Here is a 144,179-nt window from a genome sequence, read left to right as displayed (position 1 = left end):
GAAAACCTCCCATCTACTTTCTCAACAATCCTCTCCAAGAAGTTCTGTCGCTCAAGCTTTTGGGTCTCACTATCTGCCATGATCTTTCTTGGGAAAACCACATTTCCAAGCTGGCCTCCAAAGCCAGTCGCCGACTGGGCATCCTCCGTCATGCGAAATCCTTCCCCGACTCCTCTCCGGCCTTGCTCCCCCAGCTCTCTCTGTGCTCTGTCCCCCCAATATTCCTTCAGGTCGCACATTTGATCTGCAACACTCTTATGGTTAAACTGCCAAAATCTAGGCTCTCTGCTCACCTTCACTCTTTCATTCCCCTTTTCTCCCGCCTCTGGGACAAACTCCCCCACTCCCTTCAATCCCACTCCTCCCTCCAGGTCTTTAAAACAGCTGTTCACCACCATCTCTTATCTTCCCCCATCCAAAACCTTGATCTTTTCTACCCCTGCTAATTCACCCCAGACACACTTTTTTTTTTTCTTTTTTTTTCTTTCTTTTTTTTAAATTCCAACTTCTTTCCTGGAAGTCCTTGCAGTGTTCATATGTTTTATACCTCTCCCACCTCCCCCCACACTTCTCCCAATGTCCCTGCTCTCAAATGTTGTGTTTGTGTCCTTCCCCCTCTCTCCCCATCTTGTCTACCGCTCCCCTTATTTTTTTGTGTTTTATGTGTCGGTTTGAATTTTTGTGTGATTAATGTTAGCTCTTTCACGAGCCTCGATCTTGTATCCAAAAAAAATATTTAAAAGGTCAGCGTCACATAAAATGGTCAATTTTCATCTGATTGACCTGAAATTTTAAGCATTTGCATATTGGGTGGGTCACTGAATTAGTTCAACAATCAAAAGCTAGAAGCTGCTTTTTTTTTTTTAGATGAAAAGGTCAAAGGTCACGGTTGCGTAAAATCACCTATTTTCACCTGACCTGAAATTTAAATAGTTTGCATATGGGGTCATGGAATTGGTTCACTAATCAAAAGATAGGAGTCGATTGTGGGGGGGTTTTTTAGATCAAAAGGTCAAAGACAAAGGTTGCAAAAAAACTGTCAATTTTTGTCCAATTGACCTGAAATATAAAGAATTTGGTTGTTGGGCTAGGAGCTGATTTTTTTTTTTTTATCTAAAGCTGAAAGGTCAAGGCTGCATAAAATCAACAATTTCTGTTTTGCATTTTTTTTTTTCCTGCTTTCGTTATTTTGAGCATACAGAAGAAAAAGAAAAAGAAGAAGAAGACGTCTGATACAAATGATTGCGGACGGGCTTTGCATTTTCAGATGCTTTCTAGTTTTAGTTTTATTCCTTTAAAAATTGGTGAAGCTATTTGACATATGATCATGTGGACAGACAAGTGCAAGAGAAACACCACTGCCATCAACGGACTGTACCAGCGTACCATCATATGCGTTCTTTGTCGGAGTGAGACAGATGAAAACCTGGTGGATGACACAAAGTCCACAAGACAGGGAACACTGGTAGCGCTGTTGCTAACAAAACTGTTGCACATAATCTGAAGACGTTGGAAAAGTTTCAACAGTTGTCCATGAACATTCGCCTTGCGAGACTCGATGATGGTTTTGGAGTTTGGCAAAACACTTGCTTTGATAGAATAGACAATCAAAAAAAAAAAGAATCAAACGAATGCTATGGAAACGGAAGGCTTATAACGTCAGTGATGTTGTTAGCCCAAAGAAAAGAAGACTCTGTTGTGATGCAACGCACCATGGACACCTGCTTTTTTCTGTGAACAGAGGGAGGCCTACTGGTAAACCAGCTCAGACATGCTGCTACCAAGAAACTGCACGCCAAAGCCCTGCAAGACACAAAGATTTCAGACAAATATGGCTGATAAGGAGTTAACACCAGATTCTGCCTTCATTTTAACATGCCTCAAGAAACACTACAGGAAAGCAGCTGCAGTTCGTCAGATTCAACAAAATGTTGTTTTTTCTGTCTCGAGAAGATGTTTTCGACAGGAACTTTCAGTTCAATGGAACATTCCCGGAAGAATGTGAGAAAGAGGCAGCACCTGCTTGTCTCTCATGCAGTTAGTAAACAAACACTGATGCAATGAATATCAAACAACAAATTTCACAAAATGGTGGAAGACAAAAATTTGCTTTATCTCTCGGACAGCTCTTGATATATAATTCTGTGAAAGGAAATCAAGCGCCACAACGCGAGCTCCGCGCAGCAAAGCCGGAGAAGCTCCATTTCCAATTTTCTTGTGTCTCTTTGTCCACAACAAAATGAGAAGTTGGGATCTGATAAAGAAATTGCACGACCATGGCCTAAGCATCAGCCATCATAGAAATATCAACAGCTTGTGGCCAAGGAGTAGTTGATGGATACAATGAGGAGCGAGTTCTTCGCCCTTCAAAGGCTAAAATGGGTGTAACTGGAAGTGCTATTGACAACATTGACACTTATTTCAAATTGAGGCTGGCGTAGGGAGCATTCCATGGAACAGTCACCAACCTCTGATCCCAAGTTAAAAACAAGCCTGTGCCGCAGTAGCGACGCGTGGCGAGGTGAGTGTAGCGAGCCGATCTGCACTAGTCATTCTAAAATACACAATTTGGTGTCTGTCTGTCTGTCTATTTTTGACCGAAATACATTCGGTCGTTACTTATCCAATCTCGACCACACAGGAGGACTAAGGGACGCACGATGGGGGTTGCAGCGACTTCACCTGCCCTTGTCCACAAAGGGCTTTTCTGACTCGGGCGAAATCAACGTTAAGTTGTATATCCGTGTTAAGATAGCTTATCGTGGCGTTTCTCCAAGGCCTCCTGCAATCACTAAAGTAATATCAACATTATGATAACAGCATAATGTTAATGTTATTACATAACAATATTAATCCAAATACGTAATATCCCCTCTCCCCACGTGTATAAATTGCTTTTTGTGGGGCAAGCATGCGAGGAGTAAAAAGTTTTATAAACCACAAAGGCGAATGATAACCTTCTTAAACATTCGCTACTTCTGTTTAACACTAAACTGAAAGAAATTTGGAAGAATCTCAACATCCATGAGGCAATCTTTGCTTATTGCATCCACCGCAGATGAACATACCTGAGCATAGATATACTGTAATCTATATACCCCAGAGAAGATAATAGCATGACCCTTCGTGCCTCCCCTATAGGGTATCATTCATGTCTCTCTGTCTAAAAGTTACTCCAAAAAAGTTGCTCATTTGAGGTGAGACAACTACAACCCGTCGGAGAGGTTTACCCTGCTTGTCTATGAATTACGTACTGTTTTAACGTCAGTTGATCCATGGCAACGTCCATTAATTACGTGCCATTGCAACATACCTTTTCAACATTCAGACCATTAGACTGCTTAGACCCCTTTAGACGCCTTTAAAATTTTACACCCTTGAGACCCTTTAACCCGAGATAGGCGTACCCATCCCTGGGTATACCCATTTTGTACGGAAGGTTACACCCAAGGGTAGACATATCTAGGGTTAAACCCGTTTGACCAATTGGACCCCTTAAACCCCACAGACCCGTAAAACTCTTTGGCCCCCTTTTAACTCTATAACTGCCATTGAAACATACTTTTTAGATGATTAGAATCCTCAAGTCCCTTATATACCCTTTGCACCCCTTTAAACTCTTAGACCTTTAAGACCTTTACACCCTTTAATTACCTTTAAACACACACAACACAAACATCAAGAGACTTATTGCAATATACAGACTATACTCTTTTCAGCAACTAACGTGCAAACTCTACTCTGCCCACCCAGAGTGTGGGTACTCTGCGAGTAATATCAAAACGTGCATTTCATTTTTTTTATTGTTACTTTTACTTTTCGCCCTAATTCTTCAAGATCCACAAACATGGAAACCCCCAACTCCCCCTCTCCCTCCAACCAAAAATGCACAGTGGTGGGGTCCATAAATAATCTTGGCAGGGTCTCCTCCTTTTGACTCCCCATTTTTTTATTTTTCTTTCCCTCCTCCTCCTACTCTGTCGCCGCTGCTAACACAATTAATTAATTTGGGGAAATATTGGCACAAGAGGATCGAGTAAAACTGGAAACGACGTCCCGGACAGCATTGGCCCGAGTACCACGATAGCATCGCTTCCACGGAGACCGCCATGTTGTTAAGCGGTGCCGAGCACGCAACAAAAAAGTTTAAGTTTGGCGCAAAAATTGTTGCTCTAGCATGCGTGAATCGTGAGATATCCGAGTTTTAAAATGCCAATAGCAGACGATTTCTCTCGCATCTGGTGATGACTATCATCATCATCGTGACGTCATCGGAGGAAGCTGATGTGACCGCAATAGTAAACAATGGCAAACACCGACTCCGATAGTTGCGTAAGTCTGGATATCAGCGATATTTCTGACCAATCTGATGCGGAAAATGAAGAGAAAGTTAATAATCTTGGGGAATCACACTCGATTCTCCCATACAGATTCGAACCATACCGTCCTGAGTGAAGAAGAGAAATCGTCGGACACAGACACAATGGCGATCGATTTTGATCTCGGGCGCCTCCAAAATACTGAATGGTATTCATTTTTATGTCTCTTTTTTAATTGAAAAAGTTTCTTTTTCTGGTCAGTGGAATACATAACTAATATTTAATTAATGTTCGGTGCCGTGAGGCAAGAAATGGATAGAAACACAGAAACGAAATACGACTTTATTGACTTAGTGCAGCACTGCAGGTGTATCAGTTGTAATTGTATCATTATAGCACTCTCTATAATGCAAGCAATCTCTGTGTGCCTGTCTGAGTGTATGTCTGTCTGTGACCGCTGTTTCTCGACAACCACTGGTCCGATCTAAGTGAAACTTGCCAGGTATATTGCTGGGGACCTGAGGATGTGCCTTTTCAAGGTTTGCTATTAATCAGACAAGTGGTTACCAAGTTATGGCCATTTATTTAGCAAACACATACGTTTTGTACGTGAACGAAGGAACAGCGAAGAACGAGAGCGAAGGAACGGCGAAGGACGAGAACGAAGACCGAAAGAACGATTCAAATTTTAATTTTTCTTTGCACGTACGGTCAAGCGACAGCGAAGGAACCGCGTGTGTTTGTTGTTTCTGCCTCGCGGTTTGAAAATTGAATACTTGGCCATTAAAACTAATTTGCGATTAATCGTAACTGCGATATGCGAACTTCCGGACAGTGAGGCCTTATTTTTGGTACGTACGTATGTCCACGTACCTACCTCCCCGCACGTACGGGCATGCACTAGCAGCAGCCACACAACGACTGGGAACGATTCCAACTGATCGTAGCGAAAACAAAGCGATGTTCTGATCGTCACGAAGCCAACAAAGCTTTAAGAACGAAAAACTGGGTTACTTCGCAAACGTCATTTCCGGTTTGCAGTTTTGACAAAACTGATTTTGCTTGTTCGGCGATATTTTGACAAATTCTAATAAAACCGCGAAGATATTTGTGAAATGAACTCAATAGAAGTGTTTAAGATATGTTTACGTTTCGAAATCTGCAAAGTTGTTTTGGTTGTGTCCGTTCTCCTTTAACCCCACTCTAATAATTTTTTGAAGCTTCACCCTTCTTATAACGCACATTACACAAGACAATCTTACACTAACGTGACCCCACTTAACACACAAAATCCTAGTCTAAATCCGAACACTGTCCATACTACGCTATGCTGTCGATCTAATACATACACAATTTCTACCCCTTTTGTGCCCATGGCCTGACGGTTGACCCTGGGTACAATCAACACATACGCAAAATTTAGGTGGAGATCGGCCCAGCCCAGTTTTTTCTATGATTTTCAAACGTGTATACATACGCATACATACACACATACACACACAAACACACACATAGGTCTACATACACATGACACGCATACATGCATACACACACATATATATACACGCACACACGCACATATATACACACGCACATATATACACACGCACATATATACACACGCACATATATACACACACACACACATATACACAAACACACACATACATATATACATACACACACACATACACACACGCACGCATACATACACTCGTGGGGTGAATTGTTTAATGATTGTACACTCGTGGGGTGGATTGTTTAATGATTGTACACTCGTGGGGTTGGGCTTGCAATGACGAGAAGCTGTGATCGTTTGGGGTGTATCTTATGTGAAATTCCGGACCGGCTGTGAAACCAGATTTGGTCTTTTCTTTCTTCCTTCCGTTTCGACTTTATTTTTATTCTTTTGTTAAAAAACAAACAAATATCTTCCTTATCGACCTTCTCCCTCCCACCGGAGCTCGACATAATTGAAAAGAGAGAGAACCTCTGGGAAGAAAAGAAAAAAAAGAATGAAGGGAGGAAGAGGAGGAAGAGGCAGCGTCAGGTCGGTGGAGAAAGGCGAAAACGAACGTAGCATGTATGGTGTGGTGTGGTAAGCCGAAGAGTGAATTGAATAAGCTTGATTCGTTCGGTCATACAACGGAGGCTTTATTCAGCGAAAACAGTACAGCCTGTAACAACACAGAAGCATAACTAAGTCTGTCGCTTAATACAACAAGCATAATAATACTAATAACAATCCTACATTAATAACCGAGAACACAACGATTATTAGTCCTACCGTAATTATCATCGATCCACACGGGCCCACACAGCATCCATCTTGAATATCGCAATGCACTACGGGTAATCGCTAGACCCGGATATATATATAACCTATGACGCTGATGTTGTTGTTGTTGTTTAACTATGGGGGAGGGGTAGGATCCAGGCTCTCAGGCTTACAGTATGGAGGAGGATTTGGAATGACAATCTATATTCTATAACATTCTCTCCCCTCTCAAAATAACAAGCATTCTGAGTATTGCGCTGCAATACATGTCCCCTACCGGCAGTCTGTCGTCCGGAAAACTGTTGGGGAAATTACCACGGGTTATTTACCCACAGGTTCTGAATCGTTCCCAATCGCTAATTACCTCAGGACAGGCTCACCTGTGATTCGCACTTGGGACTTCGATGTATACACCTTGCAGACAGGTCAGCAGAAGCACGAGAAAATAAATTGTTGATAAAGAACCTTTCGAGTCACTAAATATCAGTAATTTATTATATTTTCCGGTTCACGATCAATGATCGATGTGTATATATATATTATTATGTTGCTCGGCTTGGCTCCGCCCTCCCGAAAGCGCGCGCTGTGTCGCGCTGTTGACGTTCACGAGACGAGGCTGAGGGCGCGCGGTGCGGCTTGAGGAGAACTCTAGAATAAACAATAGATATCCTTCTTTTTTTCTTTTTTTCGTTTAATTAACGATATCTGCCAAACCACGTGCCCTATCGAAAATTCCAAAAGGACATTTTAGTAGATTGACGTGCTGAACAGATCTGTGAAGTTCCCCTTGATTGGATCAAAAATGAGGGAGGAGCTCGGTTTTAAAGGTTCATGTTAAAAAACGTCATAACTCTGAAACCATATGACACATGATGTCATGCTGGCTGACTTTTTTGTTCGTCATGGGTATGCGATTCTGCCTGCAAAGTTTGGCCTCGATCTGTTCAGCCGTTGCAGAGAAAAAGGGGTTTTCGTGTTTTCACGAAAAACAATATGGCGGCAGAACCACGTGGCCTGTGACGTCATAATTACCATTAAAATATTCTACAGACCGAGTCCCTCATATGGTGAAAATTTGATCTCAATCGGTCCAATTATTGCAGAGAAAATCTTTCTTAAAGGAAATTAAAACTTAAAATGGCACTGAGTTAAGGATCATCAGAATTATCAGAATTCCCAAAGTTCAAAGTGCCATAACTTTGTCAAAAATGATCGAAACGTCCTGAAGTTCGAACTTGATCTGTAACGTATCATGAGGAAACCATGTGCCAAGTTTGAAATCATTAGCATGAAGCGTTTAGAAAAAATGTCCGGAAAACTGTTCTTTGCGTGACGGACTGACTGACGGACTGACAGACTGACGGACTGAGGGACGGCGTGTACACCCGTAGGGGACTAACAAGAGATATCCATTTTTTAAATATTTTCGTTTAATTAACGATATCTGCCAAACCACGTGCCCTATCACAAATTCCAAAAGGATATTTTAGTAGATTGACATGCTGAACAGAACTGTGAAGTTTCCCCTCGATTGGATCAAAAATGAGGGAGGAGCTCGGTTTTAAAGGTTCATGCTTAAAAACGTCATAATTCTGAAACCATGTGACGCATGACGTCATGCTTGCTGACTTTTTTGTTCGTCATGGGTATGCGATTCCGCCTGCAAAGTTTGGCCTCGATCTGTTCAGCCGTTGCAGAGAAAAAGGGGTTTTCGTGTTTTCACGAAAAACAATATGGCGACCGAACCACGTGACCTGTGACGTCATAATTACCATTAAAATATTCTACAGACCGAGTCCCTCCTATGGTGAAAATTTGATCTCAATCGGTCCAATTATAAAAAATAAAAAAAACCACCTTTAGAGGCCATTTTTCCCTGCAAAGCAGTTGGCCTTTTTCGGGAATCGTGGTTGTTGTTGTTTTTCGGTCCCCTTTTTGAAGCAATGTTTTACGGCCGGATGCCCTTCCTGACGCCAACCCTTTTTGCCGCCTTTAACGACAAACAGGGAATTACCAGTGAACTGGTACTCAATTAGCCGACCTCGGAAGGATGAACAGGCTGAGTCAACCCCCCTGGCGTTAATTCAGCAATCGACCGGGATTCGAACCCAGGATCCTTGGATCCTAAGCCGGCACCCTAGCCGCTAGCCCAACACCAGGTCCAGGTTCAATTATTGCAGAGAAAATCTTTCTTAAAGGAAATTAAAACTTAAAATGGCACTGAGTTAAGGATCATCAGAATTATCAGAATTCCCAAAGTTCAAAGTGCCATAACTTTGTCAAAAATGATCGAAACGTCCTGAAGTTCGAACTTGATCTGTAACGTATCATGAGGAAACCATGTGCCAAGTTTGAAATCATTAGCATTAAGGGTTTAGAAAATAAAGTCCGGAAAACTGTTCTTTGCGTGATGGACTGACGTACGGAGGGACGGCGTGCAAACCTATAGTCCCCTCCGGTGTACACTGGTAGGGGACTAATAAGTGAGTAAACCCCTACAGATTTAGGTGAACAGGTGGTTTTCTGTCTCGCCCTGATCTGCGCAGTGGAGGAGCATTAGGAACCTCCTTCGGAGAGCTTCCAACATCTAAGAAGCTGGTAGTATCTTCATTACCACTCATGAGCTGATCGTGTGACAGATCCCCCGGGGTTGCGTCTGTGTCCAGTCCAGGTGGTTTTTGAACAGGGGGATCTAAGCCACCAGAGTTTTGGACCTTACCACATGGTGCCAGGTCATGCAGAGCCACAGTTGTCTCTTTACTGCCAGGGGAGCGCACATGGGCATACTGAGGGTTAGCCTCAAGCAGTTCTACCTCCTCAATGACGGGGTCATACTTCGATTGTCTCATGTGACGTTTCAAGAGAACAGGTCCAGGTGAGGATAGCCATTTCGGAATTGAGCAGCCACTTGTAGACCATCGTTGGTAATTGAATAAACGCTCGTGTGGAGTAGCATTTGTAGCAGTCGAGAGTAGAGAACGTATAGAATGCAAGGCGTCTGCCAGAACGTTCTCCCTTTGAGGAGTTGGTAGCCCTCGTGATTTGAGAGCCAGAGTAATATTCTTCCTAATCACACCATTGTAACGTTCACAATGGCCGTTCCCTCCAGGATTATACGGGGTGGTGCGACTGGTCGAGACACCGCGGTCGTATAGGAAGTACTTCAATTCTGACGACATAAAGGAACTCCCCCTGTCAGAATGTACATAAGCAGGCATACCAATTATAGCAAAGAGTTGACTAAGACATTTAATCACAGTGCAAGTTGTCATGTCGGGACAAGGAAAAGCAAATGGGAAGCGAGAGAACTCATCTATCACAGTAAGCATGTAGCAGTTAGCGGTAGATGATGGTAAGGGCCCCTTGAAATCCATACTGAGCTTTTCAAAGGGTTGTGTAGCTTTTATCAAATGTGACTGTTGCGGTTGGTAGAATCTTGGTTTGCACTCGGCACACACTGGACAGGAGGCCGTTATCTTCTTCACTTCCTCGACAGAGAAGGGAAGATTCTGAGTTCTTACGAAATGTACCATCCTTGTAGTGCCGGGGTGGCAGAGAGAATTGTGCAGTTCGATTAAGGTATCTGTACTGATTGCCGAGGAGTATGCTCTGGATAAAGTGTCTGCCACTATGTTCTCGCTCCCAGGTCGGAACTGCATATCAAAGTTGTAGCAGGAAAGTTCAATCCTCCATCTTTGTATTTTATCATTCTTGATCTTTCCCGATTGCTTTGAGTCAAACATGAAGGCTACAGACTTCTGATCAGTGATCAGGGTGAAATGGCGTCCAGTCAGATAGTGTCGCCACTTACGCACTGATTCAACAGTGGCATACGCCTCTTTCTCCACTGAAGAATGTTTGCGTTCACTCGCATTCAGTGTCCTAGAAAAAAATGACACGGGTCTCCCGACTTGGTTAAGAGTGGCAGCTATCGCAATGTCAGGAGCATCTGTCTCAACAACAAACGGAACAGACTCATCAATAGAATTAACCACCGATTTCTCCACCTCTGCTTTCAGATCAATGAAAGCTTGTTGGGCTGCATTAGACATAGGAAAAGAACCGACCTGAACAAGGGGGCCTACCTTCTTCGAGTAGTTAACAATCCACTGTGAGTAGTACGAAAACATAGCCAGTGCACAACGCAGAGACCCCTTATCCACTGGCAGGGGAAGATCACAGAGTGACCGAAGTCTCTCTGGGTCGGGCCTAATTAACCCATTCGAGATTGTATATCCCAGGAGATCAACTGAGGCTACAGAGAACGAGCATTTATCAAGGTTGAAGGTTATGTTGAACTTCTTGGCAGCCTCGAGAAATTTGTGAAGATTATTGTCATGCTGTTCCTTACTTTTGCCACAGACAGTAATGTTATCCAGGTAAGCATAGGTATCAGACAGTCCGTTATCTGCAATAAACTGATCTATCACCCGTTGGAAACAGACGACTCCTTTTGTCACCCCGAATGGAATCCTGTGAATTGATACAACTGCCCACACGCCTCAAAGGCAGTATACGGTTTGTCTCCATCTTTGATAGGGACCTGGTGGTAAGCGGACTTCAGGTCGATAGTACTGTATAGTTGATACTGCGCTACCTTGTTGACCAAATTGTCTATCTTTGGTAGTGGGTAGGCATCTAGTTGCGTGAAGCGGTTGACTGTCTGCGAATAATCAATCACCATCCACCTTTTGTGTCGCTCATTCGTTGTAACTACAACTTGAGCTCGCCAGGGCGAGGTGCTGGGCTCAATAATGCCCTCTTCGAGCAACCACCTCGTTTCTGACTAAATGAAACAGCTGTCTGGTGCACTGTACTTTCTTGATCTAACAGCAATGGGCTTACAATTGTGAGTGAGATTGGCGAAAAGTGGTGGAGGTGGTATGGTGAGGGTAGCTGGCGCACAGACAGAGAGTGGTGGTTTATCTCCCCCAAACTGCATAGTAACACTCTCATGATGTTTCATGAAATCCTGGCCTAAAATTACATCACTACATAGGTCAGGTAAGATGGAGAGTCGAACATCACGGTATGTACAGCCCTTCAGCTCGAGGTTCACTAAACAATGTCCAGCTATTCGTGTCGACAATGAGGTAGATGCCATTGATACTCTACCTGTCCCTGGGTGTACACACAGATTGTACGCCTTAACCAGCCTCTGGCACACAAAACTTTCCGAGCTCCCAGTATCCAAAAGTGCTCTCCACTTGTTACCATTCACAAGCACATTAACTGTTGCCTTAGAAAGGTTTCCTATAAATGCAGTGTACATCGTAGCTAGGGTTGGGGTGTGGAGCATAGCTGCAGCCCTCAGCCCAGATGATCTACATACTTTAGCAAAATGCCCTGTTTTCCCGCACTTATTACACACAGAATCCCGAGCCGGACAAACTTGTCAAGTATGTCGAGAGTTCCCACAGAAAAAACACTTCGGTTGCTTTCCAGAGGCGGCGACTACTTGAGAGACATCTGGAGGAGTAGGTCGTAAGTCCTTGTTTCGGCTTCCAGATTAAGAGGTTTGTCTACCAAAGAGGTTATGACTGCGTTCAGGGGTGTTACAGGTGCCGTATATGCATCAGAACACCTCTGCGCTTGATCAAGGGCCCTAGCCTGGTCAAAAGCTGTCGTGAGATCCAACGTTTTATTCTCGAGGAGCCGTTGGCGGATGACATGAGACTGCAATCCACTTATGAAAGCATCCCGGATGGACTCCTCTTTGTATTTCTCAGGAGTCACCGCCTTGTAATTGCAGTCTCCACTCAAACACTTCAATGCCTGCAGGAATACATCAAGGGTTTCACCCGGTTGTTGTCGGTGACTCGCCAATAGGTGCGGTGCATATACTTCATTCTTTGCTCTAACATACATGTTTCATAAGGTCTCTATGGCAGTGTCGTATTCTTCACAAACAGCGATGTACTCGTACACACTTGGAGCTACATAGTTTACGAGCATAGTTAGCTTCTCCGGTTCGTGATGCTCAATTGCTCTCAAGAAGTTGTCGAACGTCTTGTACCAATGGTTCCATTCCTTTGCAGCATTGCTGGAGTTTGGGTTTGCTTCAAACCGCTCAGGATGTAAGAACTTCTCCATTATGAAAATTCTCGCTGAATAAATTGTGGTAAGCCAAAGAGTGAATGGAATAGGCTTGATTCGTTAGGTCACACAACGTAGGCTTTATTCAGCGAGAACAGTACAGCTTGTAACAACACAGAAGCAAAACGAAGTCTGTCGCTTAATACAACAAGCATAATAATACTAATAATAATACTACATACGTAAGCATAACAATCCTACATTAATAATTAACCGAGAACACAACGATTATTAGTCCTACCGTAATTATCATCCATCCACACGGGCCCACGCAGCATCCATCTTGAATATCGCAATGCACTACGGGTAATCGCAAGACCCGGATATATATATAACCTATGATGCTGATGTTGTTGTTGTTGTTTAACTATGGGGGAGGGGAAAAGATCCAGGCTCTCGGGCTTACAGTATGGAGGAAAATTTGGAATGACAATCTATAACATATGGTCCAAGTTTTGATGAGCAACCCGGCCTGTGTGAGCTTTTTGAGGATTTGATTAATCTTTCTGAGGGCTGCCTGTTGGAGGGACAGTCGGTGCAGGGAGAGATTTGGGTGGAGGAGGGTTTTCTCGGTGCACGTGGGATCGATCATGAGGAAGTGGGAGAGGGAGCCAGAAACTTTTGCTCCTCATCAAGTTTCGTCTGAGCCGGCCGGAGGCAACGCGCGGCTTCATGGTCTTGCAGGAACTGCTCTGGGCAAGTCATTCGTGGAGTCTGAGGCCACCCACTGAGAAAGAGAAGACTGGAGGGGAGGCGCCACCCTCGGGACACGTGGCTGGGGCGAGGCAGCTAGGACGCCATCTGAAACAGGCCTGAATAGTGAATTCCCCTCCCCTCCCAGTTGTATTTTACCTTTTATTTCCTTTATATCCTGGCGAATATTTCTTTGTTATTTTGCTACCCTCTCCCTCCCCTTTGGGATTAGCTAGGGATACCGGGTGGGTCGTTTAATTGTCTTGTCTGTTTTGTCTTGGCGCCTGTCTGTCCTTTAATTACTTGATATTTGCCGCTGCATATCAGCGGGATTTCTTTTCCTTATGATTTATCTTGCTCTTGGTGTTGTACCCTGTGTTTTTTTCTTGATTTTGAGTAAAGTATTTGCATTTATTCCCCTGTTTTGAATTTGCATTGCATTTCTGGATTGGCATACTGTGTGTTGAAGATTGGGGGGTGTTTTCTGATCCCCTGGGAAGGGACCCCACATGCTGGGGGTGCGGAATACGGGGCCACTTGCAGTTGGGGTGTAGGTGGCATGGACATCAACAGGAGTTCGAAGGAGGAAGGGGACCGAGACTGGATGTAAATGAAACATCCACGGCAGTCGCCCCGATAGGGGGGGCGTTAAGCCATATCACAGAAGGGAGATCAGAGGCCCCAAGACGAGATGGAGCTAGTCATTCGGGAAACCAGACGTAGCCGGTTGTGTGGGGCAACAGCCAGCTGTGAATGGGGAAGCCTCAGTCATGGTGCTTGATTTGAGTGGAGTTGGGGAACAACTGCAGAATGTCGGTTTCTTGTACAGTAGAGGGGAAACAGATTCGAGCAATTGTGGATACGGGGGCGAATGCAACCGTTGTACATCCAGACATGCTGCGACACACAACAAAGGGATGGAAACCACTCGCCCCTGGAGCAGGGTATCATCTGAAATTGGCCAATGGGGAGACAGTGCCAATATTCGGGAGTGGAGTCATCAACTTGCGGTTGGCTGGGATGCAGTATAACACAAAGGTGTGGGTGGCGAAACTATGTGACCCATGCTTGATTGGATTGGATTTTTTGGTCAATAATGGCTGCCAGTTGGATTTTGATCGGATGTGCTTGAAGATTGGAAAGGACATGGTTTTATTTGAGGAGCAGAGAGAAAAAGATCCAAAGGATGCAAGTGCAATTGCGCCTGTGTCTGTGACTGTACCACCAAATTCAGAAATGCTGATCATCGCTCAGCGAGCTGTCCGGTGTGAATCATCTCCGCTGGGACTAGTGGAACCGATGGAAGAGCCAATGACTTACAGAATCGCAGTAGCACGAATGTTAGCAGGGTCCGAAGGAACAAGGGTACAAGTACAGGTGCTAAATGCCACCGATCAGCCAAGGGTTGTGAGAGCGGGCACCCAGCTAGCTACCTGGATGTCGGGGATAGAGGTGGTAGATTGTAATGGGAGGTCCGGAGTAGAGGACCCCACAGGGCGCGACGATGGTGAGTGGCCTGAAGAACTCGCAGATCTGGAACAATGCAGTATTGCAGGACTCAGTGAGGATCAAGCCAAACAAGTCCACTGGTTAATTGCCCGTAACCGAGACTTGTTCATGCCAGCGGGTAAGAAGCTGGGCCCCACAAAAATGGTAAACCATCGGATTGAGATGGGGGTGGCAAGACCAATTAAGCAATCGCCAAGACGGCTACCATTTGGAAAAAGGAAAACTGCTGAGGAGGAAATTGCTATAATGTATGCCGAGAATGTAATTGAACCCTCTGATGGAGCATGGGCATCACCAGTGGTCCTGGTGCGGAAGAAGGATGGGACAGTTCGATTTTGTGTGGATTACAGGAAATTGAACGATGTGACCAGAAAGGATTCATATCCTCTTCCTCGAATCGATGAGACATTTGATGCGTTAGCTGGATCGAAGTGGTATAGCACTTTGGACCTAAAGAGTGGCTACTGGCAGGTTGATGTCGACCTGGCCAGTCATGAATACCGCATTTTCAGTGGGAACAGGTCTATGGCAATTCAAGGTTATGCCATTTGGTCTGTGCAATGCTCCCGCCACATTTGAAAGGCTTATGGACAGAGTTTTGGAAGGGTGGCATTGAAAATCCTGTCTCGTCTAATGGATGACGTTCTAGTCCATTCATCAACATTTGACCTTGCTATTTCCCAGGAGAGGGGGATTGTGGAACGTTGGTGAACCTTGGTTCCTGCCAAGCCCGCTCTGACGAACGTTGAGTAAGCTGCTCTTCCAACAGGCCTGAACCCCATTCCAACCCCATCCTCAAATCACATTTTATTTAAATTCCCTGCGATTATTATTTTATTACTTTGCTTACCTTCCATTCCCTGCCCTTCCCTGGGTTAGAGAGTTGTGTGTGGATGTTGTGTCGGCCTTTCATATCAGTTGTATGTGGCCTGTGTTAATTGTTTCAATCTGTCATTATTAATTAATTAAGTCTGTCATACTTGTAGTTATATGATTTTATTATTGTATCGTTTTGCATTATTTTAAGTAAATTTATTGTGTTTCATTTTGTTTGTTTGACATTTTTCGGATCGGTTTGCAAGCTCCCCTGAGCTGCCAGTATGGCAGTTTAAACTCCTTCCCATAAACCAAAACTTCAAGCTTCCAAAAACCGCTCGGCCAGCTTGCTGGCCTCGGCCCGGCGGTTTGGGGATAGGACTTAAGGTCGCTGACATTAGTCACCCTATAACACACTTAGTCAGGAGTGACGTTTGGGACTCAGGTCCTCATCCTCGACACCCGTAACAATACATACACATATAGTCACGTGAAAAAGTAAGTACACCCCATGTAAAGTTTTGACTTTTTGAACATATTTCAACATACAGCTACTTGATCTTCATTTCAACAATATTGATAGATAAAGGTGATATAATATAACAAATATCATGAAACATTCACATTTTGTAGTCCTTTGTATAATTTAAATAAACATAAATGCAAATTTCTCATGTGGAAAAAGTAATTGCACCCCTATATTTATCACTACTTCAAATACCTAAAATTAGAATCAGGTGCACCAGCCCAGGTGCAAATGATTAGAACATCGTTAGAGAGGATCTTGGAGGAACCTGTCTTATTTAAACCTCAGACATTTAGTTTGGTTTGCTCTTTGTTGTTGAAGTGTGCGGCGTCACCATGCCCAGATCAAAAGAGCTCTCTGAGGCCTTCAGAAAGAAGGTTATAGATGCCTACGAGTCTGGGAAGGGATTTAAAAAGATCTCCAAACAATTTGAAATCAATGATTCGACTGTCCTGAAGATCATCTACAAGTGGAGAAGATTCCAAACAACTGCCAACTTGTTCAGGCCAGGCCGCCCCAGCAAGTTCAGCCTGAGAGCACGACTGCAAGATGCTGAAAGAAGTCTTGAAGAACCCCAGAATGTCATCACGGGACCTTCAGGTAGCTCTTGCCACTGTTGATGTCAAAGTGCACGAGTCTACCATTAGAAAAAGGCTGTACAAATTTGATCTGCATGGGAGGTGTGCCAGGAGGAAACATTTGCTGTCCAGAAAGAACATCAGGGCAAGACTAAAGTTTGCCAATGAATGAATGAATGAATGAATGGGCAAAGCCCAGCACTTCTGGAACAATGTGCTCTGGACAGATGAGTCAAAGGTAGAGCTATTTGGCCACAGTACCAGAAGACATGTTTGGCCAAAACCAAAGACAGCATTTGACCACAAGAACCTGATACCAACTGCAAAGCATGGTGATGGAAATATTATGGTTTGGGGCAGCTTTGCTGCATCAGGGCCTGTGCAGCTCACCATCATATAATCCACTATGAATTCTTCATTGTACCAGAGGGTGCTTGAGGATAATGTGAGGCCATCTGTCAGAAAGTTGAAGCTCAACCGAAGGTGGACCTTGCAACATGACAATGACCCTAAACATACCAGTAAATCCACCAAGGAATGGCTGAAAAGAAAGAAATGGAGGGTTCTGGAATGGCCAAGTCAAAGCCCGGATCTAAATCCCATCGAGATGTTGTGGGGGGATTTGAAACGAGCTGTGCATGCAAGAAACCCCTCAAACATCGCACAGCTGAAAGAATTCTGCATGGAAGAGTGGGCAAAAATTTCTCCCAGTCGATGTCAGAGACTGGTAGACAGTTATAAGAAACGACTACTTGAGGTTGTTTCTGCCAAAGGGGGCAATACCAGCTATTAGAGCCAAGGGTGTACTTACTTTTTCCACATGCAAAATTTGCATTTATGTTTATTTAAATTATACAATGGACTACAAAATGTAAATGTTTCATGATATTTGTTATATTATATCACCTTCATCTATCAATATTGTTGAAATGAAGAACAAATAGCTACATGTTGAAATATGTTGAAAAAGTCAAAACTTTACATGGTGTACTTTTTCACATGACTGTACATACAAACACACATGCAGAGAAGTGCCTTATTTTATATACTGTATACTCCAAGGCAGAAGCATCATACGCTCCCTAAGAGACTAGGGGGATAAGGAGGGGGAATGAGTAATGGTGGTGGGTGGGGAGAGGACAGGTGGGGGGATTGAAGGATGGGGGAGTTGTCATGCGTTTAACGTCCCTCTCGCTACCTTAATTACACATTGTATGTATCACACTTTGATGTGTGAAAATGATGTTTTGGAGTCGGCTGGGAGGATGGGATCGGGGGAGGGGGCGGGGGAAGGAGAAGGAGGATGGAGGGGGGTGGAATGGGATGAGGGTGGTGGGAGGGGGAAGGTGTAATTATCCTTACGATTCTTATTGTCGTGACTCGGCACGCCTCACCACACGTCGTTTAAGAGGGATAGGCATCTTTGACCATTTTGGTGTCTTTTGGGTCTTTTGGGTCTTCAGTGTCTTCAGGGGCATTTGGGTATTAATGGTATTTTTGTTCCCCTGGGTCGTTCATGGTCTTTGGGGTCGTCAGGGTGTTTTGAGTGTTCAGGGTCTTTTGGGTCTTTGGGATTTTTTCAATCATCTGGGCCTTTAAGGGCATTTTGAGTCTTTGGGGTGTTTGGGTCTTCGGGGTCTTTTAAGTCTTCGGTGTCTTCAGGGGCTTTTGGGTCTTTTTTTCTTTTTTTTTGTATAAAAGATCGAGACTCATGAAAGGTCTTCGTGGGTCTTAACGGTCTTTTGATTCCTCTGGGTCTTTTTGGGTCTCTGGGGTGTTTTGGGTCTCCGGGGTGTTTTGGATCTCCGGGGTGTTTTGGGTCTCCGGGGTGTTTTGGGTCTCCGGGGTGTTTTGGGTCTCCGGGGTGTTTTGGGTCTCCGGGGTGTTTTGGGTCTCCGGGGTGTTTTGGGTCTCCGGGGTGTTTTGGGTCTCCGGGGTGTTTTGGGTCTCCGGGGTGTTTTGGGTCTCCGGGGCGTTTTGGGTCTCCGGGGCGTTTTGGGTCTCCGGGGCGTTTTGGGTCTCCGGGGCGTTTTGGGTCTCCGGGGCGTTTTGGGTCTCCGGGGCGTTTTGGGTCTCCGGGGTGTTTTGGGTCTCCGGGGTGTTTTGGGTCTCCGTGGTGTTTTGTGTCTCCGGGGTGTTTTGGGTCTCCGGGGTGTTTTGGGTCTCCGGGGTGTTTTGGGTCTCCGGGGTGTTTTGGGTCTCCGGGGTGTTTTGGGTCTCCGGGGTGTTTTGGGTCTCCGTGGTGTTTTGGGTCTCCGTGGTGTTTTGTGTCTCCGGGGTGTTTTGGGTCTCCGGGGTGTTTTGGGTCTCCGGGGTGTTTTGGGTCTCCGGGGTGTTTTGGGTCTCCGGGGTGTTTTGGGTCTCCGGGATGTTTTGGGTCTCCGGGGTGTTTTGGGTCTCCGGGGTGTGTTGGGTCTTCGGGGTGTTTTGGGGCTATTTGGGTCTTCAGGGTATTTTAGAGCCTCAGGGCCTTCAATGGTATTTTGGACCTTTGGTGTGTTTTGGGTCTTCGGGCTCTTTAGGAGTATTTTGGGTCTTCAAGGGTCTTGTTGGTCTTAAGGGTCTTGGGGTACTTAAAGGGTGGTCAAAGGTCTGAGGGGTCTCGGCAGTCTAAATGTAATCAAGACGGTGTTAATTTTATTTTAAGTAGAACAAGGGCCTGTGTCCCAAGGCAGTGTTCTGGGCCCTTTGCTTTTTCTGGTCTTCATCAATGATCTCTCTGACTCTCTGGAAAATCCTATCTCTTTGCTGAAGACTCCACTCTCTGCCGCTCCATTCCTCATCCCTCAGATCAGCAGTCTGCAGCCTCCTCACTCTCTGCAGACCTGGACAAAATCACAGACTGGTCAAACAAGGGGAAAATGTCTTTCAATCCTGACAAATCTCACACTCTTACTATGTCTCTCCGAAAAGACCGACTGGACAACCCTCCCATCTACTTTCTCAACAATCCTCTCCAAGACGTTCTGTCGCTCAAGCTTTCGGGTCTCACTATCTGCCATGATCTTTCTTGGGAAAACCACATTTCCCAGCTGGCCTCCAAAGCCAGTCGCCGACTGGGCATCCTCCGTCGTGCGAAGTCCTTCCTTGGCACACCTGAGCTCCTCACCACATACAAGGCTTTCATCTTCGTGGTCTTCAGTGTGTTTTCATTATGTGTTTTAGGGTAGCTCAATGGAATACTGTTCCCCCCTCTGGACCTGTGCTCCTGCCTCACACCTAGCTCGGCTTCACGCCGTTGAAACCAAAGCTTTCAGAATCATTGGAATCTCCTGCGATGAAGCTAACTCCGAGGGCCTTTCACTCACTCGCCGCAGGCAGGTTGGTGGTCTGTATTCTCCCGACTACTCTCCGGCCTTGCTCCCCCAGCTCTCTCTGTGCTCTGTCCCCCTAATATTCCTACAGGTCGCACAAGATCTGCCATCAAACCTCTCATGGTTAAACTGCCAAAATCTACGCTCTCTGCTCACCTTCACACTTTCATTCCCCTTTTCTCCCACCTCTGGAACAAACTCCCCCACTCCCTTCAATCCCACTCTTCCCTCCAGGTCTTTAAAACAGCTGTTCACCACCATCTCTTATCTTCCCCCATCCAAAACCTTGGTCTTTTCCAACCCCGCTAATTTACCCCAGATCCACCTTTTTGAAATTCCAACTTCTTTCCTGGAAGTCCTTGCAGTGTTCATATGTTTTATACCTCTCCCACCTCCCCCCAAGCCCTCCCCCTCCCACAGTTCTCCCGATGTCCCTGCTCTCAAATGTTGTGAAAGTGTCCTTCACCATCTCTCCCCATCTTGTCTACCGCTCCCCTTATTTTGTGTTTGCTGTGTCGGTTTGACTTTTTGTGTGATTAATGTTAGCTCTTTCACGAGCCTCGATCTTGTATCCCAAAAAAAACAAAAACGTTTTGGTCGCATATAAACATACATACAAACAAACAAATTAAAAATCACTCATAGAGCAACACTTGGCAAAACAGAACAATGTATAATGGCACTCAGTAGAACATCCCTTCGACCTCAAAAATAATTAGTGGTTGAATTAATTTACCTGATGTGCAAATACTTTTCAAAGTTTAAGTTAATGGGATGAAAATTGACAATTTTAGAAATTTGGCCTATTGTCACCTTTTGGCCTATGTTGACCTCAAAAATACTTGGTGGTTGGTTTAATTAAGCTGATATGAAAAGCCTTTTCAAAGTTCAAGTCAATCGGATGAAAAATTGAGGATTTTAGAAATTCGAAAAAATTGGTTTACCTTTGGCCAATGTTGACCTCATGACCGACGTTGATCTCAAAAATAGATGGTGGTTTAATTCAGCTCGCTGATATGAAAATCCCATTCAAATTTCAAGTCAATCGGATGAAAATTGAGCATTTTAGAAATTTGAAAACAGTGGTTGACCCCAAAACCCCAAACAGTTTGACCCCAAAAATATATAGGATTTTGTCGGACCACAAACTCTACCATTTGGTGAAGTTTTGTGAAGATCGGTTTAAAATTGTGACTTGTAGGCAAGTAAGTATAAGTGAGCGGGCGGACGGACAGACGGACGGACGGACGGACGGACGGACGGACACACACACACACACACACACACACACACACACACACACACACACACACACACAGAGTGATCAACATACTTGCAAAAAAAAATTAAAAAATTACCAAGTAATAAAAAAATCACTCATGGAGCGACACTTGGCAAAACAGAACTAAGCAGAATGGCACTCAGTAGAGCATCCTTTCGACCTCAAAAATAATTCGTGGTTGAATTCAGTGACCTGATATGCAAATCGTCTTCAAAGTTTAAGATAATCGGATGAAAATTGACAATTTAAGGGTGATCTCCAAAATAGTTGGTGGTTGAATTCAGTGACCTGATATGCAAATCCCATTCAAATTCCAAGTCAATCTGATGAGAATTGAGGATTTTAGAAATTTCAAAAAGTAGTTGACCTTTGGCCTATGTTGACCTTACAAATAGTTGTTGATTGAACTCAGTTAGCTGATATGTAAATCCCATTCAAATTTCAAGTGAATCGGATGAAAATAAAGGATTTTAGAAATTTGAAATGGTTGTTGACCTTTGGCCTATGTTGACCTTTTGGCCTATGCTGATCTCAAAAATAGTTGGTGGTTGAATTCAGTAAGCTGAAATGTAAATCCCATTCAAATTTCAAGTGAATCGGATGAAAAAGACCTTTGGCCTATGTTGACCTTTTGATCTATGCTGATTAACAGCATTTATGTTGACCTAAATTTAACAGCATTTGCATGGTGCCTCATTTAATTGGTCAAAAGGTCAACTCTAGGTCAAACTTCTAAAATCAATTTTAATCAAAAAATCATCAATTTTCATCCGATTGACCCACGCATTGATCAAGATCGTCAATTTTGATGTTGATAAAATGGACAATCTGCTGGATCAATTGCAAACTTTTTTTTGAGGGGGGGGGGGGGGGGGAGGTGTGGATTTTGCAAGTATCGTGCTCTGCATGACGTCTTCTTGTTTATTTGTCTGTCTGGTTGTTTGGTCAAAAGAATAAATATGATTTTCTCTGCAACCCTTGGTATGATTGACAGGAAATTTTCACCATGGGTGCACCTCCTCCTGTAGAATTTTTATGATAATTATGTCGTCATAGTTCACGTGGTACTGGTGCCATCTTGGAAAAACTGAAAAACTTTGCACCTCCATATCTCCGAAAGCACTGCATAGAAAAAATTTATAGATGGCTCATTGTAAAGAACTCTCCATGGGGAATAAAATATGTTGATGACGTCACACGTTCTTCCTGTGATTCGACATATTACGTCATAATTCGACAAGTACAAAATTTCATCCGATCAAGATGAAATTTCTTGAGCATTATCTTGGGATAAATTGGTGGAGAAAAAAAATGATGACGTCATCGGTCACGTAGTTCGGCCGCCATATTTGCTGTAACACAAAAGCCTTAAAATCCACTAAAAACACGTAATGGTGAGGGTCTGCAATCTCTGATTGCTCTTTCCTGTTTTATTTGAAATCATGCATTCATCACGTCACATCAGGTACAGGATTGTAGGTCGTATCCTGTAATTATCCCGGTCTGCTCATCAGGATTGAGTACAACTTAACTTTTAAAACGAGTCCTGCTGCGACGTCAAGACTGTTGGTCAATAACTTTTGGCTCCACCAATGTCGATGCGACCAACTTTTTAACACATTGACATTGTTAGCCTCAACCTTTTCCTATATAAGACTTCCAATTATTTATCAACCATCTGGCTGAAAATGGTTTTTCTTTTTGTCCAGTCTGGAACAGTTTCCAAACATGTCCTGTCAATATCAGATTATTCGCAGGTACAAATACAACAACATGCATTTCAAAGGCCATTTTCCCTACGAGAGCGGGGGTTAGCCTTGCGGTCCCCATGACAATCTTCTCCATTTTGCCCTATTTTCTGCACCTCTCCTTGTTAACCCACTTGCCCGCATTTCTTCTTCCACCATCTTTAGCCAAGTCTTTCTCGGTCTTCCCCGTCCTCTACTTCCTTCTACATTCATTTCAATCACTCTTCTCAACCAGTCACTTTCATCCTTCCTCAACACATGACCAAACCATCTCAACCTGTTCCTCTTCACAGCATCAACTGCAGGCTCTATTCCCATCATCTTTCGCAATTCATCATTTGTCTTCCTCTCTCTCAACGATACTCCGCACATCCGTCGAACCATTCGCATTTCCACCCTTTCCAACCTTCGTTGCTGCTCTACGTTCATTACCCATGTCTCACTCCCATAAATCATAACACTTCTCACACATGCAGCATACACCTTTCCCTTCAGCTTCAACGACACTCCCCTCCTCATCAGCACGCCACTCAGTTCCCGAAACTTCTTCCATGCACATCTCACTCCAGCAACCGTTGCCGAATCTGATCCACCTTCTCAGTTCAGCATGTCTCTGAGGTAGCAAAATGTTTTCACACCTTCCAGCTTCACGCCGTCTCCAAGATCCAACTCAACATTTCCTCCATCTGCAGCTCCCTCTGTGCACACCTTACATTTGAATGTAGCTACCACACTGGTTATTGGTTAATGACCCTCTCAGACCACTACATTTTTGATGAACCCACTCAGCGCACATTGTACATTGAATGGAGTTCACTCCGACACCCTTCCTACAAACAGCACAGGGCCACTTCCCAGTTCTTTCCACCTCACCACATGCTTTACCACTTGCCATCACCTTCGTCTTTCCGATATTCACCTTCAGACCTTTTGTCTCCATACATTCCTTCCACTTGTTCATCTTTTCCTTCAGTCCATCCATACTTTCCGCAATCAACACCAGATCATCTGCATACAACAACTCCCACGGTAAACCATCCTTTACGTTCTGAGCCAGCACCTCCATCAAAGCTACAAATAGTAGTGGACTTAGTACCAACCCCTGATGCACTCCCACCTTCACCTCAAACTCACCACTGTTCCCATCCTTCGTCCTTACAGCTGTGTGCGCTCTTTTGTACATTGCCATCACTACTCTGATCAACCATTCCTCCACTCCTAACTTCCTCAATGCCCATGTCAATACTTTGCGTGGAACCCTATCGAATGCTTTCTCCAGATCAACAAACCCAAGAAACAACTTCTTCCTCTTCTCCATGTACTTCTCCTGCAACTGCCTCACAATGAAAAGCGCATCTGTCGTTCCTCTTCCTGGCATAAATCCAAACTGCATTTCGTCGATCTTCACTTTCTTCCTTATCCTCCTCTCCAACACCCTTTCCAATACCTTCATTCCATGCTCCAATAACTTTATCGCTCGGTACGAGCCACACTCCAGAGGGTCACCTTTCCCCTTGTATAGAGGGACGAGGGTACTCAGTTCCCAATCCACTGGAATGCGGCCTTCTTTCACCACCAGATTACAGATCTCTGTCATTCTCTTCACACCCCAACTTCCTGCTGCCTTCAACATATCTCCAACAACTCCCGTCGGCGCTCCCGCTTTTCTACCCTTCATTGCTTTTATCGCTTCCTCAACTTCCTTCTCAGTTATCTTCTCTGCCGGTCCTAAAACTGGGTTACTCTCCATGTTGCCATCCCATTCATTCTCTGTATTCAACAGCATTTCCATATATCTTTTCCATCTTCCTTTAATTCCATCTGGGTCGACAACGATTTGTCCCACTTCATCCTTCAAGCAACTCACCCACATCACATCACACCTCTCTTTCGCTATCTGCTTTGCAATCCTGCATACTGCTTTCTGACCCTTTTCCGAATCCAAGCGTTCTCCGAACATTTTCCTACATGCCTCCTGCGCCTTTGCTACCTCTTTCTTTGCAGCCTTCCTGGCTGCCTTATAACTTTCATGCTCTGCTGTTTCTGCTCCCATACCCTTCGCCTTCTGCCACTCCTTGAACTTCTTCCTCTTCTCGTCAATCCTCTTTCCAACTTCATCATCCCACCACCATGTTTCCGAGTGCCTCAGTGGTCCTTTTGTCCATCCACATGCCTCACCAACAGCTCCCAACAGACTAGCTTTCATTGACATCCAACCACTTTCAAGCTCAACCACATCATCCTCGACCCTACTCAGCCTCTCTTTTAATGCAACCCTTACTGTCACCTCTTTCAACCTCCACACCTTCATTCTCGGTTGGTACTTCACCCGCCGAGCTCTCCTCGCACCTTTCACCCTTATGTCGCAGACAACCAAGTGGTGGTGTGAAACAGCCTCCTCCCCCAGGATCACCTTTGTGTCCCGGAGGTGCCCCCTATCTCGCCTACGCACCATCAGGTAGTCAACGGTTGTCGTCGACCCACCTGACGTGTATGTAACAAGCTTATTATCCTCTTTCTGGAACTGAGTATTACAAATCAACAAATCAGCTCCATCAGCAAACTCCAAAATCCTTTCACCTTCTCCATTTCTCACACCATATCCGTAACCCCCATGAACTCCATCAAAACCATCCATACTCCTTCCCACATGTCCATTTAGGTCTCCTCCTACCACAACAACTTCCTCATCTTTCACGTTTTCCATCAGCTTCTCTATCGCACACCAGAACTTGTCCTTCTCTTCATCGCTTCGACCAACCTGCGGAGCATATCCCGAGATGACGTTCACCAAGAGCTTTCCAATCATCATTTTCACCATCATCAACCTATCACTCACTCTAGTCACACTCACCACACTGTACACTCGCAGGTACAAATAATGGTGCTTTTCCACCGTGGTACCGTACCATAACCAAAAGCCGCTTTTTCGTTTTTCCATTGCCAAGCGAACCGTACCGCACCTAAGTACCCGTGCTAAAATTGGTTCCTGCTATGGATAGGTACCAAGCGAGCCGAAGCCGGACCTATGGGTGGAGCTAGCAATACTGCAGACCGTTGATTGGTCAATCACAATCGTCAATTCAAGAAGAAAGTGAAAGGTAGTCGTAATGTTACTCGCTATATATGAAGGCTAACATAACATACTGTACCTGTATTCTAGTTTGCGCCGACGAACAAGGCCCAAATCTCGTAGACCAAAAGTAGACCAGAAAATCACAATACAGAATCACATTTAATCAAAATCATCCGTCCACAACTTTGAGATATTCTGCTATATACCTATTTCAGCCCGTGTTGGGCTGAAGCCTGGTGTTGGGCTAGCGGCTAGGGTGCCAGCTTAGGATCCTGGGTTCGAATCCCGGTCGATCGCTGAATTAACACCAGGGGGGTTGACTCAGCCTGTCATCCTTCCGAGGTTGGCAAATTGAGTACCAGTTCACTGGTAATTCCCTGTTTGTCGTAAAAAGGCGACAAAAAGGGTTGGCGGCAGGAAGGGCATCCGGCCGTAAAACATTGATTCAAAAAGGGGACCAAAAAAACAACAACAACCACAGTCCCCGAAAAAGGCCAACCCCCGCTTGCGGGGAAAAATGGCCTCTAAAGGTGGTTGTTTTTTCTTTGTACCTATTTCAGCCCGATTACACAATGCTGAAGAATCACTTAAAACATTCTACGAGCCGGATCCGGATGAGGTTCTTCACCAAAATCGAATCGATTCTTCCTCGTCACATGCACAACCTCCCCACCAAGTTTCGTCCAAATCCGTGCACAACTTTTTGAGATATCCTGCTATGTATCGGTTTTGGCCCAATCTCCCAATGGCGAAGAATCATGTAAAAAATTGTAGTAACCGGATCCGAATCCAGATCTTCACCAAAATCTAATCATTGCGTGCTCGTCACAAACGCTACATCTCTGCCAAATTTCGTCCGAATCCGTCCCAATACAGAATCATTTGAACAGCTGTGGACATATAGGAATGTACCGCTTCATCACTGGACAGCGCTGTCTTAGAGAGTTCAAAGGCCAGCTGAAAGGGAAGAACCTATTATTGAAGCTAGTTGAGCAAGCTTATCAGCTCACTCGTGATGTTCATATTCCATGCTGCATTGATATGAAGGATAAACTGCTCCGAAAATTCTACCATGAGGGTACACATAATTGCATGGAGAAGCAACAATACATTCAAAAGCGGAGAATACAATTTAACCTCCACATTCAAACTTCATCACATTCCGATAAGGAAGGTGGATAAATATTGGAGCCAATCCCTAAAGATATGAATTGGATAATCACAAGAATTGGATCTTCTCTGATCTTGTTCTAACTTGGAGCGTCTGCCATCATATGTCAAGAATCACACACATGCACTCACACACACATGCACTCACACACACACATGGATTGATGTTGTATACCCGGGTCATGTACTTTTGGATCCCAACTTGGAGATGTGGTTTCCTCAAGGCAAAACATGGTTTCTTGTGTTGTTAAGAGCCCATGAACTGATCCCCTGTGCCAGGGGCTGAAAACAGGTAATAACGTGCAGGGTTTTCCAGGTGGTTTGTCGAAAACAAAAGTGAAATTAACTTTGTTTTTATATTTGATTTGAACGTGGGAGTGAAGGGGATGTTACATCAACCAGATTTGAATTCTCAACTTGACATACCAGTCGAGTGGTTTCACGACTTAAGTAGAAACTACTAGAAAGTGGTCCACTGCTGCAACTTAAGTAGAAACGGAAAGGGAGGTTTCAGATGGCAAAGTAGAAATAGGGTCCACAACATAAAACTACTCTTTACAAGGATATAACTTTCTGGTATTAAAATTTTTATGTGGAAAAAATAAAACTATAACTGTTGGACTCAGCGCATGATTCAGGTAGGTTAAAATATTATTTCCTGTGTTAATTTGTTAAGAGTTTCTGAGCTGTCGAGTCAAGTGTGTGCTCCGTTCCAAGCCGCTCAGCAAGCGATAAAGGGAGATGTTTGGCGAGCTGTTTGCAAACGGAACAACTCTGCACATTAGCAAAGATGGCCGTCGTCAAATTAAAGATGATTGGTGGCTCTATCCTCAATTCTGCTATCACTGAGGACGATATTGAAACATGCGTTTCATGTTTTTATTCTTATTTACTTTTCATCCTGAATTTTAAATATCTACAAACATGTAAATCCCCTCCACGCACCTCCCCAAAGCTGGGTGCACATAAGCTTGGAAAGGGGCTCCTCCTTCTGACTTTTTCTTTTGACTTGTTTTTCTTTTCTTTCCCTCATAATCCCTTGCTGCTGCTGACACAATAAATTTGTTTGGAGAAGTTATTGTCACAAGAGGATACGAGTAAAACTGAAAATGACGGCCTGGACAGCATTTGTTTAAGTACAATGAAGGCATTGTTTCCATGGAGACCGCCATGTTGTCAAGTGGTGCCGAAGACTCTGTTCCGTTTGAGTACTTGCTTTAGCGCTTTCAATCAAGTGAGCTGCTTGGCGAGTGGTAAGCAAGCCGCTTGCTTATGGATCACGACTAGTGGGTTCAAATATTTGCCCAGCTGTAAACTGGCATCCTGGGGTTTTACTTGCAGGGCAAAGCATCAATGTGTGTGCCATCCAGTCCATTGTGATGACCTTAAGTCGGAGGATCCTTCTGCCAACACGTCACTCGTGGACATTAAGGATCACATGATGTGTTTTGCTAAAAGTAGGAGAGTTACCTCCAGCACCCTGAACTTCGGATGCAAATTCCTGCCCAAATCACCTTCAGTCAAACACACAAGAAGGTGTGAATAAATGTAAACTTAAAGTAGTAGTCGTTGTAGTCGGGGCAGTAACATCAATTTCACTGTGGATGCAAATGTACGTGAAACATGTAAATGCTTTGCAAAGTTTCATTCAAGTCACAGGAAGAAGTACAAAATGATGTTAAAAAGAAATTTTGATTTTAATACTAAACAAGTCAATTCAAACAAATTAAGAATTGGATTCAAAAAGTTATTTTCTACAACATTGAATACAAAAGTTTACATTTTTACCCCCCTTCAAAGGTCAAAGTATTGAAGCATTTGGGGCAAACTCACCGAAACGATAAATTGTGTGAGAGAGAGGAATAAAAATTCGGGAAACATTGATTCATTAAAAGAAAAGGTCTTCAAATGTTTTACTGTTTGGAGCTAAAGTTATAGGTTGAGACAGAAAAACAAAGGTTCGGACAGAAACATGGTGAAAACATTTAACAAGCTACAGGAAGAAAGTAAGACTTGTGTATATTAAAAACAAATAATCAAAAAGTTAACATTTCGAATTTAAGATCCAAAGATTCCTTTATGGAGTATTAACTCATTAATCTCTGGTTGGATAGTCTGATTGAGGGTGTTGAAGACTCACCTTTGAGCTGCCTCACCTGGGTTCGAATCTCAGCCCAGCAGGCAGGGCCAGGTATCAACGTGTGCCCCCGTCCATTGGAAGGACGTTAAGGTGGAGGACCCTGCGAGCACAGAGGTCGTCGGTGGACGTCAACGTCTTTCGCAAAGAGTCGATGAGTCGAACAAAGTATAAATTCCTGCCCAAAATCACCTTCACATCGAATGTTAGGCCTGACCAGCCAGCTCGTGAAACACTTGGGCCAAAAACGTTCCGTTAAAAAGGTGGGAATAATTGGAGCCGTTAAAGTAGGAATTTTTGGATCCATCCGCTCGTTATTGATGAGGTTAAGAAAGCGAAAGAGTTGGAAAAAAACCCCAATTCTTGTAAGGAAACATAACATCAGGATGAGTTTTTTGGTTCCCCATTTCCATTTAAAAAAAAGTAAATAAAATCCATAAATAACTCTCCGCTTGCTGTGAAAATCATGAATAATGAAACGCAAATTGTAAAAGGAAAAACAAACTACCATATACATTATTCGCATTATCAATTGCCAGTATTTTATACAGTTTGCACGCGTCCATTGGCATTTAAAAATGTCAGGTACAGCAAAGCTGTATAAAATAATCCTTCACTCAAAAAAAAAAAAAAATCCTTCACTAAAAAAAATTCTTCAATAAAAAAAATCCTTCACTAAAAAAAAAAAAATCCTTCAAAAAAAATCCTTCACTAAATCGATACTTCATTAAAAGAATTCTTCATGGCAACGAGTACGGAGTAACAGAAACAATCAATTTCCCCACCTCAGAACTTGTCATAAAGTAAAAACAACTACAACTATGCCTAAGACTTCGCTAGATTGCTACAAAACCGAGAGAATTTCCAATAAATCCCTCGAGCTACATTGTCCATCAGGTAGTAAAAGTGGTTTGCCGAGGACGGATCATAGAAAACGGTTCTAATGGACAAAGATTTGTATTCACACCTTGAAGGCCAATCATCATGGAACAAAATGTTGCAATTTTTATTCATGGCTTTTTCTCCCTCCTTCCCCCCTGATTGATGATCTCCTAAAATCGGACAGCAAAATTCAAACCCAATAAACTTTAACATCAATTGATCTCGATATGGGTTCGTTCTGACACACCATCTCACAGACAAGTGTCACTGACACCTTGAAGATGTCCTGACATTCCTCGGTTTCCATCACCAGGAGGAGCCATGACGTTCCGCATGCTCCGCTTGCATCATGCGAGTTAGGGGAATTATGGGATTGTGGGATTTGCAAATCAGCTGATATGAGCTATCGGTTATTAAGAGACTGTTGACATGGCTGTCGCATCAGAATGAGAATGACTGAACGGATCACAACTTCGTTCAGAATGGAAGTAAAATGTGCGTCCGACTGACAATGTAAGGTTAACCCAACTTATACTCGTATAGTATCCTATAACTCATGGCCTAAGATAATTCACAAAAAAATTATCAAGAAATGGGGAAAAGCAGGAAAAGGGGGTCAAAGCAAGGTCAAAACAAGAGCAAGATGAGGCTTTAAGGTCATCAAAGAGCCAGTAGGGTTTAAAGGGTACAAGGATAGGGTGAGGCTCAGGTACACCATAAAATCTATGATCGCTTCCTGAGCGCCAGGTACACCATACTGTTGATGAAGGTCAGAGCAAATGCCACCCAGGTGATGATGAATGAATGGCCGTAATTTCCCGGCATGATGCCAGACCGGTGGGACCCGTAGCTGGTGTAAATGGCAGCGGCAGTCATTGCTAGCAAACCTGGGGTTTAGAAGGAGGATGCGGGGTCAAGGAAGGGAAGAGAGAAGGGATCAGGATGGTTACTTTCAAATCAGATTGAAAGAAATGGTCAGAATGTGGTCCGAGTGCCTTTTTGATCTTCCAGAGTATTCTAACAGGAGAAATCACCAAATTTCGGATTTTGTGTACTGTACCCTTTACAGAATGTCGGTGCTGCCGAATAGGTTTCTTAGCAAGGGTCATGCTAGGTGGTTTGCCATTGCCTTGATTTAGCATTAGGTGGAGCAGGAATTTGTAATTTGTTCATGGTGCTGACGATATCTCGCCGACTCTTCATGAAGGACATCGTGGGATCTTTAAGGTCTACCAACTAATACCGGAAGACGAGATGCTCAGTTCAACGTCCATTTGAGGGATGGTGCACACGTTGATGAATCACCATGCCTGTGGAACACCAGGATGACCGTTTATAGTTAGGTCGGGATTCAAACACAGGCAAACAGCGAAGAGGTGAGTGTGCGTAACTCTATGCCATCCTGCCAGCTTATCGACGCATTGAAGACACAAAATGGTGTAATTTTTAACAAAACCTGTCCCAAACCCCTCCCCTCCATAATATAGCATGTTTCATCCCTCCTGCTTCTCTTCCACCCACATTACTCCATCTCCATCTCCTCCAAACTTCCTTTGTCTTTTCTCTTCCAGACCTCCTCGCAATCTCCCTGCCCCCCCCCCCCACCCCCCACAAAAAAATTGTCCCTTCCCAAAAATCTATTTTTTATTATGTTTTTGGGTTGTCCGTCCATCCGTCCCGACCCAGACCTCGTTTTTCTCAGCAACCACATGTCTGATTAAGACGAAACTTTCAGGGTAGGAGTGACTCCCACGCAAAATGTTTTTATCACAATTGTGACGTCATGGGTCACGTAGTATGGAGGCCATTTTGAAATAAACGAAAATAATTTTAAAAACTTTTTCTGGGAAATTGCTGAATGGAAAAATTTGAAACTTGAGTACTCCCAATGGGGAACAAAAGCATGATAATGATGACATCATAGGTGAAATGGTATACCAGCCAAAAATGTCATAATGGAATTCCTTATCCTAAAAATCTGAAATTGCATGCACATGATCTACGACCCATTTGTATTGAAATATTAAATTTATAACATCATAGGTCACATGGTTTGGCAGCCATATTCGATTTAACCTATAAGCTTATAAAAACATCTTCTCCCAAACCACCAAATCGATTGACTCCAAACTTTACGTGTGTCATTGACTAGGCATGGCGATTAAAAGATGATCATAAAAACATCATTGGTCACATGGTGTGGCAGTTATATTGGATTTTTTTTTTTTTGTATACAAGATCGAGGCTGGTGAAAGAGCTAACATTAATCACACAAAAAGTCAAACCGACACATAAAACACAAAATAAGGGGAGCGGTAGACAAGATGGGGAGAGAGGCGGAAGGCCACAAACACAACATTTGAGAGCAGGGACATCGAGAGAACTGTGGGAGGGAGAGGGCTTGGGGGGAGGTGGAAGAGGTATAAAACATATAGACACTGCAAGGACTTCCAGGAAAGAAGTTGGAATTTCAAAAAATAGGATCTGGGGTAAATTAGCGGGGTTGGAAAAGACCAAGGTTTTGGATGGGGGAAGATAAGAGATGGTGGTGAACAGCTGTTTTAAAGACCCAGAGGGAGGAGTGGGATTGAAGGGAGTGGGGGAGTTTGTTCCAGAGGCAGGAGAAAAGGGGAATGAAAGAGTGAAGGTGAGCAGAGAATTGAACCAGCACTAGATTGAAGGAAAATATTAAATAATTATATCTCTGAAACCACTTTCTTTATCAATGCAAAATTTTAAAATATCATCTAGCACCACTATTGCATATAGTTTGAAAATAATGACATCATAGGTCATGTGGTTTGGCAGCCATCTTGGATAGAAAAACGAACTTTATCCGATCAACACAAAATTTCACAAACGTGATCCTCTACCCATATATATGCAGTGTGTACATTTTTCATGTCATATGACGTGGCAGCCATGTTAGCTTGAAAGCCGATATTTCAAAAAATCCCTTCTCTGAAAGCACTTCACCAATCGATGTGAAACCTGTCAAGGCTGGTGAAAATGTGATACTTTAAAACAGCTGAAGGGATTTAAATCAAACTTGTTTATTTTTAGGACAGTGAAAGAGGGCTTCTACCTGTTGTGGGATTATGCTGAGGCATATTGGCGACACAGTCGCATTGCTCTAGTTTTTCTTTTTTCAATTTAATTTTTCTCAAATCACAACGTTGTGCAATTAATATGCAGATTGCCTCTCTGATCTGGAGTAAAAATCATCAAAACTGCAAAAGGCAGAGCAACAATGGTCACAAGATAGATTGGCCTTAAATACGATGTCGTGAAATGCCATGTGCAGAAGCTGGCACCTGCCTGCTCAGGACAGGCTAAGTCTTTGTGTAAGATGACTGCATCTCCCAAATTACAGATTCAAGGAAACACGAATGGCTCCTGAGTTTTGGAAGCGAGACTGTGCACAAGGAATAGTATAGGCCAAAAAAAAACACACTATTTATCCAGCGCATTCAACTACCAATTTGATGTGCTCGTTCAACTACCAATTCAGTTTGCTGGTTCAACTACCCATTTAGTTTTCTGGTTCAACTACCAATTCAATTTGCCGGTTCAACTACCAACTTAATGGTTCAACTATCTTTTCCAAAAGGCACCAGAGGACGTTCAATGGCGATCTTACTGTGGCATGCAAGGAGATGGTACAGCTGTCTATAAACATCTCCAAATGCACGGTGAGAGAACGTCTTACTTGGGGAGCACCATGGAGGCTGTTTGTATTGAAATATTGTCCCTGTCGGAAATTAACGCACAATGGACAATACAATGGTGAGTAAGCTAACGTCATTTACTTATTAGGTAGGCAAAATGGTTAGGATTTTGTCACCCTGCCCATTCGCTTTAAAAATCCCCTCTCCAACGGCACATCTATTGATGAATCACCCTGCCTATGAAACACCAGGATGGCAGTTTACAGCTGGGTCGGGATTCGAGCCCAGGCCAGCATGACTCAGAGGAGCTGCTGCCAGCCCCTTGTGCAGATATTAAACTTTCATCTCTCACACAGTCAATATCGCTTCCATCATTCACCATCCCCTGGTGTGTCAACAGGCAGATCAAAGCGTAAAATATTAAGCGTGACCTTTTCTCTGAAAATAGCACCGTTGGAAATGAAAAAGGTGATGAAACGCACACTGGGAGGTGATAGCAAGAGCATAACAATTCCACTTCTGGGAGTAAATTTATAATTGTTAAAAGCATTAACCTGAGTATAATTCATTGAGCAGTAGTGAGGTCAGTGCACTTGATCTGCCTTGTCTGGATTCGAATGGAGACCCAGCTACTGCCATCCCGGTGTTTCACGCGCATCGTGATGCATCAATGTGGGCGCCATCGGTCGGAAGGATGTTGAGCCAGAGGATTAGTCTACCGACACTGGTTGTTGGTGGAGGTTAAAGACCCATTGTCGTCGGCACCCTGAACAATTTACTGCAACCTTCTGTAACGAAGGGTTATAACGCCTGAAACGTTCTCTTTTGCTTCGGGTGGGGGTTAGCAAACCTGAATCAACATCTTGTTGATTTCATCTATTGCTCTACCTGTCCGCCGACGCACATCGTTACTCATCTTCACCAGCAAGACTATTTCTTCATTCCACTGCCACCTTCAAAAAAGTATCCTGCGATGGAGTGGACATCCATCTGGAATTTTTGTACTCGGTTATCGCCTCGACATGTTCCTAGACTTTTCGTAAACGTCACAAAGCTCTATAAAAAGTGTGGGTCTACATCAAATCATTATTTAAATTTGCTGATATGTTGAAAAAATACAAACAAAAAAACCTTCGTATTTCTTGACCTCATACAGTATAATCGAGGTCAGATACATTTTAAACTAGAGCGAGGTCGATGGTGCGCCATCGCAAATCCCTGTGCTTCCCACCTAAAACAAAGTCGAAAGATGGAAAAAAAAGTTCCACCAGGAATGACCAAATGTCAAATTTTGGGTATAAAAAAACAACAACTTCTGTCGTTCATCCTCTGACCCCTGGGGATGAACTGGGGGTCAAATCCAAAAAATCGTTACGTATTTAATGTGACCCACAATGTTGATTGCTTATATAAAGTTTCATCAAAAATGCTTGAAATGTGCCAATAAAATTGAAGTATTTTTTTATTTTTTTTACATTTGACCTTTTGACCCTGACTCAAGCCCCAAAGCGCAGGGTCAAAAATGATACTGCTCTCACACCTTCTTGCCATGTGGTGATCATAACTACCAAGTTTTGTGAATTTCTGCACAACCGCTTAGGAGGAGATAGCGTGACAGACGGACAGACAGACAGAGAGACTACAACATCTCCCCCTCCCCTCCCCGTGTTTAGCTCACTTGGACCAACGTTCAGGTGAGGTATAAGCATCGCATGGTGTCCGTCAGTCAGTGAGCCAGTTAGTCAGTATGTAAGCACTCAGATCTTATTCTACCAGGTGAGCACACAGGGGTATTTGCCCCCTTTTTTTTTATGCAGTGAACAAACTTTGGTACATCACAGGTGATGACGGTTGTGGTCAAGTTTCATTAAAATAGTGTGTGTCGTTTCAGAGGGAAAAGCAAAATCCTATTTTTTGGGGCAATCCCCCAGCGTTAACCACCCCTCCAACCCCTCCAACCCCGGTTAACCACCTTGGACCCGGATTTTTTAAATATCGTGACCAAACGTTGGTACATCACATGTGATGAAAGGTATGTTGTTAAGTTTCATCGGAATTGTATGTGTAGATCCTGAGAACAAAGAAAATACCTATTTTGGGGGTCAAATCTGGACCCACATTGACACCCCTCCCCCCCTCTCCCATAGATCCCCTCAGACCTGGATTTTCTTTTAATGCCGTGAACAAACTTTGGTACATCACAGGTGATGAAGGTTGTGGTCAAGTTTCATTGAAATAGTATGTGTAGTTTCAGAGGGAAAAGCAAATTCCTATTTTGGGGCGGTCAAACCTGGATTCACATTGACCCCCGGTCGACCCCCTTAGGCCCCGATGTTTTCATCAACAAACTTTAGTTGCAACATACTAAGTATCATTTGTGCCAAGTTTGGTCACAATCCCATTAGCAGTTTCGGAGAAGAAGTTGCAAGTGTTTACAGACTGACGAAGCGCCATCGCACAAGCTCTCCGGGACGATGTTTCAGGTGAGCTAAAAATTAGAGTCTAGGGCAATCAAAGTGGGTCCAAGATTGACCCCCCCAAAATAGGTATTTACTTTCTCCTCTGTTGCCTATTTTGTGGGTCATCCATGCCTACTAGTGGTTCCCTGGTTATATCAGGTGAGTGCAGGGGCATTGCCCGTATTTTTGTTTTCCTTAAAGTACGGGGAGAAGCAGCCCTTGTACATTCAAATTACCAGGACGAGCAACGGTACCCGCCCTGCGGGCAGGGCTTCAATTGGGAGGCCCAAATGAAAAGGTAAAATATCAGAAATTGAAGGCTTTTTTATTTTAAACGATTCATATAAACATCTGTTGAATCATATCACACGCAAATCATCAAAATCTAAACAGTATCTTTAGAATTTCAATAAAAGCCACATCACTGTTCATATCGGTAAATATTATTCCATCGTGTTTCAAATCGTGATCGCGATCTGTTGGTGTATACACCGCCCAAATAGCTATGTGGAATTCTCTCATGGAGAGATTAAACGTCGTTTGAACTTTGGCCGAGGTCATTATTTACTTTTAATGATGTTTATATTTTAATGATGTTTATATTGGTTTTGGGTCGTCCTTTCCGCATATCTTGTGGGATTGTGAGTTGGAGAGACGGCCGTGATGGCGGGGAGGGGGATGGAATTCTCTCAAGCAGGGATTCAATCCGTGTCCTTATAAAAGGTCTTTGTCCGAGGTCACCGAGTCCGATCGGTGCAGCCGTGCAGCGATCGGTACAGCCGTTTATGCGGCACCCGGGAAAACAACATCGTCACAATGAAAGCATCGTCACAATGAACGTTATGCGAACGCGAATGTTATGCGGGAGTCCAAACCTGAGAATGCTGGAGACCATAGCTGAAATTGGGAAAACTAAATAGCCTATTTTACTCCTGGAGATCCCAGGATTACCCACCCAAAATATCGTTGCGATCGGTTCAGCAGTTTTTACGGTACCTTCAAATGGACAGACAGACAGACAGACAGACAGACGGACATTTGGTGAATTATAGTAAGATGAAAATATAATGTTATGCAAATAAATATCCTCGCAATTAAAATGCACGAAAATAATTCTCTCAAAACCCATGTTTTTACTTTTTCGACCAAATGGTTATGCCTGAAGCATGGGGTCCAACTTCACATCAAAAAATATTTGCCCAAAAGCGTTCAAACTGCTCGTATTTCACCTGCATTGACTCATGCACGTAATGATCAAACTGACAATCTTTCTCTCTCTATATATATATATATATAGACTAGCCGAAACCCGTGGAACATCCACGGAAGGGAGGATGTGGTGTATGGATAGAGTGTACCATTATGGATGGCATAGGGGATTTGCTTGTCCGAGTAAGAGTTAGGAAGAAAGATGAGAATGAAGAGTGAGTATATGAACAACGATCGCCGACACCGGCACAAATGCATGCTCTGGATTGTCCACTCAGTGGACGGCTTGCTTTCGCCTTCGCCTGTCCAATCAGCGGACGGCTTGCTTCGCCTTCGCCCAGCAGACGCCAATACGATGGCGTCGTAAGATGGCGTCGTATCGGCAGTTAATCGGAGGCTTTTGGGCCCCAACGTCGGCTAATTCAGATTTTTCGAGTATGCCTGTACGTGATAAACAAAGAGCGCGGTTCGTAGATCGTAAATCCATTAGTGCCGTGGGCATCGGGTGACTGGGTGCGGCGTAAAAGGGATAACAAAGTCGAGTCCTTACGCTATTATATATATATATATATATATATATATATATATATATATATATATATATATATATATATATAATCAACGACATAACAGCGTGATGAGCGCTGTCCCGATCTCCTGTGGACCGAAGTCCGAGACCAAAGCGTCACCTCTGTCCCGGAGGCCTCACACTGTCAACAGACAGAGATTTCTTCTTTGGTCCCCATTGGCTAAACATCAAGCAGAGCCGCCAATTCAGATTTCGGGCTTATTTACCCTCATCAGGTCGGCATACTGCAAAAAATCTAACCAATGAGGACCAAACTATATAGTATACATACACACACATATATATATATATATATATATATATATATATATATATATATATATATATATATATATATATATATATATATATATATATATATATACATACATGCATTAATTATGCATTGTCCCCACCATTGGAGGAAGACTCTCGTGTTCAGGCCATTGGTGCTCATATGGCTGGCAGCGAGTGCCCCGGAAGCATTGACGGAAAGAGAGTGGCAATAAGCGTTACGCCTAGGTCCCCCGTTGGGGAAGTGATGAGAGTTGACAAAGTGGAAGACGCAGAAAACATGCCATGATATGATATTTCGCTCACAAGGTTCAGACATACATGGAGGTGGCCATCTTGGATTTTGACGTGGCGACCCAATTTTCAATAGCGTTCTTCCTTATGCCTAGATACACCCACACACCAGATTATAAGTTGGTACTTCGCTTATTTTTCAAGATATTCCGCTCACAAGGTTCAGACATACATGGCATCAGACATACATGGCGGCGGCCATCTTGGATTTTGACGTGGGTTGCACCCACACACCAAATTCGAATGCGGTCCTTCGCTTACGCACACGTACACACAGACCACAGTCCCCCTTTCGCTCCATGGTGCGACGGGGGACAATAATATATGTGGGGCAATTGCATGCTCAGTCAGGGTCACCCAGATAGGTCAGATGGCTGAGCAATGGTATGGTTTTCCAGAAGACCTGGGTTCGATTCCTGGTCTGGGCATGTAATTTTCCCACATATATCAATTTGACAAGAAAATAATTTTATTTAATAATTAATTATTTTAATTATTTAATCAGAGTATGTTACTATCATTTATTGCTTAATTATGTATTTATTTTGTGTTAAATAGGCTTTCTCGGCTTGGTTGAGAACTGAGCCACAATTGATAACAACACAACAACAGAGTCTATGGGAAATCGAGTGCTGACTTACGAACATCCAATTTAATAACGATTGCTTGGAGTGCTGCCCGTTCCTAAGTCGAGGACTTCATGTATACAGATGGGCAGGCTCTGATGGATGTCTGATGACGTCACAGTAATTAAATCGATGTCCAATGAACGTGTCCACATGTGCAACAAACACACACCTGACTTTGCCAAACGCTTTGTGCAGCTTGACCGTTTTCCTATTGGTGCATTTTGTTTGCTCCGCCCATCATCGTGCACATAAATGTTATCGAGATGATGTCAGCGATGGGCCGGTAGGCGTAGTACATACTTGCAAGAAGCGTAAAGACTCCGGTGATGATGAAGCGACCGCCCTTCTCAAGTTGGTACAGCTGGTACACGAAGAGTCCAAGTCCGAGGCAGGCAAATATGACCGCGAGCACCATGAGGGCTCGGACGGCCTGGAGCCAATCATCTTTGAACAAGGAGACATCACCATAAAGGGTCAGAGTTCCATCACAAGGCATCGTCCGGTGGAGAAACAAAAACTGGATCAGTTTGACTGATCGGATATATGCTAAACAGAACATTCACCTTAATTACATTATTCCTCTGAGAATAAATATAAATAATGAGCTGATGAAGGGTGTCGTATGATGAACCCATCTAAAACACCGGAAATCGAGAGATCTCACAGAACTGCTCATTTTAACCTTCGAGTACACCCGCTCACAACAGCAGCGGCAGGTGAAGTCATGTTATTATCCTTATCAATGGCAATTATTATTACTATTACTTACGTTATATCAGGTCATTGAAAAGATCAAACCATGCCTCATCATGCTAAATTCCCTATAATAAAATTACCTCTATGTGGGGCAATATCGCACGTCGCAAAAACCCCGTGGGGAGTGCGATATTGCTTTGTAATAGCATTAATATTACTAGCAACGGTACCCGCCCTTTGGGCGGGGCTTCAATTGGGAGGCCCAAATGAAAAGGCAAAATATCAGAAATTGAGGGCTTTTTTTATTTTAAACGATTTGTATAAACATCCGTCAAATCATATCACCCGCAAATCATCAAAATCTAAACAGTACATGGCGCCCATTTTGAAAAAAGATTGAATTCTGCAAAACAGAAGCGGCCGCTACACGTCTTTCTCAGTCGCACGTTTGTGTGTGAAGAGTGCGCGCTGAATCTGTAACACGGAAGCGGCCGCTACACCTGTTTCTCAGTCGCTTTGCACACGCTGCGTGTTACTTCGGAGCCGCACGTTTATAACGGAAGAGTTCGTCAGGAGTCGATCTCCTCTCTCCTGGTACATAGAATTTCAACAAAAGCCACATCACTGTTCATATCGGTAAATATTATTCCATCGTGTTTGGGAAAATTGGAAAACTTGGAAAAACAATATAGCCTATTTTACCCCAGGGGTCCTAGGATTATCCACCCAAAATATCTTTGCGATCGGTTCGGCCGTTTTTGCGGTACCTTCGAACGGACAGACAGACAGACGGACAGACATTTGGTGAATTATAGTAAGATGCTATTATCATAAAAGGATGTTATCACTTTTGTTATTAGAAATAGCCTTGGAAAAACGACATGATAAGTGGCCTTACCATGGCGTTCATCCGGGGAGGAGGAATAGCGGCCTTGTAAAGACGGCACTACGGCCAACGGATAGTGGCCATAAGTTAGTTATACACCTTAACATAACATTATAATATGTCGTGTGACCTGTGACTGAACACAACCCGGGTTTCCTCCCTTTCAGTTTAGTGTTAAACAGCATTAGCGACTGTTTAAAAAGGTAATCATACATGTTTGTGGTTTGTAATATTTTTACTTCTCGTAAGGAGTGCTCCCATGAAAATGGCACAACAAGCTATTTATATACGTTAAAATGGTGTTTGTAAAAATAGGAAAACCTATTTCGGGAGGGGAAGATATTATTAGCATTAGATAAGAGTATATATTAGTAATAACATTAATATTATGTTATTATATTTAGTGTTGTTGTTGGAAGTGTCCTTGGGAAAAAAGCTACAACAACGCTATCTTAACACTGATATACACCTCAACACGCAACTTCATTGGTGGGGGAAAAAAACCCTTGGTGGCAAAAAACCCCTTGGGAAGTGGTGCAAATGAATTCGCGAGAACCTTCATTGTGTGACCCTTAGTCCTCCTATTAAGTTTGGTTGAGATTGGATAAGTAATGACCGAATGTATCACAGTCAAAATCATCAGACAGACTGACACCAAATTGCGTATTTAATATGACTAGTACACCTGCTCACTACGGGAGTGGAAAAAAGGGTCATTCCTCTTTGGGGTATATAGATTACAGTCGATCTATGGTTGGATCTCAAGAACATTGGGTGTGTGTTCATTTACCAAGTTTATTGTGGAGAGATCGCCACGTGGTTTAAGCATTTGAGCAAGCACTCCATTCAAAACCGTTAAGGAACGGCTGGCTTGGCAAGCGCTAGCTGGCTGCGTGGTAAATGAGCACATCCCGGTCTTCCTCCCTTTGTTTCGTATTCAACAGCGGGAGCGTGTTTCAAAAGTTCGCTACGAAAAATGCCACAGTAGTGGTAGAAAGGGCCATGTTATTAGCCCAACATTTGTTGGTTATATAGAGTACAGTAGATCTTCACTCAGTTCTGCAAGTAAACCTTACTTCATGGATGTCGGGATTCCTCCAAATTTCTTCATTTAGTGTTATAAAGAGCATTAGTGACTGTTAAAAAAGCAAATAATACGTATTTGTGGTTTATAATATTTGTTCTTCCTGTAGAAGCTGCTGCTCCTGCAGAAACGCCATTATAACGATAAGCTATTTAAACACGTTATCACTGCAGGAAAAACGCCTTGGGGAAGTGGGACATTATTAGTATTAATATTGTTTTGTCATAACATTAATAATATGCGATTATCATTAATTTTGTTATTCAAAGCGTCTTTCGAAAAACGCCACAATAAATCTTCTTCTTTGGAAAAACGCCACGATAAAGCTAACTTAATATGGCTATACACCTCAACACGCAACCAATTGACGGCAATGGCGGGGAAAACCCACTCAGGGGGAGAAAACCACCTTGGGGAGGTGGGGGGGGGGGGGGGGCAATGAATGCGCTACAACATTCATTATGTAACCCTTGGTCATCCTGTCAAGTTTGGTTGAGATTGGATAAGTAAGGACGGAATGTATTTGCATCAAAAATTTATCAGACAGACAGACAGACACAAATGGCGTATTTTAGTATGATGATGATATAAGTGTATACCCAGCTCAACGAGAGGAGGAACCAGGGTGGAAAAGGTGGAATCACCGATTTTATAATTGCTTTTCTGTGCTGAAAGCTGTAGATCTTGCATTATTTCACCAAACCAAACTTGCTTCATTACAATCGGTTGCGAGAAAGTAAAACGGTTACGAAACTAAATGCCGACAGTATTGGAAAACATTATGGAGAAGGAGGAACAACTGAGTGTAAAATATAAATAGCATGTCATAGAATCACATGTCATGCATAAAAATTAAATACTCAATTGATCATAGTACAGTCACGTGTTGATATAGTACACTGTGATTGGTCGTCAGAATATGCATTGTGTGGGAAGGTGTGGGACACAAGGGGAGTGGAATCTTACCGCCATCTCCAACCGGCTTAAAGACCGAGCCATTGTTGTACCACCACCAAAGGTCAGTCGAGGAAGACTCGCCGACCCACCATGACTGCAAAACACCCCCCAAAAAAATAAAGAGTTAGTGGTGCTATCAAATGGAATATTTGTTTGTTTATCATCACCAGCATTAAACTGTTCGTGTTTATTTTTAAACTGTTTAAACTTTTTACTTTTTAAACTTTTAAACTTTTTGAGATATCCTGCTATGTATAGTTTTTGGTCCAACCTCCCAAAGGTGAAGAATCACTTAACAAATTCTAGTAGCCGGATCAGAATCCGGATCTTCACCAAAATCTATTCACTTCGTCCTTGTGACATATGCTACATCTCTGCCAGATATCATCCGAATCCGTCCACAATTTTTTGAGATATTTTGTTCACAAACAAACAAACAGACAGACAGACAAACAGACAGGCGTGAAAACATAACCTCCAACCACCTTTGGTGGCGGAGGTAATTATAATTCCTATTGTGATAATAATAATAATAATAATTCATTTATTTTGTATAGCGCTTTTCCAGAAGCCCAAAGGCGCTTTGACAGAGTGGAAAACATAATGCATAAAATCACCAATCTTTGCATTCCCCCAAACTATTATTACCTCTACCATGGTGATGAAAACAAGGACAAAAGATCCATACAAAAGGTGCATGGAAGTTATGTTTCCACCTCTGTTTGTCTGTCTTTGAACACGATATCTCAAATAGTTGTGGATGGATTCGGACGAAATTTGGTGGTGTCGTTTGGTGTGTAACAAGAACTAAATGATTTAGTGAAGATCCGGATCCGATAATATTTTAAAGTGATTCCTCACCATTGAGAGATAGGTAAAACGATGTAAAGGAAGATATCTCAAAAAGTTACACACGGGTTTGGAAGAAATTTGGTGGAGTGGTTGGGTGAATGAGCGGAGTCAATGAGCGAGTGAAGTCAAGAATGAATTGATTCGATTTTGGTGAAGATTCGAATCCATATCCGGATAAGATTTTTTTTTTTTTTTAAACGATTCATCACTAATGCCCGACCTCATTAATGCTCTTGTGGCTGAGTTGAAGCAAATCCCCGCAGCAATGTTCCAACATCTAGTGGAAAGCCTTCCCAGAAGAGTGAAGGGTGTTATAGCAGCAAAGGGGGGGACCAACTCCATATTCATGCCAATGATATTGGAATGAGATGTTCGATGCTCGGGTGTCCACATACTTTTGGTCATGTAGTGTATCTATATAATAATACCGTAAGGACTCGACTTTGTTATCCCTTTTACGCCGCACCCAGTGACCCGATGCCCACGGCACTAATGGAGTTACGATCTACGAACCGCGCTCTTTGTTTATCACGTACAGCCATACTCGAAAAATCTGAATTAGCCGACGTTGGGGCCCAAAAGCATCCGATTAACTGCCGATACGACGCCATCTTACGACGCCATCGTATTGGCGTCTGCTGGGCGAAGGCCAAGCAAGCCGTCCGCTGATTGGACAGGCGAAGGCGAAAGCAAGCCGTCCACTAAGTGGACAATCCAGAGCATGCATTTGTGCCGGTGTTATTCATATATTCATATGAATGTTATTGTTATTGAAATGAAATGTTATTCATAGATCGTTATTCATATACTCACTCTTCATTCTCATCTTTCTTCCTAACTCTTACTCGGACAAGCAAATCCCCTATGCCATCCATAATGGTACACTCTATCCATACACCACATCCTCCCTTCCGTGGATGTTCCACGGGTTTCGGCTAGTATATGTATAAATATTAATATATGTATATTTATATATGCATAAGTACAAATATGTATGTATGTATGTATGTATGTATGTATGTATGTATGTATGTATGTATGTATGTATGTATGTATATATATATATATATATATATATATATATATATATATATATATATATGTATGTATGTATGTATGTATGTATGTATGTATGTATATATATATATATATATATATATACAGTATATATATATATATATATATATATATATATATATATATATATATATATATATATATATATATATATATATATATATATATATATATATGACTCCATGGTAAGATCTCCAACCTTTAATTGAACAAACAATGACTCAACGTTTCGATTAACAACATGTGAAGCCACACGCCTCCGTTAAACTTCCTCAAGAGTGATAAAATCATCTCAACATCCCCTTACATGCACAGTGGGCAGGGTATATGCAAAGTGGGGTGGGCAATGCTGGACAGCCAATGAAACCGTATCACACCGCTCTCGTGAACGGAGACGTTACCGACCAAATTCAAAAATCAACCGCATATTAACAGTTCAAAATAATCCTGGAAGCAATGCTGGATTATAACGCAAGTGTTGAGAAAATCCGGAACAATCATTACATTTAATCAAAAGTTAAACTTGCAAACAATTAAATTGTAAATTAAATTAAAACTGTAAATATATTAAAGCCAAAAATTTTTAAGACAAAATAAAATTGTCACATTATCAAGATCATCACATGTGGCCCTATGTGGTAAAGGTGAATGCGGGAAGGAGGTTGGTTTTAGGGGGGATAAAATGGGGGGGGGGGGGAAACCAGAGGGGGTTGGAAGTGGAGGGGGGGGGGTGTGGGAGAGGGGTGGTTTGGAGGGATTGGAGGTGGGAGGGGGCAATTTGTCCGAATAAAAACCTTGTGTGATATATTATGTGGACTCGTTGTTCAAAGTACGGAATGCCTGCTTCGTTTACACAAGAGTGGGTCAAAAGCTACCGGTAAGTCAACGACCTCTTGTGTGATCGAGGTAACAGTTTCTTCTGTGTGCCAAGCCTCCAAAACACGTCTTCTGTTTCTGTTGGGTGTGGAGCCCAAAATATCAACCCTGTCCCATAAAGGTGTGTGGCCTTCCTTAAGGCCGTGTTTGGCAATAGCAGATCTGCTAGGATAATTACATTCAAATGCTTTTTGGTGTTCAGTAATACGTTGACCTAAGGTCCTCCCGGTTTCACCCACATACTCAGCTCCACAACCATAGGGCACCACGTATACCACCCCTGACCTATCCTTCCTCGGAAGCTTGTCCTTGACCCTCATAAGGGCTTGGCGAAGGGTGAAAACCGGTGTGAAACTCACCCTCACTCCTGCCGATTTCAAAATTCTGCCGACCCTCTGTGAAACCCCCGGTACAAAAGGGAGAACACACAAACCCTTTGGTTGTTCTCGCGGTCTCAGCCTGTTGTGTGGGGAAGCCCTTATCGTTTTCCTGTTGGGTAGCAAGCTGTCAGGATAACCATTTGCCCTTAACACATTTTGAAGATGGTCCACCTCACTCATCTTGTCTTCAAAGGTAGATGGTAAATCACGTGCTCTTTTTGAGAGGGTGTGCACCAACGATCTTTTGTGTTCCATTGGATGGCAAGATGGCATTGGATCCCATTTTATCCCCCCTAAAACCAACCTCCTTCCCGCATAGGGCCACATGTGATGATCTTGATAATGTGACAATTTTATTTTATCTTAAAAAATTTTGGCTTTAATATATTTACAGTTTTAATTTAATTTACAATTTAATTGTTTGCAAGTTTAACTTTTGATTAAATGTAATGATTGTTCCGGATTTTCTCAACACTTGCGTTATAATCCAGCATTGCTTACAGGATTATTTTGAGCTGTTAATATGCGGTTGATTTTTGAATTTGGTCGGTAACGTCTCCGTTCACGAGAGCGGTGTGATACGGTTTCATTGGCTGTCCAGCATTGCCCACCCCACTTTGCATATACCCCACCCACTTTGCACCTAAGGGGATGTTGAGATGATTTTATCACTCTTGAGGAAGATTAACGGAGGCTTGTGGCTTCACATGTTGTTAATCGAAATGTTGAGTCATTGTTTGTTCAATTAAAGGTTGGAGATCTTACCATGGAGTCATTTGGATATACTCCCAACCGCAAATCTTTGTGTGTGTGTGTGTGTGTGTATGTGTGTATATATATATATATATATATATATATATATATATATATATATATATATATATATATATATATATATATTATATATATATATATATATATATCATGATATTTTAAAAAGTTGTGGAGGAGTGGTGAAACTTGTTGGATGAGTTGGTTCGATGACAAGAACAAGCCGTTTAGATTTTGGTTGAGGTTGGAATCCAGATCCGGCCTCTCAGTGGGTACAAAACAAACTGTTCAGCCTGGTGGAGGTATGCACTCGACGGAGTGCCGTTCTATTTTTTATTGTATCGTTCAAATATTATCTTTATTAAACTGCGTAATCATATTTTTATTCTTTAGAGTATTATTATTGCTTTATTTATTTATTTATTTATTTTTAATTGGAGATCCCAGACGTAGACAAATTAATTAAATAATTTTTTAATCATATGTATTGTAATATTTATTATTATTATAACATGTATTACACTGGGCTGCATTTGAAATGTTTTTTTCAGAGGTCGAGGTTATCTCAACATCCCTTATGTTTTTTGCATGCTGAATTCAGAAATGTATCTAATTTCGCTCAATCAGGTCAAGTTTTTATGCTATCTCAATTTTAAGGGAAAAAATAATCAAAATTTTTGTTTTTTTAATTAGCATTTTTTAAATTCAAAATCAGACTTACATTGACAGAAAATGTACAAACTATACATAATGACACACAAGTACACTTAATGTGGAAGAAAGTGCTTTCTCAATTACTTTCATTTCAATTTCAGAAAAATATAGATAAATCGTTGTTTCTGGCAACACCCAACTTCAGTCGCTCCAGCAGCTGCGTGGCTCAGTCTGGTGTCTCCTGTCCACTTAGGTGCACGTGAGCGGCAGTACGTCCTGCGTAGTGTCCTCCTTACTATAACATTACTGTGATTCACGATGAATCGAAAGTGCAAGAATGACCCAAACAAGTTCTGCTATATCTGTGGTAAAGTGACTATGCCAGACCGGCAGTCTAACATCACACGTTTTGTAAGGAAAAGCTATCATGCATACTTTGGAATGAAACTTGGTGACCAGGACAAAGCCTTTGCCCCTCACATATGCTGCAAAGCGTGCGTTGAGAGTCTGCGGCGCTGGAGCCACAAGAAGATCGAGTGTCTGTCTTTTGGTATCCCAATGGTGTGGAGGGAGGGAAGAGATCATACTAATGACTGTTATTTCTGTATGACAAACCTACAAGGTGAGTTTATCAATTTTGTTTGAGTTTAACTTTATGTTTAATAAATTCCCAAACATTCTAAATTGTTTAACTTTATATATCATGTCACCCCCTTGACGGTATGTCTATCTCTTTCATTTTAGGCATAAATCGAAAAAACAAGCAACACTTAAAGTATCCAGACGTGCCATCTGCCATTAAACCAGTGCCTCATGGACCAGGAATTCCAATTCCAGCACCGCCCGAAAATTGCAGACATTCGGCGTCCGATTCCGATGAACAAATGGAAGATGGTGACATATCTGGTACATATCAACCTACGGGCGAGACAAGTCAACCCAAACTCTTTAGCCAAGCGAAGTTGAACGATTTGACACGAGATTTGTGTTTGTCCAAAGAATCTGCTCAGTTGCTAGGGTCATGACTTCGTGAAAATCGTTTGTTAGCTCCTGAAACGACATTCTCCTGGTACCGCAGCCGTGAAGAAGAGTTTCGAGAATATTTTAGTTCGGACTATGAAGTTTCTCTGGTTTACTGTAGCAACATCACCGGCCTCATTGCAGCTATGGGTTTAGCGTATGATCCAACAGAATGGCGGCTCTTCATCGACTCCTCAAGTAGAAGCTTGAAAGCAGTACTATTCTTCAATGGCAACAAGATCGCGTCTGTTCCGGTGGGTCACTCGGTACAGATGACTGAGAACTATATTTGGAGCATTTGCATAAACATGGACCATTTGAACATGGAGCATTTGCTAACTGCTTTGAAGTACAAAGATCACAATTGGATGATTTGCGGAGACCTAAAGGTATGTTGGTGTCAACCTAGTTACATATATTTTTCTACTTTATTTATTGAAATATTCTTAACATGGATTAAAATATATATTTTTAATAAACTGGAATAACAAATTTTAAAACAAATATGTGTGTTCTTTATTTTTATTTATAGGTTGTGTCCATGGTGCTGGGTCTACAAGGCGGCTACACCAAATACCCCTGCTTTCTCTGTCTGTGGGACAGCCGAGCAGACAAGCAGCACTATGTACAACGCAACTGGCCAGAAAGATCTGGCCTGGAACCAGGTTCCCACAACGTTGTGTCACACGCTCTTGTGAATCCTCAGAAGATTCTACTTCCGCCACTGCACATCAAGCTCGGACTTATGAAGAATTTTGTCAAAGCAGTGAACAAAGAAGGTCGAGCTTTCGCTTTCCTGAACAAGAAATTTCCTCGCGTAAGTGAGGCCAAACTGAAAGCAGGCATTTTTGATGCCCCTCAGATCAGGGAGCTTATGAAAGATCCTAAATTCGACGAAAGTATGGAGAGCAATGAGAGGAATGCCCTCATTCAAATCCATTGTGACGAACTTTCTGGGCAATCACCGAAGTCCAGAATATGAATGTGTTGTGGAAGGGCTCCTACAGAGCTTCCAGGCTCTTGGTGCACGCATGTCCATAAAGATGCATTTTCTCAGCTCACATTTAGACTACTTTCCGGAAAACTGTGGTGATGTCAGCGAGGAGCAAGGATAACGGTTTCACCAGGATATTCGAGTGATGGAAGAGAGGTACCAGGGCCGATGAGATGTCAACATGCTTGCAGACTACTGTTGGTGCCTCAAGAGAGATGTTACAGATGCGACACACAGACGAAAATCTTTGCCAAAGCCATTTATTCCGCATTAATTGTTTTCCTTCGTCTTTTTAATGTTGAATTTCACATTAACGGTACTTGTGTGTCATTATATGTATAGTTTGTACATTTTCTGTCAATGTAAGTCTGATGTAGAATTTAAAAAATGCTAATTAAAAAAACAAAAATTTTGATTATTTTTTTTCCTTAAAATTGAGATAGCATAAAAACTTGACCTGACTGAGCGAAATGAGATACATTTCTAAATTCAGCATGCAAAAAGCATATAAGATCCGTTGAGAAAACCTAGACCTCTGAAATGACACAGACCAGTGTTATTGGTGTTGTCATCATGATAGCTCCCTTGCAGTGACAAGGTGCCATCATCACAGTGAAACTCACGCTATCAATGGTACCAATGCACATCAGGGTGATGTTGAGGATGTGCAGAAAGAAGATGAAGATAAGAAGTGGAAACATCTTGACCCAGTAGCTTCACCTGCATGACATTATTCATTGGTTCAGATACCAGAAACATTACAAGTTATTTTCTTAAAGATAGAACAGTCTTTTCAAATAAACAAGGGCAAACTACGAGAATAATACATTTGGCCTGTCACATTTTAAGGTATAATGTTCCCAATCTTTATTTACTCATACAAGTTCAACTTCTGCGAAAGGATCTTTTACATGCACACGACTGCAGACAGAACAGCTGGCTTTTACATCCTATCCGATACACGTCACATGTCCTCTAGTCAGCGGAGCACCACAAAAATGGCCAAATGGCTCAAAAATCTCAACAAAAAATGCTCAATCAGACAAAGCGAGGATCAAACATCATTGACGAGTGGCCACAGGACAAATGGTGAGCCCTTCATACCCAACAATATCACTCTTTCAACACCATCACAAACCGAGGATGCATGATGTCTGTTCAAGGTCAAACAAGGTCATTAGAGGTCAGGGATACGAAACACGAAAACTGCTATGAGATGATTACTGCAATTGTTGTCCGCAACAGACTTTACACGTGAAATCCAATTAAAAAGTGTCAGGCTGCAGGATTAAATCACAAGATACCGAAGGCTTCAGCATTAACATTTTGTGATGTCGGAAGTAAAGTCGTTCACAATTCTGTTGCTAATTAACCTAACAGCATTTTTGCTGGGAGCTTGGCAAACGAGCATGAAAAGGATACCTTCATGCAATCCGACGCAGCTCATGCAAGATGGCGATTGTGACCAAGGCATGATGACCTTCGAAACTCAGAGCACTGAAAGTTATCTTGTTGGGCAAGACACCACGGGAGACGGCATGTCCCAAAAGTTAAGAACTTCAAACACATCATGTGCTTTGCGGGAGCTCTTGGGAAGAGTGTGTTCGGATTAAACGTGAAACCCGAGTCCTCGAAACTCACTTAACGACCCAAAAAGATTTCTTCATATCAGGTTTTTCACCCACGTCACGGAACGACAGGATGGAGTTCAAAGTGGTCGGTAGCAATTGCGAGATGTACTCATGGCCCCCCTTTCAACCGCAACACTTGATGGTAGAAAAACAAGGTTCCCAATCTGCAACTAACTCAACAACGTGGGGATGGTCACAAACAACCGAACCGTCATACTTTTTATGAATGGATCCTTTATACCAGTGGTGTGCAAGCCTCAAATTATTATCAGCGGGTAATTCAGGACAACATATACCTGCCTATGTAATTGTGTGTCAATTTGTGGAGTAGGATAGCGACAATTTGTGGGGTAGGATAGCGTCAATTTGTGGGGTAGGATAGCGTCAATTTGTGGGGTAGGGTAGTGTCAATTTGTGGGGTAAGATAGCGACAATTTGTGGGGTAAGATAGCGACAATTTGTGGGGTAAGATAGTGACAATTTGTGGGGTAAGATAGTGACAATTTGTGGGGTAGGATAGCATCAATTTGTAGGGTAGGATATCGCCAATTTGTGGGGTAGGATAGCGTCAATTTGTAGGGTAGGATATCGCCAATTTGTAGGGTAGGATATCGCCAATTTGTGGGGTAGGATAGCGTCAATTTTTGGGGTAGGATAGCGAAAATTTGTGGGGTAGGATAGCGTCAATTTGTGGGGTAGGATAGCGTTAATTTGTGGGGAAGGATAGCGTCAATTTGTGGGGTAGGATAGCGTCAATTTGTGGGGAAGGATAGCATCAATTTGTGGGGTAGGACAGCGTCAATTTGTGGGGTAGGATAGCGTCAATTTGTGGGTAAGAATAGCGTCAATTTGTGGGGAAGGATGGTGTCAATTTGTGGGGTAGGATAGCGTCAATTTGTGGGTAAGGATAGCGTCAATTTGTGGGGTCGCATAGCGTCAATTTGTGGGGTAGGATAGCGTCAATTTGTGGGGAAGTATGGCGTCAATTTGTGGGGTAGGATAGTGACAATTTGTGGGGTAGGAAAGCATCAATTTGTAGGGTAGGATATCGCCAATTTGTGGGGTAGGATAGCGTCAATTTTTGGGGTAGGATAGCGACAATTTGTGGGGTAGGATAGCGTCAATTTGTGGGGTAGGATAGCGTTAATTTGTGGGGAAGGATAGCGTCAATTTGTGGGGTAGGACAGCGTCAATTTGTGGGTAAGAATAGCGTCAACTTGTGGGGAAGGATAGTGTCAATTTGTGGGGTAGGATAGCGTCAATTTGTGGGTAAGGATAGCGTCAATTTATGGGGTAGGATAACGTCAATTTGTGGGGTCGGATAGCGTCAATTTGTGGGGTAGGATAGCGTCAATTTTTGGGGAAGTATGGCGGCAATTTGTGGGAAAGGATAGCGTCAATTTGTGGGGTAGGATAGCGTCAATTTGTGGGGTAGGATAGCGTTAATTTGTGGGGAAGGATAGCGTCAATTTGTGGGGTAGGATAGCGTCAATTTGTGGGGAAGGATAGCATCAATTTGTGGGGTAGGATAGCGTCAATTTGTGGGTAAGGATAGCGTCAATTTGTGGGGTAGGATAGCGGCAATTTTTGGGGTAGGATAGCGTCAATTTGTGGGGTAGGATAGCGTCAATTTGTGGGGAAGGATAGCGTCAATTTGTGGGGTAGGATAGCGTCAATTTGTGGGTAAGGATAGCGTCAATTTGTGGGGTAGGATAGCGTCAATTTGTGGGTAAGGATAGCGTCAATTTGTGGGTAAGGATAGCGTCAATTTGTGGGTAAGGATAGCGTCAATTTGTGGGTAAGGATAGCGTCAATTTGTGGGTAAGGATAGCGTCAATTTGTGGGTAAGGATAGCGTCAATTTATGGGGTAGGATAGCGTCAATTTGTAGGGTAGGATAGCGTCAATTTGTGGGGTAGGATAGCGTCAATTTGTGGGGTAGGATAGCATCAATTTGTGGGTAAGGATAGCGTCAATTTGTGGGGTAGGATAGCGTCAATTTGTGGGGTAGGATAGCGTCAATTTGTGGGGTAGGATAGCGTCAATTTGTGGGTAAGGATAGCGTCAATTTGTAGGGTAGGATAGCGTCAATTTGTGGGGTAGGATAGCATCAATTTGTGGGGAAGGATAGCGGCAATTTGTGGGTAAGGATAGCGTCAATTTGTGGGGTAGGATAGCGTCAATTTGTGGGGTAGGATAGCGTCAATTTGTGGGGTAGGATAGCGTCAATTTGTGGGGTAGGATAGCGTCAATTTGTGGGGAAGGATAGCGTCAATTTGTAGGGAAGGATAGCGTCAATTTGTGGGGAAGGATAGCGTCAATTTGTGGGGTAGGACAGCGTCAATTTGTGGGTAAGAATAGCGTCAACTTGTGGGGAAGGATAGTGTCAATTTGTGGGGTCGGATCGCGACAATTTGTGGGGTCGGATGGCTTCAATTTGTGGGGTAGGATAGGTCAATTTGTGGGGAAGGAAAGCGTCAATTTGTGGGGAAGGAAAGCGTCAATTTGTGGGATCGGATAGCATCAATTTGTGGGGTAGGATAGCGTCAATTTGTGGGGTAGGATAGCTTCAATTTGTGGGGTGGGGTCGCGTCAATTTGTGGGGTAGAATAGCGTCAATTTGTGGGGAAGGATAGCCTCCATTTGTGGGGTAGGATAGCGACAATTTGTAGGGAAGGATAGCATCAATTTGTGGGGTAGGATAGCGTCAATATGTGGGGTAAGATAGCGACAATTTGTGGGGTAGGATAGCGACAATTTGTGGGGTAGGATAGCGACAATTTGCAAATGTCCCTTAAACATGTAAGCAGCGTCAAAAAATGTTCTCGGGATGAGATACTCACAAGTCTGAGAAATACTAATTATATGTTTTTATTACTTTTCAATACCAGGATGTTCATTCATTTCATTTTGTGTGCAGCATGTGGCCTCTAGTTTGCATCCTTGCTGGGAGAGCCGCTGGTGCAGTGTACCTTCTCGGTCAGGGCAAGAATTTATCATTTGTTAAAGGTGCCGGCAATAGCTGGTCTCCACTTCGCGAAGGACATCATGGGATCTCTAACGTCTTCCCAGACAAGTGAATCGATTGACGTAGACCAATTGCTTGGACACCTCGTTCAACCCACCCGTCCCCAATTGACTACTTTTTATGGCGCAATGTTGTTTACTCATCACAATGGACTAAACTGTTGTTTACTCATCACAACCACATTCTTTGAATGAACATACGATTAGGATCACAAACATAATTTATGTAAACACTGAGCAGCAACTGGAGAATGTTATCAACGACTTGGAAAATTGGATTAAAGTATTGAACAGTGCATTATGAAAAATGGTGATTATGTTGAAGCCGAGAAATGTGAACGGAATTGTGTGAAGACATTATGAAATATGCTTACATACACCATTAACAGTTTCCTTCTATCATGTGCACATCCAGTTATTAAAGTTTGTAAAGTTGCATTAGGACTTCATAAGCACCCTGTACAAATATCTTTATATATATATATATATATCTTATTATCTTCATTGTGTTGTGGAATTAGCACAAAGTCACGTGATCTTCCAGAAGCAGCTCGGTCATTGGTCGACTGAGCAGACCCACCCCCTCCACCCGGATATAAAATTTCCTCCTGAGAATGGCGAGTGGTTGTGCAGCTCGCTGTATTGCTGGTCGAAACGTTGAGCCATTAGGTAAAACTAGATGTTGGAGTACTCACTATGGATTTTGTATATATATATAAATATATATAAATATATATATATATAAATATATATAAATATATATAAATATATATAAATATATATAAATATATATATATATATATATATATATATATATATATATATATATATATATATATATATATATATATATATATATATATATATATATATATATATATATATATATATATATATATATATATATATATGTGTGTGTGTGTGTGTGTGTGTGTGTGTGTGTGTGTGTGTGTGTGTGTGTGTGTGTGTGTGTGTGTGTGTGTGTGTGTGTGTGTGTGTGTGTGTGTGTGTGTGTGTGTGTGTGTGTGTGTGTGTGTGTGTGTGTGTGTGTGTGTGTGTGTGTGTGTGTGTGTGTGTGTGTGTGTGTGTGTGTGTGTGTGTGTGTGTGTGTGTGTGTGTGTGTAGGTAGGTAGGACGGTATATGTTTTTCAGCTAACTCAGGGAGTGACGTCCCTGCCTGATGCGAGTCCCAGGCTCAGCTGGCCCAAGTTGACAGTACCTGGTATGTGCCCCTTGTCCAGGGTATCGGATCCCCACTGCCTTGTGGGAGAAGCCTCTTTAGGCTAAGGCTATGAGGATAATTAGATATTAAACTGCACCTGTAGGTCAGCCTGGGCAGCGCTACATCATGGATAAATGTGCCAATGAAAGTCAGTGGTGGCACAAATTTAGGCATCACTGCGCAGCATCTGCAGACAGCTGTGTCCACTTTGGAGATGAAGGGCAGTTGACATCATACCAATAAGATAACCTGGCCAGTCCGCTGCGCCTATGTGCATCAAACGTCACGTTGCATTTACTGCACCTGCAGCCAACGATGCTCATAGAAATAAAGAGTGGGAGAGGGATAGCACACACCTTAACCTCTTTAATACAGCCATCACACTACACACAATGCTTAGTGAGCATGCCAACAAAGGGAAGAGATTCGTTGAAAGCAACGACTCACACCATCATGAATATGTTGTAATGGCCACGCAGCTTCATTGAAGATCGCGCCGCCTGTTGGTATGAAATGAAAAGATCTCCAGTTCGCTGGGTGAATTTGGCATGAATCGGCATTTCAGAACACACGGATGCACCAAATTGTCCTACTAATTTGTATTTACATATACTGTATACTGAAAGAATAAATATATGAATTTCTTGGATTGCAATGAGTATCTTGTTCATAAAACAAATTAAACGCCCCACGTATATGAATATGCGCAAGTGCTCATACCTGAAAATAAACACAAAAGGGAGATGTTTTGCACGTCCACCCATTAGTTATAATTTTGTGGAATCATCATACTGAAATACACAATTTGGTGTCTGTCTCTCAGACCGCGATACATTCCGTCATTACTTATCCAATCTCAAGCAAAACTGACAGGAGGACTAAGGGTGACAGACGGAGGTTGCAGCGACTTCACCTGCCCCTCTCTACAAAGGACTTTTCTTCCTCGGGCGAAATCAATGTTAAGTTGTATATCCGTGTCAAGATAGCTTATCGTGGCGTTTCTCCAAGGCCTCCTCCAATAATAAAAGCAATAACAACAATAATTGATAACAGCATAATGTTAATGTTATTACTAAACAATATTAATCCAAATATGTAATAATATCCCCTTTCCCCAAGGGTTTTTTTCCATCCCTTTACAAGCACCATGTTAACGTGTATAAATAGCTTATCATGGCGTTTTGTTGGGGCACCCCTTCCGGAAGAATTTTTTTTTTTAGAAACCACAAACATGTATGATTACCTTTTTAAACAGTCACTTATGCTGTTTAACACTAAACTGAAAGGGACGAAACCCGGGGTGTTGAAGCATTATACGAGCCTAGATTTACAGTAATCTATGTACTCCACAGAGGATAATAACATGGCCCTTCCTGCTGCACCCATGGGGAGTGGGTGTACTAGTTCTTCAAATTCAATTCATTGACGTCACCACAAATGTCGAACCATGCCATGATATCAACCCATACAATAATAATCATTTGTCCGTGTTTAAAATCAGAAAACCAAGGTTTATTCCGTGCAAAAAATTGAATAGTGATAAAGTGGGTTAACATTGTGTGCGTGATGACATCAGACTCTAACAGGTAACAAATAGTGGAGCGTGCCTTGTGAAATGGTGCATCTCATGTGCTTGCGTGTCCGAGGTCTTGCTGCTTGCTAATACGAGGCCAGTTGTTTCCGATATCAAGATCAAAAAGTAGGTTCAACATCTCCCTCCTTCCTTATCAACAGCGGTGTCCCTCAGGATTCTGTCCTGTCTCCAACACTCTTCCTTCTTTTTATCAATGCCCTTCTTTCTTCACTCTGTCTTTGTGGACTCTGTCCACAAATAACCAATTACACTCATATGCTGGTGGCTCCACATTACATTCCTCCATGTTTTTCCCATCTTCATCTTCCCTCACTTTATCTACATCTCATTTGATCACAGCCACCTCTTTAAATTCGGATTTGGACAAGATTTCCCAGTGGGGAAAATGTAATCAGGTTAGGTTTAATGGTTCTGCAACTCAATTTCTTCCCATCTCTCTCTAAAACTCCTCTGAACTCTCCAATCTCCTTTGAGAGCTCCACAATTACATCATGTGATTAAATTAACCTACTAGGTATTACCCTAACATCAAATTTATCATGGAATCCACACATTACACAAATAGCTATGTCTGCCTCGAAGAAAACAGGAGTCCTCTTCAAATGTCGAAGATTCTTCTCCTCTCAACAGTTGCTTCCACTATATAAAGGATCGATTCGTCCTTGTATAGAGTTCTGCTCTCACATCTGGGAAGGTTCTAGCTCCACATACTTACTGGACCGAATTGAATCCAAAGTAATCCGAATTATCAACTCTCCCAATCTGACCTCAAAACTTGACCCGCTCTAATTATGCCGCAAAGTTGGCTCTTTTTCTCTTTTCTAGAGCTATTTCTTCGGTTTCTGCTCGCAAGAACTTGCTGCTTGCGTACCTCCGCCATTAGTGAGACCACGGAATACTCGACAAGCCACTACATCTCATGATTATTGTGTGGCCATTGACAACTCAAGGGTAGGCCGTCATGGTTTGTTTCTTCCCTTCCACTGACAAATTCTCGAACTCTTTACATTTCCCATGTCTTTCCAAACACTTACGACTGTCCCCTTTTCAAAAAGCAGATTTTTTACCTCCTCACAAACACTTGGACTATTCTCTCTTAATTTTTCTATCAATGCAGCTATTTTATTTAAGGCCTGGCCTTGATGATGACTATATAATCGGTGGCTGGAGCTTCAACATTAAAAGAAAGTTGGCAGAAATGCGCACTGCACCCTCACCCCTCTCCCATCCATCCCCATGACACTTCTTAAAACATATTGTCATGCCAGACGGCCTCCATTAACACAATCACAATGCCCCAGGGCTATACAACCCCTGAGAATGACTGAAGGGGTGTTCAAGTTTCCTGCATTCAATTAATATAATGACGACACTCCGCCAAAGATCACCCAAGTGAAGTCAAAGCTAACGATGTTTGCACGGGAAGGCAGGAAAACAGGAAAACACTTGTTTTTAAAAGGTCGGTTTTCACAAAGTATTCGGGGAAAAGGGCAGACAAGATGCTCAATAAATGGTACAGATTTGGCTGTCAAAGGACACAGATAGGAACCATGTAATCTAATATACAGCACAAATAAATAAGGCCTAACCTGGTAATGGTGCTGAAAAATACCAGATTCACACAAGGAAGGGGAACAGGCAAGGGCCTGTGCAAGTACATGTTAGTTGTGGCTACAGCATGATGTGGCACAAGGCAAAGTGTGGCTCAGGAAATTAAGAATGGTGATGAGGAGCGATCACGATGCGGGACAATGTCGAGAATATGGTGACCTGTCTGGTCTCTCGAACATGTGGTCCTCGGGCAGCATCCAAAGCAAAGTAGAGAGAAACCGCACATGCGCATGCAACAGTTTTTAGCATCCTTATTAGAACCAGCCATTGTCGGACTCCCTGGCCATGCCACAAGAGAAGGGTGGCACTCTCCATAAAGTCTGCTCCGCCCCTATCCGGGACCTCACCACAGCACACAAAACTGCTTATTCCGCGGTCCCTTGCGAGCCATCAGCAGAACTGCCATGCCTTTCGTGGCGCTTTCAAAGTGCCCATAACATCCTGAAAAGTGCATTTATCGCACTATTGGTCACTTTGTGTCCACAAGTCCTCACCTGGCTTTGCCAGTATTACTCTTTGCCATTTTAAGATTATGATAACTGCCTTCGTTTAACCAGAAACGTTTAACCAGATGACTTACTTCTGACAAATAGCTAATACAGGAAGTAAACCTAAGCTACTCGATCACACAGTCCCTACCAAAGTCGTACTACAATCTAGCTATGGATCTAGTCCCCCCCCCCCCCTCCCATATCCATGCCCATATCGATACATTTTGAGACAAAACAGGCAGACGCCCTCAGGTTGGCAAGAGTCTGGCACATCATCTTTTGAACTTATATTAGGCAATGTCTGTGGATCTGTATGACCATTCCTTGTGGAAATGAAAACAGCTCGGCTGGCCTCCACCAAATTTAACATGCGTGCTCAGGATACACAGGGTCAGGTCGTGGGCATTAAATAAATCCAACCCCCTACCACTCCTTCCCGTCCTCCACCCGCGAGTGTGGGGAGACAACTTGTGATTTTCGCCTGTACACGTGGAATAGTGCAAGAAGTTGAACATCTGACCCCTGCCAGAGGGAGGAGGGGAGTATTGCAGATGAGAAAAGGATGCCAATTCCAAAAAAAAAAAAAAACCTCTCTGATTCCCGCAGGGAGCGAGCATTGACTAGTCTGATTTTAAAAAAACATCAGGATTACTCAGGGGTGTCGTATGTGTAAAACATCTATTCTCTGAAAAGGAATTCACATTTCCTGAGAATTATAGATGTATAAAAAAAATCCATGTCAGTTTGGAATCCTTTCCATTCCCACACTTAGCGCTTTAAAACGTCTTATTATTACACACTTTTATTTAACTTCATCTGAAATTTGTTTGTGTGTCCCGTTTCAAATATTCGAGCCGTTCTAGGTTCCATACATCCGAGAGAACTGAAATTTGGCCCACGGTCCTCTTTTCTGGTACATTTTCATCTATCAAGATTTAATAAAATAAAAAGTGTAGCCCTAAAACATGTTTTTTCGTTTACTTCTTTGACATTTCTATCTCACTTGTTCTGTGTTTTTCCCAGAAGCACTGCCTTCTCTCAAAATCTTGCACTTTTTGCATTCATTTTTCATAATCATTGCACGTCACTTTTACTATAACAATGGACATGGATAGAGATAGAGATGATGAAGATGGGGGAGAGGTAGAGAGAAGGGTGGGGGAGAGGTAGAGGGAGGGAGAGGGAGGGAGAGGGAGGGAGCGAGAGGGGAGAGAGGGGGGAGAGAGAGGGGACAGAGAGGAGAGAGAGAGGGGAGCGAGAGGGGAGCGAGAGGGGAGCAAGAGGGGTGAGAGAGAGGGGAGAGAGAGAGGGGAGAGAGAGGGGGACAGAGAGGGGGACAGAGAGGGGGACAGAGAGGGGGACAGAGAGGGGGACAGAGAGGGGGACAGAGAGGGGGACAGAGAGGGGGACAGAGAGGCGGAGAGAGAGGGGGAGAGAGAGGGGCAGAGAGAGGGGCAGAGAGAGGGGGAGAGAGAGGGGGAGAGAGAGGGGGAGAGAGAGGGGGAGAGAGAGGAGGAGAGAGGGAGAGAGTGAGATGGAGATGGACAGAGTGAGATTGAGATGGACAGAGTGAGATTGAGATGGACAGAGTGAGATTGAGGTGGACAGAGTGAGATTGAGATGGACAGAGTGAGATGGAGATGGACAGAGTGAGATGGAGATGGACAGAGTGAGATGGAGATGGACAGAGTGAGATGGAGATGGACAGAGTGAGATGGAGATGGACAGAGTGAGATGGAGATGGACAGAGTGAGATGGAGATGGACAGAGTGAGATGGAGATGGACAGAGTGAGATGGAGATGGACAGAGTGAGATGGAGATGGACAGAGTGAGATGGAGATGGACAGAGTGAGATTGAGATGGACAGAGTGAGATTGAGATGGACAGAGTGAGATTGAGATGGACAGAGTGAGATTGAGATGGACAGAGTGAGATGGAGATGGACAGAGTGAGATGGAGATGGACAGAGTGAGATGGAGATGGACAGAGTGAGATGGAGATGGACAGAGTGAGATGGAGATGGACAGAGTGAGATGGAGATGGACAGAGTGAGATGGAGATGGACAGAGTGAGATGGAGATGGACAGAGTGAGATGGAGATGGACAGAGTGAGATGGAGATGGACAGAGTGAGATGGAGATGGACAGAGTGAGATGGAGATGGACAGAGTGAGATGGAGATGGACAGAGTGAGATGGAGATGGACAGAGTGAGATGGAGATGGACAGAGTGAGGTGGAGTTGGACAGAGTGAGATGGAGTTGGACAGAGTGAGATGGAGTTGGACAGAGTGAGATGGAGATGGACAGAGTGAGATGGAGATGGACAGAGTGAGATGGAGATGGACAGAGTGAGATGGAGATGGACAGAGTGAGATGGAGATGGACAGAGTGAGATGGAGATGGACAGAGTGAGATGGAGATGGGCGGAGCGAGATGGAGATGTACAGAGAGAGTTGGAGATGGACAGAGAGATGGAGAGTGAGGGAGAGGAGAAAGAAAGATGCAAGATAAGCATCAATGTTTGCCATATGTTGTAACACTTCAATGAAAAACCACTCACAGAGAGACACTTGGCAAAAGAGAATAAAGTAGAATGGCACTCAGTAACGCTTCCCTTTGACCTCACAAATAATTGGTGGTTGAATACTGTGACCTGATATGCAGATCGTCTTCAAATTTTAAGTTAATCGGATGAAAATTGACAATTTTAGAAATTCGGCCTTTGTTGACCTTTTAGCCTATGTTGACCTCAAAAATAGTGGTGGTTGAATTCAGTAAGCTCATATGTAAATCATATTCAAATTTCAAATCAATTGGATGAAAATTGAGGATTTTAGAAATTTGAAAAAGTGGTTGACCTTTGGCCTATGTTAACCGTTTGAGCTCAAAAATAAATAGGATTCTGTCGGACCACCAACTCTACCATTTGGTGAAGTTTTGTGAAAGTCAGTTTAAAATTGTGACCTCTAGGCAAGTATAAGTATCCATGGTAACCTCAACCCATGGCTTGCGGACTTCCTCTCAGGTCGCAGTCAACGTGTGGCCCTGAATGGGTTTCTCTCATCTCCCCTTAATCTCCAGGCTGGAGTTCCCCAAGGCAGTGTTCTGGGCCCTGTGCTTTTTCTGGTCTTCATTAATGATCTCTCTGACTCTCTGGAAAATCCTCTCTTTCTCTTTGCTGATGACTCTACTCTCTGCCGCTCCAAATCTCATCCCTCACATCGGCAGTCTGCAGCCTCCTCACTCTCTGCAGACATGGACAATATCTCAGACTGGTCAAACAAGTGGAAAATGTCTTTCAATCCTGACAAATCTCACACTCTCACTATGTCTCTCCGAAAAGACCGATTGGAAAACCCTCCCATCTACTTTCTCAACAATCCTCTCCAAGAAGTTCTGTCGATCAAGCTTTTGGGTCTCACTATCTGCCATGATCTTTCTTGGGAAAACCACATTTCCAAGCTGGCCTCCAAAGCCAGTCGCCAACAGGGCATCCTCCGTCGTGCGAAGTCCTTCCTTGGCACACCTGAGCTCCTCACCACATACAAGGCTTTCATCAGCAGCTCAATGGAATACTGTTCCCCCCTCTGGGCCGGTGCTCCTGCCTCACACCTAGCTCGGCTTCACGCTGTTGAAACCAAAGCTTTCAGAATCATTGGAATCTCCTGCGATGAAGCCGATTCTGAGGGCCTTTCACTCACTCACTGCAGGCAGGTTGGTGGTCTTTCTGTCTTCTACCGACTCCTCTCCAGCCTTGATCGCCCAGCTCTCTCTGTGTTCTGTCCCCCAAATATTCCTTCAGGTCACACAAGATCTGCCAGCAACCCTCTTCTGCTGAAATTGCCAAAATCAAGACTCTCTGCTCACCTTCACTCTTTCATTCCTCTTTTTTCCACCTCTTCAACGAGCTCCCACAATCTCTTCAATCCCACTCTTCCCTCCACTTTAAAACAGCTGTTCACCACCATCTCTTATCTTCCCCCAACCAAAACCTTGATCACCCCGTTAAAACACCCCAAATCCACCTCTTTCAATCTCCGACTTCATTCCTGAAATTTCTGGTAGTGTTCATTTGCTTTATACCGTGTACCCCTGACCCCCACCCCACCCTACCAGCACTCTCCCTTCCACAGGCATGTTATCTACTGTTGTTGTGCTTGTATGTTTTGCTCTCTCTCCCCCTCTTGTCTCCCGCTCCCTTAATTGCACGTTTTATGTGTCTGTGCATGTTTTCGTGTTTGATGTGTTAGTTCTTACGCGAGCCTCGACTTTGCATACAAAAAAAAGAACTCTTTGTTCTCCAGATGACCTTTGACCTCAAAATCAATAGGCTTCTCAATTGTGACGACTTCTACAACTTGAAGTTTCGTGAAGATCGGTTTAAAATTGTTACCTGTAGGCAAGTATAAGTGAGCGGACAGACAAACAAACACACACAAACCGGAGTGATCAACATATATGTAAAAAAACAAAAACTTTTTTGCCAAGTAACAACGGACATACTGTATATGCACGCACACGACACCTTTTCACCAAACAACCAATCTAAGGGGAAATGGTGAATGCATAAAACTTCTCTTTGGGATGGGAAGATGCATTTTTTTTTTTGCGTCTAAAGTGTTTGTGACTCCCCAAAAACTCTTGGACAGCTTAACACTGCACATCTCAAGTTTTCAAAGCAAGAAAGAAAAAATCCTGATAATCCATCCCAACTGCAAAGGGATCCAAGCAGTGAAGGATTTAATTATGATGAATTTCCCAAGAGTAGAAACATCAAAAGAGGAATATATATCAAATTTAATAAATATCGAATTAAATTTGCGGTTCCTGGTTAAAGATATAATCGAGAATGACCGGGTGGAATGTTTTAATGAAATTCCTCCTTAATCCTGCACCTATATAAAAGGTGACACCGAGTTGGAATCTTCAGATCAGGATCACAAGCAAACTCTTTCTCAAGACGATTGCGGTCATACTTGTTAAGCAACGGAGTCAAGCAATCGAGCTGGTGGGTTTGTACAAGTTAATCTCTCGTGACACAGATCAGCCCATGAAGACCTTTCATGTATTGACCCATACAAATAAGATTGATTGGAGCCAAGTTTGTGAGAGGTGTAAAAACTAAGGGGAAGGAAGGATGTAACGGAGATGGTGGGAAGCGGGTGCGGAGGGCATCCAGATTTATGGTTCAATCTGCATTATTCAGCCAACGATGTAGAGTACAGAAACTCTTTTCTTATCAATTAAGTTTTGAAACTTCAACTTCTGGCACAATGGTTTTATTACTTTTTTTAAATTATAACGTCTTTATTGGGTAGAAAGTATAATAAGGTATACCCTTTTAAAATGAGATCACATTCCACTGAAAAACAAGCATTCTGAGTATTGCGCTGCAATACACGTCCCCTACCGGCAGTCTGTCGTCCGGAAAACTGTTGGGGAAATTACCAAAGTTCAAAGTGCCATAACTTTGTCAAAATGATCAAAACGTCGTGAAGTTCGAATTTGATCTGTAACTTATCATGAGGAAACCATGTACCAAGTTTGAAATCATTAGCATTAAGAGTTTAGAAGAAAAAAAAGTCCGGAAAACTGTTCTTTGCGTGACGGACTGACAGACGGACAGACTGACAGACGGAGGGACGGAGTGCAAACCTATAGTCCCCTCCGGTGTACACCGGTAAGGGACTAATAAATATAAATCAATTTAGATATAAATCAATGTACAAGTGTACAAGAAAATAATGTACAAGTGTACAAGAAAAGAATGTACAAATGTACAAGAAAATAAATCAATGTGCAAGAAAAATAAATATAAATCAATTTAGATATCTCCCAGAGTTTGTTCTGGCATTTGCAATACTTAACTTATTCATTTGCTACATATTAAATGTGATTAGAACATGGAAAAAACTCATCCTTTAGCTCAACTTACAAATACATTTATTACCTTCACCACTGAAGGTGGATGGAGGTTATGTTTTCACTTGTTTGAGACTTGGCAAAAAAACCGCCCCAAAAAAAAATCACTCCGGTTTGTGTGTTTGTTTGTTTGTTTGTCTGTCTGTCTGTCTACTCACTTATACTTGCCTACAGGTCACAATTTTAAACCGATCTTCACGAAACTTCACCAAATGCTAGAGTTTGTGGTTCGACAGAATACTATACATTTCTGAGGTCAAAAGGTCAACATAGGCCAAAGGTCAACTACTTTTTACGAATTTCTAAAATCCTCAATTTTCATCCGATTGACTTGAAATTTGAATACGATTTACATATCAGCTAACTGAATTCAATCACTAACTATTTTGGAGATAAACATCGGCCAAAAGGTCAACACAGGCCAAAGGTCAACCACTTCTTTTCAAATTTCTAAAATCCTCAATTTTCATCTGATTGACTTGAAATTTGAATAGGATTTACATATCAGCTAACTGAGTCTGACTCTTTTGCCAAGTGTCACTATGAGTGATTTTTCATTTGTTTGTCTGTCTGTCTGGATGTCTCAAAACGTTGTGTACAGATTCGGACGAAATTTGGTGGACAAGTTGGGAGTGTGACAAGGACGAATTGGCTAGATTTTGGTGACGATCCAGATATGAGAATTTTAAAAGAGATTCTTCACGATTGATCGAAGGGGCAAAAACAATAGATAGCATGATATTTGAAACCGTTATGGACGGATTGTGCCAAAACTTGATGAGGATGAGATGCAGATCCGGCCTATCAGCGGAATACAAAACAAACTGTTCAGCCTAGTGGAGGTATGCGCTCTACCTAGCGGAGGTATGCGGAACCATCTTACACTCTCCGTGTCAGGATTGCTGGTCTTACTTTGTCTCACTCAAACTATAGCTATCGGCTGAGCTTTAATCTCTCTTTCTTGCAAACAAACACCATACGCTTTTCATTATACACTTTTCTTACTCATTTTCACTCCTCACCTTTACATTGTCTCCCTTTTATTTCTCTTTCCTCACATTTATCAATGCAGCTCTTTTATTTAAGGCTTGGCCTCAATGAGGACTATATAGTCCGTGACTGTAGCCTTCAACATTAAAAGTCTTTCAACACCAGGCCCAAATCTAATTTTGGACTGCAGGAATTTTGGGTAGGTATTTGTAATTTGTTCCATGCTGGTGACACATCGTCTATTCTTTATGAAAGACACCGTGGATCTTCAATGTCCACCAAAACCCAGTACTGGCAAATGAGTTAAAAATTGGCTTAACATGCTTCTGATGGATGGTGCACATAATTATGCCTCGCCTAGAAAACACCAGGGTCAAAATGGCCGAGTCAAAATTCAAACCCAGGCCGAATTTTTTTTCTTTTTCTTGGAAAGCCAGTCAGACTTTGCACAATCACCAACCTTTACGCAAGGCTACAAACAGCAGTTTCAGTTTCATGACATTCAAGATCGCTATCTATCATCCAGGAAGAATAATCTAAGATCACAATTTCATTATTTTGAGCTTTGTCGACATCTTATAAGATACGTTTTTTGGAAAATCGTCAATTTCTTCTCGTCTAAAAGTCGCACTGGATGTCTTGCCTGTGTTTTCCAAATATCAACTCAATTCCCAATCCCTGCCGCTCTGTATAAATTAGTTGTTTTTTTCTTGTTGAAGAAATCAAATTAGCTTTTGTCAAATCGTGACACCGCTGCAGAAACAGGATCATATGGATTCAGTTCTGTCGTCTTGAAGACTTGCACTAACCGCCTGAATTACACCATATCCATAGTTTTCCTGTCGCCATTTTTTCTGGGTCATCTTCCCCCAAAGTGGAAATGTGACACCTATTCGGAAATAAATAAACAAATAAAAATCAGATTCTATCAATCACTGTGCAGTAAACGATCTTAATGAAATTCGTTATATGAGTCAGTATTGTATCTCACCACTTCTCCAACTTTCTTATCACTCATTATTGCTTTGGGTTTTGATGCAGTCAGCCTATCAGGGATATGTGGTCCTCAAAAATGCCAGGATGGTTTGGATGAAAATTTCACACACTCATCAACACGTGTCCATTTTGCCCTCCTTGAAAAAGCTTCTGTCACCTTCTCATTGTGGCCATCAATGTCAAATATGTACCTAGTGGCAAATAGTAGCGTGTAAACCTCCACCAGGATGAACAGTTTACGGTTTGTATCCCACCGATAGGCCGGATCTGGATCCGTACCTGAACCAAAATGGAATCGGCTTCTCGTCACCTACGCAAATAATCCACCAAGTTTTGTCCGAATCCGTCAACAACCTTTTGAAATATCGTCTATAGCTTTTGGCCATAATCTCTCAATGGTGAAGAATCACTTGAAGAATTCTAGTATACGGATGCGGATCCTCATCAAAATCTAATCAGTTTGTCCTTATACACCAAACCTGTCCACCAAGTTTCATCCAAAGTCGGTCTATTTTTTGAGATACCCTGCTCACAAACAGACAAACAAGGGCGAGTACATAACGTACGTCCACTTTCAGTGGTGAAGGTAATAAATTACAGTCTGAAAGATCCATGTAAATTTTGTATTTGGGAGAAAGAGAAAAGAGGAAAGAGGAAGAGAAAGAGAAAGATAAATACCTAGATGAGGCAGATCTCAGAATATCAAGGGATTGTAACTTATGGCTGACGTCAAGACCACTAAGGTGACAACACGACACCACTCAGGGCACTGTGGTTAAATGTACAACCATCACATGACTTAAAGGAGCCCTCAGCACAAATTGCTGATGGAGACGTAGCAAAAGCTGCTGAAAAAAAATTAACTTTAAATGGTAGTCCTTTCTTCTTCGATGGTGGTTTTTATTTTTTTTGCATACAGAATCGAGGCTCGTGTAAGAGCTAACACATTGAACATGAAAAACATGCAATGAAGGGAGTGGGAGACAAGAGGGGGCGAGAGGGAAGCACACAAGTACAACAACAGAAGAGAACAGGGATGCCGGGAGATCTGTGGAAGGGGGAGGTACACGGTATAAAGCAAATGAACACTTCTGGGAACCCCAGGAAAGAAGTTGGAGATTGAAAGAGGTGGATTTGGGGTGTTTTAACGGGGGTAGAAAAGATCAAGGTTTTGGATGGGGGAAGATGAGAGATGGTGGTTAACAGCTGTTTTAAAGACCTGGAGGGAAGAGAGGGATTGAAGAGTGTGGGAGTTTGTTCCAGAGGTGGGAAAAAAGAGGAATGAAGGTGAGCAGAGTCTTGATTTTGGCAGTTTCACCATAAGAGAGTTGCTGGCAGATCTTGTTCGGAATATTTGGGGGACAGAGTCCAGAGAGAGGTGGGGGAGCTGGGGGAGCTAGGCCGGTGAGGAGTCGGTAGAAGACAGAAAGACCACCAACCTGCCTGCGGTGAGTGAGTGAAAGGCCCTCGGAGTTAGCTTCATCGCGGGAGATTCCAATGATTCTGAAAGCTTTGGTTTCAACGGCGTGAAGACGAGCTAGGTGTGAGGCAGGAGCACCGGCCCAGAGGGGAGAACAGTATTCCATTGAGATGTGGATGAAAGCCTTGTATGTGGTGAGGAGCTCAGGTGTGCCCAGAAAGGACTTTGCACGATGGAGGATGCCCAGTCTGCGACTGTCTTTGGAGGCCACATTGGAAATGTGGAAATTGAAATTTAACATTGAAATTGAAAATTCAACTTGAAAGTGAAACATTTTTGAAATTGAAATCAAAAATGAAATTTAACAGCAAATTCAGCACCACTTAATTTCGCAGTTAGTTCTGTGGATTGCGCCACATCTCCACAAATGGCTGTGCAAGGCATGCGATGTCACCACATGTATCTCACAGTCAATCACGGGCCCAGGAACAGATAGGTGACGATAACATTGTGGGCCCATGCATGGCCATGGACTGTATCATAGCTCCTGGCTGATCAGCAATTGTTCAGTAAGTGTACCTATCGAGTTACTGTCAGTCCAAAACGTGCTGCCCAGTTCAAAAAGTTTTCCGATATTGCTAAGCTTACATTTTGATTGCATTTGCTTGTCCGTGCATTGGCCAAATCGCCACGAAGCCTTTTAAACATTCCACCCATGATAGGGGTAGACCATATGGAGGTGGGAGGGAGTGGAAGTATAACTTGAGGAACGCTGTGTGTGAGGAATCTCACTGCAGATCCTTGGAGAATAGAAGAGTTGGAAAGTCGATGTTCTTGCACAGCAAGTCTTCCGACAGAGTTACGACCTCCTACGTGGACTCCCGTGTTCAGGTGACTGAAATATTGTAATGGAGCTGCGCAACAGATGGACTGAAAACTTCTGAGTTTGACAACTTTTTCTGAAAACTTCTGAGTTTGACAACTTTTTCTGAAAACTTCTGACGACGTGGGTTGTACGTTCTATCAGCTTTTTATGGATGATGCTGGAACTCATGCACCACATGATGCCACCAATTCGTTGAAATTTAGACCAAAATACAAAGGCCGAGCTGACATAGGAAGCTTGTGGATGAGAAGAATAAACTGAAAATTGTATTGGAACCCACCCCGAACACACACTTCTTCCCTATTTTTTTCCGGATGAGTTCATGCAGTACTGCTTCATTGCTCTCACTTATCTTCTATTCCTATTTTAACCACTCTTGGAAAGTTGTCAATTTGTCACAGGACCTAGAGATCCACCCAATAAGCTTCTGACTGATGAGTCCACAGTTCTTAGCACAATATCCTGACCATAGATACCGCATAGGGAAGCCACGAGAAGTATTTGGGGAATTTGGCAAACACGAGGGAATGATGTGTCTGCCATGGATCACGCGTGGCTGGCTTTATCACACCCAGCTGCAGCGGCGACCTCAGCCCTGATACTCACAGTTTACTCATATCCAAACCCACCTCCCCCACAACCCACCCCTCCCAACGAGAAGGGAAGCGTGACGAACGTGCTGCTCCGGCTTCAAACCCCGAGGCCTACACAAAATGAAACCACGTGGTCACCACGTGGAGAAGAACCAAGATCCCTTTAGCCAATCGGACGTTTCCCCCTTTTGGTTTTATGCATCTCGTACGTCAGATTTCAGCACCGCACTTGGGAGATGCTCCTCTTGACCACCAACAATGGGCCAGTCAAACAATTGGTGATATTGACTTGTCAAACATCATAAAGAGTACCGGTTGGTTAGCTGCACCATGTCCTCCTGCAGTATGGGCAAATGATAAAATGGATGGCTCAGAGAATATAAAGACACTTCGTGGATGACTCAGAATCGAGATGTTGTGTAACACAATTTCAATAAACCAAGCAAAGCTTCATTCTTGTGCTTGACAAGAGCGTAAGCTTGAGTTCAGGGATGCCAAGCTCTCCCAAAACAACCCTAACTGAAAAACTTGTAAAGAGGTGGGCTTATGGAGTGATAACGGATCATGGTTTTGGATGGGGATGGTGGCAAACAGCTGTTTTGAAGACCTGGAGGGAATATTGAGATTGAAGAGTTGGTCCCCAGATGGGGAAGAAGAGTAACAAATGGAGGTGAGCAGAGATCCTGGATTTTGGGAGTTTCACCAGAAGGGGGCTGAGGATGGACCCTGCAGGTACTTGGGGGGCGAAAGACCAGAGAGGAGGCGGAGGAAGACAGACAGACCGCCGACCTGTCTGCGATGACGGTTAACCGTGAATACGGCTCAACGCGAGCGTGGGAAACGGCACACTCATTTCCCTCCATATTCCAAAACGTGAGGTCAAGGAACCGGAGATGCTCGGACATAAGGTTTGCAGTGACTCAGAGGAAGGGAGTTAAAATTTATATCCCAAGAATCGTGCAACAAATAGCCAATCTTGAACGTCACAAAGACTTTCACAATCATGGCACACTCAACCCCACCCACCACAAACTGCCCAAAAGAACCACGCAAACTCTCCTTCCTGGTCACATGGGTAGATTTGCACACGATCATTGCCCCTAGCTTACACAGTAACATTCTAATGGAAGCTTGTATCTTGCTAATAGGATATGGCCCTGGTTGGAAATTTGGACACGACTGTGATCGAGTGGGTATCTATTTATTACGTATGCACTGTGGAGATTAGGTGGGAGTTAAATTAGGAAAAGGAAGTGAAGAGGATGATAGGAGAGGGAAAAGGAGTGTTTGGGAAAATGTGGGAGGTTTGAGAAGAGAATGGAGATAAGGAATAAGGGTTTTTATCATGGAGAATTTGCGAGACGGAAGAGAAAGGGCAGAAGGGGTTGGGTGAGAGATTTGCCATATTTGCATACATAATAAATAAAACCCCTCATGGAAAACAGACAGACACACCAATTCATATAAGGTAGATACAATGAATTCATCAATATTTCATCTAAATTACAACTTGGAAGACTTCAAGAAACTAAATCTACAATTGTCTCCTTAAAGTACGACGTGGTACAATATCAGGCCGAGGTAATACGAGCTTCCGGCATGCTCGTGCTGCACCGAGACTTTCTAATGATTCCTGGAGGATATAGAAACTGAAGTACAGTCCAACTTCCTACTCCAGACGAAAGGGGACCTCACTCTGCGTTCAAACTTTTACCCAAGCTTGAGACCGACGTGCCAGGCCTCCAATGTAGTGTTTACACGCTTTGCTTGTGGTCAAGCCTGTGGCTTTCGGTCCCAGGAATGAAATGGGCGATGCAATCGCGCCTTCGTCTCAAAATGTCTGTCGCAACATTATTTAGAACTGCTGGGCCATCAGCTGAGCGCCGCCATCATTGCGGTTTCGACCCGTTAAGGTCAGGACCTCTCCGGCTGACCCAGTGTGTCTGCGGCAGCAAATGCTACGTGTACTCTCGGCCGGCGAGCGAGATGGGACACAGCAAGCGATGTCGTGAGCTGCGAAGATCCTATTTGGTACGATGGTACAAGAAGTCACGTGACCTGTAGGTTCAGCAGAGATCACCGATGAGGACGAGACCCTTGACGTGACGATCTGCAATCGAGGGCATCGACGTTTGAAAATTGGTGTCATTTCGCATCCTCGTTGTCGTCAAGTTTCACGCAGATCTTGGTGAACATTCTTGACGCCATTAGTGGGAATATGGAAAGCAACCGAATTGTTTGCAATGAAAACGTCAAATGACGCGAGTAGGAATGAGCCGCCATGCACATAGTGTATGGCTCGGATCGCCGAGTGACGGTCACCGAACCATAGGCCCCGCGGATTCCCTGCGAGAGCACAATTTCCATTGTTTAATTTGTTTTATTAACCATAGTTCTGATCGAACACCGTCACCTCGCACTTGGTATTAAAAAAAAAGTTGTGGCGATAAGTTGTTGCGGACGAGTGAAAAGTTGTGGGAGCGCATGTTTGGAAGCAGTGGGAGGTTTGAGGATCGTGATGAGCTAAGGTGGTACATAATGTACCCCCAGGATAAGGGTAAGCAACGTACCCCTTTGGTTAGGGTAAGCAACGGACCCCCAGGGTAAGGGTAAGCAAAGGACTCCCAGGGTAAAGGTAAGCAAAGGACTCCCAGGGTAAAGGTAAGCAAAGGACCCCCAGGGTAAGCATAAGCAAAGGACCCCCAGGGTAAGCGTAAGCAACGGACCCCCAGGGTAAGGGTAAGCAAATGACCCCCAGGGTAAGGGTAAGCAAAGGACCCCCAGGGTAAGGGTAAGCAAAGGACCCCCAGGGTAAGGGTAAGCAAAGGACCCCCAGGGTAAGGGTAAGCAAAGGACCCCCAGGGTAAGGGTAAGCAAAGGACCCCCAGGGTAAGGGTAAGCAAAGGACCCCCAGGGTAAGGGTAAGCAAAGAACCCCCAGGGTAAGGGTAAGCAAAGGACCCCCAGGGTAAGGGTAAGCAAAGGACCCCAGGGTAAGGGTAAGCAAAGGACCCCCATGGCTTACCAAGGGTAAGCAAAGGACCCCCCAGTGTAAGGGTAAGCAAAGGACCCCCAGTGTAAGGGTAAGCAAAGGACCCCCAGTGTAAGGGTAAGCAAAGGACCCCCAGTGTAAGGGTAAGCAAAGGACCCCCAGTGTAAGGGTAAGCAAAGGACCCCCGAACAGCTCTAAGTAACGGACCCCAAGCAAGGGTACGTATGGGTCCCCTGATAAGGATCTGTTATTGATCCCCAGACAACAGTACGTTTGAACCTGGCTAAGGGTATGTAAGGGACCCCAGACGCAACCCCAACATAAGGGGCCATAAAGTGCACGACGCCGGGGAGTCGTTCAGTACTCACGTTTAAGATGGACAAAGCGGAACCTTGTATCGCACTCTCAGATAACAGACCTAAGGGCCGTTCAAAAAGACTCGTCCTCGTCCCTCTCCGAGCCCGAGAAAAGCGCGGGATTTGCGGAAAAGCCAACGCCCCGCACCGACCCCTTTCGTCCCTCCTCCCCCCCCTCGGCCTTGTCGAAACCCCTTTAAAACGCCCCAAGCAGCCCTTCCTGCGCTGCCGGACAAACGAGGAGCCGTTTTCTCGGTATAAATCACCGAGGTGGACCCAACACACCATTTACGTCTTTACAACAACAACACCATTCTGTCGGAACAGTAAAGCGCCCAAAAGTTTACGATGGATTAAAAACTTTTTCATTGAAACTTTTGTGTTTCTTTAAAATATCCCCGTTTGAGCCACGATTTAACATCACGTTCCCCAGTCTACCTTTCAGGGGTTACCTGCAGCCCTGCACGCACAATGGGGCCCATTCATCTCAAGGAGCGAGGCGAGCCCGAAGACCTGCAAGGACCGTTGTGCGAGAGGTCGCTGGCATCGTGCCCGGTGCACACCGCAGGTGGGGTTAATGATGCCCGCGGTGTTTGGAGTAATTAGCACGCTTCGGGTAAACCAAACGCAGACATCACACTCGATCGATTTCAAAAAAGATGTTCCGAAGACCTGCGAGCACCATTTAACCGTGCGTCCCCCAGCTGCGTACGTAATAAATCGACGGTGCCTTTGGTGGAACGTTGTCACGTGGTTCGGAAGAAAGCAAACGGCCATTTAAATCCATTTGAAGATGCTCCTCCTGATAAAATGCCTTTAAGGTAATGGGAGGAACCCATCCATTTAAGTATTCCGACTCGAGGGAGAGTTCATACTCGGGTTAATATCACGAACTCGGTATATTTAAACACAATCTACAGTTAAATCATGCACGTATCGGGATCAGTGAGTAATGGCGTTCCTCAGGGGATCATTGGTATCCATTATTTACATCAACGATTTGGAGAGTGGGGTTAAGAGTCAGTTTTCTAAATTTGCTGATGACACAAAGCTTGGAGGTAAGGTAGTCAGTAGAGAGGGTTGTTGGTGGTGTGGCTGCTGGTTGCATCATTTATCTGGAAGCGCAGTTGTGCTGCTGATGTCCCTATGCTGCTCGTATAAGAGCTACCATTAATCACAAAAAAACATAAACTGACGCAAAAAACATATAATGAAGGGAGTGGGAGACAAGATGGGGCGAGAGACGGAAGCACAAAAGTGCAACAGTAGAGAACAGGGACATCGGGAGATCTGTGGGAGGGAGAGGGCTTGGGGGGAGGAGGTGTGGGAAGAGGGGTGGGAGAGGTATAAAACACATGGACACTGCTAGGACTTCCAGGAAAGAAGTTGGAATTTCAAAAAAGGGGATCTGGGGTGAATTAACGCGGGTAGACAAGATCAAGGTTTTGGATGGGAGAAGATGAGAGATGGTGGTGAACAGCTGTTTTAAAGACCTGGAAGGAGGAGTGGGATTGAAGAGAGTGAGGGAGTTTGTTCCAGAGGCGGGATGGTTTGGATGCCTAAAAAGAGGCATGAAAGTTTTTTTTGTTTTTTTTTGTATACAGGATTGAGGCTCTTGAAAGAGCTAACATTTATCACACAAAAAAAATCAAACAGACACATAAAACATATAATAAGGGTAGCGGTAGACAAGATGGGGAGAGAAGGGGAAGCACAAACAACATTTGAGAGCAGGGACATCGACTAAAGGTGAATAGTCTTGATTTTGGCAGTTTAACCATAAGAGGGTTTCTGGCAGATCTTGTGCGACCTGTAGGAATATTTGGGGGACAGAACCCAGAGAAAGCTGGGGGAGTAAGGTGAGATAGGAGTCAGTAGAAGACAGAAAGACCACCTACCTGCCTGCAGTGAGTGAGTGAGTGAAAGGCCCTTGGAGTTAGCTTCATCACGGGAGATTCTAATGATTCTGAAAGCTTTGGTTTCAACAGCGTGAAGACGAGCTAGGTGTCCACCAACGGCCAGCAGAAAGATGGAGAGGAGTGGCGACCCTCGTCTATACCACACACTTACCCGTGTGTACCTGCTATAGAAAGGCAATGTCATCATTGCCCAAGGAGACTCGACATTATCATCATGAAATAAGCTCAGGTGGCATCAAAATGTCCAAACTTTGGAGAGGGGTGAATACTTTTGCAGGCCACTGTACTTGAAGATCTATACACCGACATGCTGTATACATATTGTTACGTGTTACCTCCCCAAACTCCGGTTACGGTGCCCCTCGGAGTCTTGAGAGGGAACGCGGCAGAAAGATCCGATATTTTGAGTGTTCTAAACCATGGTAAAACCACACGAATGCAATTGTGTAGAACAAAATAAGTAATTGTGTTAAGAACTCTCACATACACAATAATAACACTCTTAACGAAAGTACCATGAAAATATCACTTGCATCACATAAACAATACACATGATGTTACAATCATTCCACCATACTCTCAAATCGATAATCTCACGATATGCCAAACGTGAGTGGAATGTAACAATCTCAAAGTCCGTGCACGAATCCCCACGCTGGGTGACGGTTGAAGTCGTGCAGAACGGCAAGAACAATAGGCAGGTAGCAGCGCAGCTGCGGACAAGGAGTTACGAGGTGAGAGGTCAGGCAGATGGCGGCGTGGGGTAACGACCCCCTAAAACCTGAGAGCAATCCACGCCTCACGTCCACCAACGATTAAGCCGATATGGGAACCAACGGCGATCCACACGATGATGTTGATATGGGAATCCCAATGACAAAAAAAAGATTCACCAGGTGGACGGCCTCCTCAAGGAAAAATGGCGGATCGGCCTGCAATGAAGGCTCTTGCTTTCTCGCCAACAATAGTTCACGCTTGGTCGCAAAACCTGAGACGCAGGTTTAATTGCAATCGCAATATGGGACGATGTCACAGGCAATCCCTTTCACGGGAAGCCTCAATTCATTCGCAACCAATATCAAGGAAGTCCGCTCGCAGCCTCGATGCAACTCACAGCTGTCTCTTTCCCCTGCCCGATTTCTTCCTCTTCCAGTTTCTTTTCCGCGTTTTTCTTTTTCCTCCACAAACATTTATTTTTACCTTTCACTGAAGTCATCTCCATCTCACACAGAAATCTTAACAACAATATTACCTGAAACTAAAAATCCTACAAGTATATAATAACAACAAAGGCGGAAGTGACGAATCCGTAACAATATGGAACTAAAAATCCTACAAGTATATAATAACAACAAATGCGGAAGTGACGAATCCGGAACATATTGTTGCGGATCTCTCGAGCCCGTCAACGTACAGAGGGGGGTTAAACCCTTTTCCCCGTTCGAGCTTTGAGTCCACGAGGCCGAGTCGCCACTCCCGTAGCGAGCGTGCGGAAGGGTATCTGGTCGAGTCCCTACGTACCTTCGATACACACGCTGCCACGAGAATGGGGACGGGACCTCACACGGGTCACGCTAATCGGATACGCCGAGCGGTTCGCGTGTCATGTGACCCATGCCGTTAACTCCTATTGAACCCGATTTGAGTGGTTTTATTTGAGCGGATGCTAGGCCAATGGTGTGAAATGACGTGCACGGTCAAATGGAAGGAAGAACACAGGTTTATTTACAATTATACAGTGATCAGGGTAAAGAGAAGAGACACAGAGCAGATACTTTGTCAATCTTACTTAATCCCCAGACAAGGGCCCACTCACTCACGCAGGGAAAAGGAGGAAGGACAAGTTCGCGCTCCAAACGCGCCTTGGCGCCGTTCGCTCCGGACAGCTCGCCGGGCGTGGCCCTCGGATGTTCGCGGCACGTGTGCATGGAGCTCGTTGGCATCTGTGGCCCCGGGATGGATCGTCTTCGCAAGCGTGATTAACAGCCGCAGAGCGCAGGGCCCAGGGAGAGTTCATGCACAGAGAGAGAGCTATAACAAGCAACCGACTGACTTCACTCACGCGAGGTCACTCCTCTCTCAGCTCTGGATGACTCGTAGACTGGCTCTCTGGGGCACTCTCACTCTCTGGGTCTATTCACTCTTCGACTCACTGGGGCACTCTCTCTCTCTCGGTCACTCTCACTCGTGACCAAAACCGCAACAATATTGTTATGGATTCGTCACTTCCGCCTTTGTTGTTATTACATACTTGTAGGATTTTTAGTTTCAGGTAATATTGTTGTTAAGATTTATGTGTGAAGTGGCCTCGCCACTCTATGCAGACCTGGACAAAATCACAGACTGGTCAAACAAGTGGAACATGTCTTTCAATCCTGACAAATCTCACACTCTTACTATGTCTCTCCGAAAAGACCGACTGGAAAACCCTCCCATCTACTTTCTGAACAATCCTCTCCAAGAAGTTCTGTCGCTCAAGCTTTTGGGTCTCACTATCTGCCATGATCTTTCTTGGGAAAACCACATTTCCAAGCTGGCCTCCAAAGCCAGTCACTGACTGGGCATCCTCCGTCGTGCGAAGTCCTTCCTTGGCACACCTGAGCTCCTCACCACATACAAGACTTTCATCCGCAGCTGAATGGAATACTGTTCCCCCCTCTGGGCCGGTGCTCCTGCCCATATCACAATACAGTACAGTGATCGGGATACATAACGGACCAAAATTGAACACGTCACCCGCTTACTGCAGGACGACATTCATTCGGTCTTGCCACCGTAAGAAGGTACCTCCACCACAAACTGAGAAACTGATCAAAACAGTATAACTACCGTACATCATATTATTACCGACAAAATTAATGTGGTCTGTGAAATCCCCTGTCGTGACTGATTTTTTTTTTTTGTATCCAAGATCTGCTAATTATGTGGGCCAGACATCCAAGCGACTCGCAACAAGGTTGATGCAGCACTGGCAAGCAGTAGCACGCAGCGCAAAGCTTTCACGGATAGCAGCACATTGTCGTAAAGAACAACAAAACTTCGGCTGGGAAAACACGGTCGTCGAAGCCTCGGCACCCAGCGGTGCAAGTCGGGAAATCCTCGAAGCATGGCTAATAACTGTCCTAACCTAACCCTAATAACCCTTCCTCTCGAGGATTATGTATCAAGGATAGAGATTATGTCCCACACCACGATACCCAGGACCGGGGCAAGCATGAAAACACCGGAAACAGAATCAATGACCCAGAAACCCAAACCGGAGGCAGATCCACCCTCCGATCCCACTATCGTTATGAAATTTATCCCAAACCTCATACTGATTGGTTCCCCCGAAGCCCAATCATAACGTGTAGCCGTTCCTTTCGCACGTAATAAGTACAGCTGATTTAATCACAGCTGCACATTCCATGTTGTCTGTTACCTCTGAGGACGAAAGATAGCGTTCTTCTCAAACGTCAGGATTAAAAAAAGGAATATTATTCTTCACGGTTCAGTGTGTGTTTACTTTCGTAGAATTTTTCTCCTCAGCTGCCAATTTTTAGTCATACGTATACACCAGGAAAGGAACCCGGCATTGTCGATTACATGGAGTCGCTTCATGATGCGAATATGAAGAGGGGAGGGGAGGGGGGGGGTGAGGGGTGAGAGAGGCAGGGAGGGGGAAGCAGAGGAAAGTGAGAAGGACGGAAAGGGGTAGGAGAGAGAGAGAGGGGGGGTAGGAGGTAAATGGAAAGGGAGTGGGAGTAAGAAAGGGGGGTGTGGGAGTGAGGAAACCCTTGTCACATGTCACTATACTGTACACTCTGGGAGGGAGGGGTGGTGCGAAGAGGAGGAGAGAGGGAGGGAGACGGGAGATGAAGGGTGAGGGAAAGTGTAAGGAGGGGAGAGAGGGAGAGGTGATGGGGAGAAGGAGGGGGGGGGGGAGGGCTGGGAGGGGAGAGGAAGAGGAGGAAGGGCAGAGGTAAGGGAGAAAGTAGGGGGAGGGGAGAAGGTAGGGGGAGGGAAAATGGGTGGGAGAGAAAAAGGGGAAGGGAGAGACAGGAATGAGAGGTGAGGTGAGAGGTGAGGGAGAAATGAGAGAGATGTGAGGGAGAAAGGAGGGGAAGAGTTAAGCCTCACCACATGTCGCTATACTGTACACTCCAGGAGGGAGGGGTTGTGTGAGGAAGAAGTGAGGGCAAGGGAAAGACAGAGGGGGGAGGAAGAGGAAGGGAGGATTGGGAAGGAAGAGGGAGGAGGGGTGGGAGAGCAAGGGGTGAGGAGTGAGAGAGGCAGGGAGGGGGAAGCAGAGGAAAGTGAGAAGGACGGAAAGGGGAACAGTGATGTAGGGATAGAGGGGAGGTAAAAAATCCGGCAGATGTGACGCATAGTTTAACGTGCATCTGAGGGACGACACACACATTGATGAATAGCCCTACCTGTGAAACACCAGGATGACAGTTTATAGCTGGATCAGGATTCAAACCCAGGCTAGATGGCTTAGAGCGAGTGTCCATACCTCTCGGACGTTGTGCTTGTCCCACTGCTTTAATCCTATAATTTATTTTGCCTTCTAATTCCTGGGTTGTCCCCATGGAGAGGCGAGCCACCTTATCACCATGGAGGCCAAGTGGCTTAAGCACTCGGTTTTTTTTGTTTTGTTTTTACATGTATTTATTTTATTGGTATACAGTATTAATATAACTTGCACGGTTGCTTAGTTTGGTCGGACGGCCAGCTGTTGGAAGAGTCTGGGTAGTTTCATATTGTTTCCATTTCCTAATGATGGAGCTCACTGTGCTCTTGGGAACTTTCAACACTCTAGAAATTGTTTTATCCCCTTCCCCAGATCTATGCCTCCTCACAATTCCATCTCGGAGTTCTACATGCACACAGTTCCTTGGAATTCATGGTAGAGTGTCTGCTCTAAAATGCACTGTCAACTGTGGGACATTAAATAGAAAGGTGTGTTTTTTCCTAATTAATATAACTATATTAATATAATGAAAGCAGATTGCACAAAAAGGGGGCAAATAAAAGACATTTTAGCAAGCGAGGCACCGCCAGACACCAAAGCAGGCATGTGGGGCGTGAGATGGAGGAAGAAGAGAATTATCAGAATCTGAGTGTTCACTCGGAGATTATTCATCTGTGTGATCACTCTTAGAGAGTCATGGGACTCACAGATAATGATTATGGTGGGTATTCATGAGATAACCCTACTTTTCACATGTCTAACTGGAAACTATGCCACAGAACAAACAAACCCTTGTGAAATAAATAATGATATCAAATGACTTTGGTTGAGAAAAAACTGGCTTACAGTGCCTGTGAAGGGTAAAAACATCTCTAGAATGCAGTGCATGCTGTGAGACCATGGTCAGCAGGAATCGAGCCCACAGGCAGAGAGCTGTGGGGGGATCATGTGAGCAAATATGAATCTTGTAGCCCTATCCCACACATCACGTATACAGTGCCTTCAGAAAGTATTGTTACGTTTGTGGGGGTAGGTGATGGAATACCAAAGTAAAGATAGGATCATATAGGTATAGCATGGACCGTGGACGAGTAGGAGACATCTCGATATATTTCAGTAGGGAAACTGGAGCTTAAGTTGTTTACTTGTCTTCACACAGGGGGTGAAGCTGTGTTAAGTAGATATGGGTTAAGGTTAGCTTTCCCCCAGTATGTGATTGCCTCCTGTGGTTTTTCCCCTTCGTTTTTACATTTACAAGGCCAGCCATGCAACCACCTCCAGCCATGCAACCAACAATAACCGACATAACTCCCGACAGAACACAGAACATTCCCGATCGGGCTAAACCCCACCTCCATGAGGAGGTCATAACCGGCAGGCTACGCCCCTGAGCATCGTCATTGGTCGAGGAGACATGGGGTGATTTGACAGAGCTCGGCCATTGGTCAGTGTGACGTCGGGGCAAGGAGCTTCGACAAGGAGGGAGGAAGAAGATCACATTCTTGGCTCTCACTCAATAGTGCTCTTGTTGTATGATCGAGGAGGAATGCGTCGGCATTTCGTGTGTGTGGATCTGGTGCTGAGAGAGAGCGGTGTCATTTTCGATCGTGAGGAAGGGGTATTGGTGGCGTTTCGTGGGGCTCTGGATGTTTTGGATGGAGTGGAGAGCGAAAGAGGACCGCCTGTATGAATTACCTCACGTTCGTGGCACCGCGGAGAGCGACTTCGCGCCATTGTTGAAGCGTCTCCCGCGCGAGCGGCTTCGGGCCACCTTGTACTGCAGACCTCACCACGAGAACCGTTTTGAGGCCACGGATATGTGCCGGCACAAAAAGGAACATTTGTTTTTTATTATCTTTCCCCTTGTCTGTTTTTGTGTCTGACTGGAGGATCCTCAAAGTAGGAATTTAAATTAGTTTTTACCTCACCTCTCATTTTCACATCTTTGATTTCTATTTTCATTAAAGCATTTATTGATGCATTTTATTGGTCGTGTAGTTTTTTTTTTTTTGTTTTTTTTTGTATACTGAATCGAGGCTCGTGAAAGAGCTAAAACCATGAGGTGGGGTGGGGTTGTTAATGCAATCCAGGAGGGCATCAGTGGAATGTTTCCTTCCATCAAATTCACCTGTGAGGAAGAACAGGATGGGTTGCTTCCATTTTTGGACGTCTTGGTGAGGAGGAACCTCAATGGAAGCTTAAGTACCGCAGTGTATAGGCTTCGGGCCACCTTGTACTGCAGACCTCACCACGAGAACCGTTTTGAGGCCACGGATATGTGCCGGCACAAAAAGGAACATTTGTTTTTTATTATCTTTCCCCTTGTCTGTTTTTGTGTCTGACTGGAGGATCCTCAAAGTAGGAATTTAAATTAGTTTTTACCTCACCTCTCATTTTCACATCTTTGATTTCTATTTTCATTAAAGCATTTATTGATGCATTTTATTGGTCGTGTAGTTTTTTTTTTAAAGAGCTAAAAAGAGTGTCTGTTCATTGTGGGTTTTGGATTAAACCCGTGTGCTTTCATCCAGGTAAGCACTCCGTTTCCTTCATTCCTGCGTGCCAAAAAGAACCGCCAAGATTTCGGGAGTTCGCCTCAGGAGTAAAAACAATCAGTCATTCGTCACCCAGTGATATTAATCACTGGGCGACACGACAGTATTCACACCCCTTGACTTTTTCACATTTTGTTGTGTTACAGTGTGAATTTAAAATGGATTAAATTGAGATTCCTTTTTGTCATTGATCTACAGTACCGAAAGAAAGTCTACACCCCCCTTTCAAAATTTTCACCTTTTGTTGCCTTATAGCCTGGTATTAAAATGCATTAAATCAGACTTTTTACCTCTGCCACCAAAGGTGGATCGAGGTTATGTTTTCACCCCTGTCTGTCTGTTTGTCCGTTTGTCTGTCTGTCTGTTTGTGAGCAAGATATCTCAAAAAGTTGTGGACGGATTCGGACAAAATTTGGCAGAGATGTGGTATGTGTGACACGGGCGAAATGAATAGATTTTGGTGAAGATCCGGATTCGGATCCAGCTAATATAATTTTTAAAGTGATTCTTCACCATTGAGTGATATGGCCAACCAGGCGGAGGAAGGTATGCTTTCTAATGAGTGCCGTTCAAGTTCCACCTTTATTTACACATTGTAACCCTCAACTTTCAAGTGAAAAACAAATTCTACAAATTTCAGAAAATTAATGAAAAATACAAAACTAGAATATCTTGGCTGGGTAAGTGTCCACCCCCCTGAGTTAATACTTGGTGGAAGCACTTTTGACAGCAATTACAGCTCTGAGTCTGTTGGGATAGGTCTCTACCAAATTTGCACACCTTGATTGGGCAATATTTGCCAATTCTTTGGGACAAAACTGAGCAAGCTCAGTCAAGTTGCATGGGGAATGTTGATGGACAGCAACCTTGAAGTTATGCCACAGATTTCTGATTGGATTAAGGTCGGGGGCTCTGACTGGACCACTCAAGGACATTTATCTTTTTTTTCCATTGTCCCTTCTATCCCGACAAGCTTGCGAGTCCCTGCTGATGAAAAGCAGCCCCATAACATGATGCTGCCACCACAATGCCTCACAGTAGAGATGGTGTTCTTTGGGTGATGTGCTGTGTTGGGTTTTCGCCAAACATAACGTTTTGCATCTAGGCCAAAAAGTTCCATCTTGGTTTCGTTCGACCACAAAACTTTTGGCCACGTGTCTTCAGAATCTCTGGGGTGTATTTTTTTTGCATACTTCAAATGGGATTCAAGGTGGACTTTTTTGAGTAACTGCTTCTTTCTTGCCACCCTGCCACACACGCCAGACTTGTAGAGTGCTTTGGATATTGTTGTCACATGCACACAGTGACCAGTCTTTGCCATAAAGGCCTGTAGCTCTTTCAAAGTTGCCATTGGCCTCTTAGATCTGTATCCTTCCTTGGTCATCCAGTTTGGAGAGACGGCCTGATCTAGGCAGGGTCTTGTTTATTTTTATTTTTTGTATAAAAGATTGAGGCTCATGTAAGAGGTAGCACATTGAACACACATTAGCACATGAAACACAAAAAACATTAAACGGACACATAAAACAATAAAGGGAGGGGGAGACAAGATGGGGAGAGAGAGGGAAGCACACAAGCACAACAGTAGAGAACAGGGACATCGGGAGATCTGTGGAAGAGAGAGGGCATGGGGGGAGGGGCATGTGGGTGGGAGGGGGAGGGAAGGGGTACATGGTATAAAACAAATTGCATGAGAGAGAGCAAGAAATTGACACTACTAGGAATTTAAGGAATGAAGTCGGAGATTGAAAGAGGTGGAGATTGAAAGAGGTGGGTGTATTAACGGGGGTATAAAAGATCAAGGTTTTAACTTTGGTGGTTCCATATGCCTACGACTTCTTAACGATTGTCTTGACTGCTCCAAAGGGATAACCAAGGCCTTTGAAATATTTTTATACCCATCCCCTGATCTGCGCCTTTCCACAACTTTATCCCAGAGGTGTTTTGAAAGCTCATTGGTGCTCATGGTTGAGTCTTTGCTGTGAAATGCACTACTTCAGGGTAGGGATGGTGTTAGATGGGTGATGGGATGTGCTTTGCATTCCAGCCAAAGAGTTCAATTATCATCTCATCAGACCACAGAATATTTAGCCTCATGCTGTCAGTCTTTCACCTGCCTTTGTGCAATCTGGCAACTCTCCCATAAAGCCTAGATTTGTGAAGTGCTGCAGAGACTGTTGTCCTTCTGGCAGGTTCTCCCATCTCAGGCAATGAACTGTGTAGTTCTGTCAGATGAGTGGTCATTGGGTTCTTGGTTATCTACCTGACCAAGGTCTTGCAGTATTAATATAACTTGCCCGGTTGCTCAGTTTGGTCAGATGGCTAGCTCTAGAAAGAGTCTGGGTAGTTCCACATTCTTTCCATTTTCTAATGATGGAGTTCACTGTGCTCTTGGGAACTTTCAACACTAGAGATTGTTTTATACCTTTTCCCAGATCTATGCCTCCTCACAATTCTATCTCGGAGTTCAACGGACAGTTCCTTGGACTTCATGGTAGAGTTTCTACTCTGACATGCACTGTCAACTGTGGGACCTTGTATAGAAAGGTGTGTTTCTTTCTAAATCATGTCCCATCAATTGAATTGGCCACAGGTGGACTCCAATCAAGTTGTAGAGACATCTCAAGGATGATCAAAGGAAATTGGATACACCTGTGCTCAATTTGGAGTGTAATAGCAAAGGGGTTGAGTAATTATCGACTCAAGATATTTCGGCTTTTCATTTTTTATTATTTTGCAAAAATTTCGATTTACAAAATTCCTCTTTGACATTATGGTGTATTATGTGTCGATCAATGACAAAAATCTCCATTTGATTCATTTTAAATTCAGGCTGTAACAACAACAAAATGAGAGAAAAGTCAAGGGGTTTGAATACTTTCTTAAGGCACTGTATATGTTGCCCAGCTCAAAGCAACTCTCTGAGGAACCTTATCACTCATCCATCTCTCATTGTCAAAAAGAAGAAAAAAAAACTTTGCCTGTCCAGTCTATCCCATGTGCCGGATCATCGTATGGAGTTTAATCAACAGGTCTATGGCCAAAAAATCTAATTACACAAATAAAACAAAGCTTGCAAATACATCACATGCAGGGCATAGACAAAATGTAAACATCAGTGAAATGATCTCCACCACCGAAGGTGGATCGAGTTTATGTTTACACTCCTGTCTGTCTGTCTGTCTGTCTGTCCGTTTCTGAACAAGATATCAAAAAGTTGTGGACGGATTTGACGAAATTTGATGGAGATGTTGATCATGCGACACAGACGAAATGATTCGATATTGGTGAATATCTGCATTTGGATCCGATAATTTCTTGAGCGATTCTTCACCATTGAGAGATAGGGCCAAAAACGATACATAGCATGATATCTCAAAAAGTTGTGGACGGTTTCGGAAGAAACTTTACGGATAGATCTGGTGTGTGACATGGAAGAATCGATTCGGTTTTGGTGAAGATTTGAATCCGGATCCGGCCTTTGGGTGGGATACAAAACATAAACTGTTGAGCCTGGCGGAGGTATGCTCTCTACCGAGTGCCGTTCTAGTCATACATGGATTAGATAGACATTACAGAAGAGGACAAACATGATATGTGGGATTTGAAGCCCATTGATGAATGCATTTCATTTCATAGATAGATGGACTCGCTTATGTGAGGCTATACAGGCCTACTGATCACTTCGAAGAAAATCACTACATCACGTTGGGAAGTTATCCAGCTCTCAGCAAAAGGATTGTCTTTAGTATGATGAGATCGAATGCATTTTATCCCCTTTACATCTGACAACTAAGCAGGTAAGCTCACAAAGACCAGGCAGGATAATTGTACAAAGTGCAGCACTCAGAGTGTACTGTTAATAGCTGTTTTACTCTTACTCTGGCAAGGAAAATTGTTGTTTTGAAAGGGCCTTGTGAAAAAAAAGGCAGGAAAAGTGAATCGATGAATGAAAGGATCGGTTTGAACATTTTCCGCAAATCGCTTTCGGATTCAGGATTCTTGAGTGCTTTGTGACAGAACGTGACAAGTGCGCCATAATGTCTTTATAGGATGGTACTGTGGGTTTTTGAAGGTCGTTGCCCTGAACGACATATTCAACTACAGTCTGACCCAAAGTGTCTGTTGGTGTTGGTGAATGCATATTGGACTGGGATTCGATTGCACATCTGACCCACTGGTTGCATCATTACAAAGGCAGAGTTGCGCTGTTGATACAGTACCCTCTGCACATTAGGGAAATAAGTTGGAATTTGGTCAGGGTTCTGGCACACAACGGCATACTCGCTGTGAAGGAGACAACGTTAGATCTTTAACTCTTAGATGCAGGCGTCAAAAATCCTACATAAATGCCTCGGAGGCATAAATTGGGCCTCGGAGACCCAACGGATGTATTCGTGTAAAGTTTTATTTATTTTTTTGTTTTAAAGATTTTTTTCTTTCATAGCCTTTTTCAATCCAAATTCGATGCTCATGGATGTGTATTTGCTCAGAAAATGTGAATCATTGATCCTATTAGTTGAAAGAATCCTATACAAGGAATTTTTTTTTTTTTTGCAAAAAAAATTTTTTTGTTCTTGGTTTTTCAACTTTTTTTCTCTAAAAAGTTGAGGCTCGTGGAGGAGTATTTGCTCTAAAAATATGATTCGCTAATCCTTTTATTTAGAATGCATATGTCCACAACTGTCAAAAATCCTATACCTATGCAGCCATCGGGCCTCGGAGGCCCCACGAATGTATTCGTATAAAGTTTTTAAATTTTCATTTTTTTGTCACTGAATTATTTGTATAGGAGCATATAATGAGGCTCATATCAAGAAAATAATGATATAACATAGTAGTACAACAACATTTATGCAGGGCCTCGAAGGCCCCAGGCCTGCATTCGTGTCGGATTTTCGGGTTATAAGTGAAGAATGAAGATTTTCCCATGAACCTGAATGAATTTTTTTTCATGTCACTGAATTTTGTGTAACAACATGAAAGTCGATGAAAATGAGGCTCATTCCAAAAAAAAATTGTACAACATCGTTTTTGCAACAAAAATAACCTTGTGGGCCTCTGAGGCCCAATCACTGCATCCAAGGGTTAAATGTCCACCAGCAGCAACTAATGCTGGTTAAGCAGAGCTGAACATCCCAACTCAAGATGCAACAACTGGCACACTCAAGATGGCATCTATGCTGTGCACAATGCAACAACTGGCACACTCAAGATGGCATCTACGTTGTGCACAATGCAACAACTGGCACACTCAAAACTCAAGAGCTATGGGCAAAAAATGTTGACAACAAAACTTTCCAGGAAGCTTTGGAAAACGTTCAAGAAAGGGTCACAAAAATTGTCATTGAAGTTAAACCTAAGTTATCCAGAAAGACAAAAAGCCTAGGATCCCTAAGGATCATCCCTGAGACACAGGAGATAATGAGCTGATATGCCACAGGTCTTCAAAATGACAAAACAATTCAACAAAATTCCAAAGCAGAATTTCACGAGGACATCAACTCAAAACTCGTCAAGAGTAACTGCAAGAAAGAGATCTGCAAGGAAATACCTGCAGCAAGCAGGATAAAATCGAACCTGAGAAAGTGCTGGAAGGATGATCCTTTGAAGTGACAAATTAATGCAAAGGACTGGAAAAACAGTTTTGAAGACTGAAGAATCCTAGACAGAAGAAGTGTGGTCCATAAAAGTCCTGGAAAACGTCATGAAGATCCGTACAGCTTCTCCAAAGCTTCTGTAAATGGGAGGATTTGCATGAAGAAGCGAAATCAATTTTTTTAAACCATAAGATTATCCTTTATTCTCACAGGCACTCTTCTTATTCTTCTCATTTGCAGCACATGGCTGCAGCTGCAGAGCATAATTTGCCTGGGAGCAAGAATTCAAGTTGATCAAGGTACTGACAATAAATAGCTCACCTACTCTTCACGAAGCTCACCTACTCTTTCGTGGGATCCTTAACATCCATCAACTAATGCTGGCAGACGGGACGCCCAGTTTAACGTCCATCTGATGAACGGCACACAATGTTGCATTGCTCATGCAGGCGCTGTAGATGCAACAACTGCAATTCCATTGCAGGCCTTACCTACATGTCACATGCACCACCATTCTGCACAATGTTTCCAGAATTACTCCACCGTTTTCAGGTGCACACACACTGTGCAACACTACAGCAGCTGCCATTTTTATTATTGCCATCGTCTCCCTTGTTGATGCAGGTGGGCCCCTTCTCGCTCTCACAATAAATGGACAGGCTGGTTGCTTGCCAGCTCGACCATTACACTTTGCGGTGGTCACAAATCATGGGCGAGCGCCTCAGCGTGCGAATAAAAGTCTTGAATCATTTTGGGAGGTTCCTACATTCCTGCAGGATTGGCGAGGAATCCAAAATGCCTTTGGAAAGAAAGATGGAAAGGCTCCGAGTACTTGGTTCCGTGAACTACAATCCCCAACCAGCATTACATACAAGTAGCATTAAATGAAAGAAGAGGCCACTTGACCTCACTTAGTGCCTGGATCGCATCCCCATTACATTTTGCCTTCTCCACCTACAAAACGTACACTCGATATCCACAACACCTTTATAGATCTCTTAAATTTAACAAAGTGTGCCAGATATAAACAACTGAGTTGGACTTCAGAACGAGTACAAGTGGATTTGAGAACTTTGGCCTATGGTGTTGTAGCGGTCAATGAAAGAATGATCCTATTGAATTACACAAAACAAATCAGCAACTAGAGAGTTCATAGAACACCTTACCTGGCAGTGTTGAAAAAAAAAATATGGGAAAGGTCTTTTCAATATTTTTGTTTCCAAGCACAATCTATATTTCCTTTGAGCCACGACCTTGTCTGAATTTCGATAATTTTTTTTCTTTTCAATAGGATTTTCATATAAGCTAACTGAATTCAAACACCAACTATTTTTGAGATCAATATAAGGCCAAAAGGTCAACATAGGCCAAAGGTCAACAACAACTTAAAATTTCTAAAATCCTCAATTTTCATCCAATTGACTTGAAATCTGAATAGGATTAACATATCAGCAAACTGAATTCAAACACCAACTATTTTTGAGATCAATACAAGGCCAAAAGGTTAACATAGGCCAAAGGTCAACAACAACTTCAAATTTCTAAAATCCTCAATTTTCATCTGATTGACTTGGAATTTGAATGGGATTTTCATATCAGCGAAATGAATTCATCCAACAACTATTTTGAGGTCAAAATATGTCACAAGATCAACATAGGCCAAAGGTCAACCATTTTACTTCAAAATTCTAAAATCCTCAATTTTCATCCGATTGACCTTGAAATTTGAATAGGATTTTCATATCAGCTAACTGAAACCAGCCACCAACTATTTTTGAGGTCAACATAGGCCAGATTTATAAAATTGTCAATTTTCATCCGATTAACTTAAAATTTGAAGACCATTTGCATATCTAGTCACTGAATTCAACCCCCAACTATTTTTGGGGTCAAGATAGGCCAAAAGGTCAACAATCTTTTCAAATTTATAAAATCCTCAATTTTCATCCCATTGATTTGAAATTTGAACAAGTCAGGAGACGACGAAAGTTCACGAGCGAGCGGTATTCAATGATAAAGGACGGACTATAACCGAAACAGGCCCGGACAGGCCAGGGCCGGAAATGTCAAAACGAAGGTTACTGACCTTGAAATAAGATAGAAAATAATGTATAATCAGTTATGAGGTTAGTTAGCTACACGATGCCGAAAATACGGTGAAAAATGAAATGAAAAAAAAAAATAAAAAAAATGAAAAATCGAGCTCCGTGGGGACACATGACATTGGCCTAACCAAATATCGAAAACCCTGTCAGAGTCCACCAAACCCCCCGGAGAAGATGTACCTTGAACTCGATTACCCCCTAAAAAGACATCTTTTTCGGGCGTGGCTCCGCCCACAATGGGCGCAATACGCCCACTCTAGCCAAGACACAACTAGATCATGATATCAACCTCCCACCCAAGTTTCATCAAGATCGGATGATATCATCGGGTAGTTATGCTGCGGAGAGACAGACACACACACAGACAGACGCACACACATGACGAATATAGTGGTCACTTGATAACTCGTGAACCAATAGGATTTTCATATCAACTAACTGAATTCAACCATTAACTATTTTAGAGATCAAAATAAGCCAAAAGGTCAACATAGGCCAAAGGTCAACAACAATTTTATTTCGAATTTCTAAAATCCTCAATTTTCATCCGATTGACTTGAAATTTGAAGAGGATTTGCATATCTGGACACCGAATTCAACCACTAACTATTTTTGAGATCAGCATAGGCCAAAAGGTCAACATAGGCCAGATTTCTAGAATCCTCAATTTTCTTCTGACTGACTTGAAATTTGAATAGGATTTTCATATCAGCTAACTGAATTCAATCACCAACTATTTTAGAGATCAAAATAGGCCAAAAGGTCAACATAGGCCAAAGGTCAACCACTTTTTGTCAAAAATTTATAAAACCCTCAATTTTCATCCGATTGACTTGAAATTTGAAGAGGATTTGCATATCTGTACACCGAATTCAACCACTAACTATTTTTTAGATCAGCATAGGCCAAAAGGTCAACATAGGCCAGATTTCTAGAATCCTCAATTTTCTTCTGAATGACTTCAAATTTGAATAGGATTTTCATATCAGCTAACTGAATTCAATCACCAACTATTTTAGAGATCAGCATAGGCCAAAAGGTCAACATAGGCCAGATTTCTAGAATCCTCAATTTTCTTCTGACTGACTTGAAATTTGAATAGGATTTTCATATCAGCTAACTGTATTCAATCACCAACTATTTTAAAGATCAAAATAGGCCAAAAGGTCAACATAGGCCAAAGGTCAACCACTTTTTTCAAAAATTTATAAAACCCTCAATTTTCATCCGATTGACTTAAAATCTGAATAGGATTTGCATATCAGCTTACTGAAACCAACCACCCACTATTTTTGAAGTCAACATAAGCCAAAAGGTCAACATAGGCCGGATTTATAAAATCCTCAATTTTCATCCGATTAACTTAATTTGAAGACGATTTGCATATATCAGGTCACATAATAAAACCACCAATTATTTGTGAGGTCAAAAGGATGCTCTACCGAGTGCCATTCTACTTTGTTTTATTTTGCCAAGTTTCACTCTATGAGTGATTTTCCATCTGTCTATCTGTCTGTATGTCAGTCGCCTACAGGCTACAGGTCACAATTTTCAACTGATCTTCACGAAACTTCACCAAATGGTAGAGTTGGTCATAAGCAAGAAGCCTATTGTTTTTGGGGTCAAAAGGTCAACATAGGCAAAAGGTCACCAACTTATCAAATTTCTAAAATGCTCAATTTTCATCCGATTGAGTTGAAATTTTAAGAGGATTTGCATATCTGGACACTGAATTCAACCACCAATTATTTTTGAGGTTATCGTAAGCCAACAACTTAGTTTAGGGATTTCGCAAGTATCGTGCTACACACGACATATTTCTTGTCAAATTTGTTTGATTGACAAATAGACAGAGTGAAAAAAATTACCTTACCTGTCTGCGCGGATGCATGCTCAGGACAAGACTCCGTACAATTTGCCAAATTCAGAGCCAAAGTAACCCGCAGGTTTGTGTTCCGATTCGTGTTCTAGTGTTCAAAGTATAAAATTTAAATGAAATTAAGCAGTTCCTCGATCATACACCGACATCTGTTATTTGTGGACAGACATAGTGAACCAATTGCTTAACCCTGTGTTGCACTTGGTGCGTGGGGTAATTACAGGGGGAGGGGGGTAGAAATACTGTACTGTGAAAGGCAAAACTGAAAACACAACCGACCCCTGTTCTTGGTGAAGGAGATCCAGTTGATTAATCTGTATCTGGTACCCACGGACGGGTTCTCAAAGATTGCAGCCTGGGGAATAGCAGGGAAACTTCTCAAATGGATAACTGCATTTCTGGTTGGATGACAAGAGAGGGTTACCATGAAGGGAGTGTCCACAAACCTCTGATATTCATAATTAGCTCAACTGGTATTTAGTTCCGGGGAGTTGATGCAATGGCGCATCGTCAATCCGTCAGTCCGTAAACACTTGCAACTTCTTCTCCGAAACCGCTGATGGGATTGTGACCAAACTTGGCACAAATGATATTTTTTATGTTCCAATTCGAGTTTGTTAACGGCATTAAAATCAAATCGTGGTCTAAGGGGGTCTACCAGGGATCAAATTGGGTTCAGGTGTGCCCCCCTAAAATAGATATTTGCTTTCTTCTCTGAAACTACACACACAATTCCGATGAAACTTGACCACAACCTTCAAAATCCATGATGTACCAACGTTTGTCCACGGCGTAAAGAACATCAGAGTCTAGGTGGGGCCTACGGGGGGTCAAAGTGGGCCCAGGTTTGACCCTGGCCCCCTCCCCCCCCAAAAATAGGTATTGGCTTTCTTATCCGAAATCACACACACAATTCCGAAGAAACCTGACCACAACCTTCATTACCCGTGATGTACCAAAGTTTGTTCATGGCAGTAAAAAAAACAAATTGGGCCCTGAGGAGGTCTACAGGGGGTTGAGGGGTTTCCCCCAAAAATAGGTATTGGGTTTCTTATCAGAAAACTACACACGCAATTTCGATGAAACTTGATCACAACCTTCATCACCCATGATGTTCCAAAGTTTGTTCACGGCATTAAAAAAAATCGAGGTCTAAGGAGGTCTATGGGGGTTTGAGCCCCCCCCCCCCCCCCCACTCCCCAAAGTAGGTATTTACTCTCCTCTCTGAAATTGCACATACAATTTCAATGAAACTTGACCACAACCTTCATCACTCATGATGCACCAATGTTTGTTCATGGAATTAAAATTAGGCGGGGTTTAAGGGGGTGGGCTGGGGGGTTTAAGGGGATGGGCGGGGGGGTTTAACCCCCTAGAGTGGGGTATTTTTCTCTCCTCTCGGAAACTACACATACAATTTCGAGGAAATTTGATCACTTGGGGAGAGGGAGTGGGGTGGGGGGGGGGGTGGGGGGGCCAAAGCGTTAGTTTTTTATTTTTATGATTACATTATGATTCTATATTCTGCTCAGGGTCTCCTAGCAACCATTGAAATTGGTTTAAAATACCGTGATACTGTTTAAAATACCTTTAGTTGGTGTATTATACTGCTTTATTCTACCAGTTGAACACCCAGGGGTATTTTTTTGTCATGTTTCCAAACGTGTCCAGATTGAACTCTTCCAAGATGATTTGGTTAGAGCGCTGGAATGGTCCCTGACCTGGCGATTCCCTTTCAATAAGGCTGAGTGCAAATTCCTACAGATCAGAAGGTCAACCACCAGAAATAGCTACATGAATGAAGTTGATCTTCGAGATGTTCAGCAAGAGGATTCAGGTGTCATCATTGACATTGAACTCAAATTCCATCATCATGTGTCATCAACAATCTGAAAAGCAAATCAAATCCAGGAGATCATCCGATGGACGTTCACGCACAATCCTCTAACCGACTTTGGTATGGCAACGTTGTGTGGCATCTGAAACACAAGACTGACGGGGACAAGATTGAGAAGGTATACAGACGGGCAAATCGCTTAATTCCTGAGTTGCGTCACCTTCCCGAGAGCTCTACAAGCAATGACTCGAGATACTGAATCTGCACTCATTGTACTACAGACTTTGAAGAGGTGAAATGATTACCATGGGAGGCTCAGGGTTGAAGTCAATCACTTTTTCACATTTTTCCTCATCTCTGAACAAGACTTGATCAACAAAAGTACAGTCTTGTTTATTACCTCCGCCACCAAAGGTGGATGGAGGTTACGTTACGTGTTCACCCATGTCTGTCTGTCCGTTTGTCTGTGAACAAAATATCTCAAAATGTTGTGGACGGATTCGGACGAAATTTGGCAGAGATGTAGCGTATGTGACATGGACGAAATTATTAAATTTTGGGAAAGATCCGGATTCGGATCCGGATACTAGAATATTCTAAGTGATTCTTCACCATTGGGAGATCGGACCAAAAACGATACGTAGCAGGATATCTCAAAAAGTTATGGATGGATTTGGACGAAATTGTTGGACCGGTTGTGTGTGTAACAAGGATGATACGATGCAATTTTGATGAAGATCTGAATATGGATTCGGATATGAGAATTATTTAATGTTAAAGTGATTCTTCACCATTGAGAGAAAGGGCCAAAAACGATACGTAGCAGGATATCTCAAAAAGTTATGGATGGATTTGGACGAAATTGGTGGACAGGTTGTGTGTGTAACAAGGACGATTCGATTCAATTTTGATGAAGATCCGAATATGGATTCGGTTATGAGAATTATTTAATTTTTAAGTGATGATTCTTCACCATTGAGAGAAAGGGCCAAAAACTATACATAGCCGGATATCTCAAAAAGTTATGGATGGATTTGGACGAAACTTGTTGGACATGTGTTTGTGACAGGGACGATTCGATTCAATTTTGATGAAGATCTGAATATGGATTCGGATATGAGAATTATTTAATTTTTAAGTGATTCTTCACCATTGGGATATGGGGCCAAAAACGATACATAGCAGGATATCTCAAAACGTTATGGACGGATTTTGACGAAACTTGTTGGACAGGTTGTGTGTGTGACAAGGAAGAATCGATTCAATACTGGTGATGATCCGGATCCGGCTAGTAGAATTTTTAAAGGGATTCTTCACCATTGAGTGATATGGCCAACCAGGCAGAGGTTTGCTCTCTACTGAGTGTTGTTCAAGTATTCAACATGTTTTGAGCACATGAGATACGAGCAGCTCGATGCTCGTCAGCAATCCCGTGGAGAAATGCAGGGCTTGTAAGGATGCAGCTGTATTTCGTTCCAAATCCTGTGAACCAAGGTCTTCGACATGTTCATCGGTAAAGATACTGACCAGGCCGATATTTGTGAAGGAAGACGTTTCAAGAGCACCAAGGACCTCCGCAAATGCCTTCTCAGTGCATCGTTCTGCCCTGAGGCTTACGCGGCAGAAATGGCAAAGCCGTATTCAATGGAATCGACAAGGACATGTGGAGACACCAAACAAATCAACATGGTACATGGAATTTGAACCTGGGATCACAGCATCATGAGTTACGTGCTCAAAAGATGGGAATGCCAAAGAGACCAATAAACCTCAACCTCAATCTCTTCCCAACCTCGTTTGCATTTTCTCTGGCATCCTCATCTGCCCTCGCTTTTCCCAAAAAAATTCCTCATTTTACCTATTCCTTGCTTTCACATACTATATATCGAATTGGCCGCTTAATTCACCCGAAAGGGGGGGTTGAGCAAAACTTAATATGAATGTGTGATGATACACATAGCCTGTCGTAGGGTAAAACCTTGTAGTAAAAGTGAGGAGTATGCACTGTAGTTGGGTAACTAAAGGAAAGAGATGTTTTCAAAAAGTTCCATGAAATTCATTCTCCACAGAATATTCCCGCTGTCAGAGTGATGGACCCGAGTGATCACGCCCTTCGTTACCAGATACGGGAGAGTAATTTCTTCCACGAATCGCTGCACCACATGTAAGGTACAATGATACTGTTGCGGATCCCGGGCTCGTCGACGTATTAAGGGGGGGGGGGGGGGGGTTTAAGCCCTGCTCCCCCTCGACCTCCGGGTCCACGAGGCCGCCAACCACAACTACACTAGTGGTGGACGGATGTTGACGCATCAACAACCCGAGTATTCTTCAATCAGGCTTCTCAAGTCCGTACCATATCTCTACCGATGCTCGTATGGTAAAACTGCCCAACATTTATTCATGTCCAAAGCCTGGTGTTGGCTTAGCGATTAGGGTGCCGGCTTGGGATCCTAGGATCCTGGGTTAGAATCCCGGTCGATCGCTGAATTAACACCAGGGGGGTTGACTCAGCCTGTCATCCTTCCGAGGTCGGCAAATTGAGTACCAGCTCACTGGTAATTTCCTGTGTGCCGCAAGACGCGAATAACAGGGTTGGCGGCAGGAAGGGCATCTGGCCATAAAACATTGCTTCAAAAAGGGGACCACGGTCTCCAAAAAAGGACAACCCCTGCTCTGCGGGGAAAGATGGCCTCTAAAGGTGGTTCCATTTATTCATGTCCAATGTGTCATATTTACCGCGCGCATGCAAAGCAAATAAGGGGGTTAAGCAATTGGTTCATACCCTTCCATCAGAGTCTACGAACGTCAGTTTATGATCGACAAACCACTTATTTAAATTGAATGTCATATTTTGAACACGAATCAGAAAAACAAACCTGCCGTTTAGCAGTACTTTGACTCAAAATTCATCCTGATTCCACATGCGCAGAGAGGAGCGAGATAATATTTTTACTCTTTCTGCCGGTGTGTACCCCGATTTAGAATAGGTACACCGTATCCCTGCGCATCGTAAGAGGCGACTAAGGGTTGTTGTCAGGAGGGTATCCGGCCATAAAACATTGCCTCAAACAGGGAACCATGATTGCCATGGGGCCCGCAAGGCTAAACCCTGCTCTAGCAGGGAAAAATGGCCTCAAACATGATGATTCATTTTCTGCCTGCCTGGCAGTCAAACAAAATTTAAAACCATTCTAAACAGGAAACTTCCTGTTTTTAAGGATGTCATAGAGGACACAAACAGCGGACACGAATAACTAATGTCTAATGTAACATGTTACGTAAGGTGGTGTAATCAACACTATCAACGGTGGTAAAACCCAGAATTAATTAATTTATACGACTTTGCAATCTTTATTTTATTCAAAATGAATTAAACTTGAACGCTCCACAACACAAATCACCTTCTTTTCACTTCCAAAACCCTTCCGTTCAGCAGTACTCGGACATGTTAAACCAGGTTAACAGTAGTGCTAAACATCTGGAATTGTTTTTTAAAAACTATTATGAAAATTATGATGTTGTTTAAATTGAAGTATATACGGACCGGAACAATGCATGGGGTAACATGTTCTATGAACTCTCTAGTTATGACTTTTGTTATGTTATGACCTCCTTTTCACTTCCAAAACCCTTCCGTTCAGCAGTACTCGGACATGTTAAACCAGGTGATGTATAAGAATGCTCCACTAGTGCTAAACATCTGGAATTGTTTTTTAAAAACTATTATTAAAATTATGATGTTATTTTAAATTGAAGTATATACGGACCGGAACAATGCATGGGGTAACATGTTCTATGAACTCTCCAGTTATGACATTTCTGCCAAATATGAGTCTTCAGAACATTGAAAACAGGTGCTTGTTATTGATCGATGAATATGATCCAATGTCGCAATTTCAGAAAGCCTGATAGGGCAAGCGCGGCAGACACAGGGCAATGGAAATTATAACCGGGAATCGTGCTCCAGTTTGTGGTCGATCCATAGAAGGAATTTTAAATGTTTACTTAGGTGCCAATTCAAAAGGGAATAACAAAGGCTGTACGTTGCTGAGTCGTATCATTGCTCAAAGTGAATTCCTCACATTTCATCATCCATGATGTGGGAATATGAAGGACGGTCGATCCCCTCCGCTCAATACTCTCCAAACTGTCAGGCGATATTCCAAGCATTGGCATTGAGAAATTGAAGACCCTTCGAGTTCATAAGTGATTTTGGTCTAAACAATATGCCACTACATCAACAACTCAAGTTCTACGTGTAGCTGATGCTATTACGAACGAGTGCGAGGAACAACCGCACACTCAAGACGCCGACTGCGAGTTGAAGTTCACTGGCTGCAGAATCTGATCCAGTGCTGTTTGCAGAAAACCTTTTTTTTTCTCTTTTTTTTTGTATACAAGATCGAGGTTCGTGTAAGAGCTAACATCAATCACAAAAAAAAAAAAACGGACACACAAAACATGCAATAATGGGAGCGGGAGACAAGATGGCGAAAGAGAGGGAAGCACACAAGTACAACAGCAGAGAACAGGGACATCGGAAGATCTGTGGGACGGAGAGGGCTTGGGGGCAGGAGGCATGGGAAGGCAGGAGGGGGATGAGGGGGTGGTGGGAAAGGTATAAAACACATGGACACTGCCAGAACTTCCAGGAAGGAAAGAAGTCGGGATTTCAAAAAAAAGTGGATTTGGGGTGAATTAACGGGGGTAGAAAAGGTCAAGGTTTTGGATGGGTGAAGATAAGAGATGGTGGTGAACAGCTGTTTTAAAGACCTGGAGGGAGGAGTGGGATTGAAGAGGGTGGGGGAGTTTGTTCCAGAGGTGGGAGTAAAGAGGAATGAAGGAGTGAAGGTGAGCAGAGAGTCATGATTTTGGCCGTTTAAACACAAGAGGATTGCTGGCAGATCTTGTGCGACCTGTAGGAATATTTGGGGGACAGAGCACAGACAGAGCTGGGGGGGGCTACGCCAGATAGGAGTCGGTAGAAGACAGAAAGACCACCAACCTGCCTGCAGTGAGTGAGTGAAAGGCCCTCGGAGTTAGCTTCATCGCAGGAGATTCCAATGATTCTGAAAGCTTTGGTCTCAACAGCGTGAAGTCGAGCTAGGTGTGAGGCAGGAGCACCAGCCCAGAGGGGGGAACAGTATTCCATTGAGCTGCGGATGAAAGCCTTGTATGTAGTGAGGAGCTCAGGTGTGCCAAGGAAGGACTTCGCACGACGGAGGATGCCCAGTCGGCGACTGGCTTTGGAGGCTTTTTGGATGCCCTTGCACTGCCTTCTTGGACTTCACTCCAGTGTTAAGGACGCAGTGACGCCGCAAGCTTATCGACCACCCCCAATTGCATGCATGCAATCTTCAAAAAGCAGGTTATCGCACATGTTGTGTTTTACCGCCGGGTCTGCAACCCGAGTGTTTGCTACCTTTTTATGCTGATGGGTTCATCCGTACAGGATGCAAGATGCCATCCCACACAAATGGTTTCGGTACCAGTGAGTATTATGACCTGTGTGAATTCAACCCAAAACCATTGAATATGGCTGCCTATTTGGGTGGCACCAAAATCATAAAATATACCCCAGATAAAGAAGAAGGACCACCTTTAGAGGCCATTATTCCCTGCAGAGCAGGGGTTGGCATTTTTGGGCACAGTGGTCCCCTTTTTTTGGAGCAATGTTTTACAGCTGGATGCCCTTCCTGCCGCCAACCCTGGTGGCCACCTCTTGTGACACAGGGAATTACTAGTGAACTGGTACTCAATTTGCTGACCACAAAGGATGACAGGCTGAGTCAACCCCCCTGGTGTTAATTCAGCGATCGACCGACCAGGATATATATATATATATATATATATATATATATATATATATATATATATATATATATATATATATATATATATATATATATATATATATATATATATATAGATATATATATATATATATATAAAAATATAAATATATATATATATATATATATATATATATATATATATATATATATATATATATATATATATATATATATATACATATATATACATATATATATATACATATATATGTATATATATATATATACCGTATATATATATATATATATATATATATATATATATATATATATATATATATATATATATATATATATATATATATATACATATATATATATATTTATTTTTTTCAGCCTTGTGTTGGCTTAGCGGTTAGGGTGCCGGCTTGGGCTTCACATGTTGTTAATCGAAACGTTGTCATTGTTTGTTCAATGAAAGATTGTATATATATATATATATATATATATATATATATATATATATATATATATATATATATATATATATATATATATATATACATATATATACATATATATATATATATATATATACATATATATATATATATATACAGTGAAACCTTGACTTACGAGTGCACCAACTTACGAGTTTTCCGAGATACGAGCCGTCGCTCGGGCGGTTTATTGCTTTGAGATACGAGCCGAGATCTGAGTTACGAGCTTACGCCACCCGCCACCAAGTGGGTTCCGGTCACGTGGTTATCTTGCCGTGCAGGCATCTCTGCCGTATATCGCTGCTGCTTTGTTTTCGCATTTTGGTTATTTTGGAACTTACGCCACCCGCCACCAGGTGGGTTCCGGTCACGTGGTTATCTTGCCGTGCAAGCATCTCTGCCGTGTATCGCTGCTGCTTTGTTTTCGCATTTTGGTTATTTTGGAAAATTTCTTAGGTTTAACCATGGGTCCTAAGAAATTGAGTGCCAAGGGCAGTACTGAGAAGAAGAAGAGGATGATGTGCTTGGATATAAAACACGCAATCGTCGAAAAACATGAGCGAGGTGTGCGTGTTGTCGACTTGGCGAGGCAGTACGATCGTAGTACTTCTACGATATGTACGATTTTGAAGCAGAAGGAGTCGATAAAGGCTATAACGCCAGCCAAGGGCGTTACGATTATTTCAAAGCTCCGGACCTCTATCCATGAAGAGATGGAGAAGTTGTTGTTTGTGTGGTTGACGGAGAAGCAGCTCGCAGGAGATACCGTGACCGAGAACATCATGTGTGAGAAGGCCCGAGACATTTACGGGGATTTGGTGCAGCAGGCGGCGGGAACATCAATGGACAAGGCATCGTAAGTCATTCAAAGCCAGTCGGGGATGGTTTGATAATTTTAAGAAGAGGACCGGCATTCACTCCGTCGTCAGGCATGGTGAGGCAGCAAGCTCGGATGTGAAGGCAGCTGAAGATTTTATTATAACTTTTGCCGAACTGATAGAAGCCGAACGATACATCCCCAGCAAATCTTCAACTGTGACGAGACAGGGCTCTTCTGGAAAAGATGCCGAGGAGGACGTATATAACGGCAGAGGAGAAGAGGCATGCCAGGCCACAACTTGTTCAGAGTGCCGGCGATAGCTCGCCTTCTCTTTGTGGAAAACACGGTGAGATCCTTAACATCCAACAACTAATGGGACGCAAACGGGGCGCCCAGTTTAGCGGTACACACATTGATGAATCACCCTGCCTGTGAAACACCGACATGACAGGTTATAGCTGGGTCGGGATTCAAACCCAGGCTGGACAGTTTAGAGTCAAGTGTGCGTACCTCCAGTCCAGGCCATCCTGCCAACTTGTATGCTGCATACAGGTGAAATATAAAGCGCGAGATATTTTTATATATACTGTATATTAAAAAAAAAATTGGTGTGGTTTTTGGCGGGCTGGAACGGATTAATAGCATTTCAATGCATTTTAATGGATAAATTTAATTTGAGAAACGAGCAAATTGAGTTACGAGCTCGGTCACAGAACGAATTAAACTCGTAAGTCAAGGTTTCACTGTATGTATATATATATATATATATATATATATATATGACTCCATGGTAAGATCTCCAACCTTTAATTGAACAAACAATGACAACGTTTCGATTAACAACATGTGAAGCCACACGCCTCCGTTAATCTTCCTCAAGAGTGATAAAATCATCTCAACATCCCCTTATATGCAAAGTGGGCGGGGTATATGCAAAGTGGGGTGGGCAAAGCTGGACAGCCAATGAAACCCTATCACACCGCTCTCGTGAACTGAGAACGTTATTGACCAAATTCAAAAATCAACCGCATATTAACGGCTTAAAATAATCCTGGAAGCAATGCTGGATTATAACTCAAGTGTTTATAAAATCAGGAACAATAATTACATTTCATTAAAAGTTAAACTTGTGAACAATTAAATTGTAAATTAAATTAAAACTGTAAATATATTAAAGCAAGAAAATTTTTTTTTAAGATTTAATAAAATTGCCATAATATCAAGATCATCACATGTGGCCCTATGCGGTAAAGGGGAATGCGGGATGGAGGGGGGTCATAGGGGGGGATAGAATGGGGGGGGGGGGGAACCAGAGGGGGGTGGAAGTGGAGGGGGGGGGGGTTTGGGAGAGGGGTGGTTTGGAGGGAGGGGGGAGGGTGCAAATTGTCCGAATAAAAACCTAGTGTGACATATTATGTGGACTCGTTGTTCAAAGTACGGAATGCCTGCTTCGTTTACACAAGAGTGAGTCAAACGCTACCGGTAAGTCAACTACCTCTTGTGTGATCAAGGTAACAGTTTCTGTGTTAAGGGCAAAATGTGTTAAGGGCAAATGGTTATCCTGACAGCTTGCTACCCAACAGGAAAACGATAAGGGCTCACCCACACAACAGGCTGAGACCGAGAGAACAACCAAAGGGTTTGTGTGTTCTCCCTTTTGTACCGGGGGTTTCACAGAGGGTCGGCAGAATTTTGAAATCGGCAGGAGTGAGGGTGAGTTTCACACCGGTTTTCACCCTTCGCCAAGCCCTTATGAGGGTCAAGGACAAGCTTCCGAGGAAGGATAGGTCAGGGGTGGTATACGTAGTGCCCTGTGGTTGTGGAGCTGAGTATGTGGGTCAAACCGGGAGGACCTTAGGTCAACGTATTGCTGAACACCAAAAAGCATTTGAATGTAATTTTCCCAGCAGATCTGCTATTACCAAACACGGCCTTAAGGAAGGCCACACACCTTCATGGGATAGGGTTAATATTTTGGGTTCCACACCCAACAGAAACAGAAGACGTGTTTTGGAGGCTTGGCACACAGAAGAAACTGTTACCTCGATCACACAAGAGGTAGTTGACTTACCGGTAGCGTTTGACCCACTCTTGTGTAAACGAAGCAGGCATTCCGTACTTTGAACAACGAGTCCACATAATATGTCACACGAGGTTTTTATTCGGACAATTTGCCCCCTACCCCCTCCCTCCAAACCACCCCTCTCCCAAACCCCCCCCCCCCTCCGCTTCCACCCCACCTCTGGTTCCCCCCCCCCCATTCTATCCCCCCCTATGACCCCGTTCCATCCCGCATTCCCCTTTAACGCATAGGGCCACATGTGATGATCTTGATATTATGGCAATTTTATTTTATCTTAAATTTTTTTTTCTTGCTTTAATATATTGTTACGGTCCGCGGTTAAGGATGTTATGTTTGCCGAGCGGAGGCACCGCGACCTAACAGTTTCCCCGATTCACCCGCACGTTGGCCGTATCGCGCCACAGCTATTCAATATGGAAAAGACAAAGACGACGGCTGTGAAGAAAATGAATAAGAAGATGAAAAAAAGGTTGGCAATACTACTAAATTTATTTACTATTTACAGGCTCAAAATAACCAAGGAGAAGGAAAGATAATAAAATAATATACAGAAGCTTTTAGAGACACAGTGAAAATACTAGCTTATACAGACTTAATTAACTACCCAGGACAGAACAAACAGAAACAGACTCACACGGGGAATGATGATAGGGATGGCAGGTGGCTGGCTGGCGGGATAGGGAGGTCCAACTGGTCCTGCAGCACGATCGGCTCGTTGGGCAGCCGCCGTTCCTTCGCGGCCCTGCTCCAAACTGCCGTCCAGGCCCCAAGCGGCTGTCGAGTGTTGCTGCTGTGGACGCTGCTGCTGGCGAGCAAGGCGACGAATAGCAGGCTTTGTGCTTCCCTGGGTGATCTCCTTTGAACAAGAATCGCTGCTGGATGATCTCCCTTCTCTCTCTTGGACCTCACAACCCAGCTCTCTCTTGGACCCTTTTACTCAGCTCTCCTCTGACGACCCAGCTCTTTTCTTTGCACCTCACCACGCAGCTCCGCCCTGGTCACTCTTGCGCGCGCGCTTTTATAGCGCCTCCGGCGATTAAGCCGCCGGCCTTCAGGACACGCCCATTGGTGTGCTCACCTCGGCCATGGTTGGTCGCGCGACCCTCTGGCTCCGCCCTTGATGACGACGGGCGGGCACGCCTTTCTTCCCCAACCCGAGCACATGTTTAATGGCGGCAATTGTAGTTGGCAATGCGAATGGCAATTGACGAAAGGGGAAATGGAGGTTTTGGGAATGGGAATGAAGGATGAAGGGAATCTATCTTTTTCACTTGGTGCAATGGAGTGTCATTCTAATGGAAGACAAGGCCTTACCCTAAAACACATAATAAGGATATAAACTACTGAACAAGGGTATTATAGTGTCCTTCAATGGGTGCTTTATGGAATTAACTACCGGGACGCCCTTTTGACCTTTATACACACTGGAGGCAGGAGGGGCCAGACTCAAGCAATAATAATAACAATTTCCAATACAATACAACACAATCAAAATGCAATCCTCATATCCGCAACAATATTTACAGTTTTAATTTAATTTACAATTTAATTGTTTACAAGTTTAACTTTTAATTAAATGTAATTATTGTTCCTGATTTTATAAACACTTGAGTTATAATCCAGCATTGCTTACAGGATTATTTTAAGCCGTTAAGATGCGGTTGATTTTTGAATTTGGTCAATAACGTTCTCAGTTCACGAGAGCGGTGTGATACGGTTTCATTGGCTGTCCAGCTTTGCCCACCCCACTTTGCATATACCCCGCCCACTTTGCATATAAGGGGATGTTGAGATGATTTTATCACTCTTGAGGAAAATTAACGGAGGCGTGTGGCTTCACATGTTGTTAATCGAAACGTTGAGTCATTGTTTGTTCAATTAAAGGTTGGAGATCTTACCATGGAGTCATTTGGATTTACTCCCAACCGCAAATCTTTGCTTATATATATATATATATATAAATACAGACTTGGCATTTAATATGGAATATATTTTTTTTGTGGGGGTGAACTTCCATTTCAAGATGACTTAGAACCAAAAGTTCATTGGAATTATGTTGAAATTATTCTAGATTTTGTTAATGTGACCTTTAAAAGAAACAAAAAACACATTTTACATTTCGGAGTAAATAAATTGATCCTTGAAAGTGATGTAAACTGATATCGAACTCAATTCACGGACAGTACTGTGTTAAACTTCTGTACGTTTTCCAGAAGTATCTATTTATTTTGCACATTAGCCAAAAAAAATTTTCAACAAAAACAAAAGCTAAATTATGATTGGGATTACGGACAGTAAAATTACAGTTCAGTACTTCGTGTAACCCCCACGAGCATTCAGGAGAGCACGTACACGTCGAGGCATGCTGTTCACGAGATTTGCCAAGGTTTGGACAGGAATCGCTTGCCATGCAGTGACAATAGCCTGCTGCAATTCACGCACAGAGGTTGGCTGCTGGTCCAAGTTGTCGATTTGACGCGTTAATTCTGCCCACAAGTTCTCTATCGGATTCATATCCGGGGACATGGCAGGCCACTCCATATGCTCTACACCATGGTCAGCAAGAAAGTGTTGGATCATGCGAGCACGATGAGGCCGTGCATTGTCATCTTGGAAGACAAAGTTTCCTCGAAAGGCTGCACGAGCAAATGGAAGCAATGTTTCTTCCAGAATGACCCTGTACTTGAACTGGTTCAGGTTTCCATTCAGAACAACCAGGTCAGTTTTGCCCCCTGCATGAAAAGCAGCCCAAACGGTCACCCCACCACCACCAGCTTGGACTCTTGGCACTATACAATCTTCGTTGTGGGCTTCATGCACTTGTCTGCGCACTCGGACGCGGCCATCTTGACCATAGACCAGAAATGTAGACTCGTCACTGAAGGTCATGTGATTCCAGTTTCCAGGCTGCCATTGACGGTGCTCTCTGGCCCACTGCATTCGGCGCTGGCTGTGTTGTCTGGTCAGGCGTGGCTTTCTCAGGGGACGCCTGGCATGATAGCCTGCTTGAACCAGTCGTTGGTTGACTGGCCTTCTGGATACAGGCACATTTGTCAGTTGCTGTCACTCTGCCCTAAGCCGATTAGCTGACTTGGTACGGCCATTGCAGACTAACCGGTGCAGCTGGCGATCATCTCTCCTTGGGGTTCTGCGTGGACGTCCTGGCCTCGGTATTGGAGTAGGGACACCCCTCTGAGCATTTCGTTTCAGGATCTTTGACACCTGACCTTGAGTGATGCCATACTGCCGAGCAATAGCACGCTGTTTCATGCCAGAATTTCGTAAAGCCACCACTCCATGACAAACAGCATTGTCAAGTTGACGGACCATCTCCAGAGGAAGCGGCAATAACTTTTGTAGACGTGCAGCAGTTGTTTTCTACTAATACAGAACGCAAAAACCCTTGTATACCCGATTGTGAAGCCAATCGTCAAATGTACCTGTCCTTACATTTTGTCACGCCATCTGTGATATAATCCTGTTATTGACTTCTTGCTGCGAAAGACAATCAGTGACATGGTTCTTTCAACAAAGACATCACCGAAGGGTAAAAGAAACTCACCAGATTGATATACTGAGTTCAGAAAGTAAACCCAAGTCAAGAAAAAAAATTATTCCATATTAAATGCCAAGTCTGTATATATATATAAAATCATTTAACCTAATTCGAAAAATGAATTATCTCAACCAAATGTTGAGATTAGGGGTACAATAAACATGGTGAGTAACAAGATGAAGCGACATTTTAGGTGTGAGCCCTTCTTCGAAGCAAGAGGATGGGTGTTTTTTGTGGGTGTTTTTTGTTCCTTTACCAGGTTCATATTTATTTTGTAATAATTATAATTATAATATTCAGAATATTGGATGGTAGCATTTCTCTTAGTTTGGCCTATTATCTTTGTTTGCACCACTTTAAATCTAGAGGGTCCTCAAAGTGGACTAAGCCAATTAAAGTGTACACGTTTTCCCTCCCTGTTGGAGTGCCTAAGATTTCTGGCATCAGGAATTTCGCACAACTTCACCAGGAACAGAGCCAGGAAAATTGTCTGAGTGGGCACGGCTTCCGGAGTTCAACAACAAAAAAAAGGTGGGAGCTCCCCCGGGGTGTGAACAACGCAAGCAGTGCAGCTCAGAGGCCTCTGGAATGATCTGCGCAAGGAACCGAGGTCGAGGTTTGTGTTGGTTTACAAAGATGACGCCACTCCGATGGGAGGGGTGCGCATTGGATAATGCTCAAATTAATGTCACTTCAACACTTTGTGAAATCGATTAACGTTTTGAAAAGTCGAACACACGTTTACCATTGTTTTAAAATGTGTAAACAATCACTGTAAAGGCACGGCGATGTACACCCTAACCCTAATCCTGACATCTAACCCTAATCCTGACATCTAACCCTAATCCTGTCATCTAACCCTAATCCTGACATCTAACCCTAATCCTGACATCTAACCCTAATCCTGACATCTAACCCTAACCCTGACAGCGAACCCTAATCCTGACAGCTAACCCTAATCCTGACAGCTAACCCTAATCCTGACAGCTAACCCTAATCCTGACAGCTAACCCTAATCCTGACAGCGAACCCTAATCCTGACAGCTAACCCTAATCCTGACAGCTAACCCTAATCCTGACAGCTAACCCTAATCCTGACAGCTAACCCTAATCCTGACAGCTAACCCTAATCCTGACAGCTAACCATAATCCTGACAGCTAACCCTAATGCTGACAGCTAACCCTAATCCTGACAGCTAACCATAATCCTGACAGCTAACCCTAATGCTGACAGCTAACCCTGATCCTGACAGCTAACCCTAATCCTGACAGCTAACCCTAATCCTGACAGCTAACCCTAATGCTGACAGCTAACCCTGATCCTGACAGCTAACCCTAATCCTGACAGCTAACCCTAATCCTGACAGCCAACCCTAATCCTGACAGCAAACCCTAATCCTGACAGCTAATCCTAATCCTGACAGCTAACCCTAATCCTGACAGCTAACCCTAATGCTGACAGCTAACGCTAATGCTGACAACTAACCCTAATGCTGACAGCTCACCCTGATCCTAACAGCTAACCCTAATCCTGACCGCTAACCTGAATGCTGACAACTAACCCTAATGCTGACAGCTAACCCTAAACCTGACAGCTAATCCTAATGCTGACAGCTAATCCTAATGCTGACAGCTAATCCTAATGCTGACAGCTAATCCTAATGCTGACAGCTTTTCTTTTTTTTTCTTCTTTTTTTTGTATACTGAATCGAGGCTCGTGAAAGAGCTGACATTTACTTCACAAACAAATCAACCAGACAAACAAAATATATAAAAAGAGGGAGTGGAAGACAAGAGAATGGGAAGCACACAAACACTTGAGAGCACACAACATTTAAGAGCAGGGAGATGTGTGGGAGGGAGAGGGCTTGGGGGGAGGAGGCGTGGGAAGGGGGGGGGGGGGGTGGGAGGAGGCGTGGGAAGGGGGGGGGGGGTGGGAGAAGTATAAAACACAAGGACACCAAGGACTTCCAGGACAGAAGTTGGTATTTCAAAAAGTGGAATTGGGGTGAAATTATCGGGGATAGAAAAGATCAAGGTTTTGGATGGGGGAAGATAAGAGATGGTGGTGAACAGCTGTTTTAAAGACCTGGAGGGTGGAGTGGGATTGAAGAGAGTGAGGGAGTTTGTTCCAGAGGCGGGAGAAAAGAGGAATGAAGGAGTGAAGGTGAGCAGAGAGTCTTGATTTTGGCAGTTTAACCATAAGAGGGTTGCAGGCAGATCTTGTGCGACCTGTAGGAATATTTGCGGGACAGAGCCCAGAGAGAGCTGGGGGGGCAAGGCCAGAGAGGAGTCGGTAGAAGACGGAAAGACCACCAACCTGCCTGCGGTGAGTGAGTGAGAGGCCCTTGGAGTTAGCTTCATCGCGGGAGATTCCAATGATTCTGAATGCTTTGCTTTCAACAGCGTGAAGACGAGCTAGGTGTGAGGCAGGAGCACCAGCCCAGAGGGGAGAGCAGTATTCCATTGAGCTGCGGATGAAAGCCTTGTACGTGGTGAGGAGCTCAGGTGTGCCAAGGAAGGACTTCGCACGACGGAGGATGCCCAGTCGGCGACTGGCTTTGGAGGCCAGATTTGAAATGTGGTTTTCCCAGGAAAGATCATGGCAGATAGTGAGACCCAAAAGTTTGAGTGACAGAACTTCTTGGAGACGATTATTCAGAAAGTAGATGGGAGGGTTGTCCAGTCGGTCTTTTCGGAGAGACATCGTAAGAGTGTGAGATTTGTCAGGATTGAAAGACATGTTCCACTTGTTTGCCCAGTCTGTTATTTTGTCCAGGTCTGCAGAGAGTGAGGAGGCTGCAGACTGCCGATCTGAGGGATGAAGAATGGAGCGACAGAGAGTAGAGTCATCAGCAAAGAGATAGAGAGGATTTTCAAGAGAGTCGGAAAGATCACTGATGAAGACCAGAAAAAGCACAGGGCCCAGAACACTGCCTTGGGGAACTCCAGCCTGAACAGGAAGAGGAGATGAGAGAAACCCATTCAGGGCCACACGTTGACTACGACTAGAGAGGATGTCCGCCAGCCATGCGTGGAGATTTCCATGGATACCAACAGAGGACAGTTTGGTGAGCAGAGCGGGGTGCCAGACCGTATCGAAGGCACGTGATATGTCAAGGGAGACAGCTCTAATTTCCTGTTTGGCATTGAGGACCTCCATCCATTGCTGAGAAAGCAGTAGCAGCATGTCCAGAGTAGAGTGACCAGGTCTGAAACCAAATTGATGATCAGAGATCAAGCCATTGGAGAAGAGGAAAGATTTCATATCTGAAGCAATGATGGATTCCATGACTTTACTGATAATTGAGAGAAGGCTGATTGGTCTGTAGTTGCTGGGATCTGTTTTTGCACCTTTTTTGTGCAAAGCGGTGATGTTGGCAGATTTCCAAGCAGATGGCAGATGACCTTGAGCAAAAGAGAGTGTGAAGAGAACAGAGAGAGGGAGTGAAAGAGCGGAAGAACAAGATTTTAGGACCCGTGGGCTGATGCCGTCAGGTCCAGTTGCAGAATCAGAGTCAAGGGTTGACAAAAACTTTTCCACCTTGTCAGGAGGAAAGGACACAGAGTCCAGGAGCAGCTGGGTACGACTGGGTATGGTGGGTACAGAGAGGGATGGGTTTGGTACACAAGATTTAGAGGCAAACACAGAGTTGAGGCATTCAGCTTTTTCACGCGCGGAGTCAGCCGTGTGGCCGTTTGAGGTGAGGGAGGGGATGGAGGGGGAACAAACACCAGAAACAGATTTGACCAGACGCCACCAGGATTTGGAAGAGGGAGACAGATAAGAGAGTTCTGTCCTGAGAACGGAGAGATATTGTTTCCTGGCTCTCCTGAGGGTGGACACACACTTGTTTCGGGCTTTGTGAAAGGAAATGAGATTTCCTTCCGTTGGATTTGCTTTCCAGGAGACGAAAGCAAGTTGTTTCTGGGCAATAGCCTCACCACAAGATTCCGTGTACCATGGACGGGAAGAAGGGTATGACAACTGAAGACGAGATGGGATAAATCTGTGCATGAGAGAGAGCAGTTTACTTTGAAAGAATTCCCAGGATGAGTTGATGTCAGAGGCGGTAGAGATGGGAGACCAGTCCAGATGATTGATGGCTGCTTGAAGACCATGCCAGTTGGCCTGAGTGAAATGCCAGACTCATCGACGCTGAGGAGGCTCTCTGAGAATGGTCAGAGAGATGTCCACTTTAACAAGCACATGATCAGATGAGCCGATTGGAGCAGAAGAGCAGCAGACATTTTCAGGGAAGTTAGTCATAACCAAGTCCAGAAGAGAAGATGCTCTGTTGATTGAGATCCGGGTCGGGAAATTGACAGATTGTGTCAGTCCCAGTGAGTCACAGAAGTCCTTTGCTGAAGAGCCATGGCTGGTGAGAGAGGTACCCACACCCAGCCAACTGGCATGGTGACAATTGAAATCACCACATATGAGGAAGAGAGCGTTGGGATGGGTAGATAGAAGTTGGTCCATGTTATCAGACAGCGAGATGTAGATGGAGTCATCACTGTTTGGTGGACGGTACAACACACATATGAACAAAAGGTGGGAGCGAAGGGGAAGCCGTAGCCAAAGGTATTCTTGGGGGTGAGGTGGAGAGAGGGCAGTGCAGGGCGAGTGAGGAAGAGAGTTTTTTATAAAGATAGCAACCCCCCCCCCCCCCTCCAGGACGAGGCTCAGGTCTATCATACCGGAGGAGGAAGTAACCTGGGAGAGATACCAAGGAATCAGAGACATCATGAAGGAGGAAAGTTTCTGTTAAGCAGATCACGTCTGGTTTGTCAGAAGCAACCTGTATGGAGAGATCAGTCAAGTTTGAGCGAAGGCCCCGGATGTTTGAGGTCCATACTGTTAAAGAAGAGGAAGGGGGAGCATCGGATACAGAACAGGGGGGGAGAGCGGTAGGGTATGATGTGGAAGAGGAGGAAGAGGTAGGGAGAGCTGTTGAAGGTATGTCAGAGATTTCAGAACAGCTTGGAGAAAGGGAAGAATGGGGCGGACAAAAGGTTTGATGGTGATTGGGTGAGGCGCAGTGAGGTGTTGTTTGAGGAGGGGGAAGAGTGAGGCAGAAGGTTGAGGGAGATGAAGGTGAGAGTTGGAAGGGGGAAGAAGCGGGGAGGACGCTTTGAGGAGGAGGGGTGAGAGGGGAGTCTAGGAGGGGAGGAGTGAGGGAGGGTCTCAGAGGGGAGGGGTGTGGGGGGAGTTTAGGAGGGAAGGGGCAAGGGGGGAGATCTGAAAGGGATGGGTGATGGGGAAGATTTGGAGGGGAGGGGCAAAGGGGAAGATTTGAAAGGGATGGGTGATGGGGAAGATTTGGAGGGGAGGGGTGAGATTGGATTTTGAAAAATGTACGATTAATGGGAAACGAACATTTCTTGCAAAATGAGTTTCTTGCGACCTTCCAGTCAAAAATTACGTTTGAAGACGCTGAAGGATGGGTGGAGTTCTGGAGAGTTTAGGGAATGAATGAAAGAGGCACTGTAGCTGTAAGAGATGGAATTTTTTTTTTGGAATGAATAGATTTGGTGAGCAAGTCGAAAGCATCCTTTTATAGAACAAGAAGAAAAAGGTGTTTTAGTATATGACAGAATACCATTCTTCAGGGGACAGATGAAACATTTTTTAATGACATGAACACGTGATCACGAACAACGTGGTTGAAGAACGAACGAACAAATAAGAACCAAACGGATAAGAACAGACAGCTAACCCTAATGCTGACAGCTAACCCGAATGCTGACAGCTAACCCTAATGCTGACAGCTAACCCTAATGCTGACAGCTAACCCTAATGCTGACAGCTAACCCTAATCCTCACAGCTAACCCTAATGCTGACAGCTAACCATAATGCTGACAGCTAACCCGAATGCTGACAGCTAACCCTAATGCTGACAGCTAACCCTAATGCTGACAGCTAACCCTAATGCTGACAGCTAACCCTAATTCTGACAGCTAACCCTAATGCTGACAGCTAACCCTAATGCTGACAGCTAACCCTAATGCTGACAGCTAACCCTAATGCTGACAGCTAACCCTAATGCTGACAGCTAACCCTAATGCTGACAGCTAACCCTAAAGCTAACAGCTACCCTAACGCTAACAGCTAGGTTTAGGGTTAGGGTTAGGGTTAGCTGTCAGGATTAGGGTTAGCTGTCAGGATTAGGGTTAGCTGTCAGGATTAGGGTTAGCTGTCAAGGTTAGGGTTAGCTGTCAGGATTAGGGTTAGCTGTCAAGATTCGGGTTAGCTGTCAGGATTAGGGTTAGCTGTCAGGATCATGGTTAGCTGTTAGGATTAGGGTTATCTGTCAGCATTAGGGTTAGTTGTCAGCATTAGGGTTAGCGGTCAGGATTAGGGTTAGCTTGTAGGATTAGGTTTGGCTGTCAGGATTAGCTGTTAGGATTAGGGTTAGCTGTTAGGATCAGGGTTAGCTGTCAGCATTGGGGTTAGTTGTCAGCATTAGGGTTAGCGGTCAGGATTAGCTGTCAGGATTAGGATTAGCTGTCAGGATCATTGTTAGCTGTTGGGATCATGGTTAGCTGTTAGGATCATGGATAGCTGTTAAGATCATGGTTAGCTGTTAGGATCATGGTTAGCTGTTAGGATCATGGTTATCTGTCAGCATTAGGGTTAGTTGTCAGCATTGGGGTTAGCGGTCAGGATTAGGATTAGCTGTCAGGATCATGGTTAGCTGTTAGGATCATGGTTAGCTGTGAGGATCATGGATAGCTGTTAAGATCATGGTTAGCTGTTTGGATCAGGGTTAGCTGTCAGGGTTAGGGTCAGCTGTCAGGATTACACACATAGAATTGCCTCCATTGTCTAATTTAGTCCATATAGCACTATATTGTGTACACTACTCAAGTAGACAATGACAGAGTGATACAATATGGTTTAAACCATACCTCAATCGATGTCTGGTCGATTTCAACCAATTATACAATGCCCTGTCAAAAGAAAATAAGCACACCTGATTGTAAACAAGCAATCAGTGATGTGAACACAAATGGACTTCTTCTTCTTCTTTAACATCTCAATTATATCTCAAGTAGCATCCCTGGGCGTGGGCACATCACTGTGCTGCTGGTGTCATGCCCTCTGTAAGGTGAGGGCAGGAATTTGAAATTTGTTCATGGTGTCGGTGACAGCTCACCCACTCTCCACGAAGGACACCTTGTGATCTTTAAGGTCCACCAACTAATGCCGGGAGACAGGACACCCCAGTTAAACGTCCATCCGAGGGAATCGTCCTGCCTCTCAAACACCGGTATGACAGTTTATAGCTGGGTCGGGATTCGAACCCAGGTTAGACTGCTCAGAGGCGAATGTACCTCTCGGCCATCCTGTCAACCCTTTCCTGTGGACTTTATGTATTAGTGTATCTGGAATCATGTCCTTTGGCATCCCACAGTACTTGAACCCATGAAGGCCTCATGTTAATTATATTCTGTGTGAGAGCGGGATTCAAATTTGACCAAATGCAGAGTACATTTTGTTGTAGCTCTTGGGTATTGCTCAGCATAGTTTGACTTTTCCACAGCTCCCGATGCATGTTTCCATACATATTCAATGGATTTCATGTTAGGACAATTTGTGGCGTCGAGGGAAGAAGCTGCAGCCAATTACATTGGGAGTCCGGCAGATAGAGGTTGTTATGGAATCCATCTCTTCCAGAGACGAATCTGGACGCATGACATGTAGCCAAATGTTCCTGAAGTAAATGTGTTCCATACTGCAAATTGCCTCGGTTGTACACCAGCAAAGAATTTTCCAGTTGTACATTTACTGCAGGAAAACGGTGTCACATGCCATATGTCCAGACTTAGTTCTGCCTGGAAGAGACAGAATGAGCTGCGGCTTCTTTCATCGGCACCACAGAGACCTGACATGAAGGCCATTAAAGATATCTGAGAAAATGTATGGATCAGGAACTGTAGATATGCTGATCCCTGCCACGTGATACACAAGAGCTGCAACGAAACATACTCCACATTTAGCCAAATTTGGGTCAGGTTGTCACAAAGAATCTATATAATAATAGGCAAAAAGCGCACGGTTAACCAAAATAAACTCCCTCCCCGCTACCTTTCGCTCGCCGCAACCTGTCCCAATGGACTGGGGGCCCCACTCTCTACGGAGCATGATATTTAGATTTTTGTGTGGTGGTCATCATAGTCAGTGATTGACTGAAATCTGCTTAGGTGATCTACTACGATCTACTAGAAACACCCGCTCCTTAAGGGAGCGACGAGGGAGTGTGCAAAACGAGCATGGTTATCAATGTAATAATTCGCAAAAGTAAGTGCACGGATAACCAAAATAAAATAATTTAACAATCAAATTTCTTTCAATTATTTTATCTAATTCGATATATGTGGGAAAATTAGAGGCCCAGGCCAGGAATCGAACCTAGGTCCTCTGGTGGACCGTACCAGTGCTCTGCCATCTGAAATATCTGAGCTATGATCCTGACCAAGCATATGCAACTTTCGCACACATAGAATTGCCACTCTCTTTGCGTTACTTTTTCCGGGGCACTCGCTGCCAACCGAAAGAGAGTGGCAATTCTATGTGTGCGAAAGTTGCATATGCTTGGTCAGGATCATAGCTCAGATAGCAGAGCACTGGTACGGTCCCCACCAGAGGACCTGGGTTCGATTTCTGGTCTGGGCATTGGCAGTGCATAGTGGTTACAGGACGAGCTACCAGTTACAAACGCTTGCAATCCATTTGAATATGTTCATATCGCAGAATGTTAAAATGAAGTTTGTTTACATCCGGGAGTGTTTATTTTATTCTTGCAAGGCATTGTAGTTATTCGGGGAGGACTTAAAATCCCGAAACTCAGCACTAGAAAAGCCAATTTGTCTGTTCGTCTGCACATACCATCTCAATTATATCATGCCTGGGTGAAGGTACCCTTTACGAATACATTAGCTCGACTCAAAGGTAATGCAACATGAGACAATTAAAATGCACTTGAAATCTCAAAAATTTAATGGGAAATGGTACCCAAATTTGCCAAGGAAACTCCACCGTTGGCTATATTCAACCGGCCACTTCTGCCAGGTGAAGTGGCCCAGAACCTTTCATCGCTTCATCCATCCTGTAAAGCTCAGTAGTCAAGCCGTCTCTGCGTGAAGTGCCACCGGCAGGGAAGAGATGGGAGCACATCAAAGTGCAGATGTCATCCGCAAGGTTTCGCCAGATTTGACTGGGCCCGGCACGGCCTCAAAGGGTCTCTGAGAATATAGAGTTCTTTCGTAAAATAAAAGGCATCATTCTGAGGAGGTCTGCATTAATGCCGATGGGTTCAGCTCAGTGGAGAGCAAACCAGACGAGGCAATTGTAGAGTAAGGATACAGAATGGTTAAATGAGGCCTCTAGACACTTAGACTGTACGAACACTACCTTTTTTTTTCTCTTTTTTTTTGTATACAGGATCGAGACTCATGAAAGAGCTAACATTTATCACACAAAAAAAATCAAACAGACACATAAAACATATAATAAGGGGAGCGGTAGACAAGATGGGGAGAGAAGGGGAAGCACACAAACACAACATTTGGGAGCAGGGACATCGGGAGATCTGTGGGAGGGAGAGGGCTTGGGGGGAGGAGGCGTGGAAAGGGGAGGGTGAAAGAAGTATAAAACACAAGGACACTGCAAGGCCTTCCAGGAAAGAAGTTGGTATTTCAAAAAAGTGGATCTGGGGTGAATTAGCAGGGGTAGAAAAGATCAAGGTTTGGATGGGGGAAGATAAGAGATGGTGGTGAACAGCTGTTTTAAAGACCTGGAGGGAGGAGTGGGATTGAAGGGCGTGGGGGAGTTTGTTCCAGAGGCGGGAGAAAAGAGGAATGAAGGAGTGAAGGTGAGCAGAGAGCCTAGATTTTGGCAGTTTAACCGTAAGAGGGTTGCTGGCAGATCTTGTGCGACCTGAAGGAATATTTGGGGGACAGAGCCCAGAGAGAGAGAGAGAGAGCTTTATCCATTTCGTTAGATGATGGAGATTTAGGAGAAGTGGGAGTGTGGCCTGGGGAAATGGTGGAGAGGAGGGGGCGAAGGTAGGCCATTGAGAAAATAAGAGCTTTTAGAGTTTGACTGAAGGGAAGAATCACTTTTGAAGGGATGCATTTTAACGGAAAATAATACAGGTGAGTCGTCATTGGTCTTCTCTTGAAGAGAAACTGCCAGCACCATAGAATGATTATAATAGCCGAGCAAATGGATTTGAAATTATCAGCTATTTCTGAAAGTGTCACAGTCATCGGAGTAGTGTCCTGTTCGAAGTGCTTTCTATAAAGGTCTTCCATACAGGTGTATTTGGCCCCACCAACTTCCTGTGAATTGTACTATTTGAGTAAAAGGTTACATGGCTCGTTTCCTCATAAGTGCTCTGCTCCATAGGAAGTCGTCCTTTTAAATGGTTGCACTGCCCCTCGGGTTATACTTCTGTAATCGCAGCCGAAGAATGAAGGGAAACAGCATTGTTTAATAAAGGAAATATAGCAAATGTTATTCTGTGTGTAATTATTACTGGCATCACTAACCACATCCCCTGGTGTTGGCTTGACGGTTAAGGTGGCTGACTTGAGATCTCTTGAAATGAGTACCAGCTTCCTGGGAGGAATGAGCCATTCGAGTATCCTGCGTCGGAGTGGCGACCCGTCCAAGGTTGTGTCCAATAGCCCAGAAACTGCTTCGGTCGGCCTCTGAAAATGCAAAATGGAGTGGTCATCATCATCACCAACCACATAACTTGCACAGCATTATAAAAAAAACAAACCACCTTTAGAGGCCATTTTTCCCCACAAAGTGGGGGTTAGCCTTTTTCGGGAACCGTGGTTGTTGTTGTTTTTTGGTCCCTTTTTGAAGCAATGTTTTACGGCCGGATGCCCTTCCTGCCACAAAACCTTTTTGTCGCCTTTTACGACAAGCAGGGAATTACCAGTGAACTGGTACTCAATTTGCCGACCTCAGAAGGATGACAGGCTGAGTCAACCCCCCTGGCGTTAATTCAGCGATCGACCGGGATTCGAACCCAGGATCCTAGGATCCTAAGCTGGCACCCTAGCCGCTAGCCGAACACCAGGGATAACACCAACCAGGGATTGCACAGCATTGAAGGGGCATTTAAATCCGATCATGGTGACCCTCAAATGACCTTTTTCAGCAATCAATGGGACACAACTTTAGAACCAATAAAAAAGTAATGAGAGATAATATATTCCGAGGCAGTATTTTTGAGTGTTTTCTCCATATTTCTCCATTTCACTGGGCTGGGAAATGAAATTTTGAGAATAAATACAATATTTTATTTATTCTCAAAATTCATCAAATCTCAAAATTAAGAGAATAAATATAAAGAATAAATTTTTTCATTTGAGAAAAACGAAAAAATGAGAATTGAGAAAATGGAGGGTGTGCGGCAAGGTCAATATTTACACCATTTTGAGATATCGAAACACATTTACGTGAATAAAGACCAATATTTTTATCGATACATTTATGCAAAGAAGGACATTATGGCATATCGTTGCACATTTACTGGAATAAAAAGGCATTTTGAGATATCATTGCAATTCACATGAACATCGACATGAATACATATTGAGGCACCTTTGGGTGAACAGCAAGGACGTTACGAGATATCAATACACGTTTAGTTATAAAAAGAGATCATTAAGAAATATCAATACACCTTTACCCAACTAATAGCCTGGTGTTGGCTTAGTGGTTAGGGTGCTGGCTTGGGATCCGAGGATCCTGGGTTCGAATCCCGGTCTGATCGCTGAATTAACGCCAGGGGGGTTGACTCAGCCTGTCATCCTTCCGAGGTCGGCAAATTGAGTACCAGCTTGCTGGGATGAATGATCCCGGCGTGTACCCCGGTTTAGAATAGGTACACCGTATCCCTGCGCATCGTAAGAGCGTGACCAAGGGTTGGCGTCAGGAAGGGCATCCGGCCATAAAAACATTGCCTCAAACAGGGAACCATGATTGTCATGGGGCCCGCAAGGCTAACCCCCACTCTAGCGGGGAAAAAATGGCGTTAAAACGACATTCATATTCATTTCATTTTACCCAACAAGAAGATCAATAAAAGGGGCATCGATGCACCTTCACATGAATAAGGACAAGGAGATATAAATGCATCTTTACATGAAGAATGACAAGATTACAAGGTACTGTATCAATGCACCTTTAACAGAATGAAATAAATCTAGAAGGTTCATAGAACACCATGCCCCACCAGACATCAATGCACCCTTACGCGACTAATACAAAGAGATATCAACTAATCTTTACGTGAATAACAATGACATTAGAATGTATTGTTGTGGGTCCGCTGGTCCGGGTCACAAGAATAGAGGCAATTTAGAAAAAGAAGAATTACAAAGGGAGTTCCACTCTTGCTACAGAAACACAACACATTTCCCTGTCCACTGATATGAGGGGAGAGGTAATCTAATGAAACAAAATACTATGGATATATATATATATATATATATATATATATACAGACTTGGCATTTAATATGGAATATATTTTTTTTCTTGACTTGGGTTTACTTTCTTAACTCAGTATATCAATCTGGTGAGTTTCTTTTACACTTTGGTGCTTTATTTGTTAAAAGAACCATGTCACTGATTGTCTGTCACAGCAAGAAGTCAACAACAGGATTATATCACAGGTGGCGTGGCAAAATGTACGGACAGGTGCATTTGATGATTGGCTTCACAGTCGGGTATACAAGGGTTGTTGCGTTCTGTATTAGTGGAAAACAACTGCTGCACATCTCCAAAAGGTATTGCCGCTTCCTCTGTAGATGGTCCGTCAACTCGACAATGCTGTTTGTCATGGAGTGGTGGCTTTACGAAATTACAGCATGAAACAGCGTGCTATTGCTCAGCAGTATGGCATCACTCAAGGTCAGGTGTCAAAGATCCTGAAACGAAATGCTCAGAGGGGTGTCCCTACTCCAATACCAAGGCCAGGACGTCCCCGCAGAACCACAAGGAGGGATGATCGCCAGCTGCACCGGTTAGTCTGCAATGGCCGTACCAAGTCAGCTAATCGGCTTAGGGCTGAGTGGCAGCAACTGACAAATGTGCCTGTATCAAGAAGGCTAGTCAACCAACGACTGGTTCAAGCAGCCTATCGTGCCAGGCGTCCCCTGAGAAAGCCACGCCTGACCATACAACACCGTCAGCGCCGATTGCAGTGGGCCAGAGAGCACCGTCAATGGCAGCCAGGACACTGGAATCACGTGATCTTTAGTGACGAGTCTAGATTTCTGGTCTATCGTCAAGATGGCCGCGTCCGAGTGCGCAGACAAGTGCATGAAGCCTAAAACAAAGATTGTATAGTGCCAAGAGTCCAAGCTGGAGGTGGTGGGGTGACCGTTTGGGCTGCTTTTCATGCAGGGGGCAAAACTGACCTGGTTGTTCTGAATGGAAACCTGAACCAGTTCAAGTACAGGGCCATTCTGGAAGAAACATTGCTTCCATTTGCTCGTGCAGCCTTTCGAGGAAACTTTGTCTTCCAAGATGACAATGCACGGCCTCATCGTGCTCGCATGATCCAACACTTTCTTGCTGACCGTGGTGTAGAGCATATGGAGTGGCCTGCCATGTCCCCGGATATGAATCCGATAGAGAACTTGTGGGCAGAATTAACGCGTCAAATCGACCACTTGGACCAGCAGCCGACCTCTGTGCGTGAATTGCAGCAGGCTATTGTCACTGCATGGCAAGCGATTCCTGTCCAAACCTTGGCAAATCTCGTGAACAGCATGCCTCAACGTGTACGTGCTCTCCTGAATGCTCGTGGGGGTTACACGAAGTACTGAACTGTAATTTTACTGTTCGTAATCCCAGTCGTAATTTAACTTTTGTCGAAATTTTTTTTGGCTAATGTGCAAAATAAAGAGATACTTCTGGAAAACGTGTTTTCCGTATATATATATATATATATATATATATATATATATATATATATATATATATATATATATATATATATATATACAGACTTGGCATTTAATATGGAATATTTTTTTTGTGGGGGTGAACTTACTTTTCAAGATGACTTAGAACCAAAAGTTCATTGGAATTATGTTGAAATTATTCTAGATTTTGTTAATGTGACCTTTAAAAGAAACAAAAACCACATTTGACATTTCGAAGCAAATAAATTGATCCTTGAAAGTGATGTAAACTGATATCGAACTCAATTCACGGACAGTACTGTTTTTTTTTTTGTTTTTTTTTTTTTTTTTGTATACAAGATCGAGGCTCGTGAAAGAGCTAACATTAATCACACAAAAAGACAAACCGACACACAAAACACAAAAAACAAGGGGAGCAGCAGACAAGATGGGGAGAGAGGGGGAAGGACACAAAAGAGAGGGGGAAGAGGGGGAAGTACACAAACACAACATTTGAGAGCAGGGACATCGGGAGGACTTGGGGGGAGGTGGGAGAGGATTAAGGTTTTGGGTCTCAACTGTGTTAAATTGGTCTCAACCTGTAACCTCAATTAAGGTTCACCACTGTGTTAAACTTCTGTGCATTTTCCAGAAGTATCTCTTTATTTTGCACATTAGCCAAATTTTTTTTTTACAAAAACAAAAGTTCAATTACGACTGGGATTACGGACAGTAAAATTACAGTTCAGTACTTCGTGTAACCCCCACGAGCATTCAGGAGAGCACGTACACGTTGAGGCATGCTGTTCACGAGATTTGCCAAGGTTTGGACAGGAATCACTTGCCATGCAGTTACAATAGCCTGCTGCAATTCACGCACAGAGGCAGGCTGCTGGTCCAAGTTGTCGATTTGACGCGTTAATTCTGCCCACAAGTTCTCTATCGGATTCATATCCGGGGACATGGCAGGCCACTCCATATGCTCTACACCACGGTCAGCAAGAAATTGTTGGATCATGCGAGCACGATGAGGCCGTGCATTGTCATCTTGGAAGACAAAGTTTCCTCGAAAGGCTGCATGATCAAATGGAAGCAATGTTTCTTCCAGAATGGCCCTGTGCTTGAACTGGTTCAGGTTTCTATTCAGAACAACCAGGTCAGTTTTGCCCCCTGCATGAAAAGCAGCCCAGACGGTCACCCCACCACCTCCAGCTTGGACTCTTGGCACTATACAATCTTCGTTGTAGGCTTCATGCACTTGTCTGCGCACTCGGACACGGCCATCTTGACGATAAACCAGAAATCTAGTCTCGTCACTGAAGATCACGTGATTCCAGTGTCCTGGCTGCCATTGGCGGTGCTCTCTGGCCCACTGCAATCGGCGCTGGCGGTGTTGCCTGGTCAGACGTGGCTTTCTCAGGGGATGCCTGGCACGATAGCCTGCTTGAACCAGTCGTTGGTTGACTAGCCTTCTGGATACAGGCACATTTGTCAGTTGCTGCCACTCAGCCCTAAGCCGATTCGCTGACTTGGTACGGCCATTGCGGACTAACAGGTGCAGCTGGCGATCATCCCTCCTTGTGGTTCTGCGGGGACGTCCTGGCCTCGGTATTGGAGTAGGGACACCCCTCTGAGCATTTCGTTTCAGGATATTTGACACCTGACCTTGAATGATGCCATACTGCCAAGCAATAGCATGTTGTTTCATGCTGGAATTTCGTAAAGCCACCACTAAATGACAAACAGCATTGTCGAGTTGACGGACCATCTCCAGGGGAAGCGGCAATAACTTTTGTAGATGTACAGCAGTTGTTTTCGACTAATACAGAACGCAACAACCCTTATATACCCGATTGTGAAGCCAATCGTCAAATGTACCTGTCTGTACATTTTGTCACGCCACCTGTGATATAATCCTGTTATTGACTTCTTGCTGCGACAGACAATCAGTGACATGGTTCTTTTAACAAAGAAATCACCGAAGGGTAAAAGAAACTCACCAGATTGATATACCGAGTTCAGAAAGTAAACCCAAGTCAAGAAAAAAATAATATTCCATGTTAAATGCCAAGTCTGTATATATATATATGTATATATATATATATATATATATATATATATATATATATATATATATATATATATATATATATATATATATATATATATATATATATATATATGTCGGATTGAGACTTAGGACTTGGGACTCAGAAGACTCAGAAGAAAGGAGCAACGGATATATTTATTGGAACTCGAGTACACAAGCTTGAGGACAGCAAAGGTTGTATTGAAACTCACAAGAAATGACCAACAGTACAACAAGATGCTCTGAAATAATTCAATTAACATTGCTTTATATAAGGAAAATCAGGGGTGGAGTTAGCTCACAAGATACAGAGACAGAATGGGCTCATCGGCCCTCCCACCATAGTCCCATCCTGTTGTTCAGTTAATTAAAGGAAGTTCATCCAAGGCCAGTCTTGGGTTAGCTCAGATAAGGAGATGGTCAGCATTATGTGGCAACATGTTTACAACTTTCTGTATAGAAAGCTTGCTTGGGAAAGTACAAAGGGAGTGGACACTCATAAAACTGTCAACTTGCAGGATATTGGTAAAGTCATAGAGGGAGGCAGAGAGATAACAGTAGCCTCCAAGGCCAGGGAAGGGGAACTAGAGATTGTGCCCACGCAGGCCAGAGCTCACAGGCAGAGAACTCCTTATTAGGACATTACACATCCTCAAGGCACAAGAAAGAACTCAGTATCATAAAAGAGTACAACAGTCAGTCAAAACAAAACATATAATTGGTTACACTTGGTAATTAGTAAAGCAGCAAGGATATACAAAGGGGGAGGGGCATTACAGCTCCCTACATACCGCCCTTTTGGATCTAAGATACAAAGTTATCTACGAGCCAATCAAAGGCCTTTATTTCAAACAAAACAGAAAAATCATTCAACATATCACGCGAAGGCAGCCCCGTAAGAATGTCCCGTACCAAAGCACCACACAAACTCAGTAGGATGATTCGCGTCTGTATGTGAGTATACAATGTAAGGCCAAAAAGCAGAGTGATCAAATGGCACACAAAATCCACCAAGAGAGGTGGGAGAGACAGTGTAAAGGATTCACTAAACGTAACGTACCACACGAATACATCCCAGTGAGCATGTCCCGTACCCCCGTACCGCACAGCGCACTCAGCAGGATGATCCGCGGGTGTGTGGGTGCAAGTGGGTGTATGAAGTAAGGCGGGTGTAGATGGGTGTATGAAGTGAGACCGTAGAGACATGAAGATCGAATAGCGCGCCAAATCCACAACGAAGACCTCTGGTTCCACCGGGGTCCACACCCAGGAAGATCTCCGACCCACCCTTTGTCCACAGAGGTGCAGCCGGACTCCCCCCTGACTGGAGCTCGCCCAGGCTTCCCCAGGTGAAATCCTTGTAGATCTCCAGCGCTCAATCGATATTCATGTTCATGAGGTCTCTTACATGCTGGTGATCTGGGGAAGACACAACATCGTCAGTATCAGGTGGCTCAAACCTATGGCCATGAAATAAAGCATAACGGTCCAAAGGTGGGAGAGAAACTTCCTTTGGGTCAAAGTCGAGATCGTCTGAGGCGATGCTGCTTGCTTCGCTGTTATCCACGGACGAATCTCCAAAACAATCAGACTCGGAACTCAGAGTATTTTCACGATCGAGTTCCTCTTCATCCGGGCTTGGGTTCACGGCTGGGTCCAAATCCCGGGCTGGGTCAGTGGCGTTTGACTCACTGTGGGCTTGTGAGACATAAAGGTGAGCTCGTGAAACATGGGGAGGCAAAGCCTGCATTGAAATATAAACATCAGCCGGGGACCCTCGCAAGTGGCCCACATCATCATTGGTAACATCATCAGTAACATTATTCTTAGGTGGCGTAGGCCTGCGGCGTGGACGGCCACCAATAGTCATAGTCACGGCCTGGCACATCGTGAAGAAACGAGAGGAGTCCTTCAGGAAATCGTCGATTTCTTCGTGCGACGTGTTGGGGCCCAGTTTAAACGGCCTCCTGGCAGCCTGAAATGCTTCGAGGTCCGCATAAGTGTACTCGACATCATTATCGGTAATATCAACAATGGAAGAACAATCTTCGGAAGCGGAGATCTCATTGTCGCGGCCCAGTGGCTCGTTCGGGTCGTCGTTCCAGGATCCGCAATCTGTAGTCACGTCAACGGCCAGTGTGTCATCTGGACCCGCAGTCAGCTTTTCGAGCATCACCATGGCCTTTTCTGTTGTCGTCTTCAGCGTCCATCCTGTGGAAAACTTTCTCACACACGCAAGGACTAAAGCCTTGATTATCACACAACTAACCACAATTCCAAGGACTATTGCCAAGGCGGTTAGTACCCACTTTACAATCGTGCCTGTCCACCCTTTGAACCAGTCGGTAAGCCACTGGTGGGAGGCTTCCCGATCCATTCGATCCCTTGTCAATGTATGAGCGCTTTCCCTTAACTTTATAATAGCAGCACTGACGCCCTGTGAGGGGTCAGGAATAAAAGTGCAACATTTACCCTCAATTATCCCACATACCCCTCCTCGTTCTGCCAATAACATATCTAAAGCAACCCTATTTTGCATAACCATTGTACGCAGGTGGACAACTGTGTCCAACATTTCGTCATGTGCTGTAGCGGTGGCGTTGGCCACAGTCTCTAAGATTAACGCAATTTTGTCAATGCGGTAACTGCTCATGACCGTCCCAGCCCATGGGAAAAAGAAACTAACGGCCTTCTCCCAATCAGCGCCATGTAAGGTGGTGGTGCCGTCGTTGTTCCAATAGGTGCTTCGCGGGGTCCTTATGAGTGCAGGGGTGTTATGCAAGTGTTGTCGCATTTCCATTTCTGGGAAAACTGATCCTAAATAGCAAATTCCTCCCCAATTATCAGGTAAATACGGGTAAGCTTTGTTCCCGCATACAAACATGGTTCCATGTGGAGCCACTAAATGAGTGGTCATGCAAGTGCGAAGGTCTGCGATAGTGTTCGTTCCGTTTACCCCTTCCCATGCCAACTGGAGGTGTGTGAGATTATGTAAGGGCGAACTTGTAACATTAACTAACAGCATGTGTTTCCCTTCCCTAGGGTCCGCGAGGAGGGTATCTTTACACACAGATTTGCCTACCGTTATGTGGCCCTTTCCTTCTAAGCAGAGGGCCCCCATAGCCGGCTTAACCCAAACCGGCGCCGGACGTTCCTCAAAATGTCGGGGTTGGATGGGGGGCGAGTACTGGAAAACTCGTTTACACGCAGTTCCGTCAGAACCTTGGCTTGTCAGGGTTGTACTAAGGCATTTGGTGTCTAGAGGCTTTGAGCACAAATCATTGAGTGATAGGGGTAACGCTACCATTGGTATTCCTGTTGTGCTGGTGCGGGGAAGGTGCATACACATCCAACACCGTGTCCTATTCTGTAATGTGGCCATGTGCTGTGCGACCTTCCAGTATGTGTTCTCCTCTGGCTTCTTTCTTACTTCCTGGGCAGGCGGGGTTTTAATGACGTAAGCGGCGCAACTAGGTCGAAGGTAAGATGCAGTTCCATTTGGGATTGTCGTGCGAGGGGGCCATATTCCACATTCAAGTATCATTGTTGTATCCGGACCAATGGGGGTATAATGCAACATAAGGGTAGTATTCTCAATGCCCTTGCCCCATCGATATCCTGGGGCATAACGGCTACTTATGTTCCCATATGTTCCATTTTCCACTTTCCTAACCTTAGTCAGGACTAGGCGTGTTCTTGTCATGCGTGCCTGTGGTGTATTATTGTGTACCACTATAGCTTCCGCCCATCTTACAGATAACCACTTAAAGCTTGTTTCCAGGTTACAGCAATTCACCGCTATTTTGTCTCCCCAGCGAGCCGTTATATACTTGACGGGATGGAGGGGAAATGCTGAATAGTTGTCGGGTCCTGGGTACTTGGGGAGGTCCTTTCTCAGTAGCTCGAAGTTCAAGAGCCTATCTCCGGCAGGGGGTTTGAGGCAGCTACCCAGAATTCCCATCATCATGACCGTCATCGCCGCCCTTAGGAGACTGTGGTGCCCTAGACGATGCATTGTCTTCGGCAGTGTGAGGTGCGGTGTCTTCAGCAGTGAGGGGTGTGGTGTCTTGTGTGACTTGTGGTGCGGGAATGGACAACTTACAATGGGTGGCGTGGCTCCACGAAGGTTTACCCTCGCAGAAGACTGCCGTCGGTGTGACTAGTAGCACCTGGAATGGTCCCTTCCACCGTGGCTCCAAAGCAGCCTTGCGGGTGAAGTGCTTTACGAGCACCCAGTCGCCGGCCTGGAAGTCGTGGATGGCGTGGCCTATTGGTTCAGGCAGCGCCTCTCGTACTCGAGCATGGATGCTGCGTGCCACATTCGACAAGCCTATGCAAAATCTCAAAAGCATGTCATCCATTACTGGCAAAGCAAGGGTGGACATGTCTGTTGGTGCTGAAACGGGCAAGCTCATAGGTCGTCCCATTAATATTTCGTGGGGGGAAAGGCCCGTAGTGCGACCCGGGGTGGAACGAATGCTCATCAATGCAAGCGGAAGAGCCTCCGGCCACCTCAAGCCTGTGTCTGCGCAAAGTTTCGCTAGTTTATTCTTTAAAGTCTTGTTCGTTCGTTCCACAAGTCCTGAGGACTGTGGGTGGTAGACGCAATGGAAGGATTGTTTAACGCCCAACGCCTTCAGGATGCCCTTAACCACCTGCGCCGTGAAATGGCCCCCTTGATCTGACGAAATTATCTGGGGAATGCCAAATCTGCACATAAAATCCCGCACGAGGCGCTTCACTACTGTCGGAGCATCGGACTTGACGCATGGGTACGCTTCGACCCATTTGGTGAACGTATCTACGATCACCAACACATAGCGAAACGACATGCTTGGTTCCAATTCTGTAAAATCGAACTCAATAGTTGCGAACGGCCCACTAGGCGGGGGCCGTCCCCCATCATGTGCATGTCTCGGCGGCGCCCCTCTATTGTGTTGCTGGCAGACCACGCACGATCGGCACACTTCGGATACAATCCGTGACAGTCCTGGCGCTGTCCAAGTGTAGTTTATCTGACCCATCACCCCCCTCTGGCACACATGACCATTCTGATGAGCCATGCGTGCCAGCCAAGGCAGTAAAGCCTGGGGTGCTATGGGTTTCCCGTCAAGGGTCCATATTTCTCCTGGCCCGGGGCGTAGCGCCCCTCGCTTGAGCCAGTCCTCGTGTTCGGCCGTCGTTGCAGCGTTCTGCAAATTTATGATATCGTCTTTAGTAGGTGTGGCGGGTGGTCCCGCAGTCGGTATGTCAGCGATCTGTGCGGCTGTCTTCTGTGCTCGTGTCACCATCGGCATGTTGCGGTCTATCTGTTGGTTGGCGGCCTTTCCTGCCGCCTCGTCCGCCCTTGCATTGCCCCGGGCAACGTCAGTGTCCGCCCTTTGGTGGCCACGACACTTAATTACCGCGATAGCGCGGGGAAGTAAAATGCTTCGGAGGAGCCCTTCTACCAGCGCGCCGTTCTTTATCACTGAACCGGCAGATGTGAGAAAACCTCTCATCTTCCAGATGGCTCCTTTATCGTGGACTACGCCGTGAGCGTAGGCCGAATCTGTGTAAATGTTGACGGCAAGGCCTTCCGCCAAGCTGCACGCTCTAGTCAAGGCGCACAGCTCCGCCTGCTGTGCGGAAAATGTAGGTGGAAGACGCCCGCTTTCTACCGTTTCGCTATCCGAGCACACGCCGTACCCGGACAACAGGGACCCGTCCCATGCGCGCCTAGCTGATCCATCGACATAATATGTGCAGTCGGGGTATTCTAAAGGATTGTCCTTTAAATCCGATCGCACCGTGGAGACTAGCTGCACAACGTCGGTGCACACATGGGGTTCGCCCTCCTCAGGAGTGGGCATCAGTGAGGCTGGGTTGAGTGTCGTGCAACGTTCGATCGTGAGTTGGCTGCAGTGATCAGTGCGGATTCGTATTGCATTAATCTAGTGTTAGACAAATGCTGTGTGCTTCGCTGTAACAACAGCGAAGTGACGCAATGTGGTACCCGTAGCGTTACTGGGTGTCCCATAACGATGTCCGCTGTTCTTTCTACTGCGTACCTGGCCGCTGCCACGGCTTGCAAGCACACCGGAAACCCTTGTTCGACCGGGTCTAACTTTTTACTAAAGTAGGCTACCGGCCGCTCCTTATCCTCATGGGTCTGTGTCAAAACTGACTGGGCGAAACCTCCCACGGCGTGAGTGTAAAGGGTAAATGGTTTCGCATAATCCGGGAGTCCTAATGACGGTGCCGTAACCAGCGCCTTTTTCAGCCCGTCAAAACATCGCCTCAATTCATCCGTCCATACCAATTCGATCGAGGCGGTTGATTTGGTTGCCTCGTATAGTGGCTTAGCCAGCAGCGCAAAATCAAGTATCCAAGTGCGGCAATATCCCGTCATACCTAGGAAGCGCAGCATTTGCCGTTGCGAGCGAGGGCGAGGCAGCTCCATAATAGCGGTCACTCGTCCAGCATCCAATTCTCGTTTTCCGTGCGAAATGGCGTGTCCCAAGTAAGTTACAACCTGCCGCACAAACTGAAGTTTTGGTCTGCCTACTTTGTGGCCTTTGGCCGCCAAGGCCTTTAATAGGGCCAAGGAATCCATTTCGCACGCCTCCTTTGAAGGGGAGCAAATCAACAAATCGTCAACGTATTGCAGCAACACTGACCCTCCCTTCAATTCCACATCCGCCAGGTCGCGGTGCAGCGCCCGAGAAAACAGAGTGGGGCTATCTGAAAACCCCTGAGGTAGTACTGTCCAAGTATACTGGCGCCCCCTATGGGTGAAAGCGAACAAGTATTGTGACTCAGGCGCGATGGGCACAGAGAAAAACGCAGAACAAAGGTCGATGACCGTGAAGTATGTTGCGTCCGGCGGAATTGACATCATGAGGGTTTCTCCGTTTGGAACTAGTGGGTGTATGCCCTGTATCACCTTGTTCACCTCCCTTAAATCCTGTACAAACCTCCATTTGTCCTTTGACGGCTTTTTAACTGGCAAAATTGGTGTATTACATGGGCTGTTAGTTTCCACGATAATCTTCTGTTCCACTAGGGATTGAATTACTGGTGCTATGCCTACGTCGGCCTCAGGTCGTAGCTTATACTGTTTTACATTTGGCAAGCGCATCCCCGGCTGCACTGCTATCACTAGAGGTTCGGCGTCTCGCATCCGTCCAACCTCACCGTCGCTTTTGGGCCATAAATTGTCTGGCACCTCCGCTAGGAGGTAATCTGACTCACCCGGGTCCGTCAGCACTGCCCTCATGGCATAGGTGCCCTTAGGAGGCAACTCTGTTGCTTCGAACACTCCATCCCTCCGTTGTGTCTTGAAGTCAATTGAGAACCCTTCGCCATTTTGGAGCCGTTTCAAAGTCCAGCGGCCTCTCTTACTCCGGTAACCTTGTAAGGGGACTTCTCGTAACCTCCCCACCATCCAACCTACACTTTCCGGCGGCCACCCCTTGGCAGTAGTGAGGGTAACATGGGCGGCCGCTCCTTCGGGGTATTGGGTCAACGCGCGCTGACTCGAGGTTAGGACTGCCTCGATTCCTATTCCCTCACGGCCGATCCATATCCGTGATAAGTGTAGAGGCGTGCGCTCGCCCAGCTTTTCCTTAACCTTTTCTCGATAATTCTCGTCGTTGCCCGTAGCATCATAGTACGCAGTGCAATGGGGTGGATTATCCTTTAAGGTTTTTATCGAAATTTGGTGCAGTTGTAGCCAATCTCGCAGGACCGCACTGTCCAAGCACACATTATCTATGATATGCGTCCAGGTAGCCAGAGCCCCTTCATCCATGCGCCACCAATACACGGTGGGGCCGGGCCGAGACAATGCCGTCATTACCAAGTCGCGTTTAGATTCCGCGACATCTACGAAAACTCCCTCCTCTGTACATGAGATTTGACAGCCCAATCGGCACAACAAATCCCGTCCCAACAAATTCGTCGGGGCGGTAGTGGTCATCAAGAAAGCATGTTTAGCCTCCAGCGGGCCGCATGTTACTCGCACTTCCTCCGAAATAGGAAGCGCTTGGGGTAAACCCGAAACACCCAGTATTTGAACGTTCCTGGCCGTAGGGCGCAAAGAGGGCAATTGCCCCTTGTTAATTGTGCTGCGAGTCGCACCCGTATCTACGAGAAATTCTAATTGTCTTCCCTCCACGTCCAACATCAAGGTTGGTTCCTCTGCCGGTGTCATGGTCAAGAGAGGACACTCCTTGGGCGACTCGCCAGCGTCCCGTCAATAGGCCCCTCTATTGTATTGGGGCTGAAACCCCTTACGAGCCTTTGGGCAATCACGTATCCAGTGTCCCATCTGCTTGCAATAATGGCACGGTTCCTGCGGAACCGGTGGTGCGGAGGGCATAGGTCGTCCCTCTACAGCGCCCCTTCCGCCCTGCCGGCGTTCTGGCGGCCCCCAATGTGACTGGTTTACTGGTTGCCACTGCGGCGGGCCCCGAGGCGGGGCCCAGTTCCCCCTTGGTCCGTTCTGCATCCCACTATTGGAGGGTGGTCCAGGGGTTTGGAGAAGGGGTCTTGGTGGATACCAAGTTTGGGGAGGGGGCCCTTGCACAGTCCAAGTTTGAGGGTTTTGAGGAGGAGGGGGAAGAGGGGGTGGTATTGTCCATTGTTGTTTTATTTCGTCCATATTAATTAGTCCTAAGTCCTCAGCAGTACAACCTTCACAGAGGTTACCTTCGCGGTGGATCCACTCTCCGTTAGGGAATTGGCCCTTATAGAAAGGCAAACCGCTCCTCCCAAGGTCCTCATAACCTCGAACAGGTCCCCACTTCTGGCACTGTTCGCGTATGTAGTCCTGACTCTGATCCCCCTTTTTATTTTGATTAAATTGAGCCCGTTTCTCCTGGACAAACATTTGCAATATTTCCTCCTTAATATCCTTTTTCTCCTCTAGGGAGGAGCCCGGGCATTGTTCCAGTTTGTCGCATAATTCGTTGGTTGTCATTCCCTTCCAGCCGAAAAGGACGGACTGTACCTGTTTCTTTAATACCGGCCGAAGCCCCTCGATTAGATATTGATTTACCAATGGTTGGGGTAGCCCTCCCAGCTGCATCGGACCCAGTCCTCCCCAGCGCGCAATGGCCTTTTCCAACCTTTCTCGGTACTCTCCAATTGGTTCTCCTGCCTTTTGTTTTATGGCCCCGATCTTTCCCCAATCCGGACCTCCTGCTGGCAACAGCGCATGTTCGATGGCACCCAGCAGCCGGACCTTCAGTGCATCCCATTGCACTAGTGTTATCTGGCCCGCTCCTGCTGCCCTTGGATCGGCCGGCGGCCAGTGTGCTCTTAGTCTAGCCCTTTCCCATACTTTGGGTGGGAGCACGGATACTCCCATATGAGTTATGTCTCGATAGTCGCACTCGCCAGCTATAAACCAATTCGACATGGTTGGCACTATCTGCCGTGGATCCTCAATAAGCAAATGTTGAATCCTTTCCCGCATTACAGTTAAAGAGGATTCTTTCCATGGTACCCTTTCTCGAACCCCCTGTCCTTGAGCGTCAACTCCGATAACTTGTACGGGGCACAATGTTTTTCTTCCCTCTATTTCCTGACATTCCAATGGGGTAGTTTGTGAGGTCCTTTTCCCCTTACAACCTACCAGTGAGGGGTATAACCCATCCGGTCCTATCGGTGGCGGGAACCCTGCGATGTCGGTCCCGTCATCTATTCCGTTAGCCCCAAGTTGTGCAAACGGTCTTCCCTGGCTCGGGTGGTTCTGGGGTGTCTGGGGCGCGATGGTAGCGGGGTTATAGGGAGGTGGTGGCGGGGGCGCAGAAAGGATAGGTGGTGCCTGAAACCCCGGGGCAGAGCTTAGGTCTGGGGCTGGGGAGGGTAGATTGGTCACTGCCTCCCCTACCGCGGGGGCTGGGTTTTCAACGAGCGACATCAGTCGCGCGTTGGCCTGCTTTTCTATTTCCTTAAGCGCTTCATCCTGCTCTTTATTCGCCTGTTTCCTCAGACCCTTGAGTTTTGTTACCTCACCAGCCAAGCTGGCCTGTTTCGACTTTGCGTGTCGCTTCATCGCTTCTTCCTTCCACCAGCCAAAGACTTTCCAATAGTCCGGCGGGAAGTGTTTCGTGGTCTGTTCAAACTTGTCTAATGTCTCATACAACACGTCCAATTTTTCCAGCGCAAAAGACCCTCCTTCGGGCCACGGTTCTCCTAAATCCTTCGTCAGCGCAACCCATGACTTCCCTGGTCTCACAGCATCATAGCCATGCCTCCGAAACATAAAAAATGCTGGGGTATGTCTAAGCGGTTCACCTGCCTTTACTGTCTTATTACCCATACTGTTACCCATCCTAAGAAACCTTAGTTTACCGACGTAGCCTTGTACTCGTGAGGATCTCCCGCCTCGCGTTACAGCCGTCTACCTAACTCTGAGAGGCTCGCAGCCTTGTACCCGTGAGGTTCGCCCGCCTCGCGTGGTACGGCCGCGCTACCTACTCTCCTGAGAGGATCGCCCGCCTACTCAGCCGTCTATCCTACCCTTACTGCACTTTCCTGGCGTCCTACGCCCGTGTAATAGTTCTGATCTTACTTAAAATCCCGACGTCTCCCGGGTAGGCCTCGGATCGGGACGCCGCCCTTATCCTTACCCTCACAACCCAGAGATCTATTACCCCTTAACCTCAGGCGCCCAACGTGGGGCACTTTCCCTTACGTAACGTTACCCTGACGAGTCCATAAACAATCAGTTGCTCCAGGACCCAAGCGGTCCGTAATTAAATTTAGGTTCGTGGAACAGGTATGAGCAGGGAACGGAACAAACGGCAACCGAGCAAGAGAGAGTGGGTTACAATTTGGACTGACCCCCGGGCTAAAAAGGAAAAACAAAAGAAAACCACAGCTCACCTGACCCGGATCAATTGCCAGCTGGTCTCTCACCACTCACTTGCCTGGGACCGCGTCCCGGACTGCACAGACTGATCCCACCGCTGCCACCAGTTGTCGGATTGAGACTTAGGACTTGGGACTCAGAAGACTCAGAAGAAAGGAGCAACGGATATATTTATTGGAACTCGAGTACACAAGCTTGAGGACAGCAAAGGTTGTATTGAAACTCACAAGAAATGACCAACAGTACAACAAGATGCTCTGAAATAATTCAATTAACATTGCTTTATATAAGGAAAATCAGGGGTGGAGTTAGCTCACAAGATACAGAGACAGAATGGGCTCATCGGCCCTCCCACCATAGTCCCATCCTGTTGTTCAGTTAATTAAAGGAAGTTCATCCAAGGCCAGTCTTGGGTTAGCTCAGATAAGGAGATGGTCAGCATTATGTGGCAACATGTTTACAACTTTCTGTATAGAAAGCTTGCTTGGGAAAGTACAAAGGGAGTGGACACTCATAAAACTGTCAACTTGCAGGATATTGGTAAAGTCATAGAGGGAGGCAGAGAGATAACAGTAGCCTCCAAGGCCAGGGAAGGGGAACTAGAGATTGTGCCCACGCAGGCCAGAGCTCACAGGCAGAGAACTCCTTATTAGGACATTACACATCCTCAAGGCACAAGAAAGAACTCAGTATCATAAAAGAGTACAACAGTCAGTCAAAACAAAACATATAATTGGTTACACTTGGTAATTAGTAAAGCAGCAAGGATATACAAAGGGGGAGGGGCATTACAGCTCCCTACATATATATATATATATATATATATATATATATATATATATTGTTACTGATCGCGGTTTAGATGTTATGATGGGCCGAGCGGATGGTCCAACCGCGACCGTTACAGGATCCCCGACTCACCCGATTCCACCCAAACGTTGGCCGGATCGCACCGCAGCTGCTCAATGAGGGAAAAGACTAAAACGACGAATGCAAAGAGGAAAGCGAAGGCAAAGAAAGGTTTGGAAATACTACTGAATTTATTGACTATTTACACACATAAGCAAAAAGAAAGCAGTCACGTTTATTTACAAGCACATAAGACGCAGGTGACACAGTGAAATCTTTAGCTTACCTACACAAGCTTAATTAACCCAGGACAGAACAAACAGAACAAACTCACGTACACAAGAAGGGTGGAAAGGCAGGAGGTGGATGGCTGGAGGGAGAGGGAGGTCCAAGGGGGTCCTGCAGCTCAACCGGCGCGTTTAGCCGCCGCCGTTCCTTTACAGCCCTGCTCCAAACCGCCGTTCAGGCCCCCAAGCTGCTGTTGTGGCTGCTGTGGACGTCGCGTGCTTTTTGCCAGGCCTTGTCCGACTCGTCTGGTCCAAACCCTCAACTCGTTCTTGGTCCACTCACTCTTTACCACCGACTCCTCACCGCAACCAACGCAACCAACTGACCACCACCACCGACTCCTCACCGCAACCAACGCAACCAACTGACCACCGACTGACTCCTCACGACTCTCCCCTGGCAACCGACTCACTTGCTTCCTGCGTGCGCGCCTTTATAACGCCTCCGGCGATTAAGCCGCCGGCCTTCAGGACACGCCCATCGGGGTGCTCACCTCGGCCCTGGTTGGTCGCGCGACCCTCTGGCTCCGCCCTTGATGACGACGGGCGGGCACGCCTTTCTTCTCCGACGAGAGCACATGTTCAATGGTGGTTTTGGAGGGGATGTAATATGGGCAATCGAGGCTCGGCAATGACGGAAGGGGATGTAAAAGGAAATGGAGATTTTGGGGATGGGAAGGAAAGGGGATCTATTCTCTTTCACTGGTGCAATGGAGTACTTCAATTAATGGGAGACACAGCCTTACCCTAAAACACAGAATAAGAGATAACTATCAACAGGGGTATTCTATTACTTGGCTGACGTGTATGCTTGTGGACTAATTATGGGATGCCCTTTCACCTTTACACAGCTCCGGAGGTAGGGGGCGCAGAATAAACAATAATAATAATAATACAGCACACAATCAAAAAATATACAGTCCTCATCTCCGCAACACTGCACCCTCCTCCTCTTAGGCACGTCCCGGGCCTACAACTTTTATTTAGTGTGACACGTAGGTGTAGTTCCCTCTACTTTTAACCTGACCCTGAGTGCGACAGTTTTAAAACATAAATAAATGTGTCCCGCTGCTCCATTGCACCCTGCCTAACAGACTTACGCCCACAGTTAACTGAATTGCGGAATGGTCTTCAAACTATACACTGACGGTGGGAAACATTATTTACAATGACGCTATTTTTATTTACAAAACTAACCCAGGACCTGTGATTGTTCTTTCTGGGGGGGAGACAGTCTGCTCTGCATCGACGCACCATGAACGCACCCAAAAACGCACCAATACAAGCACCCAAGCACCAATCGGTGCAGTCACCATTGTTCAAGAGTGTTCAACAAAAATAAATTCAACAACCCCTAACCCTGCAGGTGATCTCTTGCTCTTCGGCTCCCTCTGCTGGTTATTATTATTTGGTCTTCCAGATGTTGTCATTCTTTCATTTTCTTACTGGCGGCCTATTTGAACTGAAAAATGCACCCAATGTGTCCTTTTTATTTGATTTTATTTATAGCCCACAGGGCCGACTAGTGTGGTTCACCTGTGGGGCATCGGTGCCCTGTGGCCAAGGTCCGCCAGCAAGATTTTGGGCCCTCATGGCCGGTTCCAGCAGAGGGGCCATGCCCCAACCCATGGGGTCCATAAGTGGTGCTCGGCCACAGACATGTGGTCCATAATGTGGTGCATCGATGCAGACAGCTGGTTCTGGGAATTTCGGACGCACAATGGCCGACCCACGCACGCTCCCCTCGGCACCCAATGGCGCACAGGTCATGTGGGAGACAAAAGGGGAAAGACAATTGAGCGAGGGGTAAGGTCACAAGGGTACACATCAATAAGGCAATGCAAGGCGAAATGCGTACGGAGGGCGAAGTGAGAAAGCTCGTCCCTACCGTACGTCACCCCCCTGTCACCTACCCTACCCTTGCCCTTACCCCATATGTACAAAAATCTACACATTTACAAATTCGTCAGTACTGTCACGTCTTCCCCATATTTCCCCTATACCAAATTCGTCTCCACAATCCCTCGACTTCAAAATTTGCCATCACCAAATTCATCATCAATCCTCATAAGGAGGCAGAGATGGAACATCAAAGCACAATGTCACACCCACGTCATGATGCGTCTCACAATCCAAACATTTGCACAGTAAAAAATAATCAAACATGGCATGGTGCGGAGTACCTGTCACCTCAGGTGAGTGGATGCAGATGGTGCGAGGAGACTTCATCCTAACTATCCTCTAAATGATTTTAACACACTTTACACTACCCGGGGTCTCTCCCTGCCAATCCATTGGCCAACTTACACTATGGGTTCTAAAAACAAATTCCCATTGCCCAAACTGTGGTGCCTCTCAATTTGGGGTCTCACTCCCCCGATTCATCTCCCGGTGCCCTCGCACAATTTCTGGGCTGCGACGTGTAGCTCTCCCAGCAGGTCTACCCACCTGCACACCTCCACCACTGTAGTTGCCACCCGAGCTTACCTAGCTCCTCACCCTAACCTAACTAACTGGGGAAGGCCCTCTCCTGGCTCTGTCACCCCTTGGTGCCCTCTGGCACTGGGCTACCCGGGTCCGTCCTCCGGATCCTCGGGCCCCATCCACAACTACCGGCTCCCAGAGCCCACCTGCGGCCTCACCTGGCCGACATCCTCACAGTGGTGGAATGCCCAAACCAACTACACACACTAACAGGCTACACGCCCAGCCATTTCCACAACACTAATGCACCCATCCAAATACCATTCTGTCACCCGCACCACAGATGCCAATATCCAACCACAATTTACCTGTACTCTCTACCTAACATTTACACTACCCGCCCCGGGTATCCGTGATGGGGGTCCACTCTTCCCCCATTCACACCTCCGCACCATCCACTCCACTCCACAATTTCCACCATACTCACTCCACGACCATCCATTCCAATACTCCATACCATTTATTCCATACACCTGTCCTCCATTCACCTGTCGTTGCACACCTGTGCAATCATACCTGGTGCCACCTGCACCCTCCTCCTCTTCCTGGACCAGTTGGTCAACACAACACACATCACCATCACTCACTCATACACTGCTCCACACACCTGTTCAGTTGCACACCTGTGCAATCACACCTGTTCAATCACACCTGTTCAATCCTCACACACACGGCATCATCTCAGCTAACTACTCCCCTCTGAACTTTGCGCTTCCCAGTCGTCCCTTTAAACTATTGCGCTCCCACGTCATTATCATCCATACTAATCTACCTGCGTCCCCACTACAGGTATCAGTCACTAACTAAACCTTAACGTTACCTAATGTCATCTTCTAGGTCCCTACACACGATATATCCTAACCCACCCGGGCTAGTTTCCACTGCCATAAACCCCATAAACTATAGCGCATTTGCCCCCACACTCTTCTGTGAGGGATGACAGCGTTGCCATCCCACCACAGCGGGGCATCTCTTACTATCAATTTGGCACACCAAATTTCAGCCAATCAAAACTTTTGCCAATCATCTGCCAATCACCGTACCAATCATCAAATTTCGCCTTTTTTCTAATTTTGGAGTCCAAAACACTATCCTCATCACCCGTCTACTTATTACATCCTCTCGGTGCGCCAATTCACGTCTACAGCCCGGCTTCGTACAGCCGAGCAATGAACGCGGGTCGTTTTGTGCCAGCGGCTGGATACGTCCCGCATTCGGGGCAGGGACGGGGGCTTACCCGGGCCGAGATCCCACGCACCACCTCGGCGTGGAGCCATCCAATGTCCCGATCTCGACCTGCCGGCACGTCTCAATAGGAAGTGGTCGCCATGACGACCCTTCCTATCGGGCCGCCCGCTCCGCCTAGTGGAGCCCGGACGCGGCCGTTCCAAGCGAGGCACAGCGTGGATCGCGTACGGCGGTTCTTTCGAAACCGCCGTGGTTCGGAACCCCGCTGGTCCTCGCGGCACGCGAAGCTGCCCGACGCGCACCGAGGGCCCGATTCGGCTATAAGTCGTTCTAACCTCCAACCCGGTTACTGTCGATGCCTCACCTGGATGCTTACGCGCATACGCTACCCCTTTTTTGCTCATACCTCCAGCTGTTCCCATGCTCCTCGTACCTTTCCTTACACACCTCGGTACACTCATTCCGCTCACAGACTTGGTCACACACCTGACCACCGAACACCTTGGCACACACTCGTCGCTCGCACACCTCACCAACACACCTCTTCGCGCCCCCTCCTCGGTCACCTCCTCTGTGACAATCACAGGTGTGCTCTCACCCGCACACCCAACCACGTGCCTCACGACCAACTCAAGTGTGCATTCCCACACACGCTCTACCATTCCAGGTGTGCATCCTCGCTCACCTGTCACAACTAACTCACGCTCCGTGTCACTCTCCCTACTTTCACCTCCACTCTCGGTCGCGCACTCACCCTTACTCTCGACAGCGCACTCTTTCCTCATGCACCTGTCCGTTACACACCTTTCTCGCGCACACTCTCGCGCACCCTCTTTCGTTACTTCCTCCGTAACACTTACCACACCGCGCTTCCATGTACCCCCTCGCACACGCGCTTCGACCAACTCACTCTTGACAGCACACTCACTCCTCGGCGTGCACTTTTTCCTCACACACCCCATGGTCGGACATTCTCGCACACCTCTTTTTTCGCACACCAGACCTGTCGCACACTTCACCAACGGCCTCTCACGAACACCCGGATCCAAACCAATCCCCAAGCCGACTGAAGCTTTCCTCACATCATATACATTGCCACTCACCTCCGTACCTCGTCTCCGCACCTCCTTTGCCACCTGCAAACTCTTTATTTGGTTAGGTGAGCATCACATTATGAGTTGAGCACCGACCTTGCACATATTCCATCACCTCCTCCTGGATTTCTCTCTTAGTTTCTGTCCGTCTCTTCTTAATTTCACTCACCTCTTCTTCCACTTCCTCTAATTTTTGTTTAACCTCTTTTATTTCTCTGTGCGCCCCCTCTATCTCTTCCTCTAACGCCACTTTAACCGTTTCTATGTGCGTCCTCCCCTCTCGGTCCTTCGTCTCTATTACTTCTGTCACCTCTTCCAACTTCTTCGTCAACCCCTCATGTACCATCTGACATTCCTTCTGTGTCGCTATTAATTCATTTTTTATGTCCTTTTGTGTCGCTTTTAACCCCCCGATTATTGCAGTGTTCTTTTCCACTTGGTCCGCTAGTTCCCTTTGTCCGACTGTCAGCTGTTCTACTCCCTTCGTCAGATCCTCTATGCCCCCCTGTAACCTAGCCGTATTATTCCTCACTTCTTTCTCCATACGCTTCTCACCTCGCTTTACCTCCTCGCGTAGCCCCGAGACCTCCTCACTCACACCTCGTCGTATCTCCTCTTGCATCTCCTCCCTTTCTTTTGTAGATGCCGCCCTCATCTGTCCCAATTCATCCCTCTGAGCATCCAGTTTGGTTTCTACCCCGATTTTCACCTCCTCTATCTGCTCTCCCATTTGTTTAATTTCTCGGGCGGATTGCTCCCCTATCTCCCGCAATTTGCCTTCCATCCTATTTTCTAGCCCCATTAACCCATTTTTCATCCCCTCTATCTGATTCTCCTGGGCAGCCATTCTATTTTCCACCCCCGTTAACCCATGTTTCACCTCTTTTATCCCGTTGTCTAACCCCTCAAAATTATTGTCTAACTTCCCAAATTTCTTGTCTAACCCCTCACCGGTACCCCTCGCTTCGTCCCTCATTACCCCCATTTGCTCACTCTGAGCCCTTATTTGCTCACTGAGCATCCATTCGGTTCCCCATTTGCTCACTCTGAGCATTCATTTGCTCACTCTGAGCCTTCATTTGCTCACTCTGAGCATCCATAAGGGCCTTCATTTGGATCATAAAAAGGCCCCAATCCATCGGCGGTGCTGCTACGGTCACGGGCGTGGCAAAATTTGGTGCCGCTACACCCACGTGCGCGAGGACGCCATTTTGCGCGCCTGATACTCCCTCAACCGCCTCCTCATTGCTCCCCTCCATTTGATCCTGGGTTACTCCTAACCCCTCTATCTCTCCCACCGGCATCCCGTCGCCTTGACCAGCCATGGCGCGATTTCAAAGTTCAGGTTTTGTAAAACAAAACAAATTTCGGCCGCTCCAAATTTTGACCAAAATTTTTTTTTTAGGTGTTTTAAAAATTTGGTTCGGGCCCCGAATCTCACTCCCAGACACTAATTGTTACTGATCGCGGTTTAGATGTTATGATGGGCCGAGCGGATGGTCCAACCGCGACCGTTACAGGATCCCCGACTCACCCGATTCCACCCAAACGTTGGCCGGATCGCACCGCAGCTGCTCAATGAGGGAAAAGACTAAAACGACGAATGCAAAGAGGAAAACGAAGGCAAAGAAAGGTTTGGAAATACTACTGAATTTATTGACTATTTACACACATAAGCAAAAAGAAAGCAGTCACGTTTATTTACAAGCACATAAGACGCAGGTGACACAGTGAAATCTTTAGCTTACCTACACAAGCTTAATTAACCCAGGACAGAACAAACAGAACAAACTCACGTACACAAGAAGGGTGGAAAGGCAGGAGGTGGATGGCTGGAGGGAGAGGGAGGTCCAAGGGGGTCCTGCAGCTCAACCGGCGCGTTTAGCCGCCGCCGTTCCTTTACGGCCCTGCTCCAAACCGCCGTTCAGGCCCCCAAGCTGCTGTTGTGGCTGCTGTGGACGTCGCGTGCTTTGCCAGGCCTTGTCCGACTCGTCTGGTCCAAACCCTCAACTCGTTCTTGGTCCACTCACTCTTTACCACCGACTCCTCACCGCAACCAACGCAACCAACTGACCACCACCACCGACTCCTCACCGCAACCAACGCAACCAACTGACCACCGACTCCACTGACTGACTCCTCACGACTCTCCCCTGGCAACCGACTCACTTGCTTCCTGCGTGCCCGCCTTTATAACGCCTCCGGCGATTAAGCCGCCGGCCTTCAGGACACGCCCATCGGGGTGCTCACCTCGGCCCTGGTTGGTCACGCGACCCTCTGGCTCCGCCCTTGATGACGACGGGCGGGCACGCCTTTCTTCTCCGACGAGAGCACATGTTCAATGGTGGTTTTGGAGGGGATGTAATATGGGCAATCGAGGCTCGGCAATGACGAGAGGGGGTGTAAAGGAAGTGGGGATTTAGGGGATGGGAATGAAAGGGGATCTATTCTCTTTCACTGGTGCAATGGAGTACTTCAATTAATGGGAGACACAGCCTTACCCTAAAACACAGAATAAGAGATAACTATCAACAGGGGTATTCTATTACTTGGCTGACGTGTATGCTTGTGGACTAATTATGGGATGCCCTTTCACCTTTACACAGCTCCGGAGGTAGGGGGCGCAGAATAAACAATAATAATAATAATACAGCACACAATCAAAAAATATACAGTCCTCATCTCCGCAACAATATATATATATATATATATATATATATACAGACTTGGCATTTAATATGGAATATTTTTTTTGTGGGGGTGAACTTACTTTTCAAGATGACTTAGAACCAAAAGTTCATTGGAATTATGTTGAAATTATTCTAGATTTTGTTAATGTGACCTTTAAAAGAAACAAAAACCACATTTGACATTTCGAAGCAAATAAATTGATCCTTGAAAGTGATGTAAACTGATATCGAACTCAAATCACGGACAGTACTGTGTTAAACTTCTGTACGTTTTCCAGAAGTATCTCTTTATTTTGCACATTAACCAAAAAAAAATTCAACAAAAACAAAAGCTAAATTATGACTGGGATTACGGACAGTAAAATTACAGTTCAGTACTTCGTGTAACCCCCACGAGCATTCAGGAGAGCACGTACACGTCGAGGCATGCTGTTCACGAGATTTGCCAAGGTTTGGACAGGAATCGCTTGCCATGCAGTGACAATAGCCTGCTGCAATTCACACACAGAGGTTGGCTGCTGGTCCAAGTTGTCGATTTGACGCGTTAATTCTGCCCACAAGTTCTCTATCGGATTCATATCCGGGGACATGGCAGGCCACTCCATAAGCTCTACACCACGGTCAGCAAGAAAGTGTTGGATCATGCGAGCACGATGAGGCCGTGCATTGTCATCTTGGAAGACAAAGTTTCCTCGAAAGGCTGCACGAGCAAATGGAAGCAATGTTTCTTCCAGAATGACCCTGTACTTGAACTGGTTCAGGTTTCCATTCAGAACAACCAGGTCAGTTTTGCCCCCTGCATGAAAAGCAGCCCAAACGGTCACCCCACCACCTCCAGCTTGGACTCTTGGCACTATACAATCTTCGTTGTCGGCTTCATGCACTTGTCTACGCACTCGGACGCGGCCATCTTGACGATAGACCAGAAACCTAGACTCGTCACTGAAGGTCACGTGATTCCAGTGTCCTGGCTGCCATTGACGGTGCTCTCTGGCCCACTGCAATCAGCGCTGGCTGTGTTGTCTGGTCAGGCGTGGCTTTCTCAGGGGACGCCTGGCACGATAGCCTGCTTGAACCAGTCGTTGGTTGACTCGCCTTCTGGATACAGGCACATTTGTCAGTTGCTGCCACTCAGCCCTAAGCCGATTAGCTGACTTGGTACGGCCATTGCAGACTAACCGGTGCAGCTGGCGATCATCTCTCCTTGTGGTTCTGCGTGGACGTCCTGGCCTCCGTCTTGGAGCAGGGACACCCCTCTGAGCATTTCGTTTCAGGATCTTTGACACCTGACCTTGAGTGATGCCATACTGCCGAGCAATAGCATGCTGTTTCATGTCAGAATTTCATAAAGCCACCACTTCATGACAAGCAGCATTGTCAAGTTGACGAACCATCTCCAGAGGAAGCGGCAATAACTTTTGTAGACGTGCAGCAGTTGTTTTCCACTAATACAGAACGCAACAACCCTTATATACCCGATTGTGAAGCCCATCGTCAAATGTGCCTGTCCTTACATTTTGTCACGCCACCTGTGATATAATCCTGTTATTGACATCTTGCTGCGAAAGACAATCAGTGACATGGTTCTTTCAACAAAGGCATCACCGAAGGGTAAAAGAAACTCACCAGATTGATATACTGAGTTCAGAAAGTAAACCCAAGTCAAGAAAAAAAAAAAATCCATATTAAATGCCAAGTCTGTATATATGTATATGTATATGTATATATATATATATATATATATATATATATATATATATATATATATATATATATATATATATATATATATATATATATATATATATACATATATACATATATATATATATATATATATATATATTTATATTTTTATATATATATATATATATATATATATATATGCATATATGCATATATATACATATATATATATATATATATATATATATATATATATATATATACATATATATATATATATACATATATATATATATACATATATATATATATATACATATATATATATATATACATATATATATATATATATATATATATATATATATATATATATATATATA

General features: G+C 44.5%; 3 protein-coding genes across 3 annotated transcripts in view; 1 reads left to right on the top strand and 2 right to left on the bottom strand.

The window, feature by feature from the left end:
* Nucleotides 1-29,078: 29,078 nt before the first annotated feature.
* On the bottom strand, nt 29,079-73,847 carry LOC137426973 (epithelial membrane protein 2). The gene is made up of 5 exons (XM_068116045.2): nt 73,535-73,847; nt 50,416-50,512; nt 43,178-43,262; nt 39,846-39,989; nt 29,079-31,311 (listed from the first exon to the last, which is right to left on the bottom strand). Exons 2-5 carry the CDS (start codon nt 50,491-50,493, stop codon nt 31,148-31,150), a joined length of 471 nt encoding a protein of 156 aa, XP_067972146.1. The 5' UTR covers nt 50,494-50,512; nt 73,535-73,847; the 3' UTR covers nt 29,079-31,147.
* On the top strand, nt 48,945-49,780 carry LOC144891978 (uncharacterized). Its single transcript, XM_078777103.1, has 2 exons — nt 48,945-49,187; nt 49,331-49,780. Exons 1-2 carry the CDS (start codon nt 48,945-48,947, stop codon nt 49,778-49,780), a joined length of 693 nt encoding a protein of 230 aa, XP_078633229.1.
* Nucleotides 73,848-115,431: 41,584 nt separating the features above from the next.
* LOC144892387 (uncharacterized) overlaps nt 115,432-144,179 on the bottom strand; it is a 77,777-nt gene continuing 49,029 nt past the window's right edge. Inside the window, exons 4-5 of the mRNA XM_078778803.1 lie at nt 117,189-117,350; nt 115,432-115,771 (exon numbers count right to left, since the gene is read on the bottom strand). Of these exons, the coding sequence (XP_078634929.1) occupies nt 115,754-115,771; nt 117,189-117,350 (180 nt within the window). The 3' untranslated portion in view covers nt 115,432-115,753. The remainder of the gene's footprint in view (nt 115,772-117,188; nt 117,351-144,179) is intronic.

This window comes from Myxine glutinosa, chromosome 5, assembly GCF_964187855.1.
Source record: "Myxine glutinosa chromosome 5, kmMyxGlut1.1, whole genome shotgun sequence".
Taxonomy (NCBI): Eukaryota; Metazoa; Chordata; class Myxini; order Myxiniformes; family Myxinidae; genus Myxine; species Myxine glutinosa.
This window is presented reverse-complemented; position numbering and strand designations above follow the sequence as displayed.

Excerpts from the sequence above, each read along its gene's own strand:
- LOC144891978 (XM_078777103.1), top strand. The coding sequence starts at position 48,945 with ATGGGTTTAGCGTATGATCCAACAGAATGGCGGCTCTTCATCGACTCC. Across the intron at positions 49,188-49,330 it reads TGATTTGCGGAGACCTAAAG|GTTGTGTCCATGGTGCTGGG; the intron begins GTATGTTGGTGT and ends TTTTATTTATAG.
- LOC137426973 (XM_068116045.2), bottom strand. The coding sequence starts at position 50,493 with ATGTTTCCACTTCTTATCTTCATCTTCTTTCTGCACATCCTCAACATC. Across the intron at positions 43,263-50,415 it reads GCATTGGTACCATTGATAGC|TCATGGTGGGTCGGCGAGTC; the intron begins GTGAGTTTCACT and ends GGTGTTTTGCAG. Across the intron at positions 31,312-39,845 it reads AGTCTTTACGCTTCTTGCAA|GTTTGCTAGCAATGACTGCC; the intron begins GTATGTACTACG and ends TCTAAACCCCAG.